General features: G+C 42.2%; 7 protein-coding genes and 1 pseudogene across 14 annotated transcripts; 5 read left to right on the forward strand and 3 right to left on the reverse strand.

The window, feature by feature from the left end:
- The first annotated feature begins 29,237 nt into the window (after positions 1-29,237).
- Positions 29,238-30,563, forward strand: LOC110520967 (5-hydroxytryptamine receptor 1E-like). Its single transcript, XM_021598415.2, has one exon. The coding sequence runs from the start codon at positions 29,316-29,318 to the stop codon at positions 30,435-30,437; it is 1,122 nt and encodes a 373-aa protein (XP_021454090.2). The 5' UTR covers positions 29,238-29,315; the 3' UTR covers positions 30,438-30,563.
- Positions 30,564-40,114: 9,551 nt separating this feature from the next.
- LOC110522116 (zinc finger protein 292-like) lies at positions 40,115-55,632 on the forward strand. The gene is made up of 3 exons (XM_021600240.2): positions 40,115-40,345; positions 54,686-54,840; positions 55,161-55,632. Exons 1-3 carry the CDS (start codon positions 40,187-40,189, stop codon positions 55,294-55,296), a joined length of 450 nt encoding a protein of 149 aa, XP_021455915.1. The 5' UTR covers positions 40,115-40,186; the 3' UTR covers positions 55,297-55,632.
- Positions 55,633-65,851: 10,219 nt separating this feature from the next.
- Positions 65,852-67,009, reverse strand: LOC110522115 (gap junction beta-7 protein). The gene is given in 5 exon segments (XM_036975654.1): positions 65,852-66,081; positions 66,084-66,206; positions 66,209-66,353; positions 66,355-66,440; positions 66,443-67,009. Coding segments are annotated over 5 exon segments (732 nt in total). The 5' UTR covers positions 66,660-67,009; the 3' UTR covers positions 65,852-65,920.
- A 1,297-nt stretch (positions 67,010-68,306) lies between these two features.
- Positions 68,307-69,015, forward strand: LOC110522117 (small integral membrane protein 8). The gene is made up of 2 exons (XM_021600242.2): positions 68,307-68,624; positions 68,739-69,015. The coding sequence occupies exons 1-2, from the start codon at positions 68,505-68,507 to the stop codon at positions 68,895-68,897; spliced, it is 279 nt and encodes a 92-aa protein (XP_021455917.1). The 5' UTR covers positions 68,307-68,504; the 3' UTR covers positions 68,898-69,015.
- Positions 69,016-80,765: 11,750 nt separating this feature from the next.
- On the forward strand, positions 80,766-84,545 carry LOC110522118 (annotated as a pseudogene).
- A 9,666-nt stretch (positions 84,546-94,211) lies between these two features.
- On the forward strand, positions 94,212-100,945 carry LOC110522111 (CMP-sialic acid transporter). The gene is made up of 8 exons (XM_021600236.2): positions 94,212-94,431; positions 94,778-94,958; positions 95,151-95,310; positions 96,722-96,874; positions 99,628-99,694; positions 99,785-99,961; positions 100,069-100,203; positions 100,575-100,945. The coding sequence occupies exons 1-8, from the start codon at positions 94,422-94,424 to the stop codon at positions 100,706-100,708; spliced, it is 1,017 nt and encodes a 338-aa protein (XP_021455911.1). The 5' UTR covers positions 94,212-94,421; the 3' UTR covers positions 100,709-100,945.
- Positions 100,946-103,479: 2,534 nt separating this feature from the next.
- On the reverse strand, positions 103,480-114,041 carry rars2 (arginyl-tRNA synthetase 2, mitochondrial). Of its 5 annotated transcripts, none has more exons than XM_021600225.2 (20): positions 113,882-114,041; positions 113,483-113,556; positions 112,716-112,818; positions 112,408-112,491; positions 112,144-112,241; positions 111,935-111,990; positions 111,708-111,791; positions 110,614-110,690; positions 110,304-110,462; positions 109,933-110,039; positions 107,897-107,992; positions 107,723-107,783; positions 107,544-107,620; positions 105,875-105,999; positions 105,116-105,183; positions 104,770-104,879; positions 104,537-104,632; positions 104,147-104,221; positions 103,980-104,043; positions 103,480-103,655 (listed from the first exon to the last, which is right to left on the reverse strand). In XM_021600225.2, exons 1-20 carry the CDS (start codon positions 113,921-113,923, stop codon positions 103,569-103,571), a joined length of 1,743 nt encoding a protein of 580 aa, XP_021455900.1. In that variant the 5' UTR covers positions 113,924-114,041; the 3' UTR covers positions 103,480-103,568. The 5 variants fall into 5 exon arrangements, with proteins under 5 accessions (XP_021455900.1, XP_021455903.1, XP_036831550.1 ...); XM_021600228.2 differs by having other exon boundaries at positions 113,476-113,556; XM_036975655.1 differs by lacking the exon at positions 112,408-112,491.
- A 1,175-nt stretch (positions 114,042-115,216) lies between these two features.
- On the reverse strand, positions 115,217-121,164 carry akirin2 (akirin 2). Of its 4 annotated transcripts, none has more exons than XR_005051435.1 (6): positions 120,822-120,838; positions 119,102-119,300; positions 117,795-117,938; positions 117,416-117,565; positions 117,260-117,353; positions 115,217-116,591 (listed from the first exon to the last, which is right to left on the reverse strand). XR_005051435.1 is itself a non-coding variant. In XM_036975440.1 (6 exons), exons 1-6 carry the CDS (start codon positions 121,034-121,036, stop codon positions 116,581-116,583), a joined length of 582 nt encoding a protein of 193 aa, XP_036831335.1. In that variant the 5' UTR covers positions 121,037-121,164; the 3' UTR covers positions 115,217-116,580.
- Between the last annotated feature and the right edge of the window lie 2,524 nt (positions 121,165-123,688).

The following is a 123,688-nucleotide window of genomic DNA, read 5'->3' on the forward strand; positions in this document are numbered from 1 at the left end:
GTAACGGAGTAAAGTGCTTTACTCTTGCACACCAAAATTATAAGCCCAACACAATACAGGGCGCAGGACACTATACTTGACAACCCAAAACCACAGGGTGTCAAGTAAAGAAAATAAAAATACACCACGACCTAACATGCACACACGTAACATTAAGACAATCCCACACAAAACAAGGGCGGGTCAACCTACTACATATAGGGAAGCTAATTAAACCAAAATACACACAGGTGAAACTAATAAGACAAAACCAACAGACAAACGAAAAAGGGATCGGTAGCGGCTAGTAGGACGGTGACGACGACCGCCGAGCACCGCCCGAACAGGCAGGGGAGCCAACTTCGGAAGTCGTGACAGGTATTTTAGGCAGTGACGCTAACACACTAAAGGAGACCAGAGTAAATGTGTCCAGAGGTGATAGTCCTTGGATGGAGAAGTCCAGAGGTGAACGGGAGTAGCACAGAGACACAAGAGCATCCGCTCTCTCTGTGCAGCTGGAGGAGACTGAGGTCAGAGCAGCCTGAATTGGTCCAAACCAGGTAATCACCAGATGTCAACCAATCAGAGGCCAATTGACCAAGGTCAGGGAGGTGAGGAAGTTCAACAGCCAGACACCTTGGCACCGGAATGAGGAGGGGTGTCATAGTGGGCAGTAGAAAGCTCTTAATTTTGGGGGAGCCACAGGGAGTTTTTCACACGTGTCATTCAGTCAATCGGCCTTGCTGTATATGTACAGTGGTTATAAAGTACTTAAACAGACTCACAAGGAAACCTGAGTGGGACTTGCATCCCCGACATGATATCTGTCAGTTCAACCAGTGACGGATTTAGGTATAGGTGACATGGGCAGCTGCCCAGGGCGGCATCTTGCCGGGAGCGGCACCCGCACAAAAAAAAATCGGAATGGTGACATTTGCGCGATTGACTTTCTATCGCTCACTTGCACGTCACGTCAATGATATCATGTCACCGTATGGGACTGTGGGTCATTTAACCTCGTTGGAGTGGGCGCCCTGATTCTAGTGTGTGAGCTAGGCGGGCTACTGCCTTGGAAGGTCTCCCAATCAGAAGTACTAGTTAGGGAGGGGGGCAGAGATAGGTTGATCTCAGGTCTCTCCACCGGAAGCCAGAGGTAGGGGGAGCGGGGGAATCTATCAAATAGCGCACCTAACTTTGTTAGGTGCACTAATGCAATTAGTAAAATCAGTTACAGTACGAAATGCTACTAAATAAACCACAATTCATTCATAATACTGAATATATAGTTGCATTTTAATTTTTTAATTTTATTTCACCTTTATTTAACCAGGTAGGCCAGTTGAGAACAAGTTCTCATTTACAACTGCGACCTGGCCAAGATAAAGAAAGTTTCATAGACATATTGTTGCATTTTTCTCTGGTTTGTGCGAAATCGTTAAGAAAAATATAAAATCAGTCTGCACACCATCAAGGTTTAACTTCCAGCTCACACTCTCAAACACATAGATCCCCTGAACGCAGCTCACTTTCCAGCCCAGTTTCCACCTCACACTCTCAAACACATAGATCCCCTGAACGCAGCTCACTTTCCAGCCCACTTTCCAACTCACACTCTCAAACACATAGATCCACTGAATGCAGCTCACTTTCCAGCCCACTTTCCAGCTCACACTCTCAAACACATAGATCCACTGAACGCAGCTCACTTTCCAGCCCACTTTCCAGCTCACACTCTCAAACACACAGATCCCCTGAACGCAGCTCACTTTCCAGCCCACTTTCCAGCTCACACTCTCAAACACATAGATCCCCTGAATGCAGCTCACTTTCCAGCCCACTCTCCAGCTCACACTCTCAAACAGATAGGTCTCCTGAACGCAGCGCACTCTCCAGATCCCAATCACCTGAATTCTGATCACCTGTTCACACACCTGTATGTCATTTACACACACTATTTAGTTCAGTTCTTTGCACGCCATTATTGTGAGGTATTGTTTGTTTTGATACACATTCTAGGCGGAGTGCTGCTTATTTCTGTATTAGTCCTCCCGTGTATCGTAGTTTTTGGCCATCCTCACTAACGATGCCTTTTTGCCTATTCCCTGCCTGTACGTTTGCCTATCAGATTTCCTGTCATCAACCTCTTTCCTGATCTCCCAGACTATGTTATTAGCCTTTTCCCTGCCTGTACTGTTACCTTTTTGGAGTCCCTGTGTATGACCTTCTGCCTGCCCTTGGACCCAGCTACCTGCCTCCCCCTGTGGTCCTTCACTAATAAACACCCGCTGCGCCCTGCGCTTGAAACCAGCCCCCTGTCTCCCATCGTACTCATTACACAAGGTGAATTGGTTTAGTCTTGACTCTTGGTTGACAGTGTTGGGGGATGGGTAATATACTGATGCTCGAGTGCCAAATCAACACATTTGTTTCTATTTGTCTTAGTTACTACTTTTTTTCTATTTGAGTCTTATTTTTGTATACATTCATATAGTTTTAAATGTTGTGGTAATTTATTTGTGTTCTATATGAATGAAAATTACAGTTAGTGCAGAATGGTGGTAAAGGGGAGGGGGGGGGGGGGGGTCCAGTGAACCATACAAGCTAGAACCGCCACTGAGTTAAACACCTGACCGGGTCGCTGGTGTTGTATTTCATACATATTTTTTACTCGACTTTTAGCACAGACAGTCTATCAGAAATGAATGGGGTAGCTTACAGAATTATACTGAACAAAAATATAAAAGCAACATGCAACAACGTCAATGATTTTACTGACTTACAGTTCATGTAAGTAAATCAAGAATTTGAAATAAATTCATTAGGCCTTAATCTATGTACTCTTTTTCACATGACTGGACAGGGGCGCAGCCATGGATGGGCTTGGGAGGGCATAGGCCCAGCCAATTAGAATGAGTTTCCCCCCCCCCACAAAATGGCTGTGTGACAGACAGACAAATAATCTTCAGTTTCATCAGATGTACAGGTGGCTGATCTCAGGTTATTCCGCAGGTGATGTGGCCGGATGTGGAGATCCTGGTCTGGCGTGGTTCACGTGGTCTGCGGTTGTGAGGCCGGGTTGGACGTACAGTTTCTTGCAAAAGTATTCATCCCCTTGGCGTTTTTCCTATTTTGTAACATTACAACCTGTAATTTAAATGGATTTGATTTGAATATCATGTTAATGGACATACACAAAATATTCCAAATTGGTGAAGTGAAATGGAAAAGTGGTGTGTGAATACGTATTCACCCCCTTTGCTAGAAAGCCCCTAAATAAGATCTGCTGCAACCAATTACCTTCAGAAGTCACATAATTAGTTAAAGTCCACCAATCTAAGTGTCAAATTATATTTATATATATATATATATATATATATACATGCACCTGTTCTGAAAGGCCCCAGAGTTTGCAACACCATTAAGCAAGTGGCACCATGAAGACCAAGGAACTCTAAAAACAGGTCAGGGACAAAGTTATGGAGAAGTACAGGTAAGGGTTGGGTTATCAAAAAATCAGAAACTTTGAACATCCCACGGAGCACCATTAAATCCATTATTCAAAAATGGAAAGAATATGGCACCACAACAAACCTGCCAAGAGAGGGCCACCTACCAAAACTCACAGACCAGGCAAGGAGGGCATTAATCAGAGAGGCAACAAAGAGACCAAAGATAACCCTGAAGGAGCTACAAATCTCCACAGCGGAGATTGGAGTATCTGTCCATAGGACCACTTTAAGCCGTACACTCCACAGAGCTGGGCTTTACGGAAGAGTGGCCAGAAAAAATACATTAATTAAAGAAAAAAATAAGGAAACACGTTTGGTGTTTGCCAAGAGGCATGTGGGAGACTCCCCAAACATATGGAAGAAGGTACTCTGGTCAGATGAGACTAAAATGTAGCTTTTTGGCCATCAAGGAAAACACTATGTCTGGCACAAACCAAACACCTTTCATCACCCCGAGGACCATCCCCACAGGGAAGCATGGTGGTGGCAGCATCATGCTGTGGGGATGTTTTTCCAATGGCAGGGACTGGGAAACTGGTCAGAATTGAAGAAATGATGGATGGCGCTAAATACAGGGAAATCCTTGAGGAAACCTGTTTCAGTCTTCCAGAGATTTGAGACTGGGACGGAGGTTCATCTTCCAGCAGGACAATGACCCTAAGCATACAGCTAAAGCAACAGTCAAGTGGTTAATAGGGAAACATTTAAATGTATTGGAATGGCCTAGTCAAAGCACAGACCTCAATCAAATTGAGAATCTGTGGTAAGACTTAAAGATTGCTGTACACCAGCGGAACCCATCCAATTTGAAGGAGCTGGAGCAGTTTTGCCTTGAAGAATGGGCAAACATCCCAGTGGCTAGATGTGCCAAGCATATAGAGACTTGCAGCTGTAATTGCTGCCAAAGGAGACTCTACAAAGTATTGTTTGTTTCACAATAAATAATATTTTGCATCTTCAAAGTGGTAGGCATGTTGTGTAAATCAAATGACACAAACCCCCCCCAAAAAATCTATTTTAATTCCAGGTTATAAGGCAACTATCATGACACTAGGCGAGGCCCAAATGCAGACTCAGGAGGCAGATGGTTGGAGTTCAAGATGTTTAATAAATCCAAAGGGAATAGGCAAGAGAATGGTCATGGACAGGCAAAAGGTCATAACCAGATCAGAGTCCAGGAGATACAGAGTGGCAGGCAGTCTCGAGGTCAGGGCAGGCAGAACGGTCAGGCAGGCAGGTACAGAGTCCAGAACAAGCAAGGGTCAAAACCAGGAAGACTAGAAAAAGGAGAAAAGGCAAAGTAGGAAACTGGGAAAAACCTCTGGTAGGCTTGGACAAACCCCTGGTAGGCTGTATTAACAACCCTCCAGGCAAGCTTCAATGCCATACAACTCTCCTTCCGTGGCCTCCAATTGCTCTTAAATACAAGTAAAACTAAATGCATGCTCTTCAACCGATCTCTACCTGCACCTACCCGCCTGTCCAACATCACTACTCTGGACGGCTCTGACTTAGAATACGTGGACAACTACAAATACTTAGGTGTCTGGTTAGACTGTAAACTCTCCTTCCAGACCCATATCAAACATCTCCAATCCAAAGTTAAATCTAGAATTGGCTTCCTATTTCGCAACAAAGCATCCTTCACTCATACTGCCAAACATACCCTTGTAAAACTGACCATCCTACCAATCCTCGACTTTGGCGATGTCATTTACAAAATAGCCTCCAATACCCTACTCAACAAATTGGATGCAGTCTATCACAGTGCAATCCGTTTTGTCACCAAAGCCCCATATACTACCCACCATTGCGACCTGTACGCTCTCGTTGGCTGGCCCTCACTTCATACTCGTCGCCAAACCCACTGGCTCCATGTCATCTACAAGACCCTGCTAGGTAAAGTCCCCCGTTATCTCAGCTCGCTGGTCACCATAGCATCTCCCACCTGTAGCACACACTCCAGCAGCACTCTCTAGTCACCCCCAAAACCAATTATTTCTTTGGCCGCCTCTCCTTCCAGTTCTCTGCTGCCAATGACTGGAACAAACTACAAAAATCTCTGAAACTGGAAACACTTATCTCCCTCACTAGCTTTAAGCACCAACTGTCAGAGCAGCTCACAGATTACTGCACCAGTACATAGCCCACCTATAATTTAGCCCAAACAACTACCTCTTTCCCTACTGTATTTAATTAATTAATTTATTTTGCTCCTTTGCACCCCATTATTTTTATTTCTACTTTGCACATTCTTCCATTGCAAATCTACCATTCCAGTGTTTTACTTGCTATATTGTATTTACTTTGCCACCATGGCCTTTTTTTGCCTTTACCTCCCTTCCCACCTCATTTGCTCACATCGTATATAGACTTGTTTATACTGTATTATTGACTGTATGTTTGTTTTACTCCATGTGTAACTGTGTTGTTGTATGTGTCGAACTGCTTTGCTTTATCTTGGCCAGGTCGCAATTGTAAATGAGAACTTGTTCTCAACTTGCCTACCTGGTTAAATAAAGGTGAAATAAATAAATGTAAAAAAATACAAGACAAGCTGGCACAGAGAGACAGGAAACACAGAGATAAATACACTGGGGAAAACAAGCGACACCTGGATGGTGTGGAGACAATAATGAGGACAGGTGAAACAGATCAGGGTGTGACAACAACAAAATAGGAAAAATGCCAAGGGGGTGAATACTTGCGCAAAACACTCTACTGCCATCAATTCCCTGGCAACAGCTCTGGTGGACATTCCTGCAGTCAGCATGCCAATTACACGTTCCCTCGAAGCCTGAGACATCTGTGGCAGTGTGTTGTGTGGCCTTTTATTGTCCCCGGCATACCTGTGTAATGATCATGCTGTTTAATCAGCTTCTTGATATGCCACACCTATCAGGTGGATAGATTATCTTGGCAAAGGATAAATGCTCACTAACGGGGATGTAAACATATGTGTGCAGAAAATGTTAGAGAAATAAGCTTTTTGTGCATATGGAGAACTTCTGGGATCTTTTATTTCAGCTCGTAAAACCAACACTTTACATGTTGCGTTTATATTTTTGTTCTGTGTATATGTACACTACCAGTCAAAAGTTTTATAACACCTACTCATTCAAGTGCTTTTATTTTTACTATTTTCTGCATTGTAGAATAGTAGTCAAGCCATAGAAACTATGAATAACACATATGGAATCATGTAGTAACCAAAAAAGTGTTAAAAAAATATATATATATATTTATATTCGAGATTTTTCAATTAGCCACTCTTTGCCTTGACGACAGTTTTGCACACTCTTATTGCAACTGCTCGGCCTCCGACCGCAAGGTACTACAGAGGGTAGTGCGAACGGCCAGTACATCACCAGGGCCAAGCTTCCTGCCATCCAGGACCTCTATACCAGGCGGTGTCAGAGGAAGGCCCTAAAAATTGTCAGTGACTCCAGCCACAATGGTCATAGACTGTTTTCTCTGCTACCGCATGGCAAGCGGTACTGGGGCGCCAAGTCTAGGTTCAAGAAGCTTCTAAACAACTTCTACCCCCAAGCCATAAGTCTCTTGAACATCTAGTGAAATGGCTACCTAGACTATGTGCAGTGCCTCCCCCCCTTTTACACCACTGCTACTCTCTGTTGTCATCTATGCATAGTCACTTTAATGAACTGTACCTACATGTACATACTACCTCAACTAACCAGTGCCCCTGCACATTGACTATGTATCGGTACCCCCCTGTATATACTCTCACTATTGTTATTTTACTGCTGCTCTTTAATTACTTGTTACTTTTATCTCTTATTCTTATCCATATTTTTTTGTTAAAGTGCATTGTTGGTTAGGGGCTCGTAAGTAAGCATTCCACAATAAAGTTGTTTTCGGCGCATGTGACAAATACAGTTTGATTTGACTTGATTTTATTTGACACATGCTGAGCACTTTTCTTTCACTCTGCGGTCTGACTCATCCCAAACCATCTCAATTTGGTAGAGGTCGGGGGATTGTGGAGGCCAGGTCATTTTGATGCAGCACTACATCACTCTCCTTCTTGGTAAAATAGCCCGTACACAGCCTGGAGGTGTGTTGGGTCATTGTCCTGTTGAAAAACAAATGATAGTCCCACTAGGCCCAAACCAGATGGGATGGTGTATCGCTGCAGAATGCTGTGGTAGCCATGCTGGTTGTGTGCCTTGAATTCTAAATAAATCAAAGACAGGGTCACCAGCAAAGCACCGCCACACCTTAACACCTCCTCCTCCATGCTTTATGGTGGGAAATACACGTGTGGAGATCATCCGTTCACCCACACGTGTCTCACAAATACACAGCGATTGGAACCAAAAATCTCCAATTTGGGGTCCAGACCAAAGGACAGTTTTCCACCGGTCTAATGTCCATTGCTCATGTTTCTTGGCCCAAGAAAGTTTCTTATTATTATTGTTGTCCTTTGGTAGTGGTTTCTTTAAAGCAATTAGACTACGAAGGCCTGATTCACACAGTTGATGTTGAGATGTGTCTGTTACTTGAACTCTGTGATGCATTTTTGGGGGACAAATTAACTTATCCTCTGCAGCAGAGGTAACTCTGGGTCTTCCATTCCTGTGGTGGTCCTGATGAGAGCCAGTTTCATCATAGCGCTTGATGGTTTTTCAAAATCAAATCAAATCAAATTTGTCACATGCGCCGAATATAACAAGTGTAGACTTTACTGTGAAATGCTTACTTACAATCCCTTAACCAACAATTCAGTTCAATTGGAGTTAAGAAAATATTTACCAAGTAGGTGATGCAACCGGTCAGGATGCTCTTGATGGTGCAGCTGTGTAACCTTTTGAGGATCTGGGGACCCATGCCAAATCTTTTCAGTCTCTTGAGGGGGAAAAGGTTTTGTCGTGCCATCTTCACGACTGTGTTGGTATGTTTGGACCATGATAGTTCATTGGTGATATGGAAACGAAGGAACTTGAACCTCCCAACCCGCTCCACTACAGCCCCGTTGATGAGAATGGGGGCCTGTTCGGCCCGCCTTTTCCTGTAGTCCACGATCAGCCCCTTTGTCTTGCACAGGGGGGCAATTTTTGTGACTGCACTTAAAGAACCTTTCAAAGTTCTTTACATTTTCTGGATTGACTGACCTTCATGTCTTAAAGTAATGATGGACTGTCGTTTCTCTTTGTTTATTTGAGCTGTTCTTGTCATAATATGGATTTGGTCTTTTACCACATAGGACTATCTTCTGTATACCACCCCTACCTTGTCACAACACAACTGATTGGCTAAAACGCATTAAGAAGGAAAGAAATTCCTCAAATGAACTTTTAACAAGGCACACCTGTTAATTGAAATGCATTCCAGGTGACTACATCATGAAGCTGGTTGAGAGAATGCCAAGAGTGTGCAAAGTTGTCATCAAGGCAAAGGGTGGCTATTTGAAGTATCTCAAAATATAAAATCTATTTTGATTTGTTTAACACTTTTTTGGTTACTACATGATTCCATATGTGTAATTTCATAGTTTTGATGTCCTCACTATTATTCTGCAATGTAGAAAATAGTAAGAATCAAGAAAAACTTGTGAATGAGTAGGTGTTCTAAAACTTTTGACTGGTAGGGTAGATTTTTCCAGCATGTGATAGGCCTGCAATTTCATGATCATTATACAATTGTAGTACATGTTACCCTACAGAATCAAATATAATGGATTGGATATTCACTTGAGATTATAGTTTGTGAATGTTCTTTCTGACAGTAAATGCAGGGCAAGTTGCAACTGAGTTGACCCCAATGCTTGGTATTCTACCACACTGAGGTATTGAATTGGTTGAGATAAAATACACTCATTTTGATATACCAGACCCAAGGTCCTCTGATTACTGCTTTCTGCTCCTTTATGTCAAAGATACAGTACCATTCATCATGCCTGCTCTCTGCATCTGCTTCAGGCTGTGTGTTATCTCTCTCCCCAGCAAGTGTTCATTCATACAGACTTGGCATAATTTCATTACGTTATCAACACTCTGCAAAGGCCCTTTTCATCGGCACACCTGTTCATTACATTGTACCCTAAGCCCACTGTCATGTTCACAAAAGATCACAGCGGGGCAATTTCAGCACATTCAGCACAGCACTCCATTCGTAGCAAAGCGACAGGCACTGTGTGTGTGTGTGTGTGTGTGTGTGTGTGTGTGTGTGTGTGTGTGTGTGTGTGCGTGCGTGCGTGCGTGTGTGTGTGTTTGGGCTTGTCTTGGGCAGCATAGCTCCCATGTGAAGTCCAGAAGTGTCAGACAGGCAGCGAAAAAACACAAGCTGCTCCAATCGATAATATTTTTTGTCCATTTGAAAGCAAAATAGAAATGGACAGAGCAGCTGATACCTTACCAACGTGTTCAGCTTTCTTGGAGAGGGAGATTTGGGCACATTAAGTAAGTAAAGCTTCGAGCCAGAGCGGCCCATAGAGCAGGAGCCTAACAAAATATTTTGTTTCTGTGTGAGGCAGCTTCATGTACAAGTACACCCCCTGGACAGGATGGTGTATGTCAAATTACCTCTCACAACACTAGTGTGGTAGGGTAATTAGAGAGCAAGTACTCATTCAAAATGTCTCAGTAGGAAGTTATCAATTGAGCCAACATCTCTGACTGTGCAAGCACTCCTGATAAAGTATAGGCCATACACCCTATGGCAAGAGCATATTCCCCTCTCTCAGCCTTAACCAAACAGGCTTTCTGAATTCACACGCTGAACAGCTGTTACATTAAACATACATGTAAACACATATAATTATTCATATTCTACTGGAGAGCTTCAGCAGAGGGTGTGCTTCGAGTGGCTCCAAAGTAGCAATTTGTTGTTGTTGTTATTATTATTAGTAGTTTCTTTATCGTTGACCCTTTCATGTCTGTGAGGGTATATTTTTGGTTGCAAAAATGACTATTTATATCAGTCCCCCAACCCCCTCCATCTCCATTACAGTTCTTGCACATGAAACCATTGGTAGTCAATTATTAATCTCCTCATTATAACTAAGAAAAAATACACCATCCAGGATTCAATTACATCTACAATTTCAGGGTAATCTAATCATTTTGATTGCAGACTTCTATATTGATTGTGTGCCCTTATCAAATATCATAACACATTTCTATGCAACAAGTTTATATTCTTAGGTCTACAGTACATCCAGAAACAGAAGTACTGTATGAAAACAAAGCAGATTGTAAGACATGAATATCTCCAATAACTACAAAGAAACTTGCCGTAACCTGTCACATTACAAAAACTAAACAGAGATCAATGACAATGTTGTAGTTCGTGCTCGCCTGGTCCCAGATCTGTTTGTAATTTTGCCAACTCCATTGCTCATTGTCAAACCAAACATTTGGCATGACAATGAGTGACAAGGAGTTGGCATGATAGCACAAACAGACGACTGGCACTGGCTACCTCCATATTGCATCATAACCTCTCCTTTAGCAGTAGCCTAGGCCATTTCTTTGTATTTATTTTATTTATCCTTTATTTAACTAGGCAAGTCAGTTAAGAACAAATTCTTATTTACAATGATGGCCTACCAAAAGGCAAAAGACCTCCTGCGGGGACTGGGGATTTAAAAATATGTATATAATATATACAAAACATAGAAATATAGGACAAAACACACATCACGACAAGAGAGACAACACTACATAAAGAGAGACCTAAGACAACAACATAGCAAGGCAGCAACACATGGTTACACAGCATGGTATCAACACAACATGACAACAACATGGTAGCAAAACAACATGGTAGCAGCACAAAACATGGTACAAACATTATTGGGCACAGACAACAGCACAAAGGGCAAGAAGGTAGAGACAACAACGCATCACGCAAAGCAGCCACAACTGTTAGTAAGAGTATCCATGATTGAGTCTTTGAATGAAGAAATTGAGATAAAACTGTCCAGTTTGAGTGTTTGTTGCAGCTCGTTTCAGTCGCTAGCTGCAGCGAACTGAAAAGACGAGTGACCCAGGGATGTGTGTGCTTTGGGGACCTTTAACAGAATGTGACTGGCAGAACGGATGTTGTATGTGGAGGATGAGAGCTGCAGTAGATATCTCAGATAGGGTGGAGTGAGGCCTAAGAGGTTTTTATAAATAAGCATCAACCAGTGGGTCTTGCGACGGGTATACAGAGATGACCAGTTTACAGAGGAGTATAGAGTGCAGTGATGTGTCCTATAAGGAGCATTGGTGGCAAATCAGATGGCATAATGGTAAAGTACATTTTGCCGCTCAAGAGCACCCTTACCTGCTGATCTAGAAATTATGTCTCCATAATCTAGCATGGTTAGGATAATCATCTGAATCAGGGTTAGTTTGGCAGCTGGGGTTGCAGAGGAGTGATTACGATAGAGGAAACCAAGTCTAGATTGAACTTTAGCCTGTAGCTTTGATATGTGCTGAGAGAAGGACAGTGTACTGTCTAGCCATACTCCCAAGAACTTGTATGAGGTGACAACCTCAAGCTCTAAACCCTCAAGAGTCGTAATCACACCTGTGGGGAGAGGGGCATTCTTCTTAACAAACCACATGACCTTTGTTTTGGAGGTGTTCAGAACAAGGTTAAGGGTATAGAAAGCTTGTTGGACACTAAAAAAGCTTTGTTGTAGAACATTTAACACAAAATCCGGGGAGGGGCCAGCTGAGTATAAGACTGTATCATCAGCATATAAATGGATGAGAGAGCTTCCTACTGCTTGAGCTATGTTGTTAATGTAAATTGAGAAGAGCGTGGGGCCTAGGATTGAGCCTTGGGGTACTCCCTTGGTGACAGGCAGTGGCTGAGACAGCAGATTTTTTGACTTTATACACTGCACTCTTTGAGAGAGGTATTTATTAAACCAGGCCAAAGACCCCCTCAGAGACACCAATACTCCTTAGCCTGCCCACAAGAATGGAATGGTCTACCATATCAAAAGCTTTGACCAAGTCAATAAAAATAGCAGCACAACGTTGCTTAGAATCAATGGCAATGGTGACATCATTGAGGACCTTTAAGGTTGCAGTGAGAATACCAGAGAGAATACTATAGGCATCAAGAAAGCCAGTCAGTTGCCAAGAGTGTGCAAGGCTGTCATCAAGGCAAAGGGTGGCTACTTTAAAGAATCCTATATAAAAAATATATTTTGATTTGTTTAACACTACATGTGCTACTACATGATTTCACATGTGTTATTTCATAGTTTTGATGTCTTCACTATTATTCTACAATGTAGAAAATAGTCAAAATAAAGAAAAACCCTTGAATGAGTAAGTGTGTCCAAACTTTGGACTGGTACTGTAAATCTGAGACACTCCATTTAGTATGAAATGTTACATTTCATATGGTATGTATTAATTTGTGGATGTCCATCACCCATTTCGTATGAAATGCTACAAATTACAATTCGTATGATATGTTAGGAATTTTCCAAACGCATGATGTGTTATAAATTCTAGCTAGGTGGTTAACGTTAGCGAGCTGGTTAACATTAGCTAGGCTAGAGGTTAGGGTTAAGTTAAAGGGTTAAGGTTAGGGTTATCTAAAAGGGTTAAAGTTGGGGGAATGGTTAGCTAACATGCTAAGTAGTTGCAAAGTAGCTAAAAAGTAGTAAGTAGTTGAAAATTGGCTAATTAACTAAATGCTAAAGTTGTCCGTGAGGAGATTCAAACTCGCAACCTTTGGGTTGCTAGACGTTCATGTTATACGCACACCCATACACCCTGGCCTATGTAACCATACCCAGCGTAACATATCATACTCATTTCAGTTTTCCAGATTTACATTTACTATGTTACGTCTAGTTCATGAGACCAGGCTGTTCATATAGATCTCCCTCATACTGATACTGTAGGTACTCAGAGGGTCCTCACCAATGGACCAGTAGTGTTGCCTGCCTGGTCCTGATATCCTTTCAGACCTCACCTCCCATTTTCCATGGGCCTATTCATATCAGCTAAAACCTATTGAGTTGGAAACATCACTCAATATAAATCATGCAGTATGATTGCTATATTAAAGGCGGGCCGAACAGGCCCCCATTAACATCGACGGGGCTGTAGTGGAGCGGGTCGAGAGTTTCAAGTTCCTTGGTGTCCACATCACCAACAAACTATCATGGTCCAAACACACCAAGATAGTCATGAAGAGGGCACGACAACACCTTTTCCCCCTCAGGTGACTGAAAAGATTTGGAATGGGTCTCCAGATCCTCAAAAAGTTCTACAGCTGCACCATCGAGAGAATCCTGACCGGTTGCAACACTGCCTGGTATGGTAAGGCACTACAGAGGGTAGTGCGATCGGCCCATTACATCACTGGGGTCAAGCTTCCTGCCATTCAGGACCTATATACTAGGCGGTGTCAGAGGAAAGCCCCCAAAATTGTCAAAGACTCCAGTCACCCAAGTCATAGACTGTTTTCTCTGCTACCGCACGGCAAGCGGTACCGGTGCCCCTAAGTCTAGGACCAAAAGGCTCCTTAACAGCTTCTACCCCCAAGCTATAAGACTGCTGAACAGTTAATCAAATGGCCACCGGATTATTTACATTCACACCTCCCCCCATTAGTTTTTTACATTGCTTCTACTTGCTGTTTACTATCTATGCATTGTCACTTCACCCCTACCTACATGTACAAATTACCTCGACTAACATATACCCTGCACATTGACTCTGTACAGGTACCCTCCTTACTGTTATTTTATTGTGTTTATTTTTTCTTTATTTTAATTTTATTTGGTAAATAATTTCTTAACTCCTTCTTGAACTGCACTGTTGATTAAGGGCTTGTAAGTAAGGTCTACACTTGTATTCGCGCGTGTGACAAATAAAGTTTGATTTGATTTGATATTGCCTGGTCAATTTTCATGAGAATGCTCAACTGCTTCTAGCAAAAGGTGCCCCCTAGTGTTTGCGTGCGTTTCATTCAAGTGCAACTCACTGACAACCTTGATATTTGTAAGGAGACGACAACTAAAGCATCCAAGTGTCTGTAATAACCGGCAGAAAGATTTTTTATGAGTTCTCCCGACAACGAGTTTATCGAACAATGAGATCAGTGCACTCCTATGTGCAGTGCTAATGTGGCGGATTATTCGAAGGTTCTGCAGACCCTCAGTGGAAATCTTCAATTCGCAAATGTAAGGACACCTGATGAACGGTTCAGCGCGGTTCACCGCCGGAAATTGCGCTCAAAAACCTACTGGCTCGTTGAGGACTACCAACGTTCAACAGAGACAGATTTCTTCATTTACATCAAGAATTTGAAATGATGACGCTCCAAAAGAGTTTGGAAAAACGATACACGGTAAGCGATGCGTTGCGCACAAAACTTACCAACACTTCTAAATGAGCACACTATACCTTTGTATTAGGATGTTGTAGTCAGACTGTAGTCTGATCAGTCACAGTTATCTGTATAGGTAAATGTTGCCTTCTTGGTTATCGACTGCTCGATTACGTTTAGAATAGCTGCATCTGGTTTCTTTGTAAATGTTAATTGTGGCGAAATTATCAATGAAAATGAACTTGTCTATGATCCAGCAAAAAAACGAAATAATAATAATAATAAGGTATATCTGATCTCTTTAGATATTATCTGGCTTACTGTTTTTGGAATTACTTGTTAATTAACTTGAATAACAAATTAATTTAGTATTTTCTCCTTCAGGGAATGTATGTTGTATTTATGTTTATGTTTAACTGTTTTAATATAATGAAAGGGATCAAGGGTGTATCCTTCCAGAAAAACTAAAATCTAAGATGAATGTGTTTTAATTGGACAATGCTCAACAGAATGCATGGAAAATCCCTTATCGTTCATAAAATTATGACTGTCCTTTTCATTGATGCGTAGGCCAATAGCCAATCATTGAAAAATTAGGCTATAGGCTCCAGGCTGTCTAGGAAATGTTAAATAAAGGATTTCCCATTCCTTTATTGAATCTTATGTGAATGTATGATATCGTATGATAATCCAATAGAAATCGACTGATTCGTCCATATGTTTAACATAAAATCCCATACTTTATCCATGAAGGTTAATGAATAAAATGTCGATTTGGAACTTAAACAGATTCCTGCTTTAACCTTTAACTCGAAAAGTGAGTAAATGGAAATTAAACGGAAATGGTGTATTTCGGACTGAAATGACACCATGGGGAATTGTGTAGGAGAGACCGTGCCAGCGGTCACCGTGGACTGCTGCACATCATTTTGTCAAGTTCGTAGTTCGTAATGTAGTGTGCGAGCGCGCGTACTAGTATCTGTGAGATCCAATGCTTGGAGTGGGGGTTGGGGGTAGGCGTAGTAGCCTCTTCCATCCTTCTTCTGAGATCACCATTACATGCGTTTGCACTCTGTCCTGTAGATGATCTAAACAAAGGTTACATGTGACAGGAAAGATAACACAAATGTGTGGATCTTTGAATAGACATATGGCTCTGGCCCCAATAATTAAACTTTACCTTTACTAGCACTGGAAAAAGCACAGGAAAGAGAATAGGCATATGACTATGGCAATACTTTACTTTCACACCAGGAACTTTTCACTGGGGTAGCTAATACAATCTTTGTACTAATACAATCTTTCTTTGGGGTGCTAATGCTAAAAATATTCTTAAAGGGGCTTCAGCACCTTCAAGCCCATCCATGTTTACTAGATGAACACAGATAAACTCTGAGATGAGGGCATTCAGGCACTGGGAGGGCTTCGTCTCTTTTCATGAATCACCCTACATTTAGAATGAGATTGTGCTTAGCCTCACATGAATGATAGGAAAGTATTATGTCCTCTTTTCACATAAATCACATAATGTTGTGTTTTCTCTCTGGATGATTAGGATAAATCATTAGTAACACCTACAGGTGTAGTATCTTACTTTTCTGCATGCCTTCCTCCGGCACTGTTTCGAGTAGATGTCCTGGATGGGAGGGAGCACGGGCCCAGTGATTCACGGCCCGCTGGACCTTGAGGTCATGAAAGGAGCAATTACCATATCAGGCTGTGATGCAATCGGTCAGGACACTCTCTTGATGATGGAGTTGGTGTCATGCAAAGCCACGCAGTTGTAGGTGAACAGGGAGTACAGCTGAGGACTGAGGTCACACCCCTGGGGTGCCCCTGTGTTAAGAGTCAGTGTGGAGAAGGTGTTGTTGCCAATCCTCACAGCCTGTGGTCTGCCCATCAGGAAGTCCTGATGGGCAGGAAGTTGAATGCTGAACAGTAGTCATTGAACAGCATTCTCACATAGGTGTTCCTCTTGTCCAGATGTGTTATTGCCATGTGAATAGCGTTCGAAATGGCAACTACCGTGAATCTGTTGGAGCGGTAGGCAAATTGTAGTGGGTCCAGTGTGCCTGGCATGCTGGCATTGATGTGGGCCATGACCAGCCTTTCGAAGCACTTCATGATGATCGAGGTGAGCCCGACTGGGCGATAGTCATTTGGGCATGTCACCTTGTTTTTCTTGGGCACTGGGACGATCGTGGTCTCCTTAAAGCAGGTTGAGACTACAGCCTGGAACAGGTTGAAGATGTCCAAGAAGACACCTGCCAGCTGGTCAGCACACACTCTGAGGACGCGGCCAGCGATGCCATCTGGGTCGGCAGCTTTGTGAGTATTCACTCTTTTGAGAGTGAAAGGACTTGGTCATCTGGAGCAAGCAGCAAGTGTCTTCCTGGATGGCTCGGTATTGTGTGCCTCGAAGCGAGCAAAGAATGTGTTAAGCTCGTCTAGGAGGGAGGCTTCGGTGGTCACCGCACAGCTGGATTTGCCTTTGTAGTCTGTGATAAGTTTGTGTCTGTATTGTCATTTTGCATCCCTAATGGATTGCAGAGCTTTTACCTGCTTGCCTTGTACGTGTCGTGCGCCACCGAGTCATTGGGGTTCGTTCTGCTGACATTAAATACTGCAGTACGGGCTCTCAGCATTGTACAGATATCTCCGTTCATCCAGGGTTTTTGGTTGGGGTATGTCCGGATTGTTATTGTGGGTACAACACATTTCCTAATGAAGCTTTTGACTGACGATGTATGTGCCTCAATGTTGATGAATGAGTCCTGGGTGGATGAATCTTTGAACATATTCCAATCAGTTAGGGCTGCATTCCATATTATACTCTAGTCCCTATATAATGCACTACGTTATACCAGGGTTCTAGGGCTCTGATCAAAAGTAGTGCAATGTGTAATAAGGTCAAATTTGGGATGCACACCATGGGCTGTATTTTCGGCAATTGTCAAACACACGTTAGTTTGCAATTTCGTCATGTTAAAAAAAAACGGAAGGTTCGACAATTTACCTGTCTAACATCAGCTTGCTTGCACTGAGGTGGGAGTTGTGGCAATATTTGAGGTGCGTCCTTAAAAACAAAACAATTTCATGCAGCACTAATAGGATGTCTTAAGACCCACGAAAGCAGGTCTAAACGGAAATAATATTGGTATGGATTTTTAGAGAGGAAGCACAGCCAATCCAGCTGTGATGCACAGTGCCCATAAAAGAGAGATGTGCCTTTTGTGCCAGTGAATCTCATATTTAGAAACATAAAACAATTATTGTTTCTCCTCATTCCTGTATCACAGCAAATCCAATTAATCCAACATCCACACAAACAAACAGAGCTTGATTATGTATTCATGTCTGTAATTCTTATGCTCTACGGTTTAGGTTCTGCTATTCTGGCAGGGTGGGGATGTCTGCAATGACAAAAAACTATAGCAAAAACAAGGAGATCAGGGGTATATGTACTAGATCAATGTCTTAGTGCTGCTGTGTGGCTGATTTCCCATTATGTTATTATAATGTTATTACATTTTAGGAGCGGGAAGTCTTACCACCAGCCAAATTTATAACAGATAAGAGTTTAGTGCACTACTTTTGACCAGAACCCTATGGGTCGTGGTCAAAAGTAGTGCACTACAGTATATAGGGAATAGAATGCCATTTGGAATGCAGACAGAGAGTTCTTATTGAGTAAAGTGAAACTTTCAATACTCAATCATTCTCTCCCAGGGAGGGACATTACACCTCTAACAGGCATTGAAGGCAATGAATAAAAAGTCTAATCTCCAAAACATTGTTCATAACAATTTTGACAGTGCATTTACAGTATAGTGACATTACTGCCTGGCGTTTGGAAGAGAATCAAACAGGAGTTTATATCAAAGCATTCTGAGGATTGTTACCCGGCTGGGTTGTGTTAAAAGTCCTACTCAAGTCTCCTTTTCAGCTCATTTATCACCTGATTTACTTAAAGTTCCAATGCAATGGTGTTTATCTCAACATCAAATCATTGCTGGGTAACAATTAAGTACCTTACTGTGAATGTTTTCAATTAAAATGGCTAGGACTGTCTGGGAGTAGTCTGAGTTGAGAGGGGAAAACTGAAAAACTTGCTGTTATTTGCAAAGAGGTTTGGAACTATCTTTCTTAATGGTCTAGTTACTAAGGCCAAAATTCTATCCCACCAAAACAGGCTAATATTTCAGGCAGTCTTTTCAAACAGCTCTTACAATAAAATGGCATGATCATCATTTTCATCATTATTCCATTCTCATAGTGTGGAAATATTCACTACATGGCCAAAGTATGTGGACATGCCTTCACATTAGTGGATTCGGCTATTTCAGCAACACCCGTTGCTGACAGGTGTATAACATTGAGCACACAGCCATGCAATCTCCATAAACAAACATTGGCAGTAGAATGGCCTGTACTGAAAACCTCAGTGACTTTCAACGTGGCACTGTCATGGGATGCCACCTTTCCAGCAAGTCAGTTCGTCAAATTTCTGCCCTGCTAGACATTCCCGGTCAACTGTAAGTGCTGTTATTGTGATGTGGAAACGTCTAGGAGCAACAACGGCTCAGCCGTGAGGTGGTAGGCCACACAAGCTCACAGAACAGGACCACCGCGTGCTGAAGTGAGTAGTGCTTAAAAATCATCTGTCTTCGGTTGCAACACTCACTACCGAGTTCCAAACTGCCTCTGGAAGCAACGGCAGCACAAGAACTGTTAGTCGGGAACTTCACAAAATGGGTTTCTTTGGCCGAGCAGCCGCACACAAGCCTAAGATCTCTGTGCGCAATGCCAAGTGTCGGCTGGAGTGGTGTAAAGCTCGCCGCCATTGAACTCTGGAGCAGTGGAAACACATTCTCTGGAGTGATGAATCACTCTTCACCATCTGGCAGTCCAACAGATGAATCTGGATCTGCCTGAATGCATAGTGCCAACTGTAAAGTTTGGTGGAGGAGGAATAATGGTCTGGGGCTGTTTTTCATGGTTTGGGTTAGGCCCCTTAGTTCCAGTGAAGGGAAATCTTAATGCTACAGCATACAATTACATTCAAGACAACTCTGTGCTTTCAACTTTATGGCAACATTTTGGGGAAGGCCCTTTCCTGTTTCAGAATGGTCAATGCCCCGTGCACAAAGCAAGGTCCATACAGAAATGGTTTGTCGAGATCGGCCTGGAAGAACTTGACTGGCCTGCACAGATCCCTGACCTTAACCCCATTGAACACTTTCGGGATGAATTGTAACGCCGACTGAGAGCCAGGCCTAATTGCCCAACATCAGTGCCTCACTAATGCTCTTATGGATGAATGGAAGCAAGTCCTCACAGCAATGATCCAACATCTAGAGGAAAACCTTCCCAGAAGAGTGGAGGCTGTTAGGGGGGACCAACTATATTAATGTGTAAATAAACCACAGAAAAATCACGTCTTTGACTGTATTGGGCCTTTATCAAAAGGTACATCTCAATAGGTGGTCCATGTATCCTCATGTGACAAATGTGTGTGTGTGTGTAAAAATAATCACTGGAGGACGTCTTTAAAGATCCACTAAACATGCCGATTGGCTTGTGTGTTTTTAGAGAGCAATCACCGCAGCTGTTCAACCCATGATAGTGGGCAAATGGACTTAGTCAAATCAAAACCCAACGTCCATGTGTTACCCCTTGTGACACATGGATGTTCCAAACTCAGTTTTAGACGAGACTAACTTTATGATCAAAATGATCCAATTTACACTTTATAGTCAATTTTGAAACTAGAGTAACTGTTTCGGACTCATATCGATGCCAATGTCGTTTTCAAAGAGATTTTCAAAGGTAGTCACTCTTTAAAGCAGAGCAAAGACATGGAAGTGGCAGATGGGATTTCAGGACATGGACAGTACCCCCTGCTGGTTGACCATCTGTTCCTCCACAGCAAGATTTACATCACAACTTTGATATGGTGACATTAAGAAAAGTTAAACCCCAAAAGTTTAAACCAAAACATTCTGAGGATTGTTATCTGGCTGGATGGGTTTATGTGTGTTTAAATCTGAGTTGGCCCTCATCACTAAGCTAAGGACCCTGGGACTAAACACCTCCCTCTGCAACTGGATCCTGGACTTCCTGACGGGCCTCCCCATGTGATAAGGGTAGTTAATAATACATCCGCCACGCTGATCCTCAGCACGAGGGCCCCTCAGGGGTGTGTGCTCAGTCCCCTCCTGTACTCCCTGTTCACCCACGACTGCACAGCCAGGCACAACTCCAACACCATCATTAAGTTTGCTGATGAAACAACAGTGGTAGGCCTGATCACCAACAACGATGAGACAGCCTATAGGGAGAAGGTCAGAGACCTGACCGTGTGGTGCAAGGACAACAACCTCTCCCTCAACGTGATCAAGACAAAGGAGGTGATTGTGGACGACAGTAAAAGGAGGGCCGAGCACGCCCCCATTCTCATCGACGGGGCTGTAGTGCAGCAGGTTGAGAGCTTCACGTTCCTTGGCGTCCACATCACCAACAAACTAACATGGTCCATGCACACCAAGACAGTCGTGAAGAGGGCACAAGAAAATCTATTCTGATCATTAGAAAACCTTTTTGTAATTATGTTAGCACAGCTGAAAACTGTTGTCCTGATTAAAGACTAGTTGAGTATCTGGAGCATCAGCATTTCTGGGCTCGATTACAGGCTCAAATGGCCAGAAGAAAATAACTTTATTCTGAAAGTTCATTGTCCTCAACTGGCAACTTCAAGTCCTCAACTGGCAGCTTCATTAAATAGTACCCGCAAAACACCAGTCTCAACTTCAACAGTGAAGAGGCGACTCCGGGAAGCTGGCCTTCAAGGCAGAGTTTCTCTGTCCAGTGTCGGTGTTCTTTTGCCCATCTTAATCTTTTCTTTTTATTGGCCAGTCTGAGATATGTTTTTTTCTTTGCAAATCTGCCTAGTAGGCAAGCATCCCGGAGTCTCCTCTTTACTGTTGACATTGAGACTGGTGTTTTGCAGGTACTATTTAATGAAGCTGCCAGTTGAGGACTTGAGAGCGTCTGTTTCTCAAACTAGACACTCTAATGTACTTGTCCTCTTGCTCAGCCCCAGTTGCACCGGGGCCTCCCATTCCTCTTTCTATTCTGGTTAGGGCCAGTTTGCGCTGTTCTGTGAAGGGAGTAGTACACAGCGTTGTATGAGATCTTCAGTTTCTTGGCAATTTCTCACATGGAATAGCCTTCCTTTCTCAGAACAAGAATAGACTGCTTTTAACCATTTTGAGCCTGTAATCGAACCCACAAATGCTGATGCTCAACTAGTCTAAAGTTTTATTGGCAGTTGTATTGCTTCTTTAATCAGAACAACAGTTTTCAGCTGAGTTAACATAATTGCAAAATGGTTTTCTAATGATCAATTAGCCTTTTAAAATTATAAACTTGGATTAGCTAACACAACATGCCATTGGAACACAGGAGTGATGGTTGCTGATAATGGGCCTCTGTATGTAGATATTTCATTAAAAATCTGCCAATCTGCCATTAGTCATTTACAACAATAACAATGTCTACACTGTATTTCTGATCAATTTGATGTTATTTTAATGGACAAAAAAGGTGCTTTTCTTTCAAAAACAAGGACATTTCTAAGTGACCCCAACCTTTTGAACGGTAGTGCACATAATTACCTCAATTACCTCAACACCGGTGCCCCCGCACATTGACACTGTACCGGTACCCCTTGTATATATTCCCTCGATTGTTATTTAATGCTGCTCTTTAATTATTTGTTATTCTTATCTCTTACTTTTTTTTGGTATTTTCTTGTTGGACTTGTTGGACCCTGGAAATTACAAGATGCTCTCTGCCCCAACTTTGACAGTGCATTCACATGGTGACATTACTACCTGATGTTTTGATGACAAACTAAACTATTATGATCAGAAACAGGAGTTAAAACCAAAGCATTTGAAGATTGTGATCCGGGATTTTTGTAAATTAGAGCCATGGCAGTGGCATCATTGTGATTTCAGTACCATGGATAGCACTCCATATATCATTGTCTGTCCCACTCTCCATCCCACCAAGATTTACATCCTGAAAGCAACTGTCAATCAATGTCTGTGTGAAAGACTAGGTGAATGTGGGGACAGAGGCCTCTGCATCGATCAATGTCCTCCTCCTTACACAGTAATATATTGTTCCTGGGGTTCCATCTTAAATGCTCTCAGCTGATTGTTATATTATCTGTTCTTGGCTACCTTGAGAAAATATGGTGTTTCCATTCATGGTTTCGTGGTTCATGAGTGAATTATTGGCCAATTGTTTATGTCAGACATTTATTTATTTTTTGTGTTTAAGGCGGTCACATGTGATTTGTTGCTTCTGTGGGTGGGTACATTAGTTGCATTTAAACTGGACATGAATCGTGTTCTTGACAAATAGAAATGTCATCCCTCCATACACAGCCTTTCAGAAACTTTAAGAGTCCCCAAATACCACTTATTCTTCCTCTACCAAAGCCAAGAATAGGTTAACCAGTTTTCCCCATAAATATATGATCTCTCCCCTGTCCATTTGTCTCTGTCATGCAGAGTTGTCCCTTCGCCATGGTCCATCATATTCAGAGCCTGTTTCTGTGTCTCAAATGGCACTCTATTCCCTATGTAGTGTACTTTTGATTTGCCATTTGGGACGCACAATGTGTCTCAGCTCCCTAATGGTCAAAATGCATTCCAGAGCAGGAGGCTAGTGGGTGGAATAGAGGTGCAAGTAATATGCCTGGATGTCATAACTTATCTAATTGGATATGAAATGGAAATGGAGATACATTTGACCTCTCCCTTCACCTACAGGTGTGGGACCTTAATTTGACCAGTTTCTCACAGCAGGAAAATAATCCTGCAGCAACAGGAAATATGGATTATAATGAATGGAAATTAATTAATTTGATACATTTTTAGTTGGGGCAAATCAAGTCTGTAATTTTTAAGTGGAAAATACAAACTTTACTACAACAGCACGGTGATCAAATTAAGATCCTACGCCTGTATCATTTTTCCATTTCTATTTCCTGTCATCTCTTTGCTCCAGGCTGTTATTTGTTCCACTCATCAGGTACCCCTGTCTATCTCTATTAATGTCCCCTTTTCCAACAACAGGCTTAGCAAAGAGATCATTAACGGGTTTGAATGATTGAATCAGATCATTATTGGCTACAGTGTATGTTGATGATGGATTGTTCACCCACAACTTGATATACAGAGCCACAGGGACCTGGCAGTTTTATAATAATGCAAGATCACCATTGCAATCTCCACTCCTGAAAGGTCATCCATTCCCTGGTGAGATGATAGCTGAGTAATAGCATCATTTGCCGACTTCCTGAGTGTGATTTGCCTGGCTCCGTACAAAATTAAGCACAGTCAGCGTAGTCAGTGAGTGATTTAGATGTCGTCCATCAGTCTTCTACCTCGAATGTGCCAAAGCTGTAGAAGAAAATGTCTACATCCCAAATGGCAACCTATTCCCTATGTAGTGCACTATTTTTGACCAAGCTCAATGGGGAATAGGGTGCCATTTGAGACGTAGACAGTGTGTTCTATCACAACCTGGTCTCTGGGCAAGTCATAGGATTTGGTAGGTAAATTTATTCCCTCCATTTAGTATGATATATTACGTTAGGTTGCATTATGAATGGAATAGCGGTCATACAATATCATACGAATTGGAGGATGAATAGTATCACACGTCTTACCTAGTCGAACAATATAATACGAATTGGAGGATGTAACTTATCATACGTTGGCAGATGTATAGTAGAGGACGTATAGTATTATACGCCTTTCTCTGAGACCAGGTTACTTGTTGCATTGTAACAAATTGTCACGACTTCCGCCGAAGTTGGTGTCTCTCTTTTCTCTCCTTTTTCCATTTGTTATGTCTTGAGTGTACACACCTGGTTCCCATTAAATTATTATTATTTCCCTATTTAACCCTCTGGTTCCCATTATGTTTTGTGCGTGATTATTCCTGGTTTGTGTTAGTCGGTTTGTGTTAGGGTTTGTTATCCCTGCGTGGATTATTTTGGCAGATTTATTTTTCAGAATAAAGTATGTTATTTTACTCAGTTCAGCCACTGAGGCCCCTCATGATCAGTTTTTTTGGGGGGGGCCCCCACCCCCATCAAAGTTGCCCATCCATGGTCTAAAGTAACTAGACCATGAGTACATCATACATCTTCGAGGTGCATAAAAATAGGTATAGTATCAGCGCTCTGATTTACAGTCATATGCCATTTTCCTGGCCTACTCTTGTCTCATTATCTGAAACGGCCAAACTGCAGGATTTGTGCCCATATCTAGAAAGATCAGCATAACATTGGATATGTGATGCTGCAGCTGCCCTCAGTAATGCGTTGGTCCATATTTTCAGCTTCTGTTTTTGCCGAGTAGACAGGTCATAGACTTGGGTTAGCATAGGTCATGTGAAAGAGATATGTGCCTTTGGAGGTTTTTGTTGTTGTAACTTCCTTCCCAGTAGACGCGAATGGGGCATCTGAGTCCAAAGCAGAGTTATTTCAGTCACTGAAACAGAGTTTTGCGATAGATTTGAGAGGGACTTGGTGCTCTTCAGAGGGATGACTAAATGCATCTTTAATTCCCATTTGAATCCCATGTTTAATGACACCCTTGCAGCAACTTTGCTTGAATCAGAGAGGGAAATACTCAAAAGGGGGAAAATGATTGTTTGGTGTGTGAGAACCTTTTGATGTTTGAAGCCCTCAAAGCCCTACGGATTCTATCTCAATACAAAGTGATGGGAGTGTTTGAGAAATGCTTTCATTTCCCCGGGGAGGTAAAGTATAGTAAAGCAAGGGGTGTTCAATTGGCATTTATATCATAACTAGGTCAATGAGAGGAAATGGGTCACATTATTCTCTAGTACACACTACACACAACAGCACGCAGAGTAAAGGAGTGCCATGCTCAATTGAGTGATATCTTTATTGTGCCAATATGCAATTATGCATTCTCAAGAAATATGAAAAGCATTTTGAAGAAGTGGTTGCCGGTTGTTGTGTAAAGATCCTTGCGACATGGGGGTGTGCATTATCATGCTGAAACATGAGGTGATGGCGGCGGATGAATGGCACGACAATGGGCCTCAGGATCTCGTATCTAATTGCCATCGATAAAATGCAATTGTGTTCGTTGTCTATAGCTTATGCCTGCCAATAGCATAATCCCACCGCCACCATGGGGCACTCTGTTCACAACAATGACATCAGCAAACCGCTCTCCCACACGACGCCATACACGCTGTCTGCCATCTGCCCGTTACAATTGAAACCAGGATTCATCTGTGAAGAGCACACTTCTCAAGTGTGCCAGTGGCCATCAAGCATTTGCCCACTGAAGTAGGTTACGATGCCGAACTGCAGTCAGGTCAAGACCCTCGTTAGGACAACGAGCACGCAGATAAGCTTCCCTGAGACTGTTTCTGACAGACATTTCTGACTTTGCTTGTGCAAACCCACAGTTCATTAGCTGTCTGGGTAGCTGGTCTCAGACGATACCGCAGGTGAAGAAGCCGGTTGTGGAGGTCCTAGACTGGCGTCGTTATACGTGGTCTGTGGTTTTGAGGCCAGTTGGACATACTGCCAAATTCCCTAAATGACGTTGGAGGCGGCTTATGGTAGAGAAATGAACATTAAATTCTCTGGCAACAGCTCTGGTGGGCATTCCTGCAGTTAGCATACCAATTGCACGCTCCCTCAAAACTTAAGACATTTGTGGCATTGTGTTGTGTGACAAAACTGCACATTTTAGAGTGGCCTTTTATTGTCCCCAGCACAAGGTGCACCTGTGTAATGATCATGCTGTTTAATAAGCTTCTTGGCAAATGAGAAATGCCCACTAACAGGGATGTAAACAAATTTGTGCACAAATTTGAGAGAAATAAGCTTTTTGTATTGAACATTTCTTGGATCTTTTATTTCCATGAATCATGGGACCAACACTTTACATGTTGCGTTTTATATTTTTTGTTCAGTGTATTTTGAGTCATACTTTAATAAAATATCAGGCTCACAGGGATGTCTTTTAAAGCCATGGATAAAAGCAAAATGTGCTGTCTCTTTACTCTGCTCTACCATGGTATGACAGTGGTGTGCTGAGACATTTTTTCCTCAGCGGAAATGGCCTTTCAGATGCCAGACTGAGTGGTTGCATGAAATGGCTCTGAGGGGGAGGCAGTAGGATGTGTTGCACACACACCTCTGTATTCTCCCAGAGAATGCTTGACAGGTTAAGCCTGTGATGACTCACCTTCAGATGAGCGGAAAGCAATTTTGAAAGGTACTGTATTCTTTGAAAAGCAACTTTCAGGTCTCTGCACACCTCCAATGTTGACTAAATGGTAATACGAACTAAGGCATGTTTTACTGGTACTTCCAAAGTAAGTGAGATGATATTTTTCAAATAGAGATGTATTATGAATTTAAAGTTTTCTTTTTTTCTCTTTTTTCTCACTCTCCTTTCCCTCTACTCCCACCAAGTGGATAGTCTTAGTAACTAGTTACATTCCGTTTTACTGGCTCATGCAAATCGTTATCAGCCGGGTACAAGACTGAGGATTTTGCTTATTTTCAGTATGCAACCCAGGCTAAATCAAATAAAGAACTAGGGCTATCTTCTGTATACCACCCTTATCTTGTCACAACACAACTGATTGGCTCAAAAGCATTAAGAAGGAAAGAAATTCCACAAATTAACATCATTGCCATATACGTATATATTCAACTGGTGAAAGTTAATTGTTATATGACTAAGGGGAAAAATACCCTATTAGGGTGTGGTGCCTCACCTTAAGTTCTCATTGTTACTTTACAACTGTATCAGTCTATGACCTTAGTTGCTCTGCCTCATGTTGAGTTAGACAGACAGATGGCCAGGACTAATTTGCACATGCCTAATTCACACCATGCCCTGGCTTGGCCCACCTGTCATGTTTATATTGACTCAGCTGAGGTGTGCGTTAAGAGGTGCACTAAGGGGCAGTAGTGAACCATGTCCATGCTGACAGCTACCATTGAAATGTTCTGTCTACCTGGTCTAGCTTAGGTTTGCGTCCTAAATAGCACCATATTCTCTACATAGTACCATGGGGTTCTGGTCAGAAGTAGTGCACTATTTACAGAATAGGGTGCCACTTGGGATACAGTGTCCTTCAGCAGTCTCATGCCTGCTTGCAGATATAAAGCCCAATATTTCTGCGTCTCAGAGAGGATGAGAGAGATTGTATGAGATACAGTGGGGCAAAAAAGTATTTAGTCAGCCACCAATTGTGCAAGTTCTCCCACTTAAAAAGATGAGAGAGGCCTGTACACTTCAACTATGACAGACAAAATGAGAAAAAAAAATCCAGAAAATCACATTGTGGGATTCTTTATGAATTTATTTGCAAATTATGGTGGAAAACTTGTGTTATTGACCAAATACTTATTTTCCACCATAATTTGCCAATAAATTTATAAAAAATCCTACAATGTGATTTTCTGGATTTTTTTTCTCATTTTGTCTGTCATAGTTGAAGTGTACCTATGATGAAAATTACGCCTCTCTCATCTTTTTAAGTGGGATAACTTGCACAATTGTTGGCTGACTAAATACTTTTTTGCCCCACTGTAGATAAGCCTTAGAGCGATATGCCTCATTTACACTTGCCCCATTGCTACATTCACTCACTGTGACATAGATGATTCTCTATATTCTCTGTCTCAACAGTTTGCGCCTTATTAACTTTTTGTAAGAAGTAATTACTTTGTCAGATTGTAGGGTATTTTATGTTGGATAGAATTGGAAATCTGATACAGTAAAATATCTTTATATGTCAGTGAAGTAATGGAGGGTCAAATTAATGTTTTATGGAACAGCGTTTAATTACAGACAAAATTTTAAAAATGCTGTGATAATTAGCGGTGTGGCTCTACTTTAGGAATTCTCCCCTCTGTTTTATAACTACTCTCTGTGTTAAGTGGTTTTTCATCTCCCAAATGACATTGCTTAAAAAAGTTTCCAGAGTATAAGTCCGAACCCTTCAACCTTCAGAAGCTCAATTACTGCTGTGGGCTGCACTAGTTCACCTTGATTGTCAGTCATTATCCTATTTTATAACAACCCCCAATAACCAAGGGCGCCTTCGATTCGAAAGGCAGGTGAAAAATACTAATTTAATGTTTGCCAGAGCAAAGAAACGTTGTGCCTTCTATTGTGTAGCAGCTATTGCATAATATATACAATATATAATGATGTCTAGTGTGCTTGTTAAAATTCTTATAAAGTATCCTAGTGAAAAACACATTTTCACCAAGGTCTCTGTGATGGTGTAAAATATTTGTTCCGAAAAAATAATATTTATGCACTTTTTTTGTGTGTTACAGAGTGGCCTTTGACCCATAGTGTGGATCATCCTATCCTTGGGAGAGATTGTATCCAGCAGAAGGGGGAGATCTGGCCCTGTCCGGAGATGGAGATGGAAAGGTACCATGGGGACAGCTCCACAGGGCCCAACATCACCAACAGCACAGGAGCCCCAGCCAGCGCTCTCCCAGCGGTGCTAGTTACAGACAGGATGGTGGTGCTGGTAGTTCTACTGGGGCTCCTCACCCTCCTCACTGCGCTGGTCAACGGTGCCGTCATCACAGCCATCTGCACCACCAAGAAGCTCCACCTACCTGCCAACTACCTCATCTGCTCGCTGGCGTTCACGGACTTTCTGGTGTCTATCCTGGTGATGCCAGTCAGCATCCTCTACATCGCCACAGAGACCTGGTCGTTGGGCCAGGTGGTGTGTGAGGCCTGGCTGAGCGTGGACATGACTTGCTGCACCTGCTCCATCCTGCACCTGTGTGTCATAGCGCTGGACCGCTACTGGGCTATCACCAAGGCCATCGAGTACGCCCGCAAGAGGTCGGCCCGCCGGGCAGCTGTCATGGTGGGCATCATCTGGGTCATCTCAGTCTTCATATCTATACCGCCCCTCTTCTGGAGACACAGGCCCAGTAGCCATGGCCCAAAACAGTGCATCATACAGCACAACCATGTGGGCTACACCATTTACTCCACTTTTGGGGCATTTTACATCCCCATGACCCTTATTCTCATATTGTACTATAGGATTTACAATGCGGCAAAGACACTTTACCAGAAACGGGTCTCGTCGCGGCACCTGAGCAGCCAGAACTCTCTAAACCACTGCCGTGTGGGACACACCTTCTGCATATCGGACCTGTCCACCTCAGACCCCACTCTGGAGTTTGACAGGCTCAATGTCACCATCCGTATCCCCTCATTTGAGACAGAGATGGAGGCGGCAGATGAGAGGCACCAGATCTGTACCTCCCGGGAGAGGAAGGCAGCACGTATCCTGGGCCTCATCCTCGGGGCTTTTATCCTCTGCTGGATGCCTTTCTTTCTGAAGGAGCTTCTTGTAGGCTTACAGGTCATAACTGCCACCCCACATGTATCTGATTTCTTAACCTGGCTAGGCTACTTCAACTCACTCATTAACCCTCTCCTTTACACCAGCTTCAATGAGGATTTTAAGTTGGCCTTTAAGAAACTGCTCCGACGAAAGGAGCATGCATAGGTTTGCAGGCCCAGGTTAAACGTACAGTATTGTCCCATCAGAGAATGTATTAGGGAAAGTTACATGCAGTGTGTCCATTGGCCATATGACTTGTGTGATGTTGTGAGTTTCTAAATAAAAGTCTTAAATGATCTGCTTCTTATTCTTTGCTGAAACACAAACTTTGACCAAGAATAATCATGGCCCATAAATGCACATCCATACACAAAGACAAACAATCAGGTCCAAAATGATTTGCCCCCTTGATAAAGATGAGCACTAAATATATAATACCAATACTGAGCTACAGTATACTGTATGCTCCCCCCAAAAAAAAATGTATCTGTCACGTTCGTTGGAATGAATATCGGACCAAGGCGCAGCGGATGTTGAGTTCCACATAATTTTAATGATAAAGTGAAACTTAACAAAGACAAAAACAAATAAACAATAAACTAACAACGAACCGTGACTACAGAGATGCTACGTGCACTAACTTAAAACAATATCCCATAAACACAGGTGGGAAAAACAGCTACACAATTAGAGACAATTGATTACCAGCTGCCTCTAATTGGGAATCATACACAATCACCAACATAGAAAAACAAACCTAGAACCCCACATAGAAATAATAAACTAGACTAACCCCCCAGTCACGCCCTGACCTACTCTACCATAGAACATATGGACTCTCTATGGTCAGGACGTGACATGATCCTAATACAATTGCTCAGAAAAAAAGGATTTTGTTTAACAGGTAATAAGCCTTTTTCTAAAATGTTATATGAGATTGGAGAACACGCTGGTAGGGATCTTAGACCATTCCTCCATACAGAATCTTTACAGATCCTTGAAATCCTTCATCTGCACTTATGGACTGCAATCTTCAATTAAAACCACAGGTGGGAGACAGTCTGGAGACATTGCAAAATGTAGATTTTTGTGGTCAATTAACAATTTCTTTGTGGATTTTGATGTGTGCTTAGGGTTATTGTCTTGCTGGAAGATCAACTTGCAGTCACGCTCTGACTTTTAATATCTCTGTTTTCTTTATATTTTGGTTAGGTCAGTGTGTGAAGAGGGTGGGTATGCTAGTTTTGTATTGTCTAGGGTTTTTGCATGTCTAGGGGTTTGGTAGGTCTAGGTAATATGTATGTCTATGGTGGCCTGATATGGTTCCCAATCAGAGGCAGCTGTTTATCGTTGTCTCTGATTGGGGATCATATTTAGGTTGCCATTTTCCCTTTTGTGTTTGTGGGTTCTTATTCTATGTTTAGTTGCCTGTCTGCACTATTCGTATTAGCTTCACGGTTTGTTTTGGTATTTTGTTTGTTTGTTCAGTGTTCATTCATTAATAAAAGATGAATGTACGTATACCACGCTGCACCTTGGTCTCCTTCGTACGACGGCAGTAACAGAAGAACCCACCATAAAAGGACCAAGCAGCGTGGCCAGGAGGAATGGACATGGGAAGAGATTCTGGATGGAGCTGAACCCTGGACGCAGCTGGGGGAGTATCGCCTTCCGAGGGAAGAAATAGAGGCAGCGAAAGCAGAATGGCGATATTACGAGGAGAAACACAAATATGGCAAGCACGAGAGGCAGCCCCAAGAATGTTTTTTGGGGGGGCACACGAGGAGATTGGCTGAGTCAGGTTGGAGACCTAAGCCAACTCCTCGTGCTTACCGTGGAGAGCGTGTGACTGGTAAGGCACAGTGTTATGCAGAGATGCGCACGGTGTCTCCAGTTCGCATTCATAGCCCGGTGCGCTCTATTCCAGCTCCTCGCATTTGCCCGTCTAGAATGGGCATCCAGCCAGGATGCACTGGGCCAGCTCTACGTTCCAGATCTCCAGTGCGTCTCCACTGCCCAGTGTATCCTGTGCCTCCTCCCCGCACTCGCCCTGAGGTGCGTGTCCGCAGCCCGGTACCACCAGTGCCGGCACCACGCACCAGGTATCCAGTGCGCCTCCACAGTCCAGAGCTTCTGGCGATAGTACCCAGTCCAGAGCTTCCGGCGACAGCTCCCAGTCCGGAACCTCCAGCGACGGGCCACAGTCCGGAACCTCCAGCGACGGGCCACAGTCCGTAGCCTACAGCGACGGGCCACAGTCCGTAGCCTCCAGCGACGGGCCACAGTCCGGAACCTCCAGCGACGGGCCACAGTCCGGAACCTCCAGCGACGGGCCACAGTCCGTAGCCTCCAGCGACGGGCCACAGTCCGTAGCCTCCAGCGACGGGCCACAGTCCGTAGCATCCAGCGACGGGCCACACGCCATAGGCTCCAGCGACGGGCCACACGCCATAGGCTCCAGCGACGGGCCACACGCCGTAGGCTCCAGCGACGGGCCACACGCCGTAGGCTCCAGCGACGGGCCACACGCCGTAGGCTCCAGCGACGGGCCACAGTCCGTAGCCTCCAGCGACGGGCCACAGTCCGGGGTCTCCGGCGATGATCCGCAGTTCAGAGACTCCGGCGATGATCCACGGTCCAGTGTTGCAAAGGCGGAGGGGTCAGAGTAAGGAGGGGTGGCTGCATCCAGAACCGGAGCCGCCGCCGAGGGTAGATGCCCACCCCAACCCTCCCCTATAGGTTTAGGTTTTGCGGCCGGGATTCCGCACCTTTGGGGGGGGGGGGGGAGGGGCTAGGTCAGGGTGTGACGAGGGTGGGTATGCTAGTTGTGTATTGTCTAGGGTTTTTGTGTCTAGGGGTTTGGTAGGTCTAGGTAATATGTATGTCTATGGTGGCCTGGTATGGTTCCCAATCAGAGGCAGCTGTTTATCGTTGTCTCTGATTGGGGATCATATTTAGGTTGCCATTTTTCCTTTTGTGTTTGTGGGTTCTTATTCTATGTTTAGTTGCCTGTCTGCACTATTCGTATTAGCTTCACTGTTCGTTTTGGTATTTTGTTCATTTGTTCAGTGTTCAATCATTAATAAAAGAAGAATGTACTCATACCACGCTGCACCTTGGTCTCCTTCGTACGACGGCCGTGACACTTGGTGCCAAGTTTCAGCCTCCTGGCAGAGGCAACCAGGATTTGGGCTAAAATGTCCTGGTACTGGGTAAAGTTCACGATCCTGTTTACTTTAACATTAACCAATGGAAGCAAAATAGCCCCATAACATCAAAGATCCACCACTATATTTTACTGTAGGTATGAGATACTTTTCTGCCTATGCATCCTTATTTCAACGCCAAACGCACCACTGGTGTGTGTGACTAAAGAGCTATATTTTCATGTCATCTGACCATAGCACCGGTTCCAATCCAAGTGCCAATGCCGTTTAGTGACTTCCGGGTGTTTGCATTTGTTGGAGGACATGAAAATAGAGCTCTTTGGCCACACACACCAGTGGTGAGTTTCATGTAGAAAGAAGACTGCGTAGGCAGAGGACCTCATCTCCAGGCCATCAAACTGTTAAACTATCATCACTAGCTGGCCTCCACCCAGTGCCCTGCCCTGAACATTAGAAACCACCCGGTACTCTACCCTGCACCTTAGAGACTGCTGTCCTATGTACATTGAGTCCTTGAACACTGGTCACTTTAATAATGTTAACATACTGTTTTACCCACGTTATATGTATATACTGTATTCTAGTCATGGCTCATCCTATATAACTACTGCAGTACACACCTTTTCTATTCACATACTGTCTATACACACTATTCACATGCAGTGCCTTGCAAAAGTATTCAGACCCCTTGGATTTCTTCACGTTTTATTGTGTTACAAAGTGGGATTAAAAGACTATTACACAAAATACTCTCATGACAAAGTAGAACATTTTGTATTTTTGGGGATTAACGGAATTTACATAACTAAAATATAGTCATTGCATAAGAATTCCGTTACCTGAGTTAATACATGTTAGAAACACCTTTGACTTCGAATACAGCTGTGAGTCTTCTTGGGTAAATCTATAAGAGCTTTGCACACCTGGATTGTGCAATATTTGCCCATTATTCTTTTCTGCAGGCTTTGTTAAGATGTTAGGGATAATGGCTAGACAGAATTGTTCAAATCTTGCCATAGATTTTCAAGCAGATTTAAGTCAAATCTGTAACTTGCTAAGCAACTCAGTGTCTGGTGTAAAGCAGACTGAAAGGATTTTAGGATTTTGCCTGTGCTTAGCTCCATCCCATTTCTGAAAAACTCCACAGTATTTGCCGATGTCAAGCATGCCCATACCATGATGCAGCCACCACCATTCTTGAAAATAAGGAGGCAGTTACTCAATGATGTGTTGTGTTGGATTTGCCCCAAACATACAGGTTTGCATTTAGGCCAAATAGTTTATTCCTTTGCTGTGTTTTGTTGTTGTTGCAGTATTACTTTAGTGCCTTGTTGCATACAAGATGCAAGTGTTTTTATATGTTTATTCTGTATATTTGTATTCTTCCTTTTACTATGTAATTTAGGTCATTATTGTGGAGTCACTACAATGTTGTTCATCCATCCTCAGTTTTCTAGCATCACAGACATTTAACTCTGTAGCTGTTTTAAAATCACCAATGGCCTCATGGTAACATCTCTGTGTCATGTACTGTCATGTTGTGTCTTGTCTCTGTCCTTTCCCTTCACCCTGTCTCCCTCTGCTGGTCGTTGTTAGGTTACCTTTTCTCCCCCTCTTTCCCCCAGCTGTGCCTTGTCTCCTCCTAACCACCTCGTCACCCCGTTTCCCACCTGTTCCCTTTTTCCCTCTGATTAGGTCCCTATATCTCTCTCTGTTTTTGTTCCTGTCCTTGTCGGATTCTTGTTTGTTGTGTTTCATGCCTGAACCAGACTGTCGTCATGTTTGCTGTAACCTTGTCTTGTCCTGTCGGAATCTGCCGGTCCGTCTGAGCCTACCTATGTTTGGTAATTAAAGAAGCTCTGTTTAAGTTAATTCGCTTTTGGGTCCTCATTCACGCACCGTAACACTCTGAGCAGTTTAATTCCTGTCCTGCAGCTCAGTTCAGAAGGGCAACTGTATATTTGATGTGTTTAGGTGGTTTAATATATAATCCACAGCATAATTATTAACTTGATCATGCTTAAAGATATGTTCAATGTCTGATTTGTTATTGTTACCCATCTACCAATCACTGACCTTCTTTCTGAAGCTTTTGAAAAGCCTTCTGGTCTTTGTAGTTGAATCTGTGCTTGAAATGCAATACTTGACTGAGAGACCTAACAGATGTTGTATGTATGGGGGACAGAGGAAGGTTTAGTCACTCAAAAATCATGTGATTTGTTAAGCTAAAATGTATTCCGGAACTAATTTAGACCTGCCTAAACAGAGGGGATGAAAACTTATGTAACTATATTTTAGTTATGAATGTTTTATTTATCAAAACAGTAATTTACCACTTTGACATGACAGAGTATTTTGTGTAGATTGTTGACGATAAAATTACAATTAAATCAATTTTAATCCCACTTTGTAACACAATCAAATTTGAAGAAATCCAAGGGGTCTGAATACTTTCGCAAGGCACTGTACATATCGGACTCTGTTCCAGAAACTAATTTTCTACCATATCAAATCAAACCAAATGTGATTTGTCACATGCTTCGTAAACAACAATTGTAGGCTAACAGTGAAATGCTTAATTATGGGTCATTTTTCAACAATGCAGAGTAAAGATTGTAGAATTCTCTGAATTCTCTGTCATCAGCAAACTTGATGATGGTGTTGGAGTTGTGTGTGGGCACACAGTCGTGGGTGAACAGGTAGTACCTACGGCTGGGGATGCCGGCCCAGACGGCATTCCCAGCCGCGTCCTCAGAGCATGCGCAGACCAGCTGGCTGGTGTGTTTACGGACATATTCAATCCTTATCCCAGTCTGCTGTTCCCACATGCTTCAAGAGGGCCACCATTGTTCCTGTTCCCAAGAAAGCGAAGGTAACTGAGCTAAATGACTATCGCCGTGTAGCACTCACTTCCGTCATCATGAAGTGCTTTGAGAGACTAGTCAAGGACCATATCACCTCCACCCTACCTGACACCCTAGACCAATTCCAATTTGCTTACCGCCCCAATAGGTCCACAGACGACGCAATCGCAATCACACTGCCCTAACCCATCTGGACAAGAGGAATACCTATGTAAGAATGCTGTTCACCGACTACAGCTCAGCATTTAATACCATAGTACCCTTTAAACTCGTCATTAAACTCGAGACCCTGGGTCTCAACCCCGCCCTGTGCAACTGGGTCCTAGACTTCCTGACGGGCCGACCCCAGGTGGTGATGGCAGGAAGCAACATATCCACCCCGCTGATCCTCAACACTGGGGCCCCACAAGGCTGCATTCTCAGCCCTCTCCTGTACTCCCTGTTCACCCATGACTGCGTGACCATGCACGCCTCTAACTCAATCATCAAGTTTGCAGACAACACTACAGTGGTAGGCTTGATTACCAACAACGACGAGACGGCCTACAGGGAGGAGGTGAAACAGCAGAGGGAAACAGCAGAGGGAGCAGCCCCCTATCCACATCAACGGGACAGTAGTGGAGAAGGTGGAAAGTTTTAAGTTCCTCGGCGTACACATCACGGACAAACTGAAATGGTCCACCCACACAGACAGCGTGGTGAGGAGGCTGAACCTCAGGAGGCTTAAGAAATTTGGCTTGTCACCAAAAACACTCACAAACTTTTACAGATTCACAGTCGAGAGCATCCTGTTCTGGTACGGCAACTGCTCCGCCCACAACTGTAAGGCTCTCCAGAGGGTAGTGAGGTCTTCACAATGCATCCTCGGGAGCAAACTACCCGCCCTCCAGGACACCTACACCACCCGATGTCACAGGAAGGCCAAAAAGATAATCAAGGACAAGAACCACCCGAGCCACTGCCTGTTCACCCCGTTATCATCCAGAAGGCAAGGTCAGTACAGGTGCATCAAAGCGGGGACCGAGAGACTGAAAAACAGCTTCTATCTCAAGGCCATCAGACTGTTAAACAGCCATCACTTACTTTGAGTGGCTGCTGCAAACATACTGACTCATCTCTACCACTTTAATGATGAAAAATGTATGTAATAAATGTATCACTAGCCACTTTAAACAATGCCACTTTATATAATGTTTACATACCCTACATTACTCATCTCATATGAACAGTGGGGAGAACAAGTATTTGATACACGGCCGATTTTGAAGGTTTTTCTACTTACAAAGCATGTAGAGGTCTGTCATTTTTATCATAGGTACACTTCAACTGTGAGAGACAGAATCTAAAACAAAAATGCAGAAAATCACATTGTATGATTTTTAAGTAATTAATTTGCTGGAGTTGCTTACCAAGATGACATTGAAAGTTCCTGAGTGGCCTAGTTACAGTTTTGACTTAAATCGTCTTGAAAATCTATGGCAAGACTTGAAAATGGCTAACTAGCGATGATCAACCACCAACTTGCCAGAGCTTGACAACTTTTTAAAAGAATAATGTGCAAATATTGTACAATCCAAGTGTGCAAAGCTCTTAGAGACTTACCCAGAAAGACTCACAGCTGTAATTGCTGCCGGAGGTGATTCTAACATGTATTGACTCAATCAAGATCTTGACTTAATCAAGATATATTTGTGTTTTATTTTTCATATTTTGTTTTTTACAAATGTTAGAATTTTCCTTCCACTTTTGACATTATAATATTTTGTGTAGGTTGTTGATATAAAAATGACAATTAAATACATTTTAATCCCACCTTGTAAAAAAACGAAATGTGGAAAAAGGGGTGTGAATATTTTACTACTGTAGATTGCATTTTAGTTATACTTGTTTATACACACTGCATATTTATTGAGATACTGTATTCTTGACATAGCACACTCTAACTTACCTACAGTACTGTTGTACATATCATTCTTAGTATATCTTGAGTACATTTTTCGGGTATAAATACATATAGATTTTATTTGGATTACTGTTACAGTGCTACTTGGGTTATTAATTGGATTCGTATTTTTTATTTTTATATTCATACAAAATTGCCAATAACGTTTTTTTTTATTCATTTTGTATCAATATGACGTTACGCAATTACATAACACTAATATCAACAAAAACATAAAATACAATTATTGTTTTATTATCTGTGTACTTGTTTGACATTTTATTGTGTTGTTAGGCGCTAGTAACATTAGAATTTCGCAGCGCCTACGCGACCAATAAACTTTGATTTGAACTACATGGAAAACACGTGGTTTAAATTGAAGAGGGCAGTCCATCAACGCAGACGCAGGATGTCAAGGATCTGGAAAGATTCTGTATGGCGGAACGGTCTTAGATTCCTCCCAATATTTTCTCCAATCTCATAAAGCATTCAAGAAAAAGGCTCAGAAGTATTGAAGACATGGGTGCCAATTAGTTTGAACTCTATCTTTTTAAGAGAAAAATATATTACTTGTTAAACAAAATCTCTCTCTCTTTGTGTTAGGATAAAATAATATAATTTTCCACATTTTTGGAGTATACAATATAGCTCAGGAGTATGTATTTTATACAGTCTATTTTGCTCATCTTTATCAATGGTGCCAATAATTTTGGACCTGACTGTACATTGACATCCATTTTAAAATAGCCATGTGGGTTAGTTTTGCTTTTGTCTCAATTAGTTTTACCCTACACCCTCAACATAACATTTCCTCCACTTAATTCACTGTAGGTATACCTCCATATTGGCTTCAATAGACGGTGTCTTGTTTTGCACACTTTGTACAAAATAATAAAATGCAGTACTACAGGATATTTCTTAACGTAGCTCTTTATTAGCTAGCTATAACTGGCATGTTCACGTATCGCCAACCAGGATCAATCGGACCATGACCTAACCATTTGGGTGGTCTTAACCAATCATAGCACAGTATGATATGGCTGTAAAATGCATCCAATTACAATTCAGTATGTTTACACATATGAATATTACAGACTATGTGAGTGACCAAAGACCTGTACAGGAAACTGACATTTGCATCCATCAATTGTATTTTTTCCCCCTAAAGGGCCCGATAAGACTGATAGATGAGTCGCTTACCTGCAGGGTGGTATGCCAGCAGCATGCCACCCTGCATCCCACTGCTGGCTTGCTTCTGAAGCTAAGCAGTGTTGGTTCTGGTTGGTCCCTAGATGGGAGACCATAGTGTTGGAGGGCCAGTAGGAGGCACTCTTTCCTCAGGTCTACATTTTTTTTGTAAATCACACTGCCCTGTGTAAGGTGCCATCTTTTGGATGGGAAGTTAAACGGGTGTCCTGACTCGCTGTGGTTACTAAAGATCCCATGGCACTTATTATAACAGTAGGGGTGTTAACCCTGGTGTCCTGGCTAAATTCCCAAGCTGTCCCTCATATGGTCACCCAATCATCCCTCTCCCCTGTAACTATTCCCCAGGTCGTTGCTGTAAATGAGAATGTGTTTTCAGTCGATTTACCTGGTTAAATACAAATTGTGGGACCAGCGTGGAGCTTAGAAATCAAAGGGGTGATGAATACAATCACTAGTGATGTTTTGAACTGATAACCTAATCTACAAAACTTATGGTAAAGAAACAGTTCATCATTTTTTGGCCACTAGAAGAAGTTTTGTTGATTTATGATAGTTGAGGCACATACAAAAAACATAATGCATGTAGCCTGCTACTACCACTTAGTTTTCAACGTAGCAGTGGTAGGGTGCCCCGCCATGGACCACACTTGATTCTGCGTCAGTGCGTAAACGATTCTGGTCACATGTTGTTTGCGTACGCGGCAGTGGTACGCGACTGAGTTGGGTGTGAAGATGGCGGACGACGAGGCCGAACAAGGCAGCGCACATACACATAGCAGTGCAACGATTACGGCACTTCGAGAGAAATTACAAGAATTAGCAATCGCGCTGAAGAACAGTGCGGAATCTCCGACTCAGTCGTCTTCTCAGTATTGCCAAGACTTTTGCCAGGTTAGTTATTTATTTCGCTGTGCGTGCTGGTCATTCCAAAATAACCCCTCGAGCCTGTCAGACGTTAGCATAGCTAACGATAGTTGCCAATAAGACTAACGTTAGCGAGTTGGTTTTCATATTTTGTGTCGACATAATTTCATTATCATATGCGCAATTAAGGTGTATTATCCTTGCTTTGTCATGTCTAATTTACGCAGGGATTTATACAGCTGTTGGTAAAACAAAACTATAACAATGACTGTCCGTTTTTGTAGTTACCTAGCTAGCTAGTAATGTAACGTTAACTAGCTAGCTTTTATTGTAATGGGATATGCCTTGCACACCGCAGTTTTTGTTGATATGTCTCAAATAAATGTGGCGACGGTGTCCCTGCATTGCCTCTGATTATCAAAAATGTAACTGTAGCTACCCAGCTTGGTAACGTTATAATTGTTCCTAAATGTGCGGTATGAAATCAATTTCTTCTTAGCGTTAGTTAGGCTATTCTGTTTCTCAAACTCCCCCAACCCCTCTCCTCATGACCAGTTTGCCTTACTGTGAGAATGTCAACATGTCAAAGGGATCCTTTCGATTTCGTGGAATACATTCTCACGTCAAGTCTGACGCTCTACTGAAGGTGCTTCAATGGTTTCCTGGCCCTTAAATGTAGTAATAATTTGGTGGGTGCTTAGATTTGTCCTATTTCACAAATGTACAAGTGTGTATTTATACGCACTGCGTGAATTGGAACTGTGATTTGGGCATATCCCACTCTCCCTGAGACACATTAGGAGAGTGGGGTCACGGCCAGGGTTAGGCCAATATTGGACGAAAGGAAGCCTACTCCTTATTTCAAGGACCTTACATGTTCAGTTTTAAGGGCGAATTGGCTCTGGAAGCCAACACAGCCAAATACCCCATCTAAACTTGAATATATTCTCGATTATGGTACGGTTCTAGAAACATAAATCCTTCTACGTTCATATCGAATCAAAATAATTACTGGCCCAACGCTCTAACTGCTATGCTACCTGCCGCCCTTTTTTCTGTTGTGTAAGCATGAAGCTTGCTACGGTAATCATTTGCATAGTAACAGAAACCTGAACATAGGTCTTTACCACAGTATTTACAATGGTAAATCAGCTAAACCGTTGTTGAATCCGCTAAACCAATACTTACCTAAGATTTCTTTCTGTAATAGTATATCATTTGCTTAGTAACAGAAACATGAACAGTGGTCTATAAAGTATAAACTGTTTAATTTTGTAAAGAATATTGTTCAATCTAAAATAGCCTGGGTATTTCTAAGACTGTAGGCTACATACATTTCTTTCAAGTGCAGTGTGTTTGATAGGTAATCACTGGCAATATAATAATAATATGCCATTTAGTAGACGCTTTCATCCGAAGCAACTTAGTCATAAGCGACCCCAGCGGGAGTCGAAACCACAACCCTTGGCATTGCAAGCGTTACCATTTTGGAATAAGATTAAAGGATAAAATGGAACCGATTTCAACCCAAGTCTTTCTAATAATGTTGAAAAGAGTCATAAGATGTGACACAGCTCCGGTCTCCCCAAATATGATGCGTTGCGCTCTAACCCACAACATTTTACGGAGAGGAGAAACCAAATTTAATTGAAATAAATCAATAAATAAATAAATAAATTAAATTAACACTGCGTGAGCTTTCAGTCCACCTGGGTAGGCATCTGTCGTTTGTGGATGGAGCGAGACATGATGTCCCAGATGTGCTCAATTGGATTCAGGTCTGGGGAACGGGCGGGCCAGTCCATAGCATCCTCTTGCAGGAACGGCTGACACACTCCAGCCACATGAGGTCTTGCATTAGGAGGAACCCAGTGCCAACCGCACCAGCATATGGTCTGAGGATCTCATCTCGGTACCTAATGGCAGTCAGGCTACCTCTGGCCATGACTGACCCACCGCCAAACCGGTCATGCTGGAGGATGTTGCAGGCAGCAGAACGTTTTCCATGGCGTCTTCAGACTGTCACGTCTGTCACATGCTCAGTGTGAACCTGCTTTCATCTGTGAAGAGCACAGGGCGCCAGTGGCGAATTTGCCAAACTTGGTGTTCTCTGGCAAATGCCAAACGTCCTGCACGGTGTTGGGCTGTAAGCACAACCCCCACCTGTGGACGTCGGGCCGTCATACCACCCTCATGGAGTCTGTTTCTGACCGTTTGAGCAGACACATGCACATTTGTGGCCTGCTGGAGGTCATTTTGCAGGACTCTGGAAGTGCTCCTCCTGCTCCTCCTTGCACAATTTAATTTTAATTATTATTATTTTTTTTTAATTTTACCTTTATTTTACTAGGCAAGTCAGTTAAGAACAAATTCTTATTTACAATGACGGCCTAGGAACAGTGGGTTAACTGCCTGTTCAGGGGCAGAACGACAGATTTGTACCTTGTCAGCTCGGGGATTTGAACTTGCAACCTTTCGGTCACTAGTCCAACGCTCTAACCACTAGGCTACCCTGCCGCCCCAAAGGCGGAGGTAGCGGTCCTACTGCTGGGTTGATGCCCTCCTACGGTCTCCTGATGTACTGGCCTGTCTCCTGGTAGCGCCTCCATGCTCTGGACACTGCACTGACAGACACAGCTCGCATTGATGTGCCATCCTGGATGAGCTGCACTACCTGAGCCACTTGTGTGGGTTGTAGACTCCGTCTCATGCTACCACTAGAGTGAAAGCACCGCCAGCATTCAAAAGTGACCAAAACATCAGCCAGGAAGCATAGGAACTGAGAAGTGGTCTGTGGTCACCCCCTGCAGAACCACTCCTTTATTGGGGGTGTCTTGCTAATTGCCTATTTCCACCTGTTGTTTATTCCATTTGCACAACAGCATGTAAAATGTATTGTCAATCAGTGTTGCTTCCTAAGTGGACAGTTTGATTTCACAGAAGTGGCATTGACTTGGAGTTACTTTGTGTTGTTTTAAGTGTTCCCTTTATTTTTTTTGAGCAGTGTATATTATTTTATACTAATACAATTGCGTAGAGAAAGATCTATTTATTTTTTCTTAAAGATGGGGGTCAAAATTATTGGCAGCCCTGTTTTCAATATCTCACCTTGTGAGGATAACGGCACTGAGCCTTTTTCTAAAAAAAAAATATTAAATTGGAGAACACATTGGGATCTTAGACCATTCCTCCGTACATAGTTGTACGATCCTTGATATCCTTCGCCTGCGCTTATGGACTGCCCTCTTAAATTCAAACCATAGGTCCGGGGACTGAGATGGCAATTGCAAAATGTTAATTTTGTGGTTAATTAACCGTTTCTTTGTCGATTTTGATGTGTGCTTGGGAATATTGCCTTGCTCGAAGTTCCACTTGCGGCCTAGTTTCAGCCTCCTGGCAGAGGTAAATCAGTTTTTGGGGTAAAATATCCTGTTACCGGGTCAAGTTCATAATGTGGTTGACCTTAACAAGGACTCTAGGACCAGTGGGAGCAAAATAGCCCCATAACCTAAAAGATCCACCACCCTATTTTACAATAGATATGGGATTATTTTCTGCACAATACAATCCTTCTTTCGATGCATTGGCCCCAGGAAAAGTACCTATAACTTCCATCAGGGCCAACATCCCGAAGTATCCCTTGAACTCTTCTGCATTGGCTAATCTAAATTCACCTTAAAAGCACTGTAGCAGACCTTATTAGCATCCGGTTTCTTACTCTGTTGAAATGTGTTACTGAGTGTAGTTTTCTAGTCTTTGATGTTGCAGCCATTGTTGCAGTAGAATATCAAGCATGGATGATTATCTGTGGCTAGAGGCAATGACTGTCCTTGTGCTGTGTGGGAGGATGTAAGGACACAGAGAGAGAACAGATGAGCAACATGGTTCTTCAGCTCAACACTTAAATCATGTACATTTGAATTCAACGCCGTGTGTTTTACAAAATAACATCTCTTATTTTAAGTCTCTGTTGGAGATTCAAGATAATACAGCATTTTTCAAGCAGCCTACATTGTTTTTTGCATTTCCCTTTGCTGTCTGTGTTGGAGAAATGTTTGTTTTCCACCCTAGCACGCTCGGCTGCACTATGCACCACCACCTTGGTGAATGATCCTTGAAAGAGCATTCTCCCCAGGTGCCCAGCTGGGTTCTTAGATACAATGTGCCAGTGTTGTCTGGAGAGTGGAGACATTTGAGACGCGCCGCTGCCCCTGGTCTCAGCATGGAGAGTGATGAATATGGATGATCCCACTTTGCTGTTAAGGCGTCTGCATGCTAGGTTCAGTTTACTCCTAGCAGAACTCGGCTAAGCCAAAGTGAATGTCTGTGCCTCGCATACTCCCTTAAAAGACCTTTGCTTGAAAAACAAGTCAAAGGCAGCAATAGTAACGTTTGTCCCTCTTGAGACACCATAGCCAGCATACACTTCCTCAAAATAGTCAGAATTAATCTAAAATTACTCAAGAAATCTGTAATTAATTTAGACGTTTTTGCAGAAGAGGTCTTAGTCATGCAATTTTTAAATCGAAATAAGATGGTTGTTGCAGTATTTCTCAAGTGAGAAAATGTGCATGAAAATGAGTAGTCTCTCGTTGAATTACAACAAACACTTAATTGAAGAATCCCTACTGATTCCCTATTACAGACGAAGGGGTGTAGACTTTGGCTACCGCACTTTGGCTCGCCCCAGGAAAAATGTGTGCACTAACAGCCGGAAAAACTAAACCAACAGAAATGTAACAATGTCATAATATATGCACAAACTGTTTCGGATTTGAAGCATGCGGATGCCTTTAAGCTGGCGGAACTGTCTGGCAGTGTGTGTGCTTTCTACCAGATGTCTGCTAGTGCCAGCCCAGGTCCCCCCCTGCCTCTTTTCTCTAGGTCAAAATGGAGGGGTAAATAGGATTCTATCTATCTAGTTTACATTAGGCTTATTCCATCCACGAGCCTTTGCAACAAGGATGTAGGTCTATTACATTAAATAAAGATGATAGCCTAAGTAAGAACAATTGATCATTTGATTTATTTTCATTTGTTATTTTTTCTTCAGAATTTGGTCTCACAGATGTGTGATGAGGCAAGCAACCAGTTAGAATGAATTTTGGCCAGTGCATTTGATTTTCTCTGTTTATAGGGACTGTGTATGGAGAGAGTTACACATTTTAATGTCACATGCACAACTATAGTGAAATGCCTTTCTTGATAGCTCAAAACCCAACAATGCAATAATCACAAAGGCAATGTAAAACTAGAAAGATAGAAACACGAGGAATAAGAAATATGAAATACACAATTTAAGTAAGCATACTATATACAGGAAATATTTAAAAAGTCAGTTCCAATACCTTATTTACATACTGGAGTGATGGAGGTAGAAGTGTATAGGTGTAAGGTGACTAGACAACAGGATGTAAGATAAACAGAGTAGCAGCAGCTTTCATGTGAGTGGGTGTGCAGATGTGTAAAGTCATAAATGTATGTGCATATTTTGTACGTGTGTGTGTGAGAGAGAGTGTAGGGCCCTGTGATTGCACAGAGTGCAAATACTGACATAAAAGGTCAATAAAGATACAAGGTGAACTCAGTCCTTGTAGCTATTTTGTTAGCTACTTATCAGTTGTATTGCTTGGGGGTAGAAGCTGTCGAGCTGTCAAATAGTCTATGGCTTGGGTGGTTGGGGTATTTGATGATTTTCCAGGCCTTCGTGTCACAACGCCTGATAGAGGTCTTGGGTGGCAGGGAGCTCGGCCTAAGTAATATACGGGGCTGTCCGCACAAACCTCTGTAGCGCCATGCGAACGAGGGCGGTGCTATTACCATACCAAGCAGTGATGCAGCCAGTCAAAATGCTCTCAATGGTACAGCTGTAGCTTTTTCAACCTCCTGGGGGGGAAGAGACACTGTCATGCCTTCATGACTGTGCGTGTGTGTTTGGACCATTTTAAGTCTTTAGTGATTTGGACACCGAGGAACTTGAATCTCGCTGTACCTGATCCACTGCCGCACTGTCGGTGTGGATGGGGGCGTGCTCACCCCCCGTTTCCTGTAGTCCACGATCAGCTCCTTGGTCTTGCTGACATTGAGGGAGAGGTTGTTGTTCCGGCACCACACTGTAGGTCACTGATGACTGACCCTATATGACACGTAAAAGGTAACACAAGGTGAGAGGATAGCTGCTAGACATCAGCAGGTCTGTAACTCAACCACCACAACAAACAGTTTATTGAACCCCTTCCTGCCTGATCACTGATCAGGAGAACAGCATGGTAAATCCTAGTCCAGTCACAGCTTAGTACACTGGGTAGCTCACAATTAAACTAAATACAGATGACCTCTGACCTCAGCTGTGTCTGGCAGCTGTGATACAGTTGAAGTCTGAAGTTTACATGCACCTTGGTCAAATACATTTAAACACAGTTTTTCACACATTTAATCCTAGTCAAAAATTCCCTGTCTTAGGTCAGTTAGGAACACCACTTTATTTTAAGATTGTGAAATGTCAGAATAATAGTAGAGGGAATTATTTATTTCAGCTTTAATTTCTTTCATCACATTCACAGTGAGTCAGAAGTTTACATACACTCAATTAGTGTTTGGTAGCATTGCCTTTAAATTGTTTAACTTGGATCAAACCTTTCGGGTAGCCTTCCACAAGCTTCCCACAGTAAGCTGGGTGAATTTTGGCCCATTCTTCCTGACAGAGCTGGTGTAACCGAGTCAGGTTTGTAGGCCTCCTTGCTCACACACATTTTGTTCTATAGGGTTGAGGTCAGGGCTTTGTGATGGCCACTCCAATACCTTGACTTTGTTGTCCTTAAAGCCATTTTGCCACAAGTTTGGAAGTGTGCTTGGGGTCATTGTCCATTTGGAAGACCCATTAGCGACCAAGTTTTAACCTTTCTGATCTCCCCATCCCGGATCCGGGTTCGTGAATACAGACTCAAGCTCATTACCATAACGCAACGTTAACTATTCATGAAAATCGCAAATGAAATGAAATAAATATGCTAGCTCTCAAGCTTAGCCTTTTGTTAACAACACTGTCATCTCAGATTTTCAAAATATGCTTCTCAACCATTGCAAAACAAGCATTTGTGTAACAGTATTGATGGCTAACGTAGCATTTAGCATTAGCATTCAGCTGGCAACATTTACACAAAAAAACAGAAAAGCATTCAAAAAATCATTTACCTTTGAAGAACTTCAGATGTTTTCAATGAGGAGACTCTCAGATAGCAAATGTTCAGTTTTTCCTGAAAGATTATTTGTTTAGGACAAATCGCTCCGTTTTCTGCGTCACGTTTAGCTATGAAAAAACCCCTGTATCCAGGATTGTGTAAATCTATCAGCAAGCTCATTAGCATAACACAACGTTAACTATTTATGAAAATCGCAAATGAAATGAAATAAATATGCCATCTCTCAAGCTTAGCCTTTTGTAAACAACACTGTCATCTCAGATTTTCAAAATATGCTTCTCAACCATAGGAAAACAATAATTTGTGTAAAAGTAGCTAGCTAGAGTTAGCATTTCGCGTTAGCATTTCGCGTTAGCATTAGCGTTAGCATCCAGCACGCAACATTAACAAAAACATAAAAGCCTTCAAATAAAATCATTTACCTTTGAAGAACTTCTGATGTTTTCAATGAGGATACTCTCAGTTAGATAGCAGATGCTCAGTTTTTCCAAAAAGATTCCTTGTGTATTAGAAATAGCTCCGTTTTATACATCACATTTGGCTACCAAAAAAAATCCATAAATTCAGTCCTCAAAACGCAAACTTTTTTCCAAATTAACTCCATAATATCGACTGAAAACATGGCAAACGTTGTTTAGAATCAATCATCAAGGTGTTTTTCACATATCTCTTCATTGATACATCGTTCTTGGACACATGCTTTCGCCCCTGAATCAAATGGTAAAGTGGAAGCAGCTGGCAATTGCGCACCGAATTCGACGCAGGACACCAGGCGGACACTTGGAAAATGTAGTCTCTTATGGTCAATCTTCCAATGATATGCCTACAAATACGTCACAATGCTGCTAAGACCTTGGGCGAACGACAGAAAGTGTAGGCTCATTCGTTGCGCAATCACAGCCATATAAGGAGAGAATGGAAAACAGAGCTTCAGAAATTCTGCTAATTCCTGGGTGATGCATCATCTTGGTTTCGCCTGTAGAATGAGTTCTGGGGCACTTACAGACAAAATCTTTGCAGATTCTGAAACTTCAGAGTGTTTTCTTTCCAAAACTGTCAAGAATATGCATAGTCGAGCATCTTTTCGTGACAAAATATCGCGCTTAAAACGGGAACGTTTTTTATCCAAAAATGAAATAGCGCCCCTAGAGCTCTAAGAGGTTAACTTCCTGGCTGATGTCTTGAGATGTTCCTTCAATATATCCACATAATTTTACTCCCTCATGATGTCATCTATTTTGTGAAGTGCACCAGTCCCTCGTGCAGCAAAGCACACCCACAACATGATGCTGCCACCCCCGTACTTCACGGTTGGGATGGTGTTCTTTGGCTTGCAAGCCTCCCCCTTTTCCTCCAAACATAACAATGGTAATTATGGCCAAACAGTTCTATTTTTGTTTCAGCAGACCAGAGGACATTTCTCTAAAATGTACGATCTTTGTCCCAATGTGCAGTTGCAAACCGTATCCTGGCTTTTTTTATGGCAGTTTTGGAGCAGTGGCTTCTTCCTTGCTGAGCGGCCTTTCAGGTTATGTCGATATAGGACTCGTTTTACTGTGGATATAGATACTTTTGTACCTGTTTCCTCCAGCATCTTCACAAGGTCCTTTGCTGCTGTTCTGGGATTGATTTGCACTTTTCGCACCAAAGTACGTTCATCTCTAGGAGACAGAACGCGTCTCCTTTCTGAGCAGTATGATGGCTGTGTGGTCCCATGGTGTTTATACTTGCGTACTATTGTTTGTACAGATGAACGTGGTACCTTCGGGCATTTGGAAATTGCTCCCAAGGATGAACCAGGCTTGTGGAGGTCTACAAAAAAATTTCTGAGGTCTTGACTGATTTCTTTTGATTCTTCCCATGATGTCAAGCAAAGAGGCACTGCGTTTGAAGGTAGGCCTTGAAATTCATCCACAGGTACACCTCCAATTGACTCAAATGATGTCGATTAGCCTATCAGAAGCTTCTAAAGCCATGAGATCATTTTCTGGAATTTCCCAAGCTGTTTAAAGGCACAGTCAACTTAGTGTATGTAAACTTCTGACCCACTGGAATTGTGATACAGTGAATTATAAGTGAAATCTGTCTGTAAACAATGGTTGGAAAAAAGTAGATGTCTTAACCGACTTGCCAAAACTATAGTTTGTTAACAAAAATGTGTGGAGTGGTTGAAAAACAAGTTTTAATAACCTAAGTGTATGTAAAGTTCTGACTTCAACTTTATGTCTCTCTCAGAACATTTGACGTTGATGGATTATATCCCTGTGCTGACACACTTCATATAGAACATTTTACCAGTGGTGGTGGGTTGATATGTGTATCAGTGACAGTCAGTGTGGTTTTTACAGATTATCTGTTCATGTGATGTGGAGAGTAGTTTTTATCAGCTAAATATTCTAGCAGTAAAGATTAGCACAGGCTGAAGGGTTGTTTTGAAGGCCTTTTTATAGTTGTTTGTGATCCAGTAACTGCTGTGTTCCACTCGCGCCAACCAGAGCCCAGGTGAATTAAAAAGCAGCTGTCATTAACACCTGTGTAGAGAGAGCAGGAGACTGGATAGATTTTTAAGCAGCTACTGTGGGCTATAGTGTGTCTAAGTACACTGCATATTTGTAACCTTTTAGTTTTACAGGTGGCAGGATGTTGTTTTTTGAGTTGGAGGTGATCAGTCATTCTTCAGCAGTGGAGCCAACTTGCCATTGGGTGAGAATGTGTTAATGGAGCTGCTTGTGGCTCAGTTCACCTTCCTGGCTGCACCTCTTCTCCTCTGCAGGTGACTGGCAGGCCTCAAATCATGTCTGCCTTGCACAAGCCTTCCTAATGAACCCCTCAATACCTTGATTGTATAACTAGTAAAGGTGCTTTTTGTAATTTGAGATATGAATCTCAATGCACATGGAGACTATACATTTTCTCCATGAAATTGTTGATCAGTACAGGCAGGAAGGGGTTCAATAAACTGTTTGTTGTGGTGGTTGAGTTACAGACCTGCTGATGTCTAGCAGCTATCCTCTCACCTTGTGTTACCTTTTACGTGTCATATAGAGGGGTCATGTTCTAGCATCTAGCTAGCCTTAGCTCTGGCCCTTTATTTCCTGAAAAACAAACGAGGGAGCTCTTACTGGAGTGAACTAGAGGTTGACCGATTAATCGGAATGGCCGATTTAATTAGGGCCGATTTCAAGTTTTCATAACAATCGGAAATCGGTATTTTTGGACACCCAATTTGGCCGATTAAAAAAAATATATATAAATATTTGACACCTTTATTTAATCGTTATTTAACTAGGCAAGTCAGTTAAGAACACATTCTTATTATCAATGACAGCCTAGGAACGAACGGTGGGTTAACTGCCTTGTTCAGGGGCAGAATGACAGATTTTTACCTTGTCAGCTCGGGGATTCAATCTTGCAACCTTACAGTTAACTAGTCCAATGCTCTAACCACCTGCCTCATTGCACTCCACGAGGAGGCTGCCTGTTACGCGAATGCAGTAAGAAGCCAAGGTAAGTTGCTAGCTAGCATTAAACTTATCTTATAAAAAACAATCAATCATAATCACTAGTTAACTACACATGGTTGATGATATTACTATATAGCGTGTCCTGCGTTGCATATAATCGATGCGGTGCGCATTCGCGAAAAGGGACTGTCGGTGCTCCAACTTGTACCTAACCATAAACATCAATGCCTTTCTTAAAATCAATACACAAGTATATATTTTTTAACCTGCATATTTAGTTAATATTGCCTGCTAACATGAATTTATTTTAACTAGGTAAATTGTGTTACTTCTCTTGCAACAGAGTCAGGGTATATGCAGCAGTTTGGGCCGCCTGGCTCATTGCGAACTGTGTGAAGACTATTTCTTCCTAACAAAGACAGCCAACATCGCCAAACGGGGGATGATTTAACAAAAGCGCATTTGCGAAAAAAGCACAATCGTTGCACAACTGTACCTAACCATAAACACCAATGCCTTTATTAAAATCAACACACAGAAGTATATATTTTTAAACATGCATATTTAGCTATTAGAAATCCAGGTTAGCGGGCAATATTAACCAGGTGAAATTGTGTCACTTCTCTTGCGTTCATTGCATGCAGAGTCAGGGTATATGCAACAGTTTGGGCTGCCTGGCTCATTGAGAACTAATTTGCCAGAATTTTACGTAATTATGACTTAACATTGAAGGTTGTACAATGTAACAGCAATATTTAGAATTGGGGATGCCACCCGTTAAATAAATGACCAAAGGCTCGTATTTCTGTGTGTTATTATGTTATAATTAAGTCTATGATTTGATATTTGATAGAGCAGTCTGACGGAGCGGTGGTAGGCAGCAGCAGGCTCGTAAGCATTCATTCAAACAGCACTTTTGTGTGTTTTGCCAGCAGCTCTTCGCTGTGCTTCAAGCGTTGAGCTGTTTATGACTTCAAGCCTATCAACTCCCGAGATAAGGCTGGTGTAACCGATGTGAAAGGGCTAGCTAGTTAGCGGGGTGCGCGCAAATAGCGTTTCAACCGCTCTGAGACTTGGAGTAGTTGTTCCCCTTGCTCTGCAAGGGCCGCGGCTTTTGTGGAGCGATGGGTGACAATGCTACGATGGTGGCTGTTGTCGATGTGTTCCTGGTTCGAGCCCAGGTAGGGGCGAGGAGAGGGACGGAAGCTATACTGTTACACTGGCAGTGTCTATAAGAACATCCAATAGTCAAAGGTTAAAGAAATACAAATGGTATAGAGAGAACTAGTCCTATAAATACTATATTAACTAAAACCTAAAACCTCTTACCTTGGAATATTGAAGTCTCATGTTAAAAGGAACCACCAGCTTTCATGTGTTCTGAGCAAGGAACCTATACGTTGGCTTTTTTACATGGCACATATTGCACTTTTACTTTCTTCTCCAACACTTTGTTTTTGCGTTATTTATACCAAATTGAACATGTTTCATTATTTACTTGAGGCTAAATGGATTTTTATTGATCTATTATATTAAGTTAAAATAAGTGTTCATTCAGTATAGTTGTAATTGTCATTATTACAAATACTTTTTTTTTTATATCGTCCGATTTAATCCGTATCAACTTTTTTTCACTTTTAGTGAAATACGGAACCATTCCGTATTTTGTCAAACGGGTGGGAACCCTAAGTCTAAATATGCCTGTTACATTGCACAACCTTCAATGTTATGTCATAATTACGTAAAATTCTGGCAAATTAATTACGGTCTTTGTTAGGAAGAAACACAGTTCGCAACGAGCCAGGTGGCCCAAACGGTTGCAAATAGCCTGACTCTGCTTGCACTGAACGCAAGAGAAGTGACACAATTTCCCTTGCCTGTTAATTGCATGTTTAACTAAATATACAGGTTTAAAAAATATATACTTGTGTATTGATTTTAAGAGAGGCATTGATGTTTACGGTTAGGTACATTTGTGCAACGAATGTTCTTTTTTCGCAAATGCGCTTTTGTTAAATCATCACACGTTTGGCAAAGTTGAAGTAGGCTGTGATTCGATGATAAATTAACAGGCACCGCATTGATTATATGCAGCGCAGGACAAGCTAGTTAACTACACATGGTTGATGATATTACTAGGTTAACTAGTGATTATGTGAAGATTTGATTGACTTTTATAAGATAAGTTTAATGCTAGCTTGCAACTTACCTTGGCTCATTTCAGCCACAAGGTCCTTTTGACGCTGCACTTGCGTAACAGGTGGTCAGCCTGCCACGCAGTTTCCTCATGGATTGCAATGTAATCGGCCATAATCGGCGTCCAAAAAGGCCGATTACGAATCTTATGAACTTGAAATCGTCCCTAATTAATCGCCCATGACGATTAATCGGTCAACCTCTATTGTCAGTATGACCATCAGGTTCTTGATCACCTCCCTGACCAAGGCCCTTCTCCCGCGATTGCCCAGTTTGCCCGGGCGGCCAGCTCTAGGAAGAGTCTTGGTGGTTCCCAGCTTTCATTTAAAATGGAGGCCGCTGTGTCCTTGGGGACCTTCAATGCTGCAGAAATGTTTCCTGTCTCAGCTCTCTACGGGCAATTCCTTCTACCTCATGTCTTGGTTTTTGCTCTGACATGCACTCTCAACTGGGACCTTATATAGACCAGTGCGTGCCTTTCCTAATCCTGTCCAATCAGTTGCATTCACCACAGGTGGACTCCAATCAATTGTAGAAACGACTCAAGGATGATCAATGGAAACAGCATGCACCCGAGCTCAATTTCAAGCCTCATAGCAAAGGGTCTAAATACTAATGTAAAATAAGTTATTTCTGTTTTTTTATTTGTAATTTGCAATCATTTCTCAACTTGTTGTCACATGTATAGGGTATTGTGTGTAGATTGAGGACCATTTTTTTATTTCATCCACTTTAGAATAAGGCTGTAATGTAACAAAATGTGGAAAGGGGGAATGTGTCTGATTTACTTTCTGAATGCACTGTATATTACTACTTTCCATGATGTGGACAGTATGTGTTACTACATTACACAAACTGACGGTTTGACCACATCGAATTGGGGGAAATTTACCATCCTTTTTACCGCAGATTGGTAATTTTAGTATAAACGTTTATAGTCAACACGATGATGCGATCAATTGCTTAAAACCAATCAATATCTTTGGTTTTGTACTGTTCCTTTCTGTTTTGAAAAACACTTATCAAAATACACCATTCCAAAATGTAGCTGACTGTTTTGCAGGTTGTCCTCTGACCAGTGATTTAAAAATATCTCCAGTTCACGTGGTTTTTTAGTTGTGGTAATTTCAATAGCACATATCTTCTGTGTGTGGTCAGTGTTACAGGCTGTCACTTCCATTCTATGCATTGGAAAGTGGCTAGACACCTTTTCTGTTCCATGGGCAAAACAGTGTTTCAAGTTGTGCTAGACCACATCCGCCCCGCCATTATGTGCTTGGTAGCTTAGCGCCGTCTGTTATTTTCGTGGTACATTACAACTGCTTGTAATTTCGCATAAGCTACAACAAACTTTTTTTATAGATTAATCGTAGCAAATTGTCCCCGTCCTGTTGCAAATGGCTTTCGTCAGTAGAGTGGGATGCGCTATATTACATCTAATGATATCATTCAGGAAAACTGACTGTGTGGGTGTAACCTTTCCCCACCTCTCTCACGGTCTCTAGACTCTGGTGGAGTATGCTGGTCGATGGAGGATGGAGGAGGACCCACTGCCCTTGGTGGAGGTGTACACAGTGGCTCTGCTGAGCTATGCCCAGGCTTCCCCCTGCCTCTCCTCCCAATGTGAAAATGTTCCCCTCGTACTTGAAAGGCTCTCACTGTAAGTACACCCGTCTTATTGGAGGGGTTTAATGTGCTTGTTGTTCTCCGTGTGCTTGCGAGATTATTACCCGTGTCATTTGTTTAGACAAACCTCATTATACACCCTACATGTAGAATAAAAACATTGGTTAAAGTAGCTAATACCTCCTCCCAGTTATTTTTATGTGCTTTTTTTACCATTCTTGATTATTACAAGTCAGACCTGGATTTATTCTTCAGATGATCATGTTTAAATCCCTGCTCAAGATTTCAAAGGGTTTAGTCATCATGAATTTAGCTGTTTGGGTTGCCTCATTTAGTTTCCTATTGATTGTACAGGAGCTGTGTGGAGCTGCTGCTCTCCCTGCCAGAACACTTCCCAGGTGCCTTGTGGGAAGAGTTCCAATCATCTGTTCAGGTAAAGTGCAAAATTGTCATACAGAGGGTAAAATGTTTCTCTTTTTATATTCAGTAAGATATCTTGTCAGCTACCCTTGTTTTACTGTAGAATTACTGTATTTCTGAATTAGTTACTTTATCTGTTCAGGACGTCATTATAATTTTGTCTAAGATATCTACTCCATAATATATTATGTGTGTTGCTTGGCTGCACCATTTTTAAATGCATAATTGCTTCTAAAAGAACTTACTGTGATGAGAAAAGTGTCAGAGTGAGTCCTGTGTTGCAGTCAGCCCAATCCCAGCTGCAGGAGAATGGCATCACACAGCTGTCCCTCCTGTCTACCGTGGCCCAGGAGACTGGTGTGTGGACCAACGGCACCCTGCACAGTCTCCTCTCTAACGAGTCGCCACAAACAGAGAAAGGTGAGCGTTCTTTTAATATGCTGCATCTAAAATTGCACCCGTTTCCCTATATACTTCTCGGAACCATGTAGAAAGTAGTATGCCGTTTGGGACGCCCCCTGCATTGTTATTCAAGTCTTGAACCAGTATTTTATACAACAATGATATTTGTGTTATTTTTTAACCTGAATATCCCCATCATTCCCTTTAGTTCATAAGTTCCTTGAACTGGAGGGACCCATTCTGTTGGAGCTAAGAGTAAAGCACCTTATCAAGGAGAACTACATGGAGAGGGCTGTACTGCTGGCAAAGGCGTGTGCAGAGTATCCTGAGTTTGAAGGAAAAGGGCACTTTAAGCAGATGTACCTTGTCTGCTTGTGTGCCGTCTCAGCACAGGAACCACTAATGGAGGAGGTAAGTTACTTGGCGCAGTCTGTAAAAAAAACAATGTTTTTCAGTGTTTAATTTTCAGGCCCGTGGTTTCATTGCATCATTCAGAATTGCTCGGTCTTCTCTATTGATTTAAATTGGACGAAATTGAGGATATCATCCACAAGAGGGCATGGAAATATTGAAATGTTCATGGCAGCTTAAAGCTGGAATCCGTAGCGGTGAAACTGCCACGTCTGTTTGCAAAATTACAAGAGCTGAGCCATTTTATTGTTCTCGGACTTCGTTACACACACGATACAACTAGAGTATGTACTATTACACACACAAGATACAACTAGAGTATGTACTATGATTGTCTTTTTTATTTATTTTTTTACCAGGATGCCCTGTTAAAAAATGTTTTTTTAAATAATAATTACAAATGTGCCTGGGGCGACCAGTGGCGCTGTTTTACCTTATGCGGAGCTTAGCTTTAAGGAAGCTATTAAATACCACAGACATCTAGTGGACAGTGAAATATGTTTTGAATGCAATTACTCTTGCTTAAAATGTTTTTTAATTTTTTTTAACACAGCTCTCCGACGTGGATTGCCGCGATGCACTAGAAATGATCTGTAACCTGGAGTCAGAAGGGGATGAGAGGGGAGCCTTCAGCCTATGCTCAGCCTTTCTGACACGACAGCTTCTCCAAGGAGACACTTACTGTGCCTGGTAACACTGCAACATTTCATACATCAAAGCCCGCCTTATTGAAGCCCTCCTATCTCTGTTTGACATATGCAATGTATGAATATTGTGTTATTAATCCTTCCTTAACTTAAATTTGCTTTAAAAATATAAATATGTTTAAAGCATTGTCTGTACTTTACTGTAATATAGTCTTTCTTCAGATAAATTGGGGATTATAGAATTATATCATGATTATTTATTTCCTCTCAAGGGAACTGACACTGTTTTGGAGCAAACTGCTGAAGCGGTTAGAGTCGTCTGAAGAGACTTTCCTGGACAGATGTCGTCAGATGTCTTTGCTGTCCAAAACAGTCTTCCACATCCTCTTCCTCATCAAAGTCATTCAATCAGAAGTAAGCTTAATTCCAGATACATAAATGGTTTTGTTCAGTGTTGTGCATGCAGATACAAAAAAAATGAACATTGTATACTCAGCACCTTTTTGCTATGTACTTTTTTGTTGAATTCCTGTGCGACTCAAAGAATATCCCTTTTTGTTTATTTTACAGGTGGACAAGGTTGGACTGCCAGTGTGCGTTGACATGTGCATACGGGCTCTACAGTTGGAATCAAGTGACGTAAACACCAAGGCCACCATTTGCAAAACCATCTCCTGTTTGCTGCCCACTGATCTGGAGGTAAAGCGGGCCTGCCAGCTGACAGAGTTCCTCCTGGAACCCACAGTGGACTCCTACTACGCCGTGGAGACTCTCTACAACGAACCAGACCAGAAGCTGGAGGAAGAGAATCTTCCCGTGCCCAACTCGCTCCGCTGTGAGCTTCTGCTGGTGTTCAAGACCCAGTGGGCTTTTGACCCCGAGTTCTGGGACTGGAAGACACTGAAGCGTCACTGCCTGACACTTATGGGCAAGGAGGCCTCCATTGTGTCCTCCATTGACCTGCTGAATGACAATGAGAGCCCAGAGGCCACCGAGGAGGAGGACACAGCTCAGGGTGAGGAAGGATTCAGGGACGTCACAGACTGCTTTATTGACACCACACATGAACTGAATGAAATAGCCGATAAAAGACAGAAAAACCGAGAGACAAAGAAACTGAGAGAGAAAGGGTTCATCTCGGCCAGGTTTAGAAACTGGCAGGCATATATGCAGTACTGTGTTCTGTGTGACAAGGAGTTTCTGGGTCACAGGATTGTACGTCATGCTCAGACTCACTACAAAAATGGACTTTATAGCTGCCCGATATGCGCTGAGACCTTCACCTCAAAAGACACATTGGAACCACACGTGGCATCACACGTAAAGCTATCATGCAAGGAAAGACTAGCTGCAATTAAAACAAATAAAAAATTAGCTAATCCCAAAACGGCTGCTCCTGTTATAGCGGCTCTGAAAGCTAAGACTGAAAATCAACTTTGGACAAAAGATGCAAATGGCGAATCTCAAGAACACAATGGGCAGTCGCTTCAGACAGAAATGGTTCAGACCAAAGTCTCTGGACTTAAGACCGAAAGCAGCACTGAGGAAAACACATGCCCTATTGCAAACTGCAAAAAGGGATTCAAGTATTTCCGAAATCTTCTTGTCCATGTGAAAGCACATGGAGAAAACGATGAAGCCAAGCGCTTCCTTGAAATGCAGAGCAAAAAGGTGATTTGTCAATATTGTCGTCGCCAGTTTGTTAATGTCACCCACCTTAACGATCATTTGCAAGTGCACTGTGGCGTCAGACCTTACATTTGCATACAGTTGAACTGCAAGGCCTGCTTCCTATCCAACACAGAGCTGCTTGTACACAGGGAAGAACATGTCGTATTTAAAGCCAGATGCATGTTTCCTAGATGTGGGAAGATTTTCAATGAAGCCTATAAGCTTTATGACCATGAGTCACAGCATTACAAAACGTTCACCTGCAAAGTCCCTAACTGTGGGAAAGTGTTCCATTCTCAGTCACAGTTGGATCTTCACCAGGAGGAACATGTCACAAAAGAGGAGGAGGACCCAGCTACTGACTCCGACCTTTCTCATTCTCTGGACCAGAGGATGCTTTCTGATCAGGCTTCCTTCTCAGAGGATGTTGATGAGGCTTCTCATCCACCAGCATCTGTCGCAGTGAAGCACTCTATCGACCACCTGCTGAACGCTTCTCAAGGTCCTGTTCAGAATGATCGACGATACGTGAACAACAGTGAGCCACAAGAAAAAGAACTTTACCCATGTTCAGAAAGCTCTGTGATTCGGTCGACCAGAAATGCACAAATGCACGACCCAAATCAACTGCAACGTAGACCCCAAGACCCCTCAGTGACTGCTGCATATGACTATATGAGACCCAAATCACAGCTACATAATCCATTAGCTTCATACCAAGATACTGGAGATTTGCACCATGCCTTACAGCCAAATGTGTTACAAGGTCAGGACCAGGGTTTGCTGAAAGGGGGAAGTTATGGATCCAGGAACTACAATTCGGACTACAGAGTACCAGTGCAAGTACAACAACAACAGCATCCACACATGTCTGTTACCATGTCAGCAGCAAGCCAGACCCCCAATTACCTGTCAACTCCAATGCCTCAAACTCTCCCATATGCATCTCATACACTTCTTCCACTAGTCACTCATTTGCCAGCCACTGGTTGCAGAACAGAGAATTCAATAACACAGTGCCCGTTACCAAGCACTCCTGCCCCACAGCAGAGCCCATTACCAAGCACTCCTGCCCCACAGCAACACCCATTACCAACGGCTCTTGCCCCACCCCAAGGACAGAAAGAAAGACACCACTGTGCTTTGGATACATGCGATCGCAACTACAGCTCCTACAAAAGTGTTACCAAGCACATGAAAGCAGTTCACCCAGAGTTTTATACTGAATGGAAACTTGCTAAAAAGAAAATCAGGGAACAAGAAAAAGTTGAAAAGGCCAGGAAAGCTATCCCATCGAGTGTGCCTCTGATTGGGAGCCATAACTATGTTGCTCCACTACAACATCAACAGGCTAATGTTGTCCCAGTTCATAGGCAGAATGTCATTCAGCCACCCCAGTACCCAAACTCACACCACTCATATGCTTCCCATTCAGCTGCTGTCCAAAGCCAGGCTTTTCCCAATCAAATGGACAACATCTTAGATCCAATTGTACTCTCCCAGCTAGGAAACAACCCCAATCAATATGCACCACCTAGTATGCCATGGCTACAAACACCAGGAAACAACCAAATCCAGAATTGTTATGCCTCCCAAGTATACCCTTCAAACATTCAAGGGATGCCACAAATGGATGCTGTCGGTGGAGGAATGGATGTTTATGTTATTCCGTCCCGTCATATAATGGGATCTAATATGGAAAGACCAGCAGAGTCACTCCAACCATCACCTATGGATAATGGTCTCCAGCCTGTTTTCCCCTCTTACATGGACATTCTGAAAGACTCAAGTCTTTCAAATCAACTGGAAAATGCTGCACCTTCCTACAAACCACCCTCTCAAAATAATCCAGGTTCTAAAAGTAGAGGATTGCAGAAAACCAACATGGAATCCCACTTTGCCCCTGCAGGAAGCTTGCTAGCAAAAAGCAACAGTGAATCTCAAAATGGCACGATAAACTCTGGAGATGCAAAGAATCAGATGGGCAAAAAAGTCAAGCGTAACAAAAGAACAAAGTGGCCTGCCATTATTAAAGATGGAAAATTCATTTGCTCTAGGTGTGGTAGAGGATTTACAAATCCCAAATCACTTGGAGGCCATTTATCCAAGCGTGCACACTGCAAAGCTTTTGATGAGACTGAACTCCTGACAGCAGACTTGCCTTCATCATTTCTTGATCTTCTGAATTCAGAGCAACTTCTCAATACTCAGCCCCCGCCATCTTCACTGTATAACCCTACTGCACCATTTGCAAATGATGGCGAACAACCTGATGACATTCTTAAACAAATTATGGATACTCCAAATATTTCCAATGTGTTTGAGCCCTTAGCAATTCCCCAGCCAACATTCCAAAATGCATGCGGCCCCTACGGACCTGTCGGGCGCTTGCCAGAAAGTACAGTTATACAGCACACAGGAAATATCCAAGTGAAGAATGAAAATGAGTCTTATAGAGATGGTTATCTTCCACAGTCCTGTGACCCTGGGTTTGGAAGCAGTGCATTCTCTGATCCACTTCTCTTTCAGATGCTTGCAGAAAACAACCCTACGGTTTCACTTCACAGACTTCCCACTGACCATATTGATCATTTACTCAGATCAGAAACACTAACGAAGATGAAAGAAGTAAAGGGAACTTCTGATTCTGTCTCCAGTTCAGGAGGGCTGTCTAATGATGGACTTCTGGCTGCAATGGCCAGTTTGGCACAAAATCTTATGACAAACCCTATGTTGCAGATCACTTCACCAGACCCTCCGCCTCAACAAAGTCCAGCAGCAACAAGTAGTGAACTGGCAGAGAGACAGAGGAAGAGTACAGAACAGAATGTCAAGAAAAGATTGCGTGAACAGATTTTAGCTGGAGACTTCCAAAGAAGAAGCAGTTTATCTCAGGCAAGCAGCACTGACACAAATGCCAGTTTGAGTCCGGTGTCATCCAATCCAGCAACCAATGTTGTACCACATTTTGGAGCTCATCAAAGTCCTCAGCCTTCCACGACGATTGATCACGGAATCCCCTCTGTGTCCTCTGACCAAATGAACGGAGCCGCATCCATGCAGAGTTTCACTAATTTCAGAGAGGCTTCCTCTCAACACCATGAGGCAACTGCACCTACCAGTATTGTTGCAAATGATGTTGATCTTGGTCCCAATCTAACACCTGTAAACCAACAGCACTGGATGGTGGACATTCAGACTGCATTAGAGAGGCTAGACTTAGACAAACAGGTCTGTGATATTGCTCCAACGTATTCCTCCATAAAAGCTAACGGCACTGATATTTGCAATGATACTGAGTCATTCAGGCCTAATGTCTTAATAGAGAAGGACACACAGATTCCTGACGGCAGTATGAAGCCGTTTGCCTGTGAGAGTGACAACTGCACTTACAGGACCATGACAAAATGTGCCATTTTAAAACACCTCACCAAGACTCATAATTACACCAATGAGATGATCAATTCGATTAAGAAAGACCATGGGAAATTTGCTCCATTCTCTTGTCAAATGTGTGATAAGACTTTTACCCGAAATTCAAACCTTAGGGCACACTGTCAGACAGCTCACAGATTAACACAGCAGGAGATTGCTCAACTAAAAATGAAGTGCCAGTCAAGCAACACGGTTGGATTTGTTAATAAAGAAGATAAACCAAGTGTGCATTCAGAGCCTCCTTTGTCTGGTCAGATGGTCACAGCTCCCCACTCAATAACAGAGAATATTACACGTCAATATTCACTCCCGGATGTTAACCAAAATCAAGATGTGACTGGAAACAACTTGTTTGCTTCAGGAGAAAGGACAAAGCAAGAATACCACTCACAGCCTTTAGAACAGCGGACTTCTGAAGGCATGGCTAACTCGAGATTTAATGATAACAGTCTCTCCATGGGAATGCAGCCAATGCAAAGGATACCCATGCATGATCAGACATTGACTCCATTGATGCCAACGTCTGAATATCAAATGAATGCACACTGCTCAACAATACCCCAAGTCCCCTTAATGACTGCTCCTGATACAGATCAATGGTCAAACGGACAAAACATACCAGTTCCTTCTATGCCTAGTCATTACAGTCAACAGTCTGGAGGCTATCTGACAGACAGAGCTGCTTCAATGACACCGGCTTCGTCAGATCCCCTTCAGGTTTGTGGTCCCTCGCTTGAAACGTCACCCAAAGTCAAGCAGCAGAGAGGACCAAAGCCTAAAGTTGAAATTCCCAAGAAGATGAAAGAGAAGAAGTCTGAGGCAAATAATGCTTTCAGTCCATACAGGCCATATCGCTGTGTTCATCAAGGATGTGCAGCGGCCTTCACCATTCAGCATAATTTAATCCTCCATTACAGGGCTGTCCATCAGTCTGCTCTGTCCACATGTGAAATGAAAAATGATCAAAATGATGAACCGGCTGAGAAAAAAGACATCAAGCAGGAGAGAGTTATGGATGAGGAACCAGAGGGTGAAGTCACCCAGGTAACGGAATTCCGATGTCAAGTGAGCGACTGCTCGAGAGTATTCCAAGATGTCCCCAACCTGTTACAGCATTACCTCCAGCTTCACAAGTTCAGCCTGGATAAAGCAGGATCTCTAATGTCCAACATCAACCTAGGCAGATTCAGTTGTGATCAGCAAGGGTGCACAACGTCCTTCACTGCTTTCTGGAAGTATATAGGACATATTGAAAAAGAACACGACAAGGCAAAACTATCCAAAATGGAATCTGTGGATGGGATGTTCCAGTGTGATGTTGATGGCTGTGCCCACGCTTATGCTACAAAGTCAAACCTGCTGAGGCACACCATGAAAAAGCATCATGACCTTTACAAACTCCAACTGATGAACCAACGGAAAAGTGAAGATCTTGGGAAACCCAGCTCCAAGAATTCCCATTACCAACTGACTAAATCAAGTGATGGGAAAGAAAACATAGAGAGCAACAAAAAGATTACAGAGAAGGGAGGTGACAAAAAGAAAACTGACAAGACGGAAAAAAATCATTGGACTAAATATGGAAAACCTTCCTTGAAAACTAAGGATGAAGCATCTGCAATGTGCATAAAGAAGTCCACCTTGCAATACCCTTGCATGATAAAGGGCTGTGATTCAGTGATGAAGTCTGAACGGAGCATCATGAAGCACTACATGGGGCACGGACTGTCCGAGCGATACTTAGAAGAGCAGAGAAGCCACTTCATATTCTGCAAGAAATACCCCCGACGTAGGAACCCTCGGTCTGGCAGGAGCGATGACTCCAAGTCTGAGACGACATCCGAGATATCCGACAGTGAGGACACAGCAGACACGGGCCAAGAAGGAAGTGAGTATGATGAGTATTCAAAACCCGCCTTACGGAGAAGGGGGCAGGGTGGACTGTCTGACACCAAACCCTCATATGATGAAACTTCAGAAACCGTATCTGATAGCTCTGTGGTGGTGAAACGCAAGAGAGGGCGACCACGGAAAATTAATTTAGAAAAAATTGTCAAACGCAAGAGAGTGTCCAGACTGACTAGGAGTAATGCAGTTTGCTGTGGAGAAAATGGATCTGACTACGACTCCTCTAGCACTGTCCTTACCCAGGATGAAATGAACGATCAAAGTGAAACATTGACCTCCTTTAAGCCCATGGGGTTCGAGATGTCTTTCTTAAAGTTCTTAGAGCAGTCAAACCCACCTAAAAATTCTGTAAAGAAGAGGATTCAACTAGGAAACGCTACAGTGTTGTGCAAAAGGTCAGATGCATATTTGCATTACCCAAAAGGCTTTGATACACTTGAGTTCAGGAACCCTCAGAAGCTGACATCTCTTAACAATGTGAAAATTGTAGTAGACAAAGCCTTTTCAGACGTTGCTGATAATCTGCTAAAGCAGCTCCAGGAAATGCGACCCACAGTGATATTAGAAAAATAGATTTTGCTTGTCGAAACACGGTAACTCAGGATTAGAACGGTTTTCAACCTGCAGCTGAATGGTGCCCAAAAACAATAATACTTTGAATTTTCATTTTTCACTGCAAAATATAAATCCATTTTTTTAGTGGACTATGTGAAAGTTGTTTTAAAAATATACAATAATACAAGTTATTTACTGTAACCTTGAGTCTGTAAAAATCCTTCTCTTATACAGTGTATATTGAGCTAATTTTATATGATGTTATGGGTAGGATAAATTAAGCATGCTTGTATTTATGAAGCTTCCATTATATGGCCTTTGCAAACAACATTTTAAATGGAAGGGGAAAAACATAAAGGATGTTAAGTATCCCCATGGGACATTTAATGAAATGGTCTTTCAAAAAAAATGGAATGTGATTTTGTGTATAGTTTGTGAATGTTGTTTCAACATGCCTTGTATATTTTAATTTGTATGTAGACTGTTTTGTGTACATATTGTTTTTTTGAATCAATTACTGCCACCAGCAGTCTTAACTTAATTGAGATAAACGTTTTATTATAGCTTGGATTTCTCACTGGTGTTTATTTTTATCAAGTGGTCATATGTCATTTTGTTTTTAATTATAGGGGATTAGAAAACATATTCCCCCACAGGAAAAATAGTTTTCAGGGAAATTGGTAGAATGATCTATTAAAAAATAACTTTATACTATATTATGGTCCAGACACACGTAAAACCACACAAGTACAAGAGATGCATTGCACAAGGAAGAATGCTGGAGCTCCTACAATCAGCAAAGAGTCAGTAAAAAGTGCTTGGTGTAAAAGAGGAATGTAATTTAACAATAGACTTGTGATATCACACACTAAAACAGCATACCATTTTTTATGGAAGTTTTATGGGGGGTCTATTCATCATGAAAGATCAGAGCATTACCTAAAATTCAATAATATTGATATTTCTACCAATCAAAGTTGTTTATCATAAAAGCTAGCACATGCACTATATCCCATGAAAGATGAAAGCAATGGATGGAATCTACCAATTTATGGATTAGAATTACACTGACAGTCATATTTATGTAAATGGCCTCTACTGGAGACATGACATGAACACAAAATGAATGCCGGAATGTCAGTAAGGAAAAAGGCATGGTCTATGTATGAATGGAGTCCATCAGCACTAAAAGTGGAAGCATAAAAGTTGAATTTTAGATTTCAGCATAAACATAATACCGAAGGTGATTAGCAAATAAATTATACTAGTTACATGTATCACACAAAGTTGAGACATGAATGCCTTCAATACAACCCTAATACTATAAGTAACCGTATATGTTAAAGGTGAATAACTTCAGTTTCTGAAATCATTAAAGTTCAATGAATTCTTGATCACACTTAATAAATTAGAATGTAATTTTAAAAAGCTGCAGTATGTAACTTTTAAATGTCTAACAAGTGCTATTTCTATGATATTTTGGTTTTGTGCACCAGCTTCAAACAGCTGAAAATACAATATCTTTGGTTATGTAAAATATAGTGGTTTAGATGGTACAGTAATTCTCTACACTATACTCGCTTGTTTTGTCACAAACTGAAATTAGGCAAACTATTAGTTTTAGCAACCAGGAAATGGAGTTGCAATTTCTGCTTAGTAGGTCTTTCAAGAGGGGATGGGTTTGGTTGTCCTTTGTTGCTGGATCTTGTGAGCCCAGTGTGGGCTGAGGTACTGTTGCTGATGGCGACAATGCCGACTAACCCTCTCTTCAATAGGGATGTAGTGCTTGCTGAAACACTTCCAGCACTGTTTTGATGGAATGTACACATCTCTGAGACATTCAGCACAATGCACAATATGGATGTACAGTTCATGATGTAAAGAAAGACCTCAGTGGCTTTGGCGGTGTAGCAGTCGACGGTGTTTGGGCAAGAGTCCAGGCTGCAGCGATGCAGTCAAAGCCACTGTAGAGGAAGTAGAAGGCCAGGAGGGAGCCCACCTCAAAGGTAGTCTTGAAGACGAGGCTGATGATATAGGTTAAGAGCAGGCCTCGGTCAGTCCTGCCTTTGTCCTCATAGAGATTCTTCCCATGCCTCCTCCCTCTCCCTGTTCTCGCGGTAGGCCACGTGTAGAGCCACCAACAGGGAGCGATTGGGCACCATGATGAGCTGGAGGGCCCACATGCTGAGATGGGGAAGAAATGGTCGAAGCACATGTTCTCACAGCCAGGCTGCTGGATGTTGCGGACAAAGTCCTTGTTCTCGTCCTTCCAGACGTGCTCAGCAGCCGCCACGTACACAAGGATGCGGAAGATGAAGACGATGTAGAGCCAGATGCACCCGATGACTGTGGAGTATTTGTTCACCCCACTCAGGATGTTTTCCAGAAACCCCCAGTTTGACATTCTCTAATTACATGAGCCTGTGGAGGATCGCAAAACTGTAGAAAGCAGCATACGTCCCAAATGGAACCACATTCTCTACATAGTGCACTACTTTTGACCAGGCTGTTCAAAGGTAGTGCACTATGTACTCGGGAATAAGCTGCCATTTGGGACAAAACCCTGTAGATACAAGGCCAATACTAAATTCTGCCTGTTATGAAGTCATCATCTAACAAAAGAAATCGATTACAATCATACATAGGACATAGAGTTCTACTGTAGTTTTTTTGTTGCTCCGTGGCTACATTTCTAAGTTCACCATTATTCTCTCCACTGTAAATAGAAAAAAGTATTATATATACTTGTTAACACTGTAGGCTACTTACACATTACAGTGTAATAATGACAATGTTATGTAAAGTGTAACCAAAAAAAAAAAAAAATGGAAAGGGCAAATATCAAGTTGATAATACCTGTGTAGGAAGGAATATGTTCCTCTTTAATACGCGTGTTGCACTTTTTTACAATGAGAACTTCTACTGGCTCTGTATTTCCTGGGTAGCCGTACAGTAGCATCATGTATAAATGAGTTACCCTTTTACAAAAACCGAAAGCTTATATATTTTCTATTACTCTCCAGTGAAAAAAATTGCCATTGATTTATTTCAAGCACTCAACTTGATCTGTGATAGTGTGCATTTTCCAGTAGCATAGATTAGATTGGTTTAGTCATTTTAGGATCACAATTATGTTCAGACAAATACAATATTGAAAGAAAATAAAACAATTAACTCACCGATTAGAAACCGGCTATTGCAGTTTTTTCTGTTTCTTTCAGGCGCCAATTTTCTGATGCTTGCTACCGCAGTCGATTTCCACGTTAAACACACCTGTCAAAGAGGCCAAACCTATTTGGTACGCAGAGGGCTTATTATTTGGATATTCTATTGCAGACGAGCGGCACTATAAAAATCCTTAGCGTAGTTAATTAAATGTACCCTGTATGTGTATTTTTCTATTAGCGTATATGGCCTATCATTATCTTTATTAGATTGTAGGTTTAACATTAAAAATACTGTTTCTGAAGGTATGTTGAGCAATGTGACAAAGGTAAACAAAAAATAATCCTAAATTGGACACTGTCTATTTTCAATATGCCGTTAGACTTAAAGCCTGTGGCTACCATTCATGAGTCAACCCATTCATCAGCATTCATCTGTCGTCAACCCAACAGTTTCTTTTGGGACAGAGTATAACCATGGTCACATTAAACACACATGGACTGAACATCAGTGGTAGGAAATATCAGTCAATGAGTTCAAATTGTGTTGCTGAAAGAATAAAAAAGTCCTACAGAATTGTATCCAAGTTAAATTGTTATTTGAATGTCCCTTTCAAGTGCTGACTTCAGTGTGGCCACTGGTCATTATTTTTTTTATTGTCATTCCAGGTGTCCTATGACTTGACTGTTAATAATGGGTCTTCACTTTTCTCCCTGTGTAAGGCTAAATAGCTATTACACTTTTTTCTGAATACAGGGAAATAAAGTACAATTGTTTATGCTGAGTCTTTGGTATAGGCCACTGTAACGCTAAATGCCGAACCAAAGGCTGTTCCACATACTGTCGAAACCAGCCTGTGCCGTAGCTGTGTACTCCATCCACGCGGTGGCGCTGTATAATTGTATCATACAGACATTTCTTGTTGCATTCGTTGACTGTTATGACTTTCAAAACAAATGGACGTTTTGTGCATGCGCTTTTGATTGCTCGGGAATGTTTTCCATCATCAATAACGTTTCCTCAAACGCTTTGCACTCTTTCATACAATAGGGTTGCATAAATAAAGACTCAACATACTTTTGCAATGGCATCTGGAAGCGATAAGGATGCCCCGAAAGAAGGGAATTTCAGGATTCCTGGCCTGAGGGGAGCGAAGACCACCACACTTTTCCGAGCTGTTAACCCCGAGCTCTTCATTAGACCAGTAAGGCCTACTGACGAACTCCTTGGCTACAATTGTATTAGGTACATAGGAGTTTGTTATCAGTGTCGTCTGTTGTTCACATGTCATTACATTTGTGGTTTATTTATTTTACAGAACAAGCCTGTGATGGCCTTTGGACTTGTAACTATCACCTTGTGTGTGGGCTACCTGGGCTACCTTCACGCCACCAAAGATAACGACCAGCAGCTGTATGAAGCTATTGACAGTGAAGGGGAGAAGAACATGAGGAGGAAAACCTCGAAATGGGACTGATCCCATCAGATACGCAATATATCCTGAACATTATTGTGGGGAAATGGCATGGGCGGAAAGCACTGGATCTGTGTATAAAATTATTATGGTTATTAAATATTGTTAAAATGAGGCAATAGCTGTTGGATTCAGTTATTCAACTATTGAAACAACAATTTACTTTAGAGAAAAAATACAATAAGGTAAGCCCATAAAAAGCCTATAGATGATTCCACGTCAAGAAAGAGGACACAATAGGATGCATCACAATGAGTTTTTCCTTTTTCAGATACATGCATTTGAAGTCACACGTTCTTATATTTTTTTTTCTTCTTCTACAAAGCAGCATTTTAAGTACTTTAAACCGTAGCTAGTTTTAAATAGAGCAAGATATCCCACCCTATGGTTTGGGAGATAATACTTCAATAATTATGTACTTTTGTGAGGTGAGGTCCAGTGTACAAGCTACAATGGACAGAGTCAAAGAGCAAGGGAAATTCCCAACGTGGGAAAAGAAGCTTCACAGAATCCTTCCTGTGTCTAGAGGTGAAAGACGAACTGCAAGAAAGCGAGAGCCCACAAGCCGTACTCAGAGCTTTGTATGGCAACACTGATAAAGCTGAAGCAGTTGAGTACTCAAACCTCATTGGTATGTCCAAACCTCCTATATTAGATTCACTCCAATGATACTACTTATCAATGATAGCAGTCTGTAACAGATGTTTAAGCGACTATCACATTGAATTGTATATAAAAGAGAAAACATACACCAGTATTACATGACAGAGTTTCAAAATGAGAAGGAGAAGTGTATTAAAGCTGCTACCGAAGAGGCGTGGTGTAAGGTAAAAAACTACGGTTTGCAACTGCACATGGGGACAAAGATTGTACTTTTTGGAGAAATGTCCTCTGATCTGATGAAACACAAAATAGAACTGTTTGGCCATAATGACCATTGTTATGTTTGGAGGAAAAAGGGGGATGCTTGCAAGCCAAAGAACACCATCCCAACCGTGAAGCACGGGGGTGGCAGCATCATGTTGTGGGGGTGCTTTGCTGCAGGAGGAACTGGTGCACTTCACAAAATAGATGGCATCATGAGGGAGGAAAATTATGTGGATATATTGAAGCAACATCTCAAGACATCAGTCAGGAAGTTAAAGCTTGGTTGCAAATGGGTGTTCCAAATGGACAATGACCCCAAGCATACTTCCAAAGTTGTGGCAAAATGACTTAAAAACAACAAAGTCAAGGTATTGGGTGGCCATCACAAAGCCCTGACCTCAATCACATAGAACATTTATGGGCAGAACTGAAAAAGCATGTGTGAGCAAGGAGGCCTACAAACCTGACTCAGTTACACCAGCTCTATTAGGAGGAATGGGCCAAAATTCACCCAATTTATTGTGTAAGGCTACCCAAAACGTTTGACCCAAATTAAATAATTCAAAGGCAATGCTACCAAATACTAATTGAGTGTATGTAAACTTCTGACCCACTGGGAATGTGATGAAATAAATAAAATCTGAAATAAATCATTCTCTCTACTATTATTCTGACGTTTCACATTCTTAAAATAAAGTGGGAATCCTAACTGACTTAAAACAGGGACTTTTTACTTGGATTAAATGTCAGGAATTGTGAAAAACTAAGTTTAAATGTATTTGGATAAGGTGTATGTAAACTATATAAACTGTATTTTATACCATCTATTGCACCTTGCCTATGCCGCTCGGGCCATCGCTCATCCATATATTTTTATGTACATATTCTCATTCACCCTTTTTAGATTTGTGTGTATTAGGTAGTAGTTGGGGAACTGTTAGATTACTTGTTACATATTACTGCACTGTCAGAACCATAAGCACAAGCATTTTGCTACACTCACATTAACATCTGCTAACCATGTATATGTGACAAACAAAATTTGATTTGACCATAATTATTCCAAATAATGAGTAAGACATGAGGAATCTAATAAAATGACCAAAAGCCACCCATGGACTCCCCCAACAACCGTACAGTATCAGTTCTCTGTCCGACAAGTAGTATGGAGCTGCGGCTTGGAGTAGTGCTTCTTCATCCATTGTAATGTATTCCCTGTGAATCTGGTGATGTTTTTCCACCCCAGTATCAGAGAAATTTGCCATTTTGAAGTTACTTGCATTACTTGAAAATAAAGGAGAGCCGCACACTCTAGGAGCTCAGATGCAAAAATGTAATACCAACGTTTCGACAGCCAAGCTGTCTTCATCAGGGTATAATCACAAACACTGCGGGATGACTCGTTTATATAGTGTCAAAAGACACAGGTGTCTGTAATCATGGCCAAGAGTGGCCTAATACCATTGGTTAATAATCAAATATTACAATGTCATACAAAGAACAGCATACAAACAAATGGATAGCATACGATCATAGATTAATTTAACTACACAAGTTTACAAACAATTACAATGGCAAAGTCACAATAATCACAAGAATGGCTTCAGATCAAAGTCTACGTTGAGACCGAAGGGCGCAAGGGTCTTTAAATTAAAAATCCAGGCAGCCTCTCGTTTTAACAATAAATTATCAAGGTCACCCCCTCTCCTAGGGAGGGTGACATGTTCGATGACGATATAACGCAGAGACGAAATCGAGTGGCCTGCCTCCAAGAAGTGGGCTGCAACTGGATAAGTACATTTTTACATCTAATGGTGCTACGATGCTCTTAGATACGTACTTTTAATTCGCGCTTTGTTTTACCTACATCATTTTTACCACAAGGACAAGTTATAAGATAAATAACTGCCTTAGTGGAGCACGTAATAACACCTTTTATTGGGATCGATTTCTCTGTTTGGGGGTGTTTGAAGGATCTACATTTATAAGTGCCATTCCATTGAGCACAGCCATTACATTTGTAATTTCCATCCAGTAGGGGCGCAAATAGACGTTGTTCAGGAATATCTTGGGGTGGTAAATCAGAGTTTACCAATTGGTCTCTGAGATTTCTGCCCCGCGAGAATACGACCAAGGGAAGGTCCGAAAACACATTACCGAGACTATCATCGGATTTTAGGATGTGCCAATGTTTGTGAACAATTCCCTTAATTTGTTCCGAGCACTTTGAATAGCGGGTAGTTAGAACGCAAGAATGCGTCTTTTTGCGAGACTGACCTTGAATTTTCTCAATGGCAATATTAATCTGATAATTCTTGTAACCCCTCTCCTTGAACTTTCTTTGCGTCTCAGCCATATTTCTGTCGAAATCGGATTGTTTTTTGCAAATTCTTTTGATTCGACAGAATTGGCTGTAGTGCAAACTATTTTTCAAGGGAAGTGGGTGACAACTCTCAGCCCTCAACAAACTGTTACGATCAGTAGGCTTCCTGTGAAGATCAGTGTATAGAACATTATCTTCACACAAGATCAGAAGATCAAGAAAACTGAATTGACGTGTATCAGATTGCATAATAAATCTCAGATGCTCAGAGCAGGAGTTAAGAAAAGCATGGAACGCCTGGAGCTGTTTTGCATCACCCCTCCACAGAACAATAATATCATCAATATACCGTTTCCAAACAATGATGTGAGGCAAGAAAACATTTTTGAGAGGATAAAAAAAAAAAACTGTTTCTCCATGTAACCCACATACAAATTAGCATAGTTAGGAGCCATGGGGGATCCCATAGCAGTAACTTTCGTCTGAATAAAGAAATAATTTAGAAACATGAAATAGTTATGCATAAGTACTATTTCAGCCAATGTTACAATGCATGCACTGGAAGGTAGTTCATTAGGGTCACGTTGCAGAAGAAAATGTTCCATAGCTTCAATACCGCCCTCGTGTGGAATATTAGTGTATAATGACTATTAGTGTATAATGATGAAAAAAATATGATGTTGGCTGTAGAATGGCCTTACTGAAGAGCTCAGTGACTGTCATCGTGGCACTGTCATAGGATGCTACCTTTCCAAGTCAGTTCGTCAAATTTCTACCCTGCTTAGAGCTTCCCCGATCAAATGTAAGTGCTGTCATTGTGAAGTGGAAACATCTTGGAGCAATAACTGCTCAGCCGGGAAGTGGTTTGGCCACACACGCTCTCAGAACGGGACCGCCGAATGCTGAAGCGCGTAAAAATCATCTGTCCTCTGTTGCAACACTCACTACCGCATTCCAAACTGCCTCTGCAAGCAACGTCGGCACAATAACTGTTTGTCTTGAGCTTCATGAAAAGGGTTTCCATTGCCAAGCGTCTGCTGGAGTGGAGTAAAGCTCGCCGTCACTGAACTCGGAAGCAGTGGAAACACGTTCTCTGGAGTGATGACTCACGCTTCACCATCTGCCAGTCTGACAGACTAATCTGGTTGTGGCAGATGCCAGTAAAACGCTACCTGCCCCAATACGTAGTGCCAATTGTTTGGTAGAGGAGGAATAATGGTCTAGTGCTGTTTTTCATGGTTTGAGCTAGGCCCCTTAGTTCCAGAAGGGAAATCTTAACGCTACTGCATACAAGTCATTCTAGACGATTCTGTGCTTCCAACTTTGTGGCAACAGTTTAGGGAAGGCCCTTTCATTTTACAGCATGACAATGCCCCTGTGCGGAAAGGCGAGGTCCATACAGAAATGGTTTGTCGAGATCGGTGTGGAAGAACTTGAAACGTCCCGCACAGAGCCCTGACCTCAATCCAATCATAACACCTTTGGGATGAATCGGAACGCCAACTGCGAGCCAGGCCTAATCGCCCAACAGCTGTCCCTGATCTCACGAATACTCTTGTGGCTGAATGGAAGCAAGTCCCCGCAGCAATGTTCCAACATCTAGTGGAAAGCCTTCCCAGAAGCGTGGAGGCTGTTATAGCAGCAAAGGGAGGACCAATTCCATATTAATGCCCATGATTTTAGAATGATCTTTTCGAGCAGGTGTCCACATACACTACATGACCATGACTATGTGAACCCTATACATTAAAATGTCCAATATGGGCACAATCAAGTAGCTTCATTTCTGAGATTAAATTAACAAATTAATGTTGCATGAATGCTAATGTTCTGTTTCTAACTATATAAACTATTTCAGAACAATCTGTGATGGTAGGTGCTCCACTGTAGATTCAGTTAATCTATCTGGAGAGAGGAGTATGCAGTCAGTGGCCTTTTCTCATTTGGGGAAAAAGTCTGCCCTCCACCCTCTCTCTGTCCTCTCTCTGTGAGTCGGAAACCGAGTGGTCGAAGAGATGCCAATTCGTTAGTAAGTGAACAGACGAGTCCTCCCCTCTAGCCACAATCTGTATATTTTTATATTATATTTATAATTTTAGCAGGTTATGGCTGTATATTTGGGTTGTATTTCACGTAATTGGTTTGTGGTTGTACAACTTAGACAAGTATATGAATAATGCTTTTCTGATGCGACAGGACTGACAATTTTTTTTTTTTTTAACCTACTTTATAATCCACCTCTGATTTTTCCCTCTCACGTCTCTTCTTGGACTGTTGCTTATGCAGGAGATTGATGCCTTTGTCCAAGAGTTTCTCTCAGTGGTCCAGAGGCTCTCGTCGTGTATTTCCACCCTGCAGACACTCTCCAGACAGCCTGTGCCCTCTGCCTTCACCGAACTGAGTGACTTCTGTTACAGCAGCGAAGCCAAGTTCCAACTGCTGCCGAGGTGAGGGTCTCCATTTTCATCACTGCTCTCTCTTTCAGTTGGACATGACAAGGGCCTACTTTGGTTAGTACAGGTGTAAGCTGAGTTGATCTGCACCTATAGCGCTGCTCACTTCTGTCAGGGTTGCGTCAATTCGAATCTGGTATCAGGATAAATATGACAATGAGTCACCGATTGTATGCTATGTATTTTTTATTAGCTAAGCAATAAGTGGTAAATGCAATTTTCGTATATACGGGTTCTCTGTCCCACCTCGCAGGGCAAAACAGAGAACTGACTTGTTCTTGACAAAGATATTATAAATATACTCTGACAGAAATAGTTCCTGCTTCCGAGCCGGCCTGTCAGAGTAGAGACTGGGCGTGGTTTAGACTCACCCAGCCTATCGTTGATTGTTGGTGCCTAGCTGGTCCCGGCCCCCGGGCGCTCCAGTTGAGAGATGTAACTGTTGCTGTGTAGAGTATCTATGCGCTCATGCTCGATACCGTTATCTCGCACCTGGCTCCTGTTATCTGTTCTCGCAACACTACGTTCTGAACGTGCCCCCCCAACTCATTGCACAGTTTCTGTCTTCATGTTATTCTGTATTTTTCCATCATGAGAAAGGCCCAGGGCCTGAAACTGTTAACAATGTTTCAAGTCAGCTATGTTGCATAACACATACATACATCCACACAAGCCAACAGCAGATAATATTCAATCACATATATGGTAATGGGCTATAGTGCATAACACAGAATCCTCATACTTCCTACTGTAACGGTGCTTTTTAAGGGCTTAAGTTACCTGCCTCTCAAGTTGCAACGCCTGGTGAATGATCTACCTGTGTAGTTCCACGAATCTAAGTCCTCTGCCCCAGTATTGACCGAGTGCCTGTGTGTTTTATAAAGTTGTTGGAATGGCTGTTTTTGTGGTGTAGGGAGCTGGGCTTGGATGAGCTGCTAAGGCACTGTGAGCGTGTGGTGGAGAAGCTGCGCTACCCTGAGAATGACTCGTGTTATCAGACAATGGCCGGGACGGCCCTCTTCACCCACACAGCTTTCAATATGCTACAGAACTACAGCAGGTACTGTACTGTATAGCAGGGCCCGGTTTCCCGATAGAGATGGAATTTAGGCTTACGAGTGTTTTTTTTAACGATGCAGCTCTCCAACAAAACATGTTGGAATAATAATCATTACTTTGTTGAAGCAGCTTTGGCAGCAATTACAGCCTCAAGTCTTCTTGGGTATGACACTACAAGCTTGGCACGCCTGTATTTGTGTAGTTTCTCCCACGCTTCTCTGCAGATCCTCAAGTGCAGTCAGGTTGGGTGGGGAGCGTTGCAGCAAAGCTATTTTCACGTCTCTTCAGAAATGTTGGTTTCAAGTCCGGGCTCTGGCTGGGCCACCCAAGGACATTCAGAGACTTGTTGTTGTTGACTTGTGTTGTTGTCCTGTTGGCAGGTGAACCTTCACCCCAGTCTGAGGTCCTGACCGCTCTAGCATGTTTTCATCAATGTTCTCTTTGTACTTTGCTCTGTTTATCTTTCCCTCGATCCTGACTAGTCTCCCTGCTGCTGAATAACATACCCACAGTATGATGCTGCCACCACCATGCTTCACCGTAGGGATGGTGTCAGGTTTCCTCCAGACGTGACTCTTGGCATTCAGACTAAAGAGTTGGTTGGTTTCATCAGACCAGATAATCTTGTTTCTCATGGTTTTTAGGTGCCTTTTGGCAAACTCCAGCGGGCTGTCATGTGCCTTTTACTGAGGAGTGGCTTCTGTCTGGCCACTCTACCATATAGGCCTGATTGGTGGAGTGCTGCAGAGATGGTTACCCTTCTGGAAGGTTCTCCCATCTCCACAGAGGAACTCTAGAGCTCTGTCAGAGTGACTATCGGGTTCTTTGGTTCATTCACCTCCACTTGCAGATAACTGAACAGATTAAAAGCTATCAAAAAGAGAAGCTCCAGCCGTACAGAATAGAGATCGCTAAAGATGCGAGGATGGCTGAGACGTTAACATCTGAATTTGAGGCATCCATCTATACACCTGCCATGGTAAATATAGGCTACTCTGATATTTTCCTCCTAAGATGGGTGCATTGAAGTATTAAAGTTGCTGTATGGATCCTGAACAACAGCGGTGTTGTGTTTACATGTCTTCTGTCGTGGAAATGTCCTCTATTTACCAAATCATGAGCGCAAACCACACACAAGTCAGAGTTAGTTATCAAAGTCCATCTTTAATTATATGAGCTCTATCACAACCCTGTGACTCTCAGATCAATTCAGTGTCTATCAATGAATTCTCTGAGAGCCCCCTCTACATTGCAACTGAGATCCTTTAATAGCAAAGATCCACCCCCCCTAGACGACATGACAAACCACAGGTCTTAGGAACTTACACAAAGAAAATACTTTACTTCAGAGAAGAGTATCCCCTAGCCAGACAGAGTTGGCTATAAATTATCGTTCAGTTTGGTCTCCTAAACAAAGCTCTTATTTCGTCCTTGGTACAAAATGGTACCAAGACATTACCCGCACCCTATGATATATATCAATTTGTCATTTAGATACAACCAATTCTAAATACAACCAATCCTCCATATCAACAGGCATATATCAAATCCATCCTATCTTGACAAGATCACAGAGACACACTGACTGGCACACAGACATTGTGGAGCCAAGAGATACACGCTTGACCTCTCCCCTCTCTCCGGCCCAAACAACTTAGTCTTGACAGAACAGATATTGCAACCCTGCCACAGTATTATACAAAAATAACATTCTGATGAGAAGTAACTTACAAACATATGATGAATATAAAACATCTTACCTATGTTACCACCTAATTCTGATTATTCCCCAACACTTCTCTCCCTGCTGCCCGGCTCTAGTCCGCTGTGCTGAGGATTTGATCCACACGTTAGCTGACACTCTGCTTCCTGGTGATGCCCAGACCAAGGAAGAGTGGGTGCAGGATCCGGACAGACTGAAGGAGAACATCCACTCTGCTGTAGAGCTCCCTCACCAGACCCTTGGAGCAGTCGCCGACTTCGACCACTACTACAACAAAGTAGGTCTTCTGTTGGACTGACCTTTTTACGATTTCTGAGTGTATATGCTAACTTAGAAATGTTTATATAATACTGAGGTGGTAATTAAAATTGACAACAATTATTGAAGATTATTAGGAAGATTATTGAAATTACATTTACGTTTTATATTTATCTCCTCGTGACATGCATGTGGCTTGTAATGTGGTCTATTTAATCTAATGTCATGTACTCAATTTCTTTCATCTCAACAGGCCAATAGCTGGTACAGCATCGTCCTATGTGAGAACTTTCTCCAAGACCTTCTGTGGGGTGTGAACTGTGACAGCCTCCCCAAATGGTACCACCCGCTGGAGATGCATGGCCCTGACCCTGTGTAGAGGCAAGCGGTCTGTGACTTCCTGAGAAGGAACCCCTCCCCAGACATGGAGGAGCTGGTCCAGCTGGCTCACCTGGCCAATGTCATCCCTGACGCCCAGCTCTAGCAGAAGGGCAAACAGCTGTCACAAAGGTGAGAAACTCCAGCTTGTGTCGGAAAACTTTTGTTGCATAATCATGTTTAAATGCTTTAGGAGGGTATTAACTAGTTAAAACTTATATTTGCTATTTGATTTGGCAACTTGTATGGCAGTATTTCTATTGAATACTTGTTCACAGCCAAGTTGGCCCTGCCACCTTCTCTCCAGGTGCATAACCCTGCGAAAACTCCTGACTTCTCCAGGGGCAGTACCTATCAACAACTTCCAGTTGGCACTGCAGTGGCAGTATGAAATTCTGAGAGCCCGCCACAGGAAAGGGCCTGGGCCACACACTAACCTGGGTGTGGGCGGAGGCCACGAGGCCTTTAACAGTCCAGACGGGGCATTATGTAGTCTCCAAAAAACCTCTGGTTCCAGATCAGACTGATAACCTGCACAGCCGTGGCTCCCTCTCTAACCTCAAACACCAAGTCCTTCTAGGTACGTCCCCCTCCAGTGCTATCTCTGGGGCTGTGTCTGCTGTGGGGAATACTCCCTCTCTCAGCTCCTCTGACTCTGGCTTTGATGGAGCAGGAAGCAGCCATGTGGAGACTGGGGCAAGGAGGGAGGGATGGGAAGGGCTGTCCACGGTACCAGCCACCAGGCAGCCCCAGATCCATGAGGAGAACATCTCCAGCGTGTCTGACTCGGGAGGACTGTAGGGAGGAGTTTGACTTTGTTTCTGTGGGCAACACCTCCAGGGCCAGCATTCAGATTATCCCTAAAATAACAGTGGACTCGCTAGATTTTGAGATCAAACTGAAGCAGTCGGCTACCCTGCCCCAGAACCCCTGGCTCAGTCTACCTGTGGATGACCTGGAGAACTCTTACACGGTCACCATCACCCAGAACCCTTCACCACATCAACGGGACATCATGAGCCCAAACCCCTCAGAGTGCTCCCACCACACCGACCAATTATCCAATCGGTCTCGAGACCAGCCCACACAGACGGAGGTACACACCAGTCCTCAGAGCAGAGGGGCACAGCCCAGTGACTGTATCCTACAGGCACAGGACAGCTTTGAGGAGTCAGAACTGAGCCCCGTTTGTAATTCCCTCTCCAGCACCATCACAGATGCAGGAGACGTGCCCAACTACACTGCAGAGAGCATTCCCACTCTTCCCTGGGATACGTATGACTTCCATAACCCCAAACGGGACACCTGTGAAAGGTAATGACACATTTATGCTCTTGTCTCCTGACATGGTCCACATAGCCGCTAATTGTGCCTAGCACTTATATTGTTTGTGTTTTCAGGATTACAAGCTCCATGACTGAAGTCTCGTTAAATGTCTGGGACCTAAAGGAACAGGAGGGTCTCAGGGGGGTGGTGGAGATCCTGGACCGGGCAGCTGAAATACTGGAGGCAGGTTGACTCAAATGTTCAATGGATTGTTTTCATGCCAAAGCAGTAAATAGTTTGGAGCATTTGATTTGCACATTACCAAGATTGGTAATAGTGACCTAAATCACATTGGCTTAGGCCAATACCTTGCATTTGTAAACACTTTTTGTACAGGTGGAAGAGAATGTGATGGCACAGGAGCAGATGTGGAATGTTCTTCTGAATACTGGGAGCTCAAGCAAAGTGTGGGCGTCATGGGGCAGTGAGGAGCAGACAAGTTTGGTAGGTCGTGATGATATACAGTCATGTATTACAAGACTTTGTTCAAAGTGTAAATGGTCAGTCTCCACATGCGGACTCTAGTATACCTGGCTGTGGTGATGTCGTGGTAGAAGTAGATGCTCCCAGCCATAGTGAGTTTACGGAGCCCAGAGCATCACAACCGGTCTTAACTCCACCACAAAGCTATTCTGATCCCAGTGAATTTATTGGAGAGGTTGGAATCAGATGATGAGGAAGGCTTAGATTTCAGATTGGTGTACAACTTGCAATTTCCCCAAGAGGCCACCTTGACACCTGAAATGTGCCCAGAACATGGAGTATTTGACCCGAGTTGGAATTATAACAACCCCCCCAGTGCCTAAACCAAAAAAGGCATCACTTCCTGTGAATGACAAAGGGCTAGAACTCAACATCTCAGTGGAAACCATGTGTTTAACCCTCTGCCCTGATAGTGATTCAGACCCTGACCCTAGACTCGCACCAGAAGTCATGCCAGAGTTCAGCACTCTTCCGAAGCCTAAAGGGCAAATCCTCAAACCTGTGAAGGACCACAGCAATATCCACAACAACAAACCCCTCACAGCTCAACAGGCATCATTATGCAATAACCCTTTGGAGTCCCGTGAGCAGTCCTCTCTAGACAATTCCTCTGTTGAATCAACATTAACACCTGTTGACTCTGCCGGTGTTCAGATAGAAATCCAACCTCTCCCAGAAATCTGAGGATATTTCAATGGCACATTCTGGGTTTAATTCTGAAGAGCTACCTCGTATGTTTGCTGAAGTGATATCTGGATCATGTGAACCAAGCGGAGCTGATGAGTGGAAAGAAGTAGAGCCCTGATGGGTTTCAGAGGTGTAGGACTGCAAGGAGGGCCACCTCTAGGTCACCTGTCAATCAACCCAATGTCCAAATAACCACCAGAGACGTAAGGATTAGTAGTTGTTTGGAAAGACATTCACGTTATTCACCTTTTGAATATTATACATTCTTTCGGTTAAATGGGAATGATTATATCTCTCTGAACTTGTATTTACAGATGACCAATTTCAATACTCCAACAGTGCTGGACACAGATCTGATTTGATGAAAGCAGGGTTTGCTGATCAGGACCTCCCAAATACTATATTTTCAAATGTCATTGGGCTGTCTAAATGTGAGGTAATTGTATGAGCAAATTATTTGGTGTTTATCCTTGGTCATGTGGCTATTCATCTGCTAGGCCGCCACCATACGTTTCCCAACATGGAGACTGGCTTTCTGATTTGCCTATTGTTTTGTCAACAGGAAATAATGAATGGCAACTTTGAACGGGAGACTTTCATTGGACATGAGGCTCAACACATGAGAGGAGTCCTGGTACTGAAGTATCCCATGAAAAAAACGGAATTATAAGCAACTGGGAGGAAATGGAGAAGGGTTGTCTACTGTTGACATAATTCTATCCCATTGATGTTCTGATGACGCTGTAGTACCTGGCGGTTATAGGATTTAAACCTCACTGGTCTCGCTTCAGATTTGGTACCACACTTTCCAGCAAGCTGCAGGTCGATCCAGACGACCACCCTGTCCTATTGACCGAGGCAGCCATGAACCTGCTGGAGAACCGCCAGCGCATGATGGAACTTATGTTTGACTGCTTTAACGTTCCCCTCGCCTATGTGGCCATGCAGGCAGTGCTGGCGCTCTACGCAGCAGGGAGGTCCACAGGTAAACTAACTTTTATCTACTCTGTGGATGTAAGTAAATATACAGTAGATTCAGTTAATATATGAATCCATCTAATCCAGTGATTATATTCCTGAGAAAAGGATTGCATGCTTTCACTCTTGTTCAAAGTAAAGATTCAAATCTAGGAGATTGCTAAAAATCTAGGTGAGAAATTATGTATTTTTAGCTTTAATAATGGATAAGATTGCTAATCATTGTAGCCTTTGTCTTCTAATAGGTGTAGTGTTTGACTCTGGGGATGGAGTGAGTCATAGGGTGCCAGTGTTTGAGGGATACTGTCTACCTCACGCAGTGCTTCACCCTGGCTGGCCATGATGTTACAATGCACCTTAAAATGGTATTTGATGTTAACAGTTTATGTATTTTTTTTTACAGGGACTCTGTTAAATATGCTCATTTTGGTCAATAAAACAATTAGTTATTTTCACCTTTGCTTTCTGCTATCCTGTGTCCCAGCTTCTGCAGGAGCAGGGAGTGTGCATGCACACTTTTACCGAGATGGAGATTGTGAGAGAGATAAAGGAGAAATGCTGCCAGGTGGCTCGGGACTATGAATCGGAGTTAACCTGTGGGCTAGCAGTGATGTATTACATCATGCCTGATGGACAGGTCGTCCAGCTCAGCACAGAGCGGTTCAGGTAAGCCTCTAACCGACCCCCTGTATCCCCACTTTAAAGAACACTCACCCTTATGAGTGGTGATGGTTAAGTGATCTGCTGCTATGTATTGAGGAAATTGAGACTAAGAACTGCAAGTGTTTTAACTCCGCCAACAGCTTTTGATTATGGTACTACCAAGTAAGCCATTGGATGGCCACCAGGGGTCAGCTTTGATCTGTTAATCAGTGATGTCTTCCATCCACAGTGTAAGCCAGATCTGATTGGACGAGACCATTACGGGATGCATGAGAGTATTTTCAAGTCAATCCTCCTTTCAGACATTGACCTCTGGCGGAGCTTTTTGGGGAACATTGTCCTATCAGGTACATAGTTTTGCTTTATCAGTTGCTGAATACTTGTCCACTCATCCACCCATGTCTGCTACTGTGTCCCAAATGTCACCCTATTCCTATGTAGTGGTCAAAAGAAGCCTGGTCAAAAGTAGCCATTTGACACAGCCTAAAAGTCTAATTTCCTCTGTGAAGGTGGAAATACCCTGCTGGCTGGACTGCCTGAGCGGCTTCAGAGTGAAATTAGAACCATGGTGCCTACAGACTTGAGGGAGTGTGTGTGTGCGTGTGACCAGCCCTAAGGACAGAGATGTATCTGTTTGGAGTGGAGGTGCAGTGCTAGCTAACTTGTCATCCTTTGACTTCACCTGGATCAGCCAAGAGGAATATGAGGAACATGGCCCACAGATCGTCTTCACGAAGTGCTTCTGAGCTGGACTCATCATCTGGACTGGATGGTCCTGAAATGGATGGTGCAATATAGCTCTACTGCATAATGCCAGTGGACATTTCAGCTTGAAGCTTCCAACGCTCTATTACTTTGAGTGTGATATAAAATTGTTTTACTGTTGTCAGACAGATCAGACAATAGTTGGGAATGTTCTGATTTATGCTTAGTGACATAAATCCTGATTCAAGACGGTTGCATTCCTTAAATTGATGCCTTTGTCAAAGATGTCCTGAGGATGATTTGTACGCGCTTCAGAACAGGTTTGAACATATTTCTCTGTGTGCCTCTTGAAATATTAGGTTGTTTTCCCACCCTTTTCTCCTCTTTTCAAATTGTTTTTTTAGGGGGGGGGGGGGTGACCCAGGTATTTTGGTGATGGTAGGAAAACCGATCTACTTTATTTAAAGGCCCATTTGATCAGTCTTCTCCGTTTCTGAGAAACTACTACATATGCCATGGTTTTGGCAAGGTCCATGACATGATGGTCAAATTGTAATAGTTTTCTGTGCATTTTATTAGCTTTCTTCATTTTCTTGAAATAACTTCAACCTAAAATGATCATGTTCATCTTTTCAGTGTTAACTTGGCGAAAGGTAAGTTACTGTAGTTTCCCCTCCAAGACCTGTAGCTAAATCAATGCAGGTGAAGTGTTGAGTATGTGCAGTTTGTTGATACTGCCACCACACCTAAATGGTAGACTGACTGTTTTCATTTTACTTCTCCATTGTGAGTTTTCCCTCTTGACTCTCCACTTAACCGCATTCAATGTTGCATGTCCCAAAATTAAGGCCTATAACGCAAGTCCTGTAGCCTAGTGGTTAGAGCGTTGGACTAGTAACCCGAAAGGTTGCAAGATTGAATCCCTGAGCTGACAAGGTGAAAATCTGTCATTCTGCCCCTAAACAAGGCGGTTAACCCACTGTTCCTAGGCCGTCACTGAAAATAGGAATTTGATCTTAACTGACTTGCCTAGTTAAATAAAAAATAATGTGTATTGATCTTTTAAACCTACATTTGTTTGCGTGAAGGGTCCCTTTGGTTCAATTAACAACGTCACCTATTCTTGACTCGGGTACACGTTTGTTCACAATATAGACTTTTCTGACTTACGAGTATTGATAAATCGTTCTACGTTTTGTAATGAATGGGACACATCTGTTAAGTGCATGTTTTTCTACTATAAAAGTGTTTTGACAGCAAATACCTCAACTTGATGAGAACGTTGTATGTTGATTCATTGCGGCTATGACTTTCCCATTTGACGGTTACCTTGTACCCTTCCAAAAAAATGGCCTGTTCATATGGACACACAATTGGCCTTATTAGTTTGGACCTTGCAGCATTTTGATAAACCTGACCTGAGTATCAACCCTATTTTATTGACAGTAGACCTACTACTTACTACCTAGTGTATGATTCACGTGTTACTTAACCCAGTCTTTGACGCACCATTTTTACATGTACTCTTCGGTGTTTTTTAAGAACTGCCATGTGTTTTTCTACTCTAAAGAAGTGGGGTTGCCATGTGATCTTAATCTCAGGTCTTAAGTGAAAGTCCGTAATCAACCCCTGTGAAATGGAAAGGCTGTTAGAATGTTAAATGACGAGACAGTGGCATTGATGCGAGTAACCAGTCTTGTTCAGTACATGACAACACATCCGGGTATCTCAAGCACCCCGGTAAAACACGAGAGTTGCAGTAATGAACATTTACCAACAGATGGCATCACTGTGCCATCTTACACCCATAACATCTTCCATTTAATAAAATAGGACAGGAGGTGTCAATTCACTAACAAAACAAACCTAGTAACAATTTCCAACATGAACAGTTTAGTAATTTTTTATTTTTTTTTTCCAGGTAACAACAACACATTTTGATATTCTCTTCACGTTTATCTCTGTCAACAATCCCTGATGGGAAACCTACAGATTAAGTGTTTTTGGTGGCTGGGACAGACGCCCGCAGCGTGAAAAGACAGGGGGCTTGTCTGCGAGGACTGCAGGTTCCCGCACAGGCGTGTCACCTGAATGTCTAAGGGGAGAATTGATGGGTGAGGGAGCGGCCGACCTGTGATCCCCTGGCTCTTCGCCCAGTGCCTCAGGCCCCATGTGACTTGCTGGGGTTCTGTCTTTTGTCATGCGACCGACCGCTTTGACCATCAGGGTTCTGAGTAGGTGCTGGCTCAGCAATCCGAAGGTCAACCCTGTTACGACGGTACAGTGATCCATTCACTTCGACCAAGTAGGAGCGTGGTGCCACTTTCTGTACACAGGATCCGAGTCTCCAGAGGTCTGTCCGGCTTCATTCGCACCATTTCACCCACCCTGAGCTCAGGTAAGTCTTTTGCTGATTTGTCGTAGATGAACTTGGAGACCTGTCTTCTGTGACGTAGCTTCACCAGCACGTCTGTCACCACACATGGCTCCAGGAGAGTGCTGGCTACTGGCAGAGCTGCTTTTAAGCGCTGTGCCATGAGGCGCTGTGCCGGGCTGCTGTCCATGCCTTCTGTCGGGGTATTGCGCCACTGCAAGATTGCTTTCCAGGCATCTTTGCCCTCTCGCAGAGCCTTTTTGCAGAGGTTCTTTGCGATTTTTACTGCGGACTCTGCCTTCCCATTAGCTTTTGGGTGTCGTGGTGATGAAGTGACCCTGCAGCAAATTTTCGGAACTCAACTCCGGAGAATTGGGGTCCATTGTCTGAAATTACCCTATCTGGCTGGCCATAGCGGGCAAACTGAGCCTTGCAGCGTTTGATCGTTGTCTCTGCTGAGAGGTCGGGGAGGAGGTCGATCTCCCAAAAGTCTGAGTAATGATCGACTACCAGCAGAAAGTCTTTGCCACTGTGCTGGAAGAGATCTAGACTTACTATCTGCCAGGGGCGCATCGGTAGCTTGTGGGACATCATCGTCTCTCTCTGTTGCTCAATGGCATATTCATTGCAGATTGTGCATTTACTGACAGTCTTTGATTTCACTCTGCATTCCTGGCCAATACAGTGTGTCACGTGCTTGTCTGTAACAGGCCTCACCTCCTATGTGACTTGAGTGCACACACGCCAACATCTCAGGGCGCAGAGACCGGGGAATAACGACTCTCTGACTCTTGAATATTACTCCGTTTTGAACACTGAGCTCCTCTTTGACTGGCCAATATTCTCTGACGGCTAAAGCAGTTTCTTCCCTGCAGTCGGGCCAGCCCATCAGAATCACAGACCTCAATGCCTGGAGTTGCCCGTCCCTGTCTGTGTGCTGTCTGATTTGTATAAGGCGCTGGTCCGTAACATTAAGGTAGTCAGCCTGGTTGATGTGTTCAACATCCACTTGCTCTGTTTGTAAGCTGCACACTGCATGTTGTTCATGCATGGAGCGTGTGTGAGTGCCTGATGCAGTAGCCCTGCTGAGCGTGTCACTCACATACATCTCTGGCCCTGGCTTATACACCACCTTGAGGTTGTAGTTTTGTAGGGCCAGTAGCATGCTCTGCAGTCGTTTTGGGGCATTCAGGAGAGGCTTGCTGAATATAGCAATAAGGGGCTTGTGATCGGTCTCTGCGGTAATATTGTCGCGCCCGTACAGGTAGTGGTGGAAGCGTTGGCATGCAAACACAATGCTGAGGCACTCCTTCTCTATCTGGGCATAGTTCTGCTCTGTTGGGGTGAGTGCCCTAGAGGCGAATGCCACAGGCTGGCCCTCCTGCATGAGGCAACAGCCAAGTCCATACTGGCTTGAGTCACTCTGAATCGTGACAGGTTTTGACACATTGTAGTATCGCAGTACAGGTGTCTGGGTGACCAGTTGTTTTATTTCCCTCACCGCTGCGTCATGTTTTGGGAGCCAATGCCAGATGGTGTCCTGGTCCATGAGCCTCCTCAATGGCTCACACACTTCAGAGAGCCGCGGTAGGAATTTGGCCAGATAGGTGACGAATCCGACGAAGCGCTGCACTCCCTTCACGTCAGATGGGTGGGGCATTTCCAAGACAGCCTTCACTTTTTCAGGATCCGCCTTCAATCCGGTGGAGGACAAGATGTGCCCATGAAAGCGGACATCTGGCACTTTAAACTGAAGCTTTTTTATGCTTAGCCTTAGCTTGACCTGTCTGCATCTGACCATCAGGGCCAGCAGCTTGGCGTCATGGTCACATTCTGCCTCCTCATCACTGTCCCCACAGCCCACTACGAGGATGTCATCTGCTATGGGTTCCACGCCACTGAGTCCCATCAACAGCTCATGCTGTTTCCGCTGATACACCTCTGGAGCCACGGAGACACCAAACGGAAGCTTCAACCACCTCTTCCTGCCCCAGGGTGTCCAAAAGGTGGTCATGTAGCTGCTGGGCTCGTCGAGCTTGCACTGCAGGAAGGCATCTCTGGCATCCACGAGCGTGAAGACTCCGTCCTTTGGGAGCTTGTAAAGAACATCCTCCAACGTGGGCATAATGTAATGTGAACGTCGCAGAGCCCGGTTGAGGTGTTAAGGATCAATGCATATCCGTAGCTTGTCTGGTTTCTTGACGATAACCATATTACTTATCCAGTCCGTAGGCTCGGTGACGGATATGATGTGGCCATCTGCTTCGTATTTGTCAAGCTGAGCCTTCGTAGCTGCTTTCATGGCCACTTACACCCATAACAAAGGCCTTATCCAAGGGCTAAAATATGGAGACTCAGCTCATTGACGTTAGTTCTTGGTCAGAGGTTGAGTTGAAGTTCCAGCCTCTCCTGTTTGAACTGTCCGTTCCATGCTTGAGTTTTGCTACCTTCATCTATACCAAGTTGTGTATGTAATGTCTGTTTTTATAATAAATATTTTTATCAAAATGTATCCGTTTCCATTATGTCCGTGTCAGGATATGCGTGAATGGCTGTAGGAAGTCAGGCGCAGGAGAGCAGCTAGTTGGTAGCAAAACGGAGCCTTTTATTTGGCGACCCAAAAGCACACGGCACAAACTAACACGAAATACAAATAAGGGTTTAACATAACCCAGCTTAACCAGCCTAATGTGTGCATACATGAACAGATTAACAATACCACACAAAGACATGGGAAAACAGAGGGTTAAATACACAACACATAATGAGGGAAATGAGAACTAGGTGTGTGGAAAAACGAGACAAAACAAATGGAAAATGAAAAATGGATCGGCGATGGCAAGAAGACCGGCAACTTCGACCGCCGAACACCGCCCGAACAAGGAGAGGCATCGACTTCGGCAGATGTCGTGACAGTCCTGCATGACAATGTTATGCAAAGTTTAAAAAAATTAAATGAGCATTTAATGACATGAAATGAAAGAGAAGGCCAGTAAAATGTGTGCATCAATGCATTATGCTAGCTACTACAGTTACAACATTGCAACTTTTACATCCTGTGGCTCATGCAGTGTCACATTGATTACCATGGCAACCATGAAGATGTGCAGAAGTGGGGAATTTGCGTGATCTCTAGTGTAGCTTGCAGGCTAAAAACATGTCTCGTACTCGACCAGAAAGTGTCATTAAAAAACATAATTAGAGAAATTGCTCAAGAATGTACAGGAAAAGGGGCATGGTGTCGGCAACGTTAGTGGCTTTCCTGATGGGTCCCTGGCTTACAATACTGTACAAAAATATAAACATATCAAATCAAAGTTTGTCACGTGTGCCGAATACAACCTTCCAGTGAATTGCTTACTTACAAGCCCTAACCAGCAGTGCAATTATTAAGTAAAAATAGGTATCAGGTAAACAATAGATGAGTAAAGAAATTTAAAAAACTAATATACAGGTAGTACTGGTACAGAGTCAATGTGCGGGGGCACCGGTTAGTCGGGCTAATTGAGGTAATATGTACATGAATGTAAAGTGTTGGTCCCATGTTTCATGTGTTAAATAAAAGATCCCAGAAATGTTAAATTTGTACAAAAAGCTTATTTCTCTCATTTTATGCACACATTTGTGTTAATGAGTTCTTCTTTGCCATGCTAATTAATCCACCTGACAGGTGTGGCATATCAAGAAGTTGATTAAACAGCAAGATCATTACACAGGTGCACCTTGTGCTGGGGACAATAAAAGGCTACTCTAAAATGTGCAGTTTTGTCACACAACTCAATGCCACAGATGTCTCAAGTTTTGAGGGAGCGTGCAATTGGCATGCTGACTGCAGGACTGTCCACCAGAGCTGTTAATCTGCCTCCAATGTCATTTTTGAGAATTTGGCAGTACATTCAACCAGCATCACAACTGCAGAACACGTGTAACTACACCAGCCCAGGACATCCACATCTGGATTCTTCACCTGCAGGATTGTCTGAGACTAGCCACCCGAACAGCTGATGAAACTGAGGAGTATTTATGTTTGTAGTAAAGCCCTTTTGTGGGGAAAAACTAATTCTGATTGGCTGGGCCTGGCTCCCAAGTGGGTGGGCCTATGCCCATCCATGGCTGTGCCCTTGCCCTGTCGTGAAATACATACAGTGCCTTGCGAAAGTATTCGGCCCCCTTGAACTTTGCGACCTTTTGCCACATTTCAAGCTTCAAACATAAAGATATAAAACTGTATTTTTTTGTGAAGAATCAACAACAAGTGGGACACAGTCATGAAGTGGAACGACATTTATTGGATATTTCAAAGTTTTTTAACAAATCAAAAACTGAAAAATTGGGCGTGCAAAATTATTCAGCCCCTTTACTTTCTGTGCAGCAAACTCTCTCCAGAAGTTCAGTGAGGATCTCTGAATGATCCAATGTTGACCTAAATGACTAATGATGATAAATACAATCCACCTGTGTGTAATCAAGTCTCCGTATAAATGCACCTGCACTGTGATAGTCTCAGAGGTCCGTTAAAAGCGCAGAGAGCATCATGAAGAACAAGGAACACACCAGGCAGGTCCGAGATACTGTTGTGAAGAAGTTTAAAGCCGGATTTTTATACAAAAAGATTTCCCAAGCTTTAAACATCCCAAGGAGCACTGTGCAAGCGATAATATTGAAATGGAAGGAGTATCAGACCACTGCAAATCTACCAAGACCTGGCCGTCCCTCTAAACTTTCAGCTCATACAAGGAGAAGACTGATCAGAGATGCAGCCAAGAGGCCCATGATCACTCTGGATGAACTGCAGAGATCTACAGCTGAGGTGGGAGACTCTGTCCATAGGACAACAATCAGTCGTATATTGCACAAATCTGGCCTTTATGGAAGAGTGGCAAGAAGAAAGCCATTTCTTAAAGATATCCATAAAAAGTGTCGTTTAAAGTTTGCCACAAGCCACCTGGGAGACACACCAAACATGTGGAAGAAGGTGCTCTGGTCAGATGAAACCAAAATTGAACTTTTTGGCAACAATGCAAAACGTTATGTTTGGCGTAAAAGCAACACAGCTGAACACACCATCCCCACTGTCAAACATGGTGGTGGCAGCATCATGGTTTGGGCCTGCTTTTCTTCAGCAGGGACAGGGAAGATGGTTAAAATTGATGGGAAGATGGATGGAGCCAAATACAGGACCATTCTGGAAGAACACCTGATGGAGTGCAAAAGACCTGAGACTGGGACGGAGATTTGTCTTCCAACAAGACAATGATCCAAAACATAAAGCAAAATCTACAATGGAATGGTTCAAAAATAAACATATCCAGGTGTTAGAATGGCCAAGTCAAAGTCCAGACCTGAATCCAATCGAGAATCTGTGGAAAGAACTGAAAACTGCTGTTCACAAATGCTCTCCATCCAACCTCACTGAGCTCGAGCTGTTTTGCAAGGAGGAATGGGAAAAAATGTCAGTCTCTCGATGTGCAAAACTGATAGAGACATACCCCAAGCGACTTACAGCTATAATCGCAGCAAAAGGTGGCGCTACAAAGTATTAACTTAAGGGGGCTGAATAATTTTGCACGCCCAATTTTTCAGTTTTTGATTTGTTAAAAAAGTTTGAAATATCCAATAAATGTCGTTCCACTTCATGATTGTGTCCCACTTGTTGTTGATTCTTCACAAAAAAATACAGTTTTATATCTTTATGTTTGAAGCCTGAAATGTGGCAAAAGGTCGCAAAGTTCAAGGGGGCCGAATACTTTCGCAAGGCACTGTAGATTAGGGCATCATTTATTTATTTAAATAGATTGATGTCGTTATGAACTGTTATTCAGTAAAATCGTTTAAAATGTTGCATTTATATATATATTTTTCAGTATAATTAATAACGTGGCTAGCTAGTTAGCTTTGTGTGATAAAGGCAAGCAGTGTCAGTGACAGTGTTTAGCTACTTTGTTAAATCAATGTTTTTCCTTTTCGGTAAAAATGTTTTGTTGGACCCACAAGTTCTATTCAAAGTTGATCAGACTCTTACCCAGCAAGATGTTAGAACTTCTGGAAGTGTGTAGATTCACTCCATTTCATTATAACAACCAGGTTTGGTTGGTATCATGCCTGAGATCTTCGAGCAATGGGCTCATCGTCATCAGTGTTGTTTTCCTTTGCAGTTATGTGTGGACAAGCTCATGGACCAGGGGAGCCCTGCCCTTGAGATGATCAAGAAGCAAGCCTACTTTGACATGAATTACAAGTCTCGACGTAATTGGGGGCTTTAAAATGCTCAAAGGATGTATGAACCAACCTTTGATTCATATGGCCTATTAACTAAACCCTATCTATGTTGAGACATGAGGCCATTGTCAAGTACCTTCTAAAGACATGGCATACTGGTCTTGTACCTATTCATCAGTTTAGCCTCAAAGGTCGTGTTTTGTGTCCCAGGTGAGTTCCTTGAGGATCACCAGCAGGTACTTCAGTCGAAGCTAGGCCCAGTTAGTCAAGAAATCCCTGACAGCCGAGTGAAAACACGTGAGGATCTGGAGGGCCTTTACCATAAATAAGATTGTCAGTAATGTTCTGCTGAGCTCAGGTCTGGTTTCCCCCACCGACATCACAACAGTGCGAGAGGCTACACGTACTCAGAAGGACTCTTTTATTCTCATTTTGTACAACAAGTTAAAGTGGCCATCCTTAGTTGCTACATCAATTGTTTGGACTAATAAATTAATTATATTTACCCATTGATTTTAGAATAAAAATAAATGCCTTATGAGCACAGTTCAACTTGTCATACCCCATCAGAAACCAAAATACAAGCTTGTTTTTCTTCAGTGTTTGTAATAAAAGTACATTTAAACAAACACTGCAAAGCCTAAAAACATTATTAAAACTATAATGTTGATGTCACGGATGGTCAATCCTTAAACCCATAGCGCTGTCTATGAATTTGAGTGGTTACATTTCTCCAGTCCCATCCCTCAGCTTTTTACCGGAACAGAGGTGGGGAGTATGCTTTGTTATTGTGTCAATTAAGGTATCCCTATTCACAAAGAAGGGAAAGTGCAAAATGGTAAGTTGTAATTACACTGGCCATGGAACTGATAGTATTTACAATTTGGGAATCATCCCATTTTCCACCATTGATCAGTTTGTTCCTGTTTTGCTCACGTGTGTGTGTGTGTGTGTGTGTGTGCAAGTGTTTTTAGCAGCTGCCTTAAAAATCATATTTTCCCAGTTGGAGCTGGGGACCTTCTTGTCCCTCATAAACAAGGTCAAGGAGCAACAGCTCAACTGAGAACAAATGACAACAATCTATAACATTCATCATAATGTCTAGTAACCATCAACCCGCAACTAAAATGTCGCAAACAGAACAATGGAAGGCATGTGTATTACAGAAATATACATTTGATCACTCTTAGTCATCTTAAATATTCCCATTACAGGGCAGTTTCCCGGACACTGATTAAATCTAGTCCTACACTAAAAAGCAAGGGAATCTCCATTGAAAGTGCTCTTTAGTCCAGGGTTATGCTTAACCTACAGTATGTCTGGGAAACCGGCCCTTAATCTCTAGACCTCAACTCTCATACTCTATGTCCTCTTCCAGACCCATTTCACAGCTCCAGCAAAGTATTGATCAGGTTTTCAGGATGAGATGGTGCTGTTGAGCAGCCTCAGTAACATGATGGTGAACCTGCAGCCCTTCGTGGTTGCTTAGTCCCAGCTCTTCCCTGATGTTCAGTTGGAGGACATACTGGTGTCGGAGATCAAGAACGACGAGAAGAAAATGAAGGAGTCTTCAGGTAAGTACTGTGTTAACACCCTCACATTCACCAGCACTATAGCTCTGCGTTTCTTACATCTCTATCATTAGCTCAAAACCATATTGACCCCCTTTGAGATCAAAACACAAGAGTAGCTCTTGCCTGAGATAACAGCTGAATTTGACAAATTACCACTGCAATACAAGGGAATTTGTGGTTATACACCAGTGGAGGCTGCTGAGGTGAGGAGGGCCCATAATAATGTCTGGAATGGAGTCAATGGAATGGTATCAACCACATTTCATGTGATTGCCCATGTGGTTGATACCATTCCATGGACTCCATTCCAGCCTTTATTGTGAGCCCTCCTCCCCTCAGCAGTCTCAGTACACTCGTGAAGGATGGGCCAGGTGTGTAGATTTTTGAGGTGGCAATTGTATATGTTGCTACATTGTTGTACAAATAATACATTTCCCCCCTTTTATTATTAAAAATATTCAAAAGAAGTGACTATGTTTTTTCATGCAACCCAAGCATAGGAGTCCTGAAACATAGGGAGAAATACTATGTTTTCAGCTCCAAGGAGGCATGTTTAAGATTTGGATCCAAACCAGATGAGTACATAGCCAGTGTGGCAGAGAAAGCAAAGTGGTCCCCTGAGCTTATCCAGCTCCTCCAACTGCCTGTGTCACTCCACATTCTGAGGTATGTTCACTTACAATATCATAATTCTTAAATTCCATCTTCAGAACTTGGCATTGATATATATATATATATTTTTTACCAACGGTGCACTGAAATTCTGTCTCTGCAGATCCAGTCAGGGGAGAGACTGTTGGTAACAGCAGCACTCAGGTGGACACTTATTTGTTGGAAACCAACATTGTGAACTCGTACGAGTGGAATGAGTGGGAGCTGAGGAGAAAAGCAATCAAATTGGTCAGTGATTTAATTGGCTCATTATTGAGTGTACTGTTACCTTGGTCTTCTTGCTTGAATCTTTTTTTTATTCAAGAAGGTAAACCTTTTAACAGTCTTATGTCCTGACGTTTTTTTTCAAGACAATCTTCATAGTAAAGTGGCCCACTCAATGCAGGCTAATCTAATTCACACGAGGAGGGATAATGTCACCCAAACCTACCTCCCCGAAGATGGTGAGTGCCAGTGCAAGAGCAACGTCCCCAAACCTAATTTTCCACCGCTGAATAGTGGTATATAGGTGTAGTGGTGCAATTTATTTCCTTTTTATTTTTGTATCACAAAATGTAACGTGAGCGGCCACCACACTCCCGCACTCTAGGTGGCGGCATGCACAAACAAATGTGCGAACGCCATGATACCAAAGAAGAAGAAGAGGACCTTATTCAGGATTTCATATCTGATAATCATACTTGTGATGTTCAGTTAAACGTGTCGTCAGACAGACACATCGGTAGGTGATCACGTTAAGTACCCAAGCATTCGTCTAACAACGGATCACAACAATCAAGTTAACCATGGCTAACGGTAAGTGAAATATGCTAGCTATGCTTAACGTTATTTACTAGTTCCTGTTTCGGGAACTATTTAACGCAACAAGTTAGCCTAATGCACTGAACTAAACAAATTGTATTTGGTATTTTGCTATCCAGCTAAAAAAAGACAGCTTCTCTGAACGGAAGGGCAATGCGAAGTAGCTAGTTAGCCACCTGCTGAGTCCAGATACAACTAGCTAGGTGACTGTCTAAACTTCGAATGCGAATCTCGTCAGTAAGTGGCCGTCCACACTGATTTTCGGTTCCTTGCCTCATTGTCTTACTTTCTGTGAACTTCACACTTCATGCTGTCAATAATCATTGTCCTCTCTCTACAGAGCCAGTGAGTGTGATGTTCAAGGTCTACTGTCTGTCAGTGATGACACTGGTGGCAGCAACTTACACCGTGGTATTACGATACACAAGGACAGTATCATCAACAGCTATGTACTTCTCTACAACAGCAGTATGCATCACGGAAGTTATTAAATTGTTCTTGAGCCTTGGGATGTTGACCAAGTAAGTATATCCAATGTACTACCGTTTTCATGACCGTACATGTTCCAAATGCACTTGGATAGCCTTTTTCCATTGGTCTCTGCCTTGAAGAAATACTGTAGAACACCCTTGTGTTGAGTATTTTGTTGAATGAATATAAATGTCCCAGTAGCTCAGCTTTTATACATGTTTGTCTTCATTTTCACCTTGCAGAGAAACTGGCAGCTTTGGCAGGTTAAAAGCGTCCATAGTTGAACATGTATTTTGGAGTCCAAAAGAGTTGCTGAAACTGAGTGTTCCCTCTGTGGTCTATGCAGTTCAGAATAACATGGCCTTTATTGCCTTGAGCAATCTTGATGCAGCTGTGTATCAGGTATAAACTACACATTTCTTGATTTCTGCAGAACATGTCACATTAAGGCTGGATGTACAGTACCAGTCAAAAGTTTGGACACACTTACTCATTCAAGGGTTTTTATTTTAAAAATATTTTCTACATTGTAGAATTTATAGTGGAGACATCAAAACTATGAAATAACACACATGGAATCACGTAGTAACCAAAAAAGTGTTAACCAAATCAAAATATATTTTAGATTTTTCAAAGTAGCCACTCTTTGCCTTGATGACAGCTTTGCACACTTGGCATTCTCACAACCAGCTTCATCTGGAATGCTTTTCCAACAGTCTTGAAGGAGTTCCCACATGCTGAGCACTTGTTGGCTGTTTTTCTTTGACCATGTGGTCAAAATTATCCCAAACCATCTCAATTGGGTTGAGGTCGGGTGATTGTGGAGGCCAGATCATCTGATGCAGCACTCCATCACTCTCCTTCTTGGTCAAATAGCCCTTACACAGCCTGGAGGTGAGTTGGGTCATTGTCATGTTGAAAAACAAATGATAGTCCCACTAAGCGCAATCCAAATGGGATGGCGTATTGCTGCAGAATGCTGTGGTAGCCATGCTAGTTAAGTGTGCCTTGAATTCTAAATAAATCACTGACAGTGTCACCAGCAAACAAAGCACCATCACACCACCACCTCCATGCTTCACGGTGGGAATGACACATGCAGAGATCATCCGTTCACCTACTCTGCGTCTCACTAAGACATGGTGGTTGGAACCAAAAATCTCAAATTTGGACTCATCAGACCAAAGGACAGATTTCCACCAGTCTAATGACCATTGCTCGTGTTTCTTGGCCCAAGCAAGTCTCTTCTTATTATTGGTGTCCTTTTAGTAGTGGTTTATTTGACCATGAAGGCCCTGATTCACACAGTCTCCTCTGAACAGTTGATGTCTGTTACTTGAATTCTGAAGCATTTATTTGGGCTGCAATTTCTGACGCTGGTAACTCTAATGAACTTATCCTCTGCTGCAGAGGTAACTATGGGTCTTTCTTTCCTATGGCGGGTCCTCATGAGAGCCAATTTCATCGTAGCGCCTGGTTTTTGAGACTGCACTTGAATAAACTTTCTAAGTTCTTGAAATGTTGCGTATTGACTGACTCATGTCTTAAAGTAATATTTTCTTTGCTTATTTGAGCTGTTCTTGCCATTAATATGGACTTGGTCTTTTACCAAATAGGGCTATCTTCTGTATACCACCCCTACCTGGTCACAACACAACTGATAGTTTTGATGTCTTCACTATTATTCTAAAATGTAGAAAATAGTAAAAATAAAGAAAAACCTTTGAATGAGTAGGTGTATCCAACCTTTTGACTGGTACTGTATCTATACTTCCCCTCTGGCTCATATTCTCACTGTATCTTCCTTACCTAGGTGACCTATCAATTGAAGATCCCGTGCACAGCCTTGTGCATGGTCCTCATGCTGAACCGCTCTCTCAGCAGGCTGCAGTGGTTCTCAGTCTTTATGCTGTGTTTAGGCGTCACACTGGTCCAGTGGAAACCGGCAGAGGCCACTAAAGTCCAGGTACCCTTGGTGTTTCTGTTTTGGCTTTTTATTTAACATTTATTTATCCAGGAAGTCCCATTTGAGGTCAGAATCCCTATTTTACAAGGGAGACCTGGCCAATGGGCCTGTAAAGTGTATACTGGTTCGTTGCTGATGTTCTAATGGCTTGTTTACAACCCAAGTTTGAGGTTTGGAATTCTCTGCCTTGTCTATTTATTAAGAATCTTATACACTTTTCACATAGGATTTATGGAATGTTGCCTGTAAAAATGTTTTAAAAAATTGGGGGCAGTGCAATGTTTATATGACCCCCTTTCAAAACAGGCCCATTTTTACCACATTATTGCCAGCATAAACCTGTAAATGACTATTATAGCTGGAAACGGCAGATTAAAAAAAATTGAATATCTACGTACAGAGGCCCATTATCAGCAACCATCACTCCTGTGTTCCAATGGCACTTTGTGTAAGATAATCCAAATGTATCATTTTAAAAGGCTAATTGATCATTAGAAAACCCTTTTGCAATTATGTTAGCACAGCTGAAAACTGTTGTTCTGGTTAAAGAAGCAATAAAACTGGCCTTCTAAGCAGAGTTCCTGTAGATATTCCATAAAAAAATCTACAGTTTCCAGCTACAATAGTCATTTACAACATTAACAATGTCTACACTGTATTTCTGATCAATGTAATGCTAATTTAATGCACAAAATGTGCTTTTCTTTCAAAAACAAGGACGTTACTAAGTGACCCCAACCTTTGTGTGTGTGTGTACAAAGAAATGTCAATTGAAAAAAGGTCAAACGAAACGAAGTGCAGCTACTTTCCAGTCTTTCCAGTTTCAATTTGCAAAGGTTATTAGATGTGTTGTTGGCCAGCTCCTCTGAACAACAGTGTCCTGAGGAGAGAGCACATTTTCTATGCCAGGAGAAATCACGCCTCATAAGCTCATTGTTATAGATGTCTAAATAAATGTCACTAGAAAACAGCTTAAACAACAAATGCAAATGCCATCACACTGTTATTCTGAATGCATTGTTTGACGCGACTGTACATTAGCAGTAGTTGGCTAGCTAGCAAGCAAGGGATAAGAACGTTGCCAGACAGTAATGGAACATTTAGAACGAACGACTGGGTTGTGTCCAAAGATATAGAACAAAAAAGACTGAACGACTGGGTCGTGTCTCTGGCAAACTGACCGATAGAACGAACAACCAGCCAGCTTGGGTAGCAACCCTAGTTTTGTGTCAGGACTATATCTTGTGTAAGGATGAAATAGTATGAACAAATTAATCAAAATATATTTTTTAATTAAACTATCAATCATTTTTTCAATGTTGGAAAACCCGGTTTGCCAGCCATCGACTTTGTCTCGGGACTAACAACACCCGTGCCAATATATCCTCCAAACATCGGCTTCTCGGACATGATCACTTAATTATACCATGGCATTGTTGAATACTTGTTTCTGATTGGCTTGAAGGACATTCTAGTGCATTTATTATTTCCCTATAATGCACAGTATATTTGCATGGTAGAATTCAGTGGCTAAAGTTCATTTTTACATGTTTGAGTTGCTTTTGAAAGCAAAAGTAGAATTGAAAACATTATTGGCATTGTTGAATTTGATTTTCATAATAGCAAGCTAGTACTGATGGTTTCGTTAGCTGAACTAGCAAGTCTGTTTGTTTGGCTACCAAGGCAACTACTGTCGCTATCTAGTGAACTTGCTAGCTACTTCAGTGGATGTTGAACACATTTCTAGCGGCAAATGTGTTACATCATAGCCATAGTATAAAAGGGATAATCAACTCATGGCTCTATGCATTGTTTTCCAGACAATGCAACTCCTTGGAAGGTGAGTTCCACTCCTCTAGACGTCATGGAACACACCTTCCATGAACACACCTTCAACTTGTTGTTGATTATCCCTTACACAATGCTGATTAATGTAAAGCTGGGGAAGTTGATGCATTATCCCATAATGTTTTCAATATTTCTGACCAATTTAAGATCAGTCTGATGTAAATATATTATAACGATTGGATGACGGGGAGTTTCAGTAAGCAGCCATTTGATACATGACTTTTTGCATTCGCCTACTTTATTCCAATATTTTCGTAATTCAGTAGTATTCAACCCCACAGTAATTCTTAATGGATTCATCCAGGTGTGGTTCAGAGAACAGCCCACCACTAAGCATGCACTATGTGAAGTGATGGGATGGTTACAGCCTAGTAATGGGTGCTGCCTAGCAAATAAATGTCTCTATTTGTGAGTGTTATTATATGATGCAATATCAGTACTAGTTGCATTTACAAGTTGTCTAAGTCCTATCATCAACTGATTTCAGCCTGTAGAATGACTGTGTTGTTTGAATAGAATATTGGCAGTTCATTTGCCAGTTCCTCTAAAACTGTCTGGCTAGTGCAGAAATTCATTATTTTATACTTATCACAGCACTGGCAAGCTTTGGTTGACCATTATGGCTGACCTTTATCATCTCATCATAAGAAGGTTCATGTCCATTCTAGTATTCTTAATTCTATGGTAGTTTGTGCCAATGCCGCTTTGGCATTACGGCTACGTTTCATACTAAGCCGTAGACAACTTTACCGCAATCATGAATTGGTCGGTTGGCGGAATTAAAAGTACAGGCTTTCCTTTGTTTACTGGCAATACCTTTTCAGATCTAAAGAAAAGCGTCACAAAGTTGGGGGCTAAATGTCTTGGTATGTAAGGTGTATTCGATATGTTCTCATCTTTTTTAGGTGGAGCAGAACCCATTTTTGGGGTTTATGGCCATTGCTGTGGCTGTGTTGTGCTCCGGGTTTGCAGGTAATCTTGCTTTATCTTAATACCTTTTTTAATATTCTATGATGATAATGGCAGGTAATCTAATGGTGTCCCTTTTTTGTGTTTGAGCAGGTGTGTACTTTGAGAAGGTCCTAAAGAGCTCAGACACATCCCTATGGGTGAGGAACATCCAGATGTACCTGTCTGGCATTGTGGTCACCCTCGCTGGAGTTTACATGACTGAGGGCGCTCAGGTCATAGAGAAAGGCTTCTTCTACAGTTACACGCCTTGGGTGTGCTTTGTAGTCTGTGAGTCAAAATTCAATATTGACACATGAACATATTCCTGATTTTCTACAATGCAAAAAAATAAAATAAAAAAAATTTAATACATTTTTTTTTTAATCTTCTTCCAGTTTTGGCCAGTGTGGGTGGTTTGTACACATCAGTGGTGGTGAAGTACACAGACAATATCATGAAAGGCTTCTCTGCTGCAGCCGCCATCGTTCTCTCTACTGTGGCATCCGTCACTCTGTTTGGGCTACAGATAAGTGAGTCAAGTCATTCACATCTTTGTGGGCATGGACTACCATAAGTTACTGTTCAGCCACTAGGCTTTTGTGTGGTCTCTGACACTCGAGTACTAATATAGTATACTTTTTTTTCAGCCTTTGTGGCAAAGGTCGTGGGGGGGTACATTGCTACTAGCGCAATGATATGTGCTACCTGTTCCCATAAACTTCCAGTCATTAAGTCAACTACTATCCATTTGTGTGTCGTGGCAGAAATGTATCTTTATTTCTAAATTAATGAATATAGGGGAAACACTGATTAGAAGTGAAAAAAATCGGAAAATATTTTTGAGTGAATTCATCAATAGTCCATGGCAGGTTTTCAGTAACCATTTTCCCTTTTCATGCAGCTGCTACCTTTGCTTGTGGGGCAATGCTGGTGTGTGTCTCCATATACCTTTATGGACTTCCGAAACAAGACACCACCAAGCTTCCAAGAGCAGACACAGACAAGGAGGCCAGGCAGAAACTGATCACTGTTTGAAGCCTGGGTCTGGAATAGCAAAGGTTTATGGTCTTTCCTGACCTCTGTGTTGGAGCTGCCCGTGAGGCCCTCTTTCACACTGCGGTCTACTGTCGTCCCATAAGAGCGTCGGCAAGGAACTTCAATAATCTAGATGAATCATTATATCAGTAATGATGGAGCATAAAGTAAGGGAAGTGTGGCGCTGAGGCAGAATGTATACATAGAAAATAAATACCATTTGGGTTTTTATTCCTTATTTTTTTGTTTACTGTGGGACTGCTGTTAGTAATGGTCAACAATATTTTTTATGAACCACTGTCAATGTCAACTACTCCACTATTGACAAAGTACCGAATGTATATACACAGCTGACAGAATCTCACCTGCGAGAGAGCTTGAGCATTTGCGGTGCATTCGGAAAGTATTCAAACCGCTTCCATTTTCCCACATTTTGTTACGTTACAGCCTTATTGTAAAATTGATTCAATTAATTATTTTCCTCAATCTATACACAATACCCCATAATGACAAAGCGAAAACAGGTTTTTAGAAATGTTTGCAAATGTATTGAAAATAAAAAAATCATACCTTATTTACATAAGTATTCAGACCCTTTGCTCAGGTGCATCCTGTTTCCATTGATCGTCCTTGATTTGGAGTCCACCTGTGGTCAATTCAATTGATTGTACATGATTTGGAAAGGCACACACCCACACACAGTTGACCGTGCATGTCAGAGCAAAAACCAAGCCATGAGGTTGAAGGAATTGTCCGTAGAACTCCGAGACAGGATTGTATCGAGGAAACAGATCTGGGGAAGGGTAGCCCCAAAACAATCTGCCTCATTGAAAGTACAAGAACACAGTGGCCTCCATTCTTAAATGGAAGAAGTTTGGAACCACCAACACTCTTCCTAGAGCTGGCTGCCTGGCCAAACAGCAATCGGGGGAAAAGGGCCCTAGTCAGCGAGGTGACCAAGAACCTGATGGTGAACCTTCCAGAGTTCACCCAGGAGGACAACCATCTTTGCAGCACTCCACCAATCACGCCTTCATGGTAGAGACGGAAGCCACTCCTCAGTAAAAGGCACCTGACAGCCCGCTTGGAGTTTTCCAAAGGGCACCGACGATGAGAAACAAGATTCTCTGGTCTGATGAGACCAAGATTGAACTCTTTGGCTTGAATGCCAAGCGCCACATCTGGAGGAAACCTGGCACCATCCCTACGGTGAAGAATAGTGGTGGCAGCAACATGCCGTGAGGATGTTTTCAGAGGCAGGGACTGGGAGACTAGTCAGGATTGAGGGAGTAAAATACAGAGAGATCATTGATGAAAACCTGCTCCAGAACACTCAGGATGTCAGACTGGGGCGAAGGTTCACCTTCCAACAGGACAATGACCCTATGCACACAGCCAAGACAGGAATGGCTTCGGAACACGTCTGAATGTCCGAGTGGCTTTCTTTCTTTATAAATTTGCTAAAAATTCAGAAAAATTGTTTTTGCTTTGTCATTATGGGATATTGTGTGTAGATAGAATTTGTTTTACATTTTAGAATAAGGCTGTAACAATGTGGAAAAAGTCAAGGGGTCTGAATACTTCTGAATAGTGCCTGTACAGTTAGTTACATGTTAAAGTCATGTTATTGGTGTGTCTGTCTTTGTCCATGTATATACTGAATACAAAAATATAAACGGAACATAGTGTTGGTCCCATTTTTCATGAGCTGAAATAAGAGCACACATTTTCCATATACACAAAGCTTTCCTCTCATTTTGTGCACAAATTTGTTTACATCCCTAGTGTTCATTTCTCCTTTGCCAAGATAATCCATCCACTTGCTAGGTGTAGCATATCAAGATGATTAAACAGCCCGCCCATTACACAGGTGCACCTTGTGCTGGGGACAAAAGGCCCCTCTAAAATGTGCTGTTTCGCCACAGATGTCTCAAGTTGAGGGAACATTTATATGGCATGCTGACTGCAGGAATGTCCACCAGAGCTGTTGGCAGATAATGTTCATTTCTCAAGTTTTAGAGAATTTGGCAGTACATCCAACTGGCCTCAACCGTAGACCACGCCAGCCCAGGACCTTCACATCCGGCTTCTTCGCAAGCTAGGTTGCATCCCTGAAAACCGGATGCATCCGCTTGTTGGCATCTCCGCTACGGGTGCATAAAAATTAAAGATCACTTGTAATTCTGATTAGTAAGCAACTGAGTTACTGCACACATTAAGGCAGCATTTCCCAAACTCGGCCCTCGGGACCCCAAAGGGTGCACGTTTTGTTTTTTTGTCCTAACACTACACAGCTGATTCAAATGATCAAAGCTTGATTAGTTGGTTATTTAAAAACCCCTTGGGGTCCCGAGGACAGAGTTTGGGAAACGCCGCCTTAATGTGTGCAGTAACTCAGCTGCTTACGATAAGAATCTGTCGTTACTGATGTGAAGGCGTTGATAGTTAGTGTTGAGTAGATGCAAATAATTAGGAAACCCTGCATTAAGTGGTTGGGCAACAAGGAATACAGGTAGGACAGGCTGTCAAACAACTTTGCATATTGAGGATTACAGTAAATTTGGTACAGAGAAATGCTCGGAGGGATCGTCTGTTGTAGGCCTTGCTGTAACAACAGTGTGGAATGCACAGTGTGGTTGGATTGACAGCAGCATGGTTGCAAAACGAGATCTGTCAGGAATATATCATCAGATATTTGGCCAGTTCCCTAACCTGTCAAAGCAAATTAAATTGGATTTGATGCAACCAGAAACCAGTCATTTCTCACATGGAAGTGTTAAATCAAGACGACATTTATTTACATTAATTCAATAACAGTAGTTACATACACAGGAACATTGATCAAGCAGGCGTTGATTGGTCACATTTTCTCGACTGGTGTGATGCCTAATATTTTCATCCCGTTGGCCAACACCGTGCAGACACCACTGAAGAGCCGCAGCCTAGCCTATCGACGAGGATGAACAAATGATCTGAATCATCATCTCAACGGTTTACATCATGAACATGTTCCTTATCAAAGGACAGTAATAAAACCTGTTAGCAAATGGTCAAAAGTAGATTTGTAATCTATATGGCTATGCCTGTATAAAATACATTTTCCAAGGTAAGGCCATTCACAATTAATGGATAGCATTGAATCTGAATACACCAGGCCCTAAATGCATTCTTTGACTGAAATGACACATGCACATTGTGGAATTTCCTACCTTGGGTCTCAGGCTATTTGTATTGAATAAGATATATGAGCAAATGATCAGTGTTTATCTACCTGTGCAACAGCTTGAGGGCTTCCCTTCACTGGCAGCTCCCTGTGTGCTGACGCAGCCAGGTGACTAGCCAGGCAGGAGAACAAAGACATTTTATGATTAGGTAATATAATAATATAATCATGTCCACACTGCCTGGACGTCAGACATTAAACACCATGCTCCTTACCTCAGTGTCATAAGGAAGTTGACGAGATGTTTTGGCTGCAGATCCTGTACAGACTGGTATAGAACTTCGTCATAGCTGAAAGTAGATAGTGAATGATGTAGGATAAATATTTTGATCACAATGGAAAACAGCATGGTCGGGTGTGACTGCATTTATTTAGCGACACTGACCGTTTCATCTGTGAGTACCCCACCCACACATGCTTACATTCCTCTATGATGTAATCAAATGCAACAGGAATGAGAGCAGGTTATTTAATTGGCTTCCAGTACACAGTAATTAGGGCTCAGAATAGTTCCTGGTTAGTGAACCATCCCAGCCCAACACGTAATCAGTGAAGAATAAGCCTGACCATTCTCCTATGTGTGGGGTTAGAGGGCATTCGCTTACCGAAGGAGGTGCTGGAGTATCGAAATACTCCTCTGATCTAGAAGAAGTGACGGGTCAAAGGCACCTTCCTCACCGTCGCCATAGCGATGTATTAAACTGAAATGACGACAGTTGGTGAGAAGTCAGACAATGAGTTGCTTAATCAAGCGTCAGTTCATGTATTGTACTGACGTTCTATATTATTGAGTTTATCCTGCAGTTTGTGAAATGATGAATGCTTCCTCATCACTCACCTACAGAGTCTGGCATGTGTGTACTGTAGAAACACCCCTGTATCACCTTGGGCCTGGAGGATCCTGTCCCAGTCAAACTTGTAGTCTGATCCTAGAGGCCCTTTAAAGTCCTGAGACGAGAAAGACAGAAAACAGGGTCATGCCTGAGCATAACCTGGAGCAATCTTCCATTGTTTTCATGCTTCAATAACCTATTTCCAAAGACACAGCTGTCGCTACACCTACAGACCCACAGTGTTCTTACCCTTTGTTTGCCCTTCGTTTCATATAGTAGGTAGGTAAGTTTGAAGAATAGGATGTTTGGTTGGTATGTCATATTCTTTAAGGTTAGGTCAAATTTGTTCACCTGAACTATGAGTGCGCTGATCCCCACTTTCTCAGCTGTGTCTTCTGGATACACCATTTCCTTGGTGGCTGAGGGGATAAATAATGTTAACTGACAGATTATTAATGACTAATAACTATACACCTAGGCTGAATCCCAAATGGCAACCTATTCCCCGCATAGAGCACTATTTTTGACCAGAGCCCTATGTCACCTGGCAAAAGTAGTGCACTATATAGGAAATAGGGTGTAATGGGAATATTTAAGATTAATAAAATTCGTATTCAGTTTAGAGTGGTACATAGTTTGGTGTATTGATATATTTTCCCTTTCTGTAATACACATGATTTACAGTGTTCTGCTTGTGACACTCGGGTTGATGGTCACTAGACTCAATGCAGTATGTTATGGATTCAACTCATATCTGTTGATAGTGATTGAGGTACAAGGACTCACTGAATATTTTGGTATTCTGTGAAACGTTGTGCGATTCTTTAGCAGCTGAGGAAGTCACTGCCTTTTGTTTTGACTTCCTACAAGCCTATTGGGCTGGTGTTTACAGAACAGTTGATTATGGTACTGTATAATGAAGGCCAAATAGACATTTTCTCTGCCTCTGTGCTGGGTGGCATCTCCCTGTTGCAACTTGTAATACATTTTTGATTGACTTTTATCTGGGGCTGCCCTTCTCTTTTGTTCACCTGGAAATTCCTATTACTTAGGGTTTCATTTGGGACGCTGCCAAAAATCTATATAATGACTCCCATGTCATGTCCTTACTCTTGGACTGGCTCATGTTCCTGAGCATCCTAGCCCGGGCTTCATCCAGGACGTCTTCCAGGAAAACCACCTCTCCTAGCCTCGTCTTCATACCCTGCACCAGGCCAAACGGTACATGCTGGCACCTGCAGCCAAACAGATAAAACAATACCTACATATAAACTCAGCAAAAAAAAGAAACATCCTCTCACTGTCAACTGTGTTTATTTTCAGAAAACTTAACATGTGTAAATAACAAGATTCAACAACTGAGACAAACTGAACAAGTTCCACAGGCATGTGACTAACAGAAATTGAATAATGTGTCCTTGAACAAAAGGGTGGGTCAAAATCAAAAGTAACATTCAGTATCTGGTGTGGCCACCAGCTGCATTAAGTACTGCAGTGCATCTCCTCTTCATGGACTGCACCAGATTTGCCAGTTCTTGCTGTGAGATGTTACCCCACTCTTCCACCAAGACACGTGCAAGTTCCCAGACATTTCTGGGGGAATGGCCCTAGCCCTCACCCTCTGATCCAACAGGTCCAGACGTGCTCAATGTGATTGAGATCTGGGCTCTTTGCTGGCCACTGACATTCCTGTCTTGCAGGAAATCATGCACATAACAAGCAGTATGACTGGTGGCATGCTGGAGGGTCACGCTCAGTCCGATGATGCTGTGACACACCGTCCCAGACCATGACGGACCCTCCACCTCCAAATCGATCCCTCTCCAGAGTACAGGCCTCGGTGTAACGCTCATTCCTTCGACAATAAACGCAAATCCGACCATCACCCCTGGTGAGACAAAACCGCAACAGTGAAGAGCACGTTTTGCAAGTCCTGTTTGGTCCAGCGAAGGTGGGTATTGGCCGATAGGCGATGTTGTTGCCGGTTATGTTTGGTGAGGACCTGCCTTACAACAGGCCAAAAAGACCTCAGTCCAGGCTCTCTCAGCCTATTGCGGACAGTCTGAGCACTGATGGAGGGATTGTGCGTTCCTGGTGTAACTCAGGCAGTTGTTGTTGCCATCCTGTACCTGTCCTGCAGGTGTGATGTTTGGATGTACTAATCCTGTGCAGGTGTTGTTACACGTGGTCTGCCACTGCGAGGACGATCAGCTGTCAGTCCTGTCTTCCTGTAGCGCTGTCTTAGGCATCTCACAGTACGGACCTTGCAATTTATTGCCCTGGCCACATCTGCAGTTCTCATGCCTCCTTGCAGCCTGCCTAAGGCACGTTCACTTAGATGAGCAGGGACCCCGAGAATCTTTATTTTGGTGTTTTTCAGAGTAAGTAGGAAGGCCTCTTTAGTGTCCTAAGTTTCCATAACTGTGACCTTAATTGCATACCGTCTGAAAGCTGTTAGTGTCTTAACAACCGTTCCACAGGTGCATGTTCATTAATTGTTTATGGTTCATTGAACAAGCATGGGAAGCAGTGTTTAAACCCTTTACAATGAAGATCTGTGAAGTTATTTGGATTTTTATGAATTATCTTTGAAAGACAGGGTCATGAAAAAGGGACGTTTCTTTTTTTGCTGAGTTTACATAAATATAACATTGGATAAAACAACTGCATAACAGTGCGGGGGGGAAACACAAACCCTGAAACCAAATAGATTTAGTATGGGACTATGTGTAGAAACAATCGATTGTTTGTATTGTGACAGCTGTGTACACAGCGTTACCTCTCAGCCCACGAGTGTCCCATAGCCAAGAGGATCTGGAACAGCTGCTGGAAATGAATCCCTTGACTTTTGTCTGTCTTCACAAAGAAACAAATGATAATACGTTTAGATAAAAGTTCATATAACACTGCTTTTTGTAGCCATTGCTGAGTGTTAGAGCAGTTTGGCCAAATGCTTACCACATAGATCATCTCATCGAAATTGTACCTTTCCTTTCGATCTAAGGCTGCAGCAAGATCTCTGGAAAGACACAACATGACAAAAATGATAATCAAGACTCACGTGTCACTTGATAATTACTAAAGTATTGCACACCAGTCATAACACTGTCAACCTTCTAAAGCATCACAGACCTGGTGATATAGAGAGATGTCCCATCACTGCGTAGTACTGTGGAGTAGCTGGACATGTCTCCAGCTGAAGAGAGATCCACCACGCCTGTCCCCTTCCTGTTAACAGATATGTATGTATGTATGTATGTATGTATGTATGTATGTATGTATGTATGTATGTATGTATATATATATATATATATATACTGCTCAAAAAAATAAAGGGAACACTTAAAACAACACAATGTAACTCCAAGTCAATCACACTTCTGTGAAATCAAACTGTCCACTTAGGAAGCAACACTGATTGACACTACATTTCACATGCTGCTGTGCAAATGGAATAGACAACAGGTTGAAATTATAGGCAATTAGCAAGAAACCCCCAATAAAGGAGTGGTTTTGCAGGTGGTGACCACAGACCACTTCTCAGTTCCTAAGCTTCCTGGCTGATGTTTTGGTCACTTTTGAATGCTGGCGGTGCTTTCACTCTAGTGGTAGCATGAGACGGAGTCTACAACCCACACAAGTGGCTCAGGTAGTGCAGCTCATCCAGGATGGGTCATCAATGCGAGCTGTGGCAAGAAGGTTTGCTGTGTCTGTCAGCGTAGTGTCCAGAGCATGGAGGCGCTACCAGGAGACAGGCCAGTACATAAGGAGACGTGGAGGAGGCCGTAGGAGGGCAACAAGGAGGAGCAGGAGAAGCACTGCCAGAGCCCTGCAAAATGACCTCCAGCATGCCACAAATGTGCATGTGTCTGCTCAAACGGTCAGAAACAGACTCCATGAGGGTGGCATGAGGGCCCGACGTCCACAGGTGGGGGTTGTGCTTACAGCCCAACACCGTGCAGGACGTTTTTCATTTGCCAGAGAACACCAAGATTGGCAAATTCGCCACTGGCACCCCGTGCTCTTCACAGATGAAAGCAGGTTCACACTGAGCACGTGACAGATGTGACAGAGTCTGGAGACGCCGTGGAGAACGTTCTGCTGCCTGCAGCATCCTCCAGCATGACCGCTTTGGCAGTGGGTCAGTCATGGTGTGGGGTGGCATTTCTTTGGGGGGCCGCACAGCCATCCATGTGCTCGTCAGAGGTAGCCTGACTGCCATTAGGTACCGAGATGAGATCCTCAGACCCCTTGTGAGACCATATGCTGGTGCGGTTGGCCCTGGGTTCCTCCTAATGCAAGACATTGCTAGACCTCATGTGGCTGGAGTGTGTCAGCAGTTCCTGCAAGTGGAAGGCATTGATGCTATGGACTGGCCCGCCCGTTCCCCAGACCTGAATCCAATTGAGCACATCTGGGACATCATGTCTTGCTCCATCCACCAACGCCACGTTGCACCACAGACTGTCCAGGAGTTGGCGGATGGTTTAGTCCAGGTCTGGGAGGAGATCCCTCAGGAGACCATCTGCCACCTCCTCAGGAGCATGCCCAGGCGTTGTAGGGAGGTCATACAGTCACGTGGAGGCCACACACACTACTGAGCCTCATTTTGACTTGTTTTAAGGACAATACATCAAAGTTGGATGCGACTGTAGTGTGGTTTTCCACTTTAATTTTGAGTGTGACTCCAAATCCAGACCTCCATGGGTTGATACATTTGATTTCCATTGATCATTTTTGTGTGATTTTGTTGTCAGCACATTCAACTATGTAAAGAAAAAAGTATTGAATAAAAATATTTCATTCATTCAGATCTAGGATGTGTTATTTTAGTGTTCCCTTTATTTTTTGAGCAGTGTATATACACACACACACACACATCACTTTTGTTTGTTAATTGGACACTTATTCTACATATACTATCACTGTTACCTGTGATCAATGCACACTTTTGTTTTATTTCTTAATCATTTCTACATACTTACCTATAAATAATCCATAGATTATTTCTCCGCTTAATTTAACACGTAGTAAGTAGTACTAGATGTTGGGTGGGAATGTTTACTTAAAGGTATGTGGTGACAGTTTGCTTAGTGTATGACATTTACCCAGACTTTTTACACAATGCTCTTTCATAACTCATAAGGATGTTTGCTTCCGTGACATACTCTGTGGTTTTCAGCAGGCCTCGTCTCTGTAGCTGCTGCACCACCTCCTGGGCTTGTTGTTGGTGAAAAGACTCTCCAGAGTAGATGTCAAAGTGAACCCCTAAGCGCTGAGAAACAGAAACACATTGCATCAATATTGACATCTGATAACAAAACGGGTGTGTTACAAAGGCGCTGACGTCTTGTGCACTTCCCTGGAATGACAACCCTGTCTGAGTTCATGTTAGGCAGCGCATGGGCATCAATACAAACAGTGTTTGCTTGAGTAGTGTACATTACTGTTTTAATTTAATAAAACAGTTTAGGCAAAAGTTTAGTCCTACAAAAGCCTTTTGGCTAGTTGGTCAGAGGTGTGCCGGCCGGTTCAATACCTTATAGACTTGTTGGTACTCCTCCACTGTGATCTCTCTAAACTGTTTCCATAGTAACAAGGCCTGGTGTTCCTGCTGTTCCAGCCGTCTAAAGAACTCTCTGGCCGCCTGTCCTATGACCTCATTGTTCTCCGCCTCCTTGTTCACCTGAACGTAAACCTACAGGACATGTATACACACACAAACAAACTTGTAAGGGAAGGCCACCAAAGACGTGTTCACACCTGCTGACATGACCGCATAAAATAACAACACAAGAGGGCAGTGGTTCAAGTTCTCTCTCAGAACTACTATGATTCTCACAACTTACATCAAATAGGTGTTGTAAGGGATTCTTTTTCAATTTCTCCTGACACCCAAAGAGCTGAAAGCCAGCTCCCAGCAAACCTAAAATCCACAGGCAAAGAGGTTATGGAAACCTGGCCCCTTTCCCAAGGCAATGGTTTACTATACATTTCAGCAAAAACGATCATTCTTATTTTCACATATAGATTTATATTACTTAAAGATAGTGATATGACGTAGGTGCCCAAAGTAAAAATCCCCCAAGGAAGTTGAAGCTCGTTTACTGCATTTCTACACAATTTAAACTCTAAAATGATATTTTGGAGAAAAATAAATAACAAACCCAGCCATTAATTATCACCACAATATTAGGTTTAAAGGTCTGTGGAACGGCATATACAATGTCAACCACTACTCAACCTCCTCATAAATTGACTCAACTGAGGAAAGGCGCATATATTCCAATGTAAAATAGATGCGTAATACACGCTATCAAGTCACATCAAGGCCAATTTTACACTAAAGGATTGCATGCATCCATCATTCCATTTGCAAAATAATGCAAGATAGGTTACTACTCCTAATGTGATTGCATAGTCATAATTTAGGCTAATAATATACCTCAGTTCAGAACAACGCATGCCTGAGCACACAGTGAGTAGGCCTAATCAGAGATGTTTCTTCTCCTTTCTTTGCATGGGAAGAATTTGGCATTTTAGAAACACATTTCATGCAATTTTACTACACTTTATATGACTGGAGACAAGCAACATGTTTTTAATACGACACAAATTAGTAGCTCACTCTGCTGATACTGACAAGCAGATCAGTAAATACGACCTTGTCTTGAATGCAACCATCTAACATAGATCTACGAAAACAAAAGACACAAATTGTACAATATAACGTCCATCTAGTGTGGAGGAAATGATTGTCCCCAGGTGTACTGATCCAATAATAAAAGACAGATGTGTGTGCACTCACTGTGTTTGACGTTGTGGGAGCGAAGTCTTGCGTCGCAATATCTGCTTTGATGCTCGCGGCAACATCATTTCACTGAGTCTACCTTTAAAGCTTCTCAGTGTAATTCTTTATGCTCTTCTTCTCTGCTTTACTCACCAAACTGCATGCCCCAATCTCCTAGGTAATTCACTCTAATGACATTATTTCCCAGGGATTCTTTCAGGTTGGCGATGAAGTTACCTAAAAAATAACATTGTGCATTTTTCAGTCACAATAGATACAATACTTCAAACACATCATGAATTTAGCCTGAGGTCAGGAACAATATCAAAAATGAACTCTGCCCTCTCCTGGTACGTTAAAGAACTTCAACTGAGTCTCACCAATAATGGTGGAACGCAGATGTCCAGCGTGAAACTTCTTGGCAATATTTGGAGAACTGTAAGAAAAACAAAAGGGAAATGTTGTCAATAAATTCATAAAAAGAAGGTAGCTATTTCTTTAGTGCTTGCCTCTTAACACTTTGCCTCAACATCCTAGACTCTGAAACAATACAAACGAATGGAAGTTTGAGGAGAACATATTTCAATACCTAAACTCCACCACAGTCGTTCCTTTTTTGAGGCCATCGAAAAGTTCACTTTTCACACCAAATTTGTGACGTTCTTGGCACAACTGCTCTAAAACTTTCTGAAACAAAACAAAAACAAATGTGTAGACTTTCTAGATGGTTGTCTTGTTCATTTATATACATTCTATTCCTACACGCTGGTTGATAAAAATATTTCAAACAGAGTCTGCAGTTTTCCGACTGACATGATCAAAATGAAAAGAGTAGGGAAAAAGGCATATTCACCTGTACTAACAGATTCCGACTAACTCTAAAGTGTATCACTCCCCGTCCAGCAAATATTTCTTCCACCACACTGTCTTGCTTTAACTGAAAGGAAATAGCATGCACTGTAATTCTGACAGGAGGGTGAAATCTAAATATCAGCAAAGTGTGAGTATGTGACTGACTACTAAACGTTTCAGTGTGAAGTTTCCCCTAGGTAACGATCTAGGATCAGTTTCTCCTCCCCCAATCAAAACCTTACCAATTAGTGTGGAAAATGTTAACCTGACCCAAGATCTGCATCTAGACTACAACGCTATTGGTCCCACCTGACTGGCCAGAGCCTCTGTCTGTGCCTGGAGGTCTCCATTAGTTGGCAGGATCCCATTCCTCAGCAGAGTGTTGACTGATAGCCGGAAATCTGGGGATTGCCTGAGATGAACAATATCAGAAGATCCATTGAGAAACATGGTGACTGTGTAGTGATAATCATGTTTGATTGAGGGATCTGTAAGGACCAGACTAGGACTGAGACTTCATTCAGTAGATCTCGCTCCCTCTCTCACACACACTGGTGTAAAGTATTTATGTAAAAATACCCCCCAAAAATACTTAAGTAGTATTTTAAAGTATCTGTACTTTACTATTTATATTTTTGACGACTTTTACTCTACTACATTCCTCAAGAAAATAATGTACTTTTTACTCCATACATTTTTCCTGACACCCAAAAGTACTAGTTACATCTTGAATGCTAAGCAGGACAGAACATTTAGGTGCCTCGTTTGTAAATTATGTCTGAGTGTTGGAGTGTGCCCCTGGCCATCTGTAAAATAATAAAACAAGAACATGTTACTGTCTGGTTTGCTTAAAACAAGGAATGTGAAATTATTCATCCTTGTATTTTTTAATACTTAAGAATATGTTAGCAATTACATTTACTTTGTAATACTTAAGTATAGTTAAAACCAAATATTTTTATTCAAGTAGTATGTGACTTCCATTTTTACTTGAGGCATTTTCTATTAAGGCATCCTTACTTTTACTCAAGTATGACAATTGGGTATTTTTCCACCACTGCACACTCACACTTAACTGTTTTTTGGAGACTGGGATAGCACAGACAGCTGAAATGAAGGCATCTTCAGACCGTCCCAAAGCCCTAGAGAGCTAAACCAAGAGAGGTCAAATATGAAAACTGCAATACACATTGTTGTTGTGTCAATTGAACCCCATAGCATAGATTATTGGTATGTTTTGAAGTCATGATTACCTACATTGACCAGCTTGAAATATTCAGAATACTCCGCTATCAATGTTAATTGGCCGATATAAATTCTAATTATAAATTTAAACAAACCGAGGGCATCTTGGTTCTTAATAATAATGACAGGCACAAACATGCGGATACTATTTGCTAACATTATGCACGAAATGAAACCCCACATAGCTAACGTTAGATAACTACACAAATTACACAGAACACATGCACTACCTTCGATGCAATACTTCTTCTGAAATAACAAGCCATGTGCATACGTCGACATCAATGCCGTGTTTTCATAAATTACATTCAATGGTCATAAAATAGATTATTCCATATCACATTCATGCGTGTTTTTGCAGCTGATGACATTCAAAAACTCATTTCCTGCTTAAGTGATCTTTGAACTCAACCTCACACGTTTCATCCAATCGAAGTGGTGTATTTGCCGACTACGTCATAGAAGATTGGGCACGTTAGATTTCCACTTCGGCGCTCTCTGGCGTCGTCTGTCGTCATACAGACTGTGATACCAAAATTAAATATGCTCTTGCAAATAATGATATATTTATGCAGTACTAACTTTTTCATTTATTTTGTATTCATAGTGATACATTTTCTTAAATGAATTGGCTCAAATAGGTCAGATATATGTTCCAATACCATAGAATAAGAATTAAGAACATGTATATTTCTAAAGTCAATAATACACCTGATAATGTAACCACACAATTGCTATGAGAGCAGTGATTATTTGACCAGTAAGTAATAACTCAACAGATAAAACAGACCTTTCAAGGTAGCCTATCAGTGTTTTATGTTTGAGAACATGAAGTCATAGGCTTCATGTTCCTTCCGCTAACTAGGTTTCCATCCAACCTTTTTATACGAGTAAAGTACATGTTGGATAACAAAATGTCATGACAGGCCTGATAGAAACAGAAAATGTGTCTTTAAAATTTCCAAATGTCAAAAAATTCTAAATATGCTGGACAAGGTGGGATATTTTTGTGTTGGTAAAATGTATGTGAGAAATTTTGATGGAGCGCTTTTATTGATATAATAAATCATATCAAAGTAAACACAATGACGTGGACCACGTCGAAGACTTGGATGTCGATTAAGGCAGCCCACCGCACCTCTCCGATTCAGAGGGGTTGGGTCAAATGCAGAAGACATATTTCAGTGGAATGCATTCAGTTGTAAACTGACTAGGTATCTCCCTTTCCCATCCCACTTTGACTGGTTGGGAAAGCCTGCAGTTTATTAAGCTACAGATTAAACTAATTATGAACTTCACAGGGTGGTGAAAATGCAAGGTGATGAGCTTGATGCTCCATTTCAATAAATATCGAGGGTCTTATTCTGGTGACACAAGACGCGTGGCTTCCGTTTGAAAATGTAAAAAACAATCTCATTCATTTGTCCATAATAATCTCATGTACCCACACTGGATCTGCGAGCTGTTGCCTAGAACGCACATGCCAATATCAATGAGCACCACGACATACATTTCTTATTTTTTTGGAAAACCACCAGTAGAGCTGAAAATGTGACAGAAACCCATTTAACTTTAACATTTTTTATTCGACACATGGGAATTTAACCACAATATGCATTTGTATGTCCACTACGTCATCACGCACAGCCTTTTATCCATAACAAGTCAATTCAATGAAAACACATCTGGTGGGAAAAATTAACATTGTTTTTAATGCAGATTATACAATATTCACCTGAAAATCTATCACCAATTGGATGGAAACCTAGCTACTATGAACATTTGTGTTTGGACAAGATAAAATACTTTCAAAGTACTCCTTCTCAAATGGTGGAGGAGATGGATTATATAATCACTGAAGTGGAACTTTCTCCAGCACACTTGGAAGAGATAAATTGAACAAAGATGTCAACTAGTCTAGCATTTTTTACTATGAAAAAGACAATGTGAAACCGGAACATCCTTTAATGTAAACCTATTATTCATAAGCTTTACCCAACCCAAGTCCATTAAGCTACATAGCCAATAAAATAAACAGGGAAAAAATAGCACTTTTTTTGTAGATTTTTTTTTTTTTTTAAAGGATAACTGTAACAAAGGTCAGGCAAAACGACAATTTACACAGGCCATTTACCATTACAACGTAACCATAGCTGATAGATCATAGGATGTCCTCTCCTGGAGTCCAGTCCAGAAGCTTCCTTGGATTATCTGCTCTTTTGTAGTGGACCACCCCTCCCAACTGTATAGGTTGATTTGATTAAAAAATAAAATAATTGTGTCTCATCATTTTTGAATCAAAGAAACATGTTTATGGAACAAAATAAATCTAAATGTGTGGTGGCAGAGTCATAGCCTGAGTGCCAGTCTGTTTGGGCTATAATGCCAACTCCTTGTCACTCATTGTCTTAGCTTGACAAGGACAGCAATGTAGTTGGAAAGAGCACAAATAGATCTAAGACGAGGTTAGCAGAGTTGGGAATGGAAGGTCACTTTATAAAAAGGCCTAAGAAAAAAGCCTAATAAATATCAATACAGCAATTAAAACAACGGAGGCCACTGGTAGAGTAATAGGTAGCAGAGGTCCATATATGTGTTGACAGCAGGAAGCACTCCAAGGTTTCATCCAAAATGGCACCCTATTTTATATATAGTGTACTAATTTTGACCGTAGCTCTATGGGCGCTGGCCAAAAGTAGTAAATTGGGTGCCATTTAAGCCGCAGCACAAATACCAGTTGCTGAAGAGAACGTAGTTGCCACTGACAGAAGCTTGAGGCATCCTAAGCCCACAGGGGAGATATGGCACTACTACAAGTCCAAATAGAGCCTGTGAGTCTCTGGAGAATACGGTTGGCAGAGAATCAAATGGGAGGCTTTGAGCAATAATAAAATGGGAAATTGGTATTCCATCAAATATGAGGTTTCACTCAGGAAACATCTGGGGAGGAAGAGAGAGCAGCTATGAATACAGATTCATGGAACAAAGTTCACAATACATTAAGCATGATACAGAAGTGACAGGGGTCTTTATAAAGAAGGGAGGAAGCATGTCAGTGTTTCCCATAGGTGTTTTTTTTCTTTCCACAGTGGCAAGAGTCACAAAGGGGGGGGGGGGGGGGGGGGGGGGGGGGTGTTCAGGTTCACTCTCCAATCACAATTTTTACATAGAAAAGCAACACAATTGGATGTTCTAAGTACACAGAAATCCTAAAACCACACCAGGAGACGACCTTCGAGGTCTGGAAAACATTAAGATATTTAGATTTAATGTTACCCTTTTATTCAAGTCCTCACGCACCTAGGACTGTTTGGTTAGCAATGTTTCTGTAGCACATGTGATGGCATTTGAAAAACAATTGCCCATTGCATTGATGGAAATAATCATGATATAATTTTACCAGGTAGGCATAGGCTACTTTATAGCAAGTTAACATTTAATTGAGAAGGTTTTTGGGAAAGCCTTTCCATCCACCAAGACATTTGAGTCGCTATATTTCCCCCAGTCAAATTGTAGGGGTGTGGTGGCAACAATTTAGCAGCGGCGGTGCGATGCTGCTAAAATAATATGGGAAACACTGCACTGACAGAGGGAAGTTTATTACTCACAGCTAGCAGGTTGCTCTCCAAATCGCCGCATTAGCTGATCGTGAGTGAACTTAACGAAAGCATCATATTGCTCTGCAAAAAGAGAGAAAAAGGTCTGACAATAAATAGAGTGCTATATATTCTGCAGAGGTCACAGAAACAGTTTCTCCAACACACCTGCTAGTTTTGTTGTCAATATTTCGTCATATTCTTCCCTTATCTTCTCCTCTCGTTCTTTAAGTAGTCGTTCACAGATCATCCCAACTTGTCTCAAGGTAAATAGAGGTTGCTCTTTTCTAGATGGAGAGACTGCACCAGAAGATGTTCCTATATAGAGAATAAGTATCCATTATCAAAGAGAACATTCTCAAAACCACATGTAAAACTTGACCAAAAAAATGACATTAAATGAAGCCAAGCGACATACAACTAACTGCAAGCTAACAAAAGGGATAACAATTGTTGTGAGGTAACCAATGGTTTCCATTTGATGAACCCCCTCAGATGTGTCTATTCCTCCTGATGTCCTTCCTGAGTAAAAGCAGACTGGACATACCAGGCAGACTGGATCCATTAAGGATGGAGCTATGGGGTTGTGACTCCAGGGGACAACAGCCCTCGGTCTGCTGAAAGCTGTTCTCCAGGTGCCTTCGCTTCTGCATCCGCTTGTACTCTTGCTTGATATTGTGCAGGATTTGCTCTGGAATGGAAAACAAGGGCAAGATGTAGTTAGGGCAAGCTAATCAATCATTCCAAATAAGAAATTGCACAACATACTCAAACAATATACCCTGTGAGTCATCTTGATACTTCACTAAGTAACTAACAACAATATGACCTTAATTCAAGGACAAAGGCTACAAAACACGAGCTATCCACTTCCGTAGCAAATGAGAACCCCATCCCAACCCCTGCAGGAAGCAATTCCACTGCACAGACTACGCCATGTTCGACCAGTTGTGGAAAAAGTATCCAACTGTCATACTTGAGTAAAAGATAACTTAATGGAAAATGACTCAAGTAAAAGTCCCCCAGTAAAATACAACTTGAGTAAGCCTAAAAGTATTTGGTTTTAAATATTCTTAAGTACCAAAAATACATTTAATGGCTAACATATGCCTAAGTATCAAAAGTATAAATAATTTCTCATTCATTATATTAAGTAAATTTACAGACAGCGAGGGGCACACTCCAACATCATTTACAAACTATGCATGTCCACCAGATCAAAGGCAGTAGGGATAACCTCTTGATAAGTGTGTGAATTGTACAATGTTCCTGTCCTTTAAAGCATTCAAACTATAACATGTGTCAGGGAAAATGTAAGGAGTAAAAAGCACATTATTTTCTTTAGCAATGTTGTGAAGTAAAAGTAAACAAAAATATAAAATAGTAAAGATACCCATAAAAAAAATGTAAAGTAGTTTTACTAAACCTAGTACTTTACACCAGTATTTGACTAATATATTGCCCATATGGCTACATGCCATCATCCTGTTGCTGTTAAAGAAGTATTTATCAGATACATGTCTGGCTAAATGTAAAATGCTCATTTATAAGACCTATGCTAGCTAGCTTAGCTTGAAGGATTAGCACCGGCCTACTAGCTGCCGTTAGTTAGCAAGCTAGTTGAACAAACAGTTGTGTCTAAGTCACAGGTTTCAACAACAAATGCAAGAAGTGTTTACAAGTTTATCGGTAACTTACTGTAGCTACTAGTCAGGCATTTGATATTGCTTAGCCAACTAGTTAGTAGTTAGCTACGCTAACATAGCTAATCTCACCAAGGTGCCCTAACAACACCTTTCATTCATAGATTCCCACTCATGCCTTAAAATCTAGTAGCTATTAACTGTTGCTAACCCGTTGTGAGTCTGGACGACACTTCTCCAAATGGTGAGGGCTCCATACGCAGATATTTCTGGGGTGATGAAGTCGAGGCGGCTTGAGACATTGGGGTGCACCTCCTCCTTTTGGGGGACGCCTGGTTCATCAATGGATCGAAATCCATAGTCCTTTTCAAAGTAGCCCCACAAGCCATTCCGTTGGGAATATTATGGATCTATAAAAACGAGATAAAGCTGTGGTTTTCGCTATCAGAGGGCACACCAGAGCTCCTGTGACTGGGTCCCTCCGCTGACTTTCTTCGACTACCCTCAAGGGAAAATTCAAGTTATGCACAAATGGCTTCGTTTTTCACCTCTCGAGTCTTAATACCATCCAAAACGCAGACCCTGTAATGGCCTAGTGTTAGTAGAAATTCATCCAATCAATTATTGTATGTGAATGATCATATAAAACCAGATGACAGTAGATTTCAGACAAATATTTCCTTCTCCCAGCGCCGTCGTCAAATTCTCTCCTCGATGACAACCAACATGGCGTCAAAACAACGTTCATTTTACATTCTGAGCTAATGGGCATGCGCACTTAACGAATCTCGTGTTAGTTAATGTAGTTTATTTTGTATACAGTTTATACTTGTTCATATGCAATACTTGGCGCCTTTGCACTACATTCCCCACATAAACCGTGAATGCCAAAAGCACTCGCCAATTTGAAATGGGTGTGTGCAATCTGGTATCCTTGGGACGTTCATTGAAATTGAAATGTAAAATGTTTAAGGTAAGGGTTAAGGTTTATAGATAAGGGTTAGAGTTAGGTAAGGGTTAGGCTAAGGGTAGGGGTTAAAGTTAGGGTAAGGATTTCGGGTAGGGACGTCCCAAGGATTCCACATAGTACTGACCAATTTAAATGCCACAGTACTTTCAAATTATTTACAGAATTGGAAAAAGCTATTAGTTAATTCCTAACGAAGAACAGAACGTTTGAAAACGTGTCCTCCAGTCATTGTCTCATTTCTGAATGTGCATATTTGATTCAACTTATTTTATTGTTCTTGTAAATAACAGTACTTTGCTAGATCTATTCTCTATTGTTCTGTGCTGCAATGTGACTTATTTACCAGCAGGAAGAAAGAACAATGAGCTGCGTTTAGACAGGCGACCAAATCCTGATTTTTTTTTTTACTCAGCTCTGATTTGGTTGGTCAAAAGACCAATTAGTAGAGAAAAAATATATGACTGTTTAAACGCAGCCCGTGAAGTTTGCAGGAAATCTATTATTACAGCTAATCCCAGACTTTTCAAAAGATTGGACAAAGTAAAATATTCCTTAAACGTTTCTCGCTCATATGGGACATCCCCATGTCAGTAGGCTACATACTTTCAGTTTAGGACTGGCCCAATTGTGTTTGAGGTGCACTTCCTTATTTAGATGTTGTTTATGTCCAGTTTCAGATATACCTGAACTAATGTCGGTTAAACCAGAACTAAAGTCTAACGTAATACGTCAGCTGCTCGATTAAATTCCTGGTTCATATGTGTTAAAATAAGAGATGAGATGAGGAGCAGAAAAGCTCTCTCTTTGCAAATTACAGGCCGAATGTTCTCTCTTTTGAAATTCGAAAGATGCTAACACCAGCAAAACCCATGAGTTGTCGAAACCAGTGACGAAAAATCTAACTATAATCAAATTGTAGTTGTCACTTGCTTTGTAAACAACAGGTGTAGTGTTTACTTACGTGATCTTCCCAACCATGTAGAGAAAAAAAAATATGAGTAAAGATAAATTGGCTATATAGGCAGCGGTGACCCCTCATTCAGGGCAGAATAAAATCTTTTTTTTTTGGGGGGGGGGGGGGGGTCGCATGTTATTTTAGCATTATTACGTGTCACATATCAGTTTGAAAACAATGTAAAAATAATAATAATTCATTGTAAAGCCACTTACAAACATTGTCTCTTTTTTGCTCCCTTGCGTAAGGCAGCTCCAAAATGCAGGTGTTTCAGCCAAGCTTAATGCTTTCTGTGGTGGTGGGGCAGCAAACGGAAAATACTGAGAGTAGGGGTTGGTAATGTTCTCTAGTTGCGACGTGATTGGCTCAGTGTTCTGTCACTCATGGGGACTCTATGTCACCACCAAATCTAAGGGTAGAGCTTGAAAATTCAAGCCCCTTGGGTGCTGCCATAGAGTTACATTAGAAGTGCCCATCCAAGAAGTCTCAAGGTAATTGGCCACAGATAAAAGGATGCCAAATCACGTTAGCTTTGATACTTTCAAAATCTTAGCTAGCAGTCATCATCATAAATCAAGTCTACAATCTACTGGCAAATGCTTTTTAATCCTTGCCATATGAAGAGAAATAACAAAGAGGAATTATAGATGCAACGTATCGGTGCTCATCTACTATTGGACATAAACAAGTTGGAAATCGCAAATTCAACAATTTAGTGGTTTGGAAGGAATCAGTAGCTAACTGCAAGCATTGCGAAGAAATCACTAGCCTGCTATTCAGTGGAGTGGCTGTGTGGTCCCAAGTCTGGGATTAAGGGTCTCTTTTCCAAGCTTAAAATGATAAACATTCACCATTGGCCATGCTGTCAATCCAGCATGTTTTCTGCCCCGCTGAAAACAACTGTTAACTCGGAACTGGGAAATCTGACTTCAGTGAGTTCAAGACAACTGGGAACTCGGGGAAAAAACGAGCTCCGACTTAGAAAATACGTTTTGAACGGTCATCCAACTCGGAATTGTAAGTCAGGAACCCGGGCTTCTTTCTAGAGCTACGACTTGAAGATCACTGACGTCATCATGATTCAACCTTGTTTTTGTTCTGAGTTCCCAGTTGTCTTGAAAGCACCATAAATCCAGAGAATGCCGGACATTGAGTCCAAACATGTAATGTATGCTGCTGCATAAATTATGTAATATGCCAGGGAGATATGTATACGGTAGTTAAGAAAGTAATACTAATTACTGTGTTGTGTATTAAGCTGTTTGTAGCCCATGTGCCTCACCCTAATAATTTGGTCTATTTTCCCTTCTTCATTTCGCCTACTGTTCTTAGTACACATGTAGCCTATAACCTGTTTTAGAGAAATGTAATCATTGAATATTGTAAGAACTTTCATTGTCTGCTTATATGCCCCCTTTATTTATCCTACGGTTCTGACTTGGTGTACAGGGTAAGAATGGCCGATGTTCTGAATTCTGTCGCTGTACATTTCAAAAGTGCTGAACAAATAGTTATATTGACTACGTCCGTCCTAGCTCGCTCAATAATGTCTTAATCGAAATTACGGATTGCCTCTTATCCGCTTGTTGTCCCCTTATGCCATAGTTTGTCAAATAAAATAACATTTTATTTGTCACATACACATGGTTAGCAGATGTTAATGCAAGTGTAGCGAAATGCTTGTGCTTCTATTTCCGACAATCAGTAATATCTAACAAGTAATCTAACCTAAACAATTCCACAACAACTACCTTATACACACAAGTGTAAAGGAATAAAGAATATGTACATAAAGATATATGAATGAGTGATGGTACAGAACAGCATGTACATCTCAATTGTCAGTAGAAATCACATTTGTTGAAGCAAGGCAGCCATATCAGCTACAGTGCCTTGCGAAAATATTCGGCCCCCTTGAACTTTGCGACCTTTTGCCACATTTCAGGCTTCAAACATAAAGATATAAAACTGTATTTTTTTGTGAAGAATCAACAACAAGTGGGACATAATCATGAAGTGGAACAACATTTATTGGATATTTCAAACTTTTTTAACAAATCAAAAACTGAAAAATTGGGCGTGCAAAATTATTCAGCCCCCTTAAGTTAATACTTTGTAGCGCCACCTTTTGCTGCGATTACAGCTGTAAGTCGCTTGGGGTATGTCTCTATCAGTTTTGCACATCGAGAGACTGAAATTTTTTCCCATTCCTCCTTGCAAAACAGCTCGAGCTCAGTGAGGTTGGATGGAGAGCATTTGTGAACAGCAGTTTTCAGTTCTTTCCACAGATTCTCGATTGGATTCAGGTCTGGACTTTGACTTGGCCATTCTAACACCTGGATATGTTTATTTTTGAACCATTCCATTGTAGATTTTGCTTTATGTTTTGGATCATTGTCTTGTTGGAAGACAAATCTCCGTCCCAGTCTCAGGTCTTTTGCAGACTCCATCAGGTTTTCTTCCAGAATGGTCCTGTATTTGGCTCCATCCATCTTCCCATCAATTTTAACCATCTTCCCTGTCCCTGCTGAAGAAAAGCAGGCCCAAACCATGATGCTGCCACCACCATGTTTGACAGTGGGGATGGTGTGTTCAGCTGTGTTGCTTTTACGCCAAACATAACGTTTTGCATTGTTGCCAAAAAGTTCAATTTTGGTTTCATCTGACCAGAGCACCTTCTTCCACATGTTTGGTGTGTCTCCCAGGTGGCTTGTGGCAAACTTTAAACGACACTTTTTATGGATATCTTTAAGAAATGGCTTTCTTCTTGCCACTCTTCCATAAAGGCCAGATTTGTGCAATATACGACTGATTGTTGTCCTATGGACAGAGTCTCCCACCTCAGCTGTAGATCTCTGCAGTTCATCCAGAGT

This window comes from Oncorhynchus mykiss, chromosome 4 (genome assembly GCF_013265735.2).
Source record: "Oncorhynchus mykiss isolate Arlee chromosome 4, USDA_OmykA_1.1, whole genome shotgun sequence".
Lineage (NCBI taxonomy): Eukaryota > Metazoa > Chordata > Actinopteri > Salmoniformes > Salmonidae > Oncorhynchus > Oncorhynchus mykiss.

What these genes read in the sequence shown, in the direction of transcription:
- LOC110522116 (XM_021600240.2), top strand. Translation starts at nt 40,187, where the DNA reads ATGGCGGACGACGAGGCCGAACAAGGCAGCGCACATACACATAGCAGT. An exon ending in ATTGCCAAGACTTTTGCCAG is followed by an intron (nt 40,346 to 54,685) that starts GTTAGTTATTTA and finishes CACGGTCTCTAG; the next exon opens with ACTCTGGTGGAGTATGCTGG. An exon ending in GTACTTGAAAGGCTCTCACT is followed by an intron (nt 54,841 to 55,160) that starts GTAAGTACACCC and finishes TTGATTGTACAG; the next exon opens with GAGCTGTGTGGAGCTGCTGC.
- rars2 (XM_021600225.2), bottom strand. Translation starts at nt 113,923, where the DNA reads ATGCACATGGCTTGTTATTTCAGAAGAAGTATTGCATCGAAG. An exon ending in CAGAGGCTCTGGCCAGTCAG is followed by an intron (nt 112,492 to 112,715) that starts GTGGGACCAATA and finishes ATTTCCTTTCAG; the next exon opens with TTAAAGCAAGACAGTGTGGT. An exon ending in ACATCTCTCTATATCACCAG is followed by an intron (nt 107,784 to 107,896) that starts GTCTGTGATGCT and finishes GTGTCTTTCCAG; the next exon opens with AGATCTTGCTGCAGCCTTAG.
- LOC110520967 (XM_021598415.2), top strand. Translation starts at nt 29,316, where the DNA reads ATGGAGATGGAAAGGTACCATGGGGACAGCTCCACAGGGCCCAACATC.
- akirin2 (XM_036975440.1), bottom strand. An exon ending in GTCGTCCAGACTCACAACGG is followed by an intron (nt 117,939 to 119,101) that starts GTTAGCAACAGT and finishes TTTCCATTCCAG; the next exon opens with AGCAAATCCTGCACAATATC. An exon ending in ATTGACAACAAAACTAGCAG is followed by an intron (nt 117,332 to 117,415) that starts GTGTGTTGGAGA and finishes CTCTTTTTGCAG; the next exon opens with AGCAATATGATGCTTTCGTT.
- LOC110522111 (XM_021600236.2), top strand. An exon ending in AGCCTTGGGATGTTGACCAA is followed by an intron (nt 94,959 to 95,150) that starts GTAAGTATATCC and finishes TTCACCTTGCAG; the next exon opens with AGAAACTGGCAGCTTTGGCA. An exon ending in GTTGTGCTCCGGGTTTGCAG is followed by an intron (nt 99,695 to 99,784) that starts GTAATCTTGCTT and finishes GTGTTTGAGCAG; the next exon opens with GTGTGTACTTTGAGAAGGTC.
- LOC110522117 (XM_021600242.2), top strand. Translation starts at nt 68,505, where the DNA reads ATGGCATCTGGAAGCGATAAGGATGCCCCGAAAGAAGGGAATTTCAGG. An exon ending in CCGAGCTCTTCATTAGACCA is followed by an intron (nt 68,625 to 68,738) that starts GTAAGGCCTACT and finishes TTTATTTTACAG; the next exon opens with AACAAGCCTGTGATGGCCTT.